This window comes from Macaca fascicularis, chromosome 19 (genome assembly GCF_037993035.2).
Source record: "Macaca fascicularis isolate 582-1 chromosome 19, T2T-MFA8v1.1".
In the NCBI taxonomy this organism is placed as follows: Eukaryota; Metazoa; Chordata; class Mammalia; order Primates; family Cercopithecidae; genus Macaca; species Macaca fascicularis.
In genome coordinates this window covers 12,464,311-12,599,729 of record NC_088393.1, presented here as the reverse complement: position 1 = coordinate 12,599,729, position 135,419 = coordinate 12,464,311, and the positions used below count along the sequence as shown (strand labels likewise).

Below are 135,419 nucleotides of genomic sequence, written 5' to 3'. Positions count from 1 at the left end.
TCCGGAATGCTTTCGTCCACCTAACCTTGTGAGGATTGCACTTCTTTTTAAAGTTTTTATGACATGTAGATTTACAAAACCTGAACACCTTGCAATTGTTGCAGAAGAACATCATGCCATGGCCAGGGTAGATGGGCCCCAAACAGAAATAACACTTCTTGATACACATGTTGAACCCGCATGGGTCCCCACCGACCAAACGCCCAACTTATGCATCTTCTGTGAAAAAACCGTTTACCCCAGACACGAGCCCTGTGTGTATGATATATCTCAATGCCCATCCTAATATCTAGTATCCCACCACAAACATAAAAAATATGTATGATAAAATGGTTACTTTAATAGAACAAATTATGGAGGTTTAAACCTTCTTATTACTAGAACTGTAGGAACTGAAGTCATTCCTGAGAATTCCAGATTCTCCATGGTACCAAGGACACCATATCCTACAGTAGGGTCAGTTAAATAAGCTACCCAGCCCATACCTTGAAAATGTTGGTTTATATCCTTCCCATTCAAATTCATCCCCTACATCTCCTCACTATTCTTTTTATACTATTTTCACAGAGACTCTGACTACAATAATGGACTCACATTGGCTCCTAATCTGAATGAGGTTAGAAATACGCTAGCCATTATCCCCATTCTAACTGAAAAAGTGCCTGTTCCACAGAAGTCACCACCAAAGTAGTTCCTTACATAAGCAACAGCATCTCTAATCCAAGGAGATCCTAGTAGTTATCAACAACAGTATGATACACTCCAGACAATGAACAATCACAAAAGCCCTAAACCAAACAGTATCCCTTATAATTATCATAGCACTGTTGATAAAATTAGGACTATCCCCCTTTTACTTCTGAAGTAATGCAAGGGGTCTAACTAATATCAAGTGTAATTCTCCTTACATGACAAAAACTAGCACCAATCTCCATTTTATTTCAAGAGTACCCATCAACAGACTTAAGCATACTATGGGAGATTGCAACACTATGGGAGATTGGTTAAGGGGGCCTTAACCAAACAACTCTGAAATATCTTGGCCTATTCAGCAATTGCTCACAACAAATTGAATAATCACAATTTTAACATCTAATCCTTCTTTCACAATCCTAAACCTATCAATTTATGTAAATCTAGCAATTACAATATTTATACTATTTAACCTAATATACACAAAACATTATTATTATCTACATATGTAATAAATTACCACTCCTAACTTCCATGATTCTCCTCACTCCCTAAGGGGGTTACCTCCAGCTATAGGATTTGTGTGCCCAAATAGGTAAAGGGTAAATCCCAAAGTGCTGAGATCACAGGAATGAGTCACCATGCCTGGCCAAATGTAATTTTTATTTTTTATTTTATTATTTACTTACTTTTATTTTTATTTATTTATTTTTTTGAGACAGAGTCTCGCTCTGTCACCCAGGCTGGAGTGCAGTGGCGCAATCTCCACTCACTGCAAGCTCCGCCTCCCGGGTTCACGCTATTCTCCTGCCTCAGCCTCCTGAGTAGCTGGGACTACAGGCACCCACTATCACGCCCGGCTAATTTTTTGTATTTTTTTTTTTTTTTTTTTTTAGTAGAGACGAGGTTTCATCGTGCTAGCCAGGATGGTCTCGATCTCCTGACTTCATGATCCGCCCACCACACTGGGCAACACATAGTGAGACCCCATCTCTTTAAAATTTTGTAAAACAAAGACATAATAAATCTGTTATCAAGCCACAAAGACACAAAGATACTTTAAATGCGTATTTTTACATGAAACGAAGAGGTCGAAATGGCTACTTATAACATGATTCCAAGTACATGACATTCTGGACAAGGCAAAACTCTAGAGGCTATAAAATCATCAGTTGTGCAAAGCGATTAAGGGGTTAGTAGAAGAGAGGGAGGGGAGTGTGATGACTACATGAAGCAAAAGGGATTTTTAGGGCAGTGAAACTCTTCTGTATAAGACTGGTGGGTATAGGCCGAGCACAGTGGCTTGCACCTGTAATCCCAGCACTTTGGGAGGTCAAGGCAGGTGGATCACCTGAGGTCAGGAGTTCGAGAACAGCCTGACCAACATGGTGAAACCCCATCTCTACTAAAATACAAAATTATCCAGGTGTGGTGGCAGGCACCTGCAATCCCAGCTACTTGGGAGGCTGGGGCAGGAGAATCACTTGAACCCGGGAGACGGAGATTGCAGTGAGCCAAGATCACACCATTGCACTCCAGCCTGGGCAACAGAGTGAGACTCCATCTCAGTATATAAATAAGACTGGTGGGCCAGGTGTGGGATTACAGGTTGGGATCATGCATGTAATCCTAGCACTCTGGGAGGCCAAGGCGGGTGGATTATCTGAGGTCAGGAGTTCGAGACAAGCCTGGCCAACATGGTGAAACCCTGTCTCTACTAATACAAATATTAGCCGGCACCTGTAATCCCAGCTACTTAGCAGGCTGAGGCAGGAGAGTTGCTTGAACCCAGGAGGCAGAGGCGGCAGTGGGCCGAGATCGAGCCACTGCACACCAGCCTGGGCAACAAGAGCGAAATCCTGTCTCAAAACAAACAAACAAAAAACAAAAACAAACAAAACTGGTGGGTATATGACACTTGTAGTTGTCAAAATCCTACTGCCATCCTGCTCACTGATGTGCTCAATGACGGTTTCTCGTCAACACTGTATTGTATCATTCCCCACCGCACTGTGTACCCCACGTACATTTTGATTTGCTTCACCCTGTTGGGGTGGGTTTTCATTGTCCTGTGGAATCATATTCCTCATTCACTAGTCTGAGAGAATCCAGACGACAGGAATCATTTCTCTTTTCCTTCAATATTACCATCCAATTGGCTGACTAGCCACGTTTCAAAGTAACAGAAACTGGAGTTGGAGGAGAAAAGCTGAGCACGGCAAGGAGTTGGCTAACTAGATGAAGAGTGTACCAGTCATCTCCTTTCACCCCGGAAAATTCAGTGGCTCTCTTTGGAGGCCCCACCCCCACACCACACGCTAACTTGTGGGAAGAGTGGCCCCAAGGGTGATACTCTCTAAACCCTCCTAGAGACATGGCAAGTGTGGGCATGTTGGGGTAGCCCCGGGCAGTTCTAAACCCCAACATCAGGGAAAGATAGGAGGGGTCTCCTGAAGACACATCACCCCACAAAGTTTCCAAAGGGGAACTGAGGCAAGAGAATAGGGTCTGGAGGCAGGGAACTTAAGGCCAATTTGTGCCGAGTTCCTAAAGCTGAATCAAGGAAAAACACCAAAGTCTGGGGTCAGGGAATCTAAGGCCAATAAATGCTGACTTCCCAAAGCTGGATCAAAAGGAAAACACCTGGGTCTGGGGGCAGGGAACCTAAAGCCAATTAATGCCAACTTCCAAAAGCTAAACCAAAAGGAAAAATCCCATCTCACCCATGGGATCAAAGACTACTCTCTCTTTACAACCCTTCCCCTTCCACCTTCTCAGATGGAAAGGAAAAGTGTATCTGCATAGGGCATCAATTAACCTCAGCCTTTAATTAGCCACGGACCAAATCCTTCATCCAGGACTAAATCCTACATCAAGAGAAGGGGTAGCCGAAAGGGACCTCAAAAGGAGTACTTAAAACCTAGGAAACTTTGTAACTGAGTCCTTGAGCCACTTGCTGGGCCCACTCCCATCTTGGAGTGCTTTCTCCCTTTAATAAATCTCTGCTTTTCTGTCGTTGCTTCCTTCCTGTGTTTCGTTAGTTACTTTGTTAGTGCGTTTTGTTCAATTATTTGTTCAAAATGCCAAGGACCTGGACAGCTCACACTCACAACCTTCTTTCAGGTAACAAAACCTCAAGTGCAAGATATTTGGAGCAGGTGTTTGTGCCCTAAGGAAAGATAACATGAGGAAAGGAACAAGGGTTTTTTTTCACTGGAGTGTCAAGATGTTATTTTCTACTTTCCTCTTATGTGAAATGTTCAGAAACAGAAATATTTTTAAAAGTCACCCGTGGTTCTGTTAAAAAAAAAATTAAGAAACCATTAAAATGCTTCATCTGTTTGAAGGAAAGGATGAATATATTGTACAATATAGAACAGATAGGCCGGACAGCTGGCTCACGCCTGTAATCCCAGCACTTTGGGAGGCCGAGCTGGGTGGATCACTTCAGGTCAGGAGTTCGAGACCAGCCTGGCCAACCTGGTGAAACCCTGTCTCTACTAAGAATACAAAAATTAGCCGGGCATGGTGGTGGACGCCTGTAATCCCAGCTACCCTGGGAGGCTGAAGCAAGAGAATCGCTTGAAGCCAGAAGGCAGAGATTGCTGCGACCGAGATGGCACCATTGCACTTCAGCCTGGGTGACTGAGGCTCCATCTTAAAAAAAAAAAAAAAGGACAAATAGTTGATAATACTGTGAATTGGAGAAGGGAAGTTAATGTTTGGAAATATGAGAAGGGAACTGAAAATGTAAGATGCTACCGCAGGCCTTTAAAGAGTTAGGCTGGGGTCATAGCGGGGAAGATGTGAGACCCTGCAGACCACAGATTTGGAAAATGGAGGGGGAAACCAGTCCATGTGGGCAGCGGGAGACACCTTAAGTAATCGGACTGAAGTGTGCGCAGTGCACTAAAGTCCTACCTGAGGGCACTGAAATCCAACTCAACTGCAATATTTCCACGTTTCTGGTAACAAACCACACACCATGACTGCGCGCTTCTCATTCATGAATTCCCATTTGCACAAACTCTTGAATTTTTATCAGTGCCTCTTTTTTTTCTTTTTCTTTTTTTTTTTTTTTTGAAGTGGAGTTTCACTCTTGTTGCCCAGGCTGGAGTGCAGTGGTGTGATCTCGGCTCACCGCAACCTCCACCTCCCGGGTCCAAGCGATTCTGCCTCAGCCTGCCGAGTAGCTGGGATTACAGGCACACGCCACCACGCCCGGCTAATTTTGTTTTTTTAGTAGAGGCGGGGGTTTCTCCATGTTAGTCAGGTTGGTCTCGAACTCCTGACCTCAGGTGACCCACCTGCCTTCGCCTCCCAAAGTGCTGGGATTACAGGCGTGAGCCACCGCGCCCTGCCATTTTAACTTTTAAGAGGAGAAAAGACGACTGGGGACCCCACAGACCACCGCTTTTCTGACGCAAGAACCCCACACCCGAGACGGGATTCCCCCCATGATCCTCCCCATGGCCCAGCACAATCTGAGGAGACCCGCGGCTGAGGGCTCGGAGTTGCCCAAAGGGGGCTCCGGGACCGGGGCCGGGGCCGCAGTCGCTGTGCAGGGACGAGACAGGATGCCCCGGGTCAGGGATGCCGGCCCAGCCCCACAGACCCCGGAGTCGCCGCGGGGAGGCCCGGGACCTGCCACAGCCGGTTCTAACCAGCCCTTCGCCCCCGCCTCAGGATGCCTGGCCCCACACACTCACCATGCCTGAGCTCCCAACTTTATTCCCCAGGGCTCCTGCGACTAGAGAGGAACACAGCGCAGGTGACAGAGCGACAGGAGCTCTGGCGGAGAAACCTGGAGCCTCTCAGAGCCGAGAGTTCATAGAGCCGGAAAGAGAGTTCCAACGGTCGTTACCACAACAACAAATGAGACCGGGGGCGTGCGCCGGAGTCTCCTTCCCAAGAAAAACGGTTGTCAGGGTCCCGCCCCGGCGCTCCTGATTGGACCGTGCGCCCCGCCTCGCCCTCTGAGCCCTGAGTGACAGCAGAAGCCCGGGATAATGGGGCCCTGCGGCGCCAGACTGGTTCTATTCACTTCCTTTTTAAGGCCCATCTCCCTCCTTGTGCCCTGATCCTTGGATATTTGCATTTCCGCCAAACTTTCCTGAACTTCATTTATATATATATATGATTGATTGGTTGATTGATTAACTGAAAGGGGTCTCGCTTTTCTCGCCCAGACTGAAGGTGTAATGGCGTGACCTCGGCTCACTGCAACCTCTGCCTCCCGGGTTCAAGCGATTCTCCCGCCTCAGCCTCCTGAGTAGCTGGGATTACAGGCACCTGCCACCACGCCCAGCTAATTTTTGTTATTTTTAGTAGAGACAGGATTTCACCATGTTAGTCAGGTTGGTCTCGAGCTCCTGACCTCAGGTGATCCGCCCGCCTCGGACTCCCAAAGTGCTGGGATTACGTGAGCCACCGCGCCTGGCCTTTTTCCTGAACTTTAGAAAGGGCACTGGGCCGGGCGCGGTGGCTCAAGCCTGTAATCCCAGCACTTTGGGAGGCCGAGGCGGGCGGATCACGAGGTCAGGAGATCGAGACCATCCTGGCTAACACGGTGAAACCCCGTCTCTATTAAGAAATACAAAAAAAAAAACTAGCCGGGCGAGGTGGCGGGCGCCTGTAGTCCCAGCTACTCGGGAGGCTGAGGCCGGAGAATGGCGGGAACCCGGGAGGCGGAGCTTGCAGTGAGCTGAGATCCGGCCACTGCACTCCAGCCTGGGTGACAGAGCGAGACTCCGTCTCAAAAAAAAAAAAAAAAAGAAATTAGCCGGGCGTGGTGGCGGGCGCCTGTAGTCCCAGCTACTCCGGAGGCTGAGGCAGGAGAATGGCGTGAACCCGGGAGGCGGAGCTTGCAGTGAGCCGAGATCGCGCCACTGCGCTCCAGTCTGGGCGACAGAGCCAGACTCCGTCTCAAAAAAAAAAAAAAAAAAAGAAAGGGCACTGACCTCTCCTTCACTCAATGGGCTTTCTCTGCTCCTTCCTCCTGCATCAGGTCACAGGTGTATGCAGGGGATTCCAGACTCAGTGTCTGATGGGGCGATCTGTTTGCCTCAGAGCAGGAGGGGAACCGAGACCAGGCCAGGCACGACTAGACCAGGAAAGAGAGACAGATGTCCTCCAGGGGCACAGGAATAGGGGATGAGGCATGGACAATGCTTCCTCACACATCTACCATCTCTCCTCACAGTATGGGAACACTCCCTCCTTCCAGAACTTCATTTTCTTTTCTTTTTTCCTTTTTTTTATTTTTTATTTTTTTGAGACGGAGTCTCTGTCCTCCAGGCTGGAGTGCAGTGGCGTGATCTCGGCTCACGGCAAGCTCCGCCTCCCGGAATCACGCCATTCTCCTGCCTCAGCCTCCCAAGTAGCTGGAACTACAGGCCCCCCGCCACCACGCCCGGCTAATTTTTTGTATTTTTAGTAGAGACGGGGTTTCACCGTGTTAGCCAGGATGGTCTCCATCTCCTGTCCTCGTGAGCCGCCCGCCTTGGCCTCCCAAAGTGTTGGGATTACAGGCGTGAGCCATCGCGCCCGGCCAGAACTTCATTTTCAACAGCAGGGAACTATCCCTTGGGGTCAGTTTAAACTTTTGACCTAAATAAACTGTCAACTTCATAAACCCTTTCTCCAGGTGATGTTTCAAACAATTCTCTCAAACTGACCTTCACAGATTTTCTTCCTATATACAAATTACAGCCTGACCCCAGTGACCCTATGCATGCCAAAACCAAAAACACTGCCCTCCAAATGGCCACAGGCTCCTGAGATCCAACCTCAGAAATGACAGAACACCTCCAACCCCCCCACCTGCCCCCTGTCCCCCACCCCAAATGCATCTGCACTTGGGTCTCCTGTGTTCCAGGGCTCTGCAGATTCTCAGAATCCACTCCTGGAGCTGCTCAGGAACACCCAAGGGAGCTCCATTTCCCTCCCTTTGCAGGCTCCAGGCTGGTCTTGGGCTCTCCTGCCCCTGCAGGTTATTCACCTGCTTCTTTCCCCCATTGATCACTTCCATGAGACCAACACCTACAATCCCACTGTGTGAATAAGACACCAGCAGAAACCCTGCTTTCCTCCTGTACGTACATATAAAGTGGGAGAGAAAAAAACTAAGATAATTTAACTGCATTAAAAGACTTCCAAATCGCGGTGGCAGCGGTGACTGAGGCACTAGCAGCCAGGGACACTAGAGATACCAGTGGGGCGGGACTGGGCTGGGAATGGGTTAGGGAAGGGGCTGCAGGGACAGATAGCTGCCTGGGCCCAGCAGCAGTGCAGCCATACAGCCTAAGGCACCTGAGGAGCAGAGCTGGGGGCTTCTGGGACAGGACTGTGGGGAAGAAAAAAGAGGCAGGCTTGATGGAGCCTGGAGCTGTGGGAGCTGATGCAGACTTATGATAGCTGATACTATCATAAATAAGTCCCATTGAGATGTGAGAACTTGGATTCCTTGGCAATTTATGAAGAGGAAGACTGATGACAAAGAAGTCATTGATGAAGAGGAGGATGAGGATCATTGACATGCTTGTCCTACTATGCAAACAAAAGGGGAAAGAAAGCGCAACTACTTCTCCAACATGCGGTGAAAGGATGCGGGGGACTCTCATTGTCAGGTAATATACTGCTGCAGAACTCTTAGAGGTTGCAAAACCCTTCAATAAATACCTGGAAGGCCCATTGCCATGGTTCACATATGTAATCCCAGAAGTTTGGGAGGCCAAGGGGAGCATATCGCTTGAAGCTGGGAGTTGGAGACAGCCTGACCAGAGAAAGGGGAGAGGATCATTTGAAGCTGGAGTTGGAGACCAGCCTGACCAGAGCAAGACCAACCTGGGCAAAAGAGCGAGACCCTGTCTCTATAAAAAAACAAAACAAACAAATAAACAAACAACAAACAAAAAGAAGGTCAGGCGCGGTGGCTCATGCCTGTAATCACAACACTTTGAGAGGCCGAGGCAGGCGGATCACCTGAGGTCGGGAGTTCCAGACCAGCCTGACAAACATGGAGAAACCCTATCTCTAATAAAATACAAAATTAGCCAGGCATGGTGGCACATGCCTGTAATGCCAGCTACTTGGGAGGCTGAGGGAGGAGAATCACTTGAATCTGGGAGGCGGAGGTTGCTGTGAGCCAAGTTCGTGCCATTTCACTCCAGCCTGGGCAACATTTCACTCCATCTCAAAAAAAAAAAAAAAAAAAAAAAGACAGAGAGCGAAATTAGCCTGGTAAGGTGTCCTGTGGTACTCAAGCTCTTGAGTAGTCCCAAGCTACTCAAGAGGCTGCAGTGGGAGGATCACTTGAACCCAGTTGTCCAAGGCTGCAGAGAGCTATGATCAGGCCACTGTACTCCAGCCTGGGCCACAAAATGAAACCAAGCTGGGCATGGCTCACGCCTGTAATCCCAGCACTTTGGAAGGCTGAGGTGGATGGATCACGAGGTCAGGAGATTGAGACCATCCTGGCTAACATGGTGAAACCCCGTCTCTACTAAAAATACAAAAAATTCGCCAGGTGTGGTGGTAGGCGCCTGTAGTCCCAGCTACTCGGGAAGCTGAGGTAGTAGAACTGCTTGAACCTGGGAAGTGGAGGTTGCAGTGAGCCGAGATTGCACCTGGGCAACAGAGCGAGACTCCGTCTCAAAAAAAAAAAAAAAAAAAAGCCCAGGAGCCGTGGCTCATGCCGGTAATCCCAGCACTTTGGGAGGCCGAGGCAGATGAATCACCTGAGGTCAGGAGTTCAAGACTAGCCTGGCCAACATGGTGAAACCCCATCTCTACTAAAAATACAAAACATTAGCTGGACATGGTGGTGTGTATCTGTAATCCCAGCTACTCAGAAGGCTGAGGCAGAAGAATCACTTGAACCCAGGAGGCAGAGGTTACAGTGAGCTGAGATCGCACCATTGTACTCCAAGCTGGACAACAGAGTGAAACTCCACCTCAAAGAAAAGAAAAGAAAATAAATGAAACCATCCTACCTGGGGATTCCCCTGACCACTTGGATCATCAAATTGTGGGACACAGAGTGTGATGGTATTCCCTTATGGACTAGATCATTTTAGCCATAAGAGATGCTTGGCCTACTGAAGATGTACCAGAAGAGATGACTTCCTGGCAGTCAATGGAAGAGGCCCTGATAAATTTCATCAAATTAATCAATGATGGAGGGAAGGAGAAAATCAAAACAAACAAAGTGTGCTGCACATTCAGAATTAATGAGTAGGTCAGCTTGCTCTCTGATCTCTCCTCAAAGTCTTTTGTTTTTTAATTTTTTTATTTTTTACTTTTTATTTTTTTATTTTTTATTTATTTATTTTTTTTGAGACGGAGTCTCGCTCTGCCGCCCAGGTTGGAGTACAGTGGCCGGATCTCAGCTCACTGCAAGCTCTGCCTCCCAGGTTTACGCCATTCTCCTGCCTCAGTCTCCCGAGTAGCTGGGACTACAGGCGCCCGCCACCTCGCCCGGCTAGTTTTTTGTATTTTTAGTAGAGACGAGGTTTCACCGTGTTAACCAGGATGGTCTCGATCTCCTGACCTCGTGATTCGCCCGTCTCGGCCTCCCAAAGTGCTGGGATTACAGGCTTGAGCCACCGCGCCCGGCCTTGTTTTTTATTTTTTATTTATTTATTTATTTATTTATTTATTTATTTATTTTGAGACAGAGTCTCGCTCTGCCGCCCAGGCTGGAGTGCAGTGGCGTGATCTTGGCTCACTGCAAGCTCCGCCTCCCGGGTTCATGCCATACTCCTGCCTCAGCCTCCCGAGTAGCTGGGACTACAGGCGCCCGCCACCTCGCCCGGCTAGTTTTTTTTTTGTATTTTTTAGTAGAGACGGGGTTTCACTGTGTCAGCGAGGATGGTCTCGATCTCCTGACCTCGTGATCCGCCCGTCTCGGCCTCCCAAAGTGCTGGGATTACAGGCTTGAGCCACCGCGCCCGGCCTGTTTTTTATTTTTTAAAATGGAGATGGGATCTCAGTATGTTACCCAGAATAGTCTCAAACTCCTGGGATCAAGCAATTCACTCGTCTCAGACTCCCAAAGTGCTGGGATTACAGGTGTGAGCCACCATGCCTACCCCATTCATAGTTGTTTGATGCCTAGTGTCCTAGAATCCTGTAAACCCTAGATGATAATTCTCCTTAACCGCTCTATAGATAAAAACTTGAACATTAAAAAATGTTAATTTTTCCCTTTGAGATATTATTTCAGGTCCCGCATAACAGTGAAACTACTGACTTCAGTTGCTCTGAAGGACCCCAGTAGTAGCTGACTCACCAAAGGAGGTAGTTTTCACATCCTGATGATTTAATCCCCTGTACCTCAAACAATCAATAACCCCAATTTTTCAGCCTCTTGCATGCCACAGTCCCCTTAAAAATCCCAGCCTAGGGTGGGTCCAAGTGCAGTGATGCTTACAACTAATTGATCACAACCAGTTACAGATGTCTTTGTTTCTTCTCCACTCCCACTGCTTCAACTGATTAGCCCAATAAACAAAAAATCCAGCCCAGAACTTTTTGGGGAGTTGGATTTGAGGGCCCTTCCTATCTGCTTGCTGGGTCACCCCGTGATCATTAAACTCTTTCTGTGCTGCAAATCTTGCTGTCTCCGTGTATTGATCTGTTACTGCACAGTGTGCATATGAACCTGGTGATTCTGTAACACTGGGGCTTCTTGGAGGTTGAGGAAGGAGGCAAGCCATTGGCATTCCATGGGACCAGTAAAGCAGTTTGTACTGCCCAGATAAAAAAAGTGCTTCAGGGTGCATCAGAGGAATGGCATGGCCCTTTGCTATCTTTCTCGAGTCCTACAGTGGGACAAGATGTATATGATGTGGGAGAAGCACTGCAGATTTGGAGAAATTTAGAAACCCAGGAACAGGGTAAACTTGGTAATCCAAAAAGGGCTAACAAAGGGAAAAAAAATAAAATCAACAGAAAGAAAAGAGGAGCTAGGGAAAGGGACCAATAGGAGTCACCCATGAGCAAATGTGGCATAATTTGTTGGGGCCAGAAACACCCTGAAAAGAAATAGACAAACAACCTAAGACTTTATTAGTGCCCTTATGGTGGAAACTACAGCCTAAACTGCAGTTTCATCCCTTCCCTTCTGCCCCTATGGAAGAAGAGGAAGATGACTCAATCTTTCATTTTATTGTCCCACTCTACCAGGGGTGGATTCCACCATGGCTCAGAGATTAGGACTGGGGCAAGGTCAACTCCATGTTCAAGCAGTAGGGGGAAACCAGAGGTCCCATATCAAGTTCACCATTTCCTGTTGCCCCCCAAATAAAGAGAAGACTATTACCTTAGTAATAGTCTGTAATCCTATTACAGGGTGGAATGTACTTTCATCTCTGGAAACCCAGAAACAAATCCTGGTCAGTGGGCTGCCATTGATGGTTATGGAGGACAAACGACCCAGATAAAAAGGACTTTAATACATCTAGGTATTGGGGAAGCTCCCCAACCCATATATGGCATTTATTATCCCTATTTTAGAAAACATTTTAGGTATGGATATTCTGTTAGGAAAGACTTTGCAAACTTGAGTGGGAGAATTCAGCCTGAAGGTGCTGTAGTAAAGGCTGTTCTCAGGGTAGAGGCAAAATGGGAACCTGAATAGATTTCTGCTCCTAGGCAGGTTGTCAAATTTAAAGAGCACAAATTATTAGGCTGGGCTCGGTGACTCACACCTGTAATCCCAGCACTTTGGGATGCTGAGGCGGGTGGATCACCTGAAGTCAGGAGTTCAAGACCAGCCTGGCCAACATGGCAAAACCCCATCTCTACTAAAAATACAAAAATTAGCTGGGCGTGGTGGTGCATGTCTATAGTCCCAGGTACTCAGGAGGCTGATAGCTTGAACCCAGGAGGCGGAGATTGCAATGAGCCGAGATCACGCCACTGCACTCCAGTCTGGGCGACAGAGCAAGACTCCATCTCAAAAATAAGTAAATAAATAGTAAAAATTATTTTGGGCAGGGGGGCTGTGGAGGACATGATGAAATAAGTGCAACTAGGCTGGGCGTGGTAGCTCATGCCTGTAATCCCAGCACTTTGGGAGGCTGAGGTGGGTGGATCACAAGGTCAGGAGATCAAAACCATCCTGGCTAACACGGCGAAACCCTGTCTCTACTAAAAATACAAAAAAAATTAGCTGGGCATGGTGGCGGGCACCTGTAGTCCCAGCTACTCGGGAGGCTGAGGCAGGAGAATGGCGTGAACACGGGAGGCGGAGCTTGCAGTGAGCTGAGATTGCATCAGTGCACTCCAGCCTGAGCGACACAGCAAGACTCTGTCTCAAAAAAAAAAAAAAAAAAAAGAAAAAGAAATAACTGCAATTATTGAGGAACTGGTAAGTGGAACACATTATCCACCCAGCTCAAGCTCATTTAACAGTCTCTCTGGCCTGAACACAAACCAAACAGTACCTGGTGGATGACTGTTGATTATCAGGAATTGACCAAGGTAACCCCATCCATACATCCTGTAGCTCCCATTACTCAGGTAGCTGATCACATAGTGTCCGTGCTGGGGATGCATCACAGTGTTAGATTTAGCTGATGTTTTTTTCAGCATTCCTCTCTTTAATCACAAGACCAATTTGCTTTTACCCTGCCAGGCCGCTATTGGAATAAAAGGGTTCATGTTCAGCTCTCCACTTATTGGTCCTCCAAAATAAAGAGAAGACTGTCACATTAGTAGATGCTACAGTGGAATGTGTTTTAATCCATGGAAATCCAGAAAGACGCCCTGGTGAGTGGGCTGCCATTCAAGGGTTGCTCCAGGGTTATCTCCAAAGTCCTACAATTTGTCACAGAATGTTGGCTAGAGGCTTGTCTTCGTTCCCATTCCTGTCATCTTTCATGGTTTAAATATATATATTTTTGAAAACTTTTATTTCATTATTTATTATTTTATCTATCTAATTTAATTTGACAGGGTCTTGCTGTGTCACTCAGGCTGGAGTGCAGTGATGCAATCATACCTCACTACAGCCTTGAACGCCTGGGCTGAAGTGATTCTCACGCATCAGCCTCTTGTTGCTGGGACTACAGGCGTGAGCCATCTGACCTGGTCCTGGTTTCATTATATTGATGATATCATGTTAACCTCTGAAGACTGTAATGTGTTACAGGAAAGTCTTATACCATTGTGCGCTCATCTACAGGAATGGGGATGGGCAATCAATCCTCAGGAAATCCAGGGACCACAGCCCGCAGTGAAATTTTTAGGAGTGATATAGTCAGGTAAGACACATTGATTATCAGGCATAGTAATTGACAAAGTCCAACACTTTGCTAAAAATATCATTCAATTTACAAAATCTCATTTAGTTTATTATTTAAGCATAGATACCCATAACAAAGAGAGTGATGGCTATGCAAAATTATACTGGGATAAAGGAATAATAAACTGTCCTTAGGAAACCAAGTAATGTAGTCACATGATGTTTGATGCAGTTACATATAACAGGGCTTTTATAAAGAGCTTGTGCTTGCCTAACAATAGAGTATCACACAGAAGCCATAATTCCATCTTATTTACCAGTTACTTGTTCATGAGTGATATACTTCTCTTTCCATATAAACCTGAGTTGCTTGTTAGAGTGGTTGTCAAAAATTAAATTTAACCTTTTTTTTTTTTTTTAGACGGAGTCTTGCTGTGTCTCCCAGGCTAGAGTGCACTGGCACGATCTCAGCTCACTGCAACCTCTGCTTTCCAGGTTCAAGAGATTCTCCTGCCTCAGCCTCCCAAGTCGCTGGGATCACAGGCGCCCACCACCACGCCTGGCTAATTTTGTATCTTTAGTAGAGACAGGGTTTCACCATATTGGCCAGGCTGGTCTTGAACTCCTGACCTTGTGATCCTCCCGCTTTGGCCTTTTAGATCATTTGCCCATTGGATATGTCCTACCACGGTCAAAGTAATACAAGAAAGGTATATACAAAGACCAGGTGTGGTGGCTCACGCCAGTAATCCCAACACTTCATGAAACCCAGATGGGTGGATCACTTGAGGTCAGGAGTTCGAGACCAGCGTGGCCAACATGGTGAAACTCCATCTCTACTAAAAATACAAAAATTAGCCAGGTGTGGTGTTGGCCACCTGTATCCCAGCTACTTTGGAGGCTGAGGCAGGAGAATCACATGAACCTGGGAGGTGGAGGCTGCAGTGAACCGAGATCTCACCACTGCACTACAGCCTGGGCGAGAGAGCCAGACTCCGTCTCAAAAAAAAGAAAAAAATACATTAAAAATCCCTTTCAACACCACAATAAAAGTTAAATTTGGCTGTTTGAAGTGGCTCAAGCCTATAATCGTAGCACTGTGAGGCTGAGGGAGAATTCTGTGAGGCTAAAAGTTGAAGAACAGCCTGGAACCACAGTCAGATCACATCTCCACAGAAAAACTTTAAAAGTTGGCAGGACATGGTGGCTCACACCTATAATCCCAGTACTTTGGGAGGCTGATATGGTTGGATCACTTGAGGCCAGGAGTTTGAGACCATCCTGGCCAACATGGTGAAACCTCATCTCTACTAAAAATACAAAAATGAGCCAGGCATGGTGACAGGTTCCTGTAATCCCAGATACTTGGGAGGCTGAGGCAGGAGAATCGCTTGAACCTAGGAGGTGGAGACTGTAGACTCCATCTTAAAAAAAAAAAAGAAAAGTTACCTGGGCATGGTGGTGTATGATTGTAGTCCTACATATGCTAGAGGTTGAGGCGAGAGAATCACTTGAGTCCAAGAGTTAAGGATGCTGTGAGCTATGATCCCACCATTATACCCTGGCCTGAACAACAACCGTGTCTGGCCCAAAATCAGTAAATGTTTCCAAATAAAACATTGTGATACTGCAAAAAAAACTGGATGACAGGCTGGGCACGGTGGCTCATGCCAGTAATCCCAGTACTTTGGGAGGCTGAGACAGGTGGACTACCTGAGGTTGGGAGTTTGAGACCAGCCTGCCCAACATGGTAAAACCCCGTCTCTACTAAAAATACAAAATTAGGCAGGTGTTGTGGTGCAGGCCTATAATCCCAGCTACTCGGGAGGCTGAGGCAAGAGAATCACTTGAACCTGGGAAGTGGAGGTTGCAGTGAGCCAAGATCGTGTCATTGCACTCCAGCCTGGGCAACAAAAGCGAGACTCCGTCTCAAAAAAACAAAACGAAACAAAAACTGGATGATGAACTGCTGGGTCACGTTTTTCTGAGGAAAATTTAAAGTTCATTTATCTTAAAGGATTTTTCCTGTTTTGTTATTTGACCTTGCTTCATGAAAAAGCACTTTGGGAGGCTGAGGCGGGTGGATTACCTGAGGTCAGGAGTCCGAAACCAGCCTGACCAACACGGTGAAACCCTGTCCTTACTGAAAATATAAAAATTAGCCCGGTGTGGTGGCGAGTGCCTGTAATCCCAGCTACTCAGGAGTTTAAAAAAAAAAAAAAGATAAGGCAAAAATGGCTCTAGAAGTCCAGGAGCTGCCTCGTCTCACCACAAGGCCAAGTTTTTTGTTTGTTTGTTTTTTGAGACGGTGTTTCACTCTTGTTGCCCAGTCTGGAGTGCAATGGCGTGACCTCGGTTCACTGCAACCTCCACTTCCTGGGTTCAAGTGATTCTTCTGCCTCAGCCCCCCAAGTAGCTGGGATTACAGGCATGTGCCACTATACCCAGCTAATTTTTGCATTTTTAGTAGAGACGTTTTTCCATGTTGGTCAGGCTGGTCTCGAACTCCCGAACTCAGGCGATCTGCCCACCTCAGCCTTCCAAAGTGCTGGGATTATAGGCATGAGCCACCGCACCTGGCCACAAGGCCAAGTCTTATGCCACTGGAAAGACACATGTCATACACCTGCAGTGTGAGACAATGCTCTTCAGTGACCATGATGGATCAAGACAAAACAAGGGCACTCTGTAACCATGTCTCAGAATAGTATAGAAGAAAACATATTTCAAATTATCAAACTGAGCAAATTTTTTTCAGTAATGTGACTCATTTGTAATTCTCATATATCTCACTGTCATGTATGGCTTTTGGTCATATTTATTACGATATTACACCCTCTTTGACAACAAGTATGGTACTGGTGGTCTTTGGCAAGATGTCACTGAGAACATTATGAGTTAACTTTTGGTACAATGAGTGAATGAAAAGTTAGAATGAAAAGAGGCCAGGCAAGGTGGCTCACACCTGTAATCCCAGCACTTTGGGAGGCTGAGGCAGGCGGATCACAAGGTCAAGAATTCGAGACCATCCTGGCTAACACAGTGAAACCCCGTCTCTACTAAAAAAAATACAAAAAAATTAGCTGGGCTGGGCGCGGTGGCTCACGCCTGTAATCCCAGCACTTTGGGAGGCCGAGGTGGGCGGATCACGAGGTCAGGAGATTGAGACCACGGTGAAACCCCATCTCTACTAAAAATACAAACAATTAGCCGGGTGCGGTGGTGGGCGCCTGTAGTCCCAGCTACTCGGGAGGCTGAGGCAGGAGAATGGCGTGAACACGGGAGGCGGAGCTTGCAGTGAGCTGAGATGGCGCCACTGCACTCCAGCCTGGGTGACAGAGCGAGACTCCGTCTCAAAAAAAAAAAAAATTAGCTGGGTGTGGTGGTGGGAGCCTGTAGTCCCAGCTACTCAGGAGGCTGAGGCAGGAGAATGGCGTGAACCCAGGAGGCAGAGCTTGCCGTGAACAAAGATCGAACCACTGCACTGCAGCCTGGGCGACAGAGCAAGACTCCATCTCAAAAAAAAAAAAAAAAAAAAGAAATGAATAGGGAGAGAGGCCCATCTGTAGGGTTGAAATCCATGTGGATTTCATCGCCACTCAGATCAGAAAATGCTTTCCCACATGGCTTACAGTCATATGGTTTTCCTCTAGTGTAAGTCCTTTTGTGAATTATACCCTCTTTGATGACAGGTATGCTACTGAGGGTTTTTGGCACAAAGTCACTCTGAAAAACCTGAGATAACTTTTAGTATTATGAACGAACAAAAAATCAGGATCAAATGTTCTAAGTATATAAGCATGAAAATTAAAATTTACATGAGGAAAAAGATGTCTGGGATTTTGTCCACTTGGTAATATTGACTCACAATGTTCGAAAAGTAATGTGGTAACATAAACTTGATCTAATGCATGATGGCACTGAGACATTTTATTATGGCTTCTCAATTAACTAAATAGAGAATAACAGCTGGGTGCAGTGGCTCATGCCTGAAATCCCAGCACTCTGGGAGGCTGAGGCAGGTGGATCACTTCAGGTCAGGAGTTCAAGACCAGTGTGGTCAATAGGGTGAGACCTCGTCTCTACTAAAAATATAAAAATTAGCCAAGCGTGGCAGTGCACACCTGTAATCCCAGGCATCTTTTTCCTCAGGAGGCTGAGGCAGGAGAATTGCCTGAACCCAGAGGTGAAGCTTGCAGTGAGCCAAGATCACGCCACTGCACTCCAGCCTGGGCAACACAGCAAGACTCCATCTCAAACAACAACAACAAATAGAGAATAACATGTTAGTAGGCAGTTGCTATAAACATTTGTTTACATTGTCTGTATTTGAAGGTTCTTAGCAGATCTGAAGGCTTTCCCATATTGCTTATATTCATAGGGTTTCTCTCCAGTGTGAGTCCTTTCAAGCACTCGAAGTTGTGAGGCAGATCTGTAGACTTTCCCACATTGCTTACACTCATAGGGTTTCTCTCCAGTATGAATCTTTCTATGCATTTGAAGTTGAGTGGCAGATCTGAAGGCTTTACCACACTGCTTACATTCGTAAGGTTTCTCTCCAGTGTGCGTCCTTTCATGATATCGAAGGCTACTGGAAGAAATGAAGGCTTTCCCACATTGCTTACATTCATAGGGTTTCTCTCCAGTGTGGGTCTTTTCATGATACTGAAATGCAGTAGAAGACATAAAGGCTTTCCCACATTGCTTACACTCATACTGTTTCTCTCCAGTGTGAGTCCTTTCGTGGTACCGAACGGAACTGAAAGAAATAAAGGCTTTTCCACATTGCTTACACTCATAGGGTTTCTCTCCAGTGTGAGTCCTTTCATGTCTACGAATGGCAGTGGAAGAAATGAAGGCTTTACCACACTGCTTACACTCATAGGGTTTCTCTCCAGTATGAATCCTTTTATGACACTGAAAGGAACCAGAAGAAGTGAAGGCTTTGCCACATTGCTTGCATTCATAGGGTTTCACTCCAGTGTGAGCCCTTTTATGTCTACGAAAGGAACCAGGCAAACCGAATGCTTTCCCACAATCCTTACATTCATATGGCTTCTCTCCAGTGTGCACCCTTTTGTGTATATGCAAAGAAGAAAAATAATTGAATGCTTTCCCACATTCCTTACATTCATAGGGTTTCTCTCCAGTGTGTGTCCTTTCATGTACTCGAAGGATCTTGGCAGATGTGAATGCTTTGTCACACTCTTTACATTCATAGGCATTCTGTCCTCTATACATCGTTGCATGTATTTGAAAGGAAGAGAAATTGTTGAATGCTTTTCCACATTCCTTATAGGGTTTCTCTCCAGTGTGTGTCTTTTCATGAATTTGAAGGTTTCTGACAGATCCAAAAGTTTTTTCACATTGTTTAGATTCATACAGTTGCTTTCCAGTGTGAGTCCTTTCATGCATTTGAAGGTGTGAGGCAGATCTGAAGGCTTTCCCACATTGCTTACACTCATAGGGTTTCTCTCCAGTGTGAGTCCTTTCATGATATCGGAAGGAAGTGGAAAAAATGAAGGCTTTACCACACTGCTTACATTCATAGGGTTTCTCTTGAGTGTGAGTCCTTTTATGCATTTGAAGGTGTGAGGCAGATCTGAAGGCTTTCCCACATTGCTTACAAGCATAGGGTTTCTCTCCAGTGTGAGTCCTTTCATGATATCGAAAGGAAGTGGAAGAAATGAAGGCTTTTCCACACTGCTTGCATTCATAGGGTTTCTCTCCAGTGTGAGTCCTTTCGTGATAGTGAAAGGAACTGGAACGATTAAAGGATTTACCACAGTGCGCTCATTCATAAGGTTTCTCTCCAGTGTGAGTTCTTTCATGTCTTAGAAATGAACTGGGAGAATCAAAGTCTTTTCCACATGTCTTACATTTATAAGGTCTCATTCTAGTGTGCATTTTCATGTGTCTTTGAAAGTTAAGATAAGATAATGCTTTCCCACACTGTTTACATTCATAGGGCTTTTTCCCAGAGTGGGTCACTTCATGTCTACAAAGATAACTGGGACACTTGAATGCTTTCCCACATTTGGTACATTCATAAGGCTTTTCCTCACTGTGAGTTCTTTCATGTATTTGAAAGGAATGGAACCATCTGAAGGCTTTTCCACATTGTTTGCATTCATATGGCTTCTCTCCAGTGTGAATTCTTTTATGTTCATAAAAGGAATTGGGACTACCAAACGCTTTCCCACATTCCTTACATTCATAAGGCTTCTCTCCAGTGTGAGTTCTTTCATGTATTTGAAGGGAATTTGAATAACTAAAGGCTTTACCACATTGTTTACATTCATATGGTTTCTCTCCAGTGTGAACTCGTTCATGTATAAGACATACTCTGAGACAAGGGCAGGCTTTCCCACAAAACTTACACTTATAAGGTCCATCTCCATTGTGCATTATCATGTGTCTTCGAATGCTTGAACGGGATATGAAGGTTTTTCCACATTCTTTACAATCATAGAGTTTTTCTCCAGTGTGAGCCTTTTCTTCCGTTTGAAAGGAGGGGTGACATCTGAAGGCTTTCTTACGTTGTTGACACTTATATGGCTTCTGTCCATATTCCTGATACTCAGATGGCTTGTGTGCAGCGTCAGCTCTAATGTGCCAATTAAGGGAAGAATGACCCAGGAAGACTTCTCCACACACACTGCTTTCACATGATTTTACTCCAGGAGAAGTTTTTTTGTTCAGTGTGTCATCTGGAATCTGGCTAAAAATTTCTCCACAATGATTTTCTTCTGTATTTTCATCGACTCTCTCTCCCAGAAGACTTCTGTGAAAAATGAGAAGCACATTATTGAGGGTTTGTTTGTAAGTGATTTTATGTTTATTAACAAGGATTGCACTTGCATTTTCAACATTATCCAGGAAAGTGTAGGCTTTCTACCCTGTCTAAATTGTTGGAAGTTGACTGGACCATATGGCTACAAGATGGTCTATCTATACCTATTATTTTTTAAAAATCATATGTTTAAAAAAGAAAAACACTATATGATAATTGGTTTTGTTTTTTTTTTTTTTTTGAGATGGAGTCTCGCTCTGTCACCCAGGCTGGAGTGCAGCGGTGTGATCTCAGCTCACTGCAAACTCTACCTCCTGCGTTCATGCCATTCTCCTGCCTCAGCCTCCCGAGTAGCTGGGACTACAGGTGCCCGCCACCACCCCTGGATAATTTTTTTTGTATTTTTTTTTTTTTGAGACAGAGTCTCGCTCTGTCGCCCAGGCTGGAGTGCAGTGGCCAGATCTCAGCTCACTGCAAGCTCCCCCTCCCGGGTTTACGCCATTCTCCTGCCTCAGCCTCCCGAGTAGCTGGGACTACAGGCGCCCGCCACCTCGCCCGGCTAGTTTTTTGTATTTTTTAGTAGAGACGGGGTTTCACTGTGTTAGCCAGGATGGTCTCAATCTCCTGACCTCGTGATCCGCCCATCTTGGCCTCCCAAAGTGCTGGGATTACAGGCTTGAGCCACGGCGCCCAGCCCGTTTTTTGTATTTTTTTAGTAGAGACGGGGTTTCACCGTGTTAGCCAGGATGGTCTCGATCTCCCCACCTTGTGAGTCGCCCACCTCGGCCTCCCAAAGTGCTGGGATTACAGGCATGAGCCATCGCACCCAGTCGAAAATTCTTAATAATATTTACATGTTTACTGTTTTACAAATACTAAACTTCTGTATCATTTTCTTGAGTCAGGGTCACCATATAGCCCAGGTTGGAGGGCAGTGGCAGTGGCATTGGCATCATCATGGTTCACAGCACCCTTGAACTCCTGGACTCAAGTGATCTTCCTGCCTCAGCCTCCTACGTGGCTAGGACTACAGGTGTATGCCACATGTATTGCTAGTTCTTTGTTTGAAATGAAGTCTCACTATTTTGCTCAGGATCTTCTCAAACTCCAGGCCTCAAGCAATCCTCCCACCTCCAACTCCCAAACAGTTGAAATTACAGGTGTGAGCCACTGTGCCCAGCCTATGTCACATTTAAATATAAGTTTTTAGAGTGAATATTTTAAGAATAAATAAATTTAATGCTAGGCATATTTTCTTTATTTGCTTCTTCTTAACATATTCTTGCATTCTAAGATTTTCTAGAGAGACATTGCTTTGTCTTGTGAGTTTAAATCACCTTAGATTATTCCTGGGATTTTTGTACTGATCTTCAATGTTCTCGTCTTTCCATTTTTCTCCTAGAATACAGAATCAGAAAAATAGTGCTGAATTAAAATAAAATTATGAAAAAATGACTATAGATTCTATGTTCACGGGACATTAGAGCCATACCTCATTTATTCCTCAAAGTATTGCCTGTCCATATTCCAAATCAAGGAACAGCATTAATGAGCTAGAAACACTTGTCTCATCCATTGGGGAACATAATACTGTCATTCTTACCTATAGAGGCCAGGTTCCTCAAGGTTTCCTGCATCACTTCTCTGTAGAGATTCTTCTGGGAAGGATCCAGCAAAGACCATTCCTCCTGGGTGAAGTTCACAGCCACATCCTCGAAAGCCACCGAGTCCTGAAACATCCCACACGTATAGAGGAGGATGGGTGAGACTGACAGCACTGGGGGTCTATACCCTCTTCCTAAGACATTTCCATGGTGCTATGGACTCCAAACATTTATTCCATTTCTTGCTCATCTGACCCATTACTCTCTGTCTACACTTACTTTCTTCTATAAATCACTTCTGATGCTGGAACAGAATTAAGCAATAAACCAACAGCAGAATAGAAAAACGTGTCTTTTCATGGAATCCAGGGAGAAAGGTGCACTGCCTGGGCTGCTCTTAATGTCTGTTTGTAGCATGGGTTTACAGCACCTGTCATAATACAGTCCTCTAAATTCACATGCAAAAAAATGTTAACATTAGCAGTCCTGAGGCTATATATCCTTCAAAATGCCTGTTCACAAAGTTTAACCATTGATGATTACCTGGAAGGGGGATTTTATTTTGATTGAAGCGCAGACAACAAAAGCAAAAAAACTGGATTTTGCAAGGGGTTCAACCAACCCAACTGATAACAGAGTCAGAACTATCTAAATAAAAAACTCATGAATAGAAATTTTGTGGAAAACAGTACCGTGGTAGGAAAACTTACATTGTAATTGATGAAATGCTGAAGGCTGAAAGGAGACAAGGTTCAGGGATAAAACTCCAGCGCACCGGCCAGGCGCGGTGGCTCAAGCCTGTAATCCCAGCACTTTGGGAGGCCGAGACGGGCGGATCATGAGGTCAGGAGATCGAGACCATCCTGGCTAACATGGAGAAACCCCGTCTCTACTAAAAAATACAAAAAACTAGCCGGGCGTGGTGGCATGCACCTGTAATCCCAGCTACTCGTGAGGCTGGGGCTGGAGAATTGCTTGAAGCCAGGAGGCGAGGTTGCAGTGAGGGTAGATGGTGCCATTGCACTCCAGCCTGGGCAACAACAGCGAGACTTTGTCTCAAAAAAAGAAAAAAGAAAAAAGAAAAATCAAACATCTCAAATATAAACTTTGGAAAAAATGTTGAGAAATTGGAACCTCTGTGCTCTGACCAAAGGATTGCAAAATGGCTCAACCTCTATGGAAAACAGTATGGTGATGCCTGAAAAACTAGTAAAAAAATATTTTCTTCCAGCAACCCATTTCTAGGTTTATTTATATTCAATTCATATAAATTGAAAGTTGGATCTTTGAAGAGATATTTGAAAACCACTGTTCACAATAGCCAAGAGACGGATCAATTCAAATGTCCACTGATGGCTACATGGATAAAGAAAATGTGGTATGCATATACTTACAGTGGGATAGTATTTAGTCTTACAAAATAACATTCTGGGGCCGGGCGCGGTGGCTTACGCCTGTAATCTCAGCACTTTGGGAGGCCGAGGCAGGCGGATCACCTGAGGTCAGGAGTTCAAGACCAGCCTGGCCAACATGGTGAAACCCGTCTCTACTAAAAATACAAAAACATTAGCCGGGTGTGGTGGCGAGCGCCTGTAATCCCAGCTACTCGGGAGGCTGAGGCAGGAGAATCGCTTGTACCCGGGAAGCAGAGGTTGCAGTGAGCCGAGATAGTGCCATTGTACTCCAGCCTGGGCAAGAAGAGCAAAACTCCATCTCAAACAAACAAACAAACAAACAAAAAAACCTTCTGTCCCATGCTACAACAAGCATGAAAATTCAGGATTCGGCTCAGGCCTGTAATCCCAGCACTTTAGGAGGTTGAGGTGGACGGATCTCAAGGTCAGGAGTTCAAGACCAGCCTGACCAACATGGTGAAACCCCGTCTCTACTAAAAATACCAAAATTAGCCGGGCATGGTGGTATGCACTTGTAATCCCAGCTACTCAGGAGGCTGAGGCAGAAGAATCGCTTGAACCCAGGAGGCAGAGGTTGCAGTGAGCTGAGATTGTGCCATTGCACTCCTGCCTAGGTGACAGAGTGAGACTCTGTCTCAAAAAAAAGAAAATTCAGGGTTCAGCTGGGCGCAGTGGCTCACGCCTGTAATCCCAGCACTTTGGGAGGCCGAGGCAGGGTGAATCACGAGGTCAGGAGCTCAAGACCAGCCTGGTCAAGATGGTGAAACCCCATCTCTACTAAAAATGCAAAAATTAGCCGGCCATGGTGGTGGGGTGCCTGTAATCCCAGCTACTTGGGAGGCTGAGGCAGAGAACAGCTTGAACCCAGGAGGTGGAGGTTGCAGTGAGCCAAGATTGCACTACTGCACTCCAGCCTGGGCAAGAGAGTGAGACTCCATCTCAAAAAAAAGAAAAGAAAATTCAGGATTCTATACTAATTGCAAAAGGCCACTCATAAAAAAAATACAGTATTATTCATCTTAGACGAGTTATATAGATTTGTCAAACTAATTCAACAGTACATGTAAAATTCCTAAAGCTAAAAAATTTAAATATTTTTTATAATAATAAATTATTGTACCAAGTAAAAAAAAACCTAATTAATTAAAAGATAGGGAAAGTATTTGTTTTTTTTTTTTTTTTTTTTTTTTTTTTTGAGACGGAGTCTCGCTTTGTCGCCCAGGCTGGAGTGCAGTGGCCGATCTCAGCTCACTGCAAGCTCCGCCTCCCGGGTTTACGCCATTCTCCTGCCTCAGCCTCCCGAGTAGCTGGGACTACAGGCGCCCACCACCTCGCCCGGCTAGTTTTTTGTATTTTTAGTAGAGACGGGGTTTCACCATATTAGCCAGGATGGTCTCGATCTCCTGACCTCGTGATCCGCCCGTCTCGGCCTCCCAAAGTGCTGGGATTACAGGCTTGAGCCACCGCGCCCGGCCTAGGGAAAGTATTTGAATGACATTCCTGCAAGATACATGAAAAGGGCCAATAAACTCATGAAAAGAAGGTCAGTGGACCAGGAGTCATCAGGCACAAGGATTTATATAATGTAGTTTTCAGTGGTTATTGAGTGCTTTCCTCATATTCATAAAGTAATACATTTTTAACCTATTTCCTATTTAGAAAAAAAAAAAAAAGTGCAGCTTGCTGCCAGCATTCAATTTTACATAAGCACACTCTTTAAAGCTGAAGCAAATCTGATTGATTTTCAATGTGAAAATAAAATTTCTAAACAGAACTTGTTTCTAATCCTAATGTAATGAAAATGTATATGATGTTACATTAGGATTAGAGACAAGAGTATTCTCGAGGCACATGGAAAATGGGTTGAATATACCCAGCACTTATTGCTTTGTGGAAAAGAAATGGTAAACAATTAAAATACCGCAGCAGTTTCACATGTATGGATACATGATTAATAATGATGTCCACTGGAGAGGGGAAATGAGGGAGTGTTTTGGAATGTGGGGAGGAAACCATAAATTTAAGGATTTATCATCAGCCCTAGCAAGAACTAGGCTGGGAGGATCTCAAGGACTCCTTCCTTGATCATACTTTAGTAAGGCTCCTCGGAGCCCGCTTCCTGACTAGCTTTTGTGTTTGGCCTGCAGAGCCCAGTTATAGCTAAATCCTAATAAGACAGTTTAGAGAGAATCCCCCCAAACTTGATATCTAATCAAGTTGTTTCCCTCACCTATGATAATTTATTAATATTCTCTTCCCCAACTCTTGACACCTTACCAAGTTCCTCTATGGTACCTTGCTCTTTAGATGTAATTGTCTTGTTGATGCATTCAGGTTGAGTTCAATCTCTTTCCCATATTAAATTGTACTATAACATATAGCCAAAAAATAAGGCTTTATTCAACACATATTGCAATTGTGCTCAATAAAACCGTCCTTGAAATTTTTACCAAGTTTTCAGTGTAATCCCTCTTTACAAGGAATACAGACTTAGACTTGAGACCCTAATTCACATATCTGCAGTGCGTTAGTGATAAGAAGTTCTCTTCTGGTGGGGAGGAAGATGGGTTTCCCGAGAGTACCTCCTACTCAAACATCCAAAACACCAGGTCAGACTTCTCTCCTGATGACCACTTCTTGTTGTCTCCCCATAAACTGGATGAGATTGGGGACCGCGGGTGTACCATTGCCAGAGAGGACTACAGGATAGAGTTCACCTCCCGCAGTAATGGGCCAGGATGCCTCAGAGTGCTGGCTACCAATTCATCCCCCACCCTATGTGAAGAAGATGGACCAGATATTCAATATAGAAGTTTTCTTCCATTTGGTGAATTATCTTGTCAAATCCTTTCTTTTTTTTGTTTTTAAGCATACAACAGCCAGTATTCCCAGGCATTTTCTATACATTTACTAACCAGGCCCAACCCTGCTTAGCTACAGAGAACAGATGTGTTCAGTGTGGCATGACCACACATGCTTCAGTTTCTTTCTTTTTTTTTTTTTTTGAGACGGAGTCTCACTCTGTCATCCAGGCTACAGTGCAGTTGGTATGATCTCAGCTCGCTGCAACCTCTGCTTCCTGGGTTTAAGCAATTCTCCTGCCTCAGCCTCCCTAGTAGCTGGGTTCACAGGAGCCCACCACCATGCCCAGTTAATTTTTGTATTTTTAGTACAGACAGCGTTTCACCATGTTGGCCAGCCTGGTCTTGAACTCCTGACCTCAGGCAATCTGTCCGTGTGGCCTCCCAAAGTGCTGGGATTACAGGCATGAGCCACCACACCTGGCCTCTTTTTTTTTCAAGATGGATTCGTTCTGTTGCCCAGGCTGGAATGTAATGGTGTGATCTCAGCTCACCACAACCTCCACTTCCCAGGTTCAAGCGATTCTCCTGTCTCAGCCTCCCAAGTAGCTGGGATTACAGGCATGTGCCACCATGCCTGGCTAATTTTTGTATTTTTAGTAGAGACAGGGTTTCACCATGTTGGCCAGGCTGGTCTCAAACTCCTGACCTCAAGTGATCTGCCAGTCTCAGCCTCCCAAAGTGCTGGGATTACCGGCGTGAGCCACCATGCCTGGCTATTTCAATTCCTTAATGGTATTTTTTTAAGCACAAAAGTTTTAAATTTTGATGTAGTCTAAATGACATAGTTTTTCTTTGCTGCTAGTGCTCCCAGTGTCATGTCAGAAAATATTTTCCCTAAGTCCAAGATTATGAAGATTTTTGAGTGGCACTTTCTGTAGCATCGAGAGAGGGAGATTCTCCTTTGTTCCCATGGGAGGATAAGACTGATGTAATTGAATAATTTTGCATGCTGATACGGAAAGGAAGTGCATTATACTATGGAGGAGAAAACTATATAAATTTATGCTATAATAGCTTAATGCTATGTACTATAATATCTTTATATGTGGTAGTTATATATAATGTACAAGTTACATATATTTACCAATTACCTACCATAACTAAATCACATACAATATACACATACTACAAGTGTGCATATACATAACATGTATCTATATACACATATACATGATACACTATACACGATAATGCGAGGATATACTATAATATTGTATTAAACAAACTTCCTTAAATTCTGACATAAGCTTCAGTAACATATTTGCAAAGAAAATTTATCAATATATGACAACATATAAACTTCATGATCAAGTGGGATTTAATCCAGGAAAGCAAGGCTGCTTTATCTCTGAACTTCATTCAATACACCATAATAACAGACAAACATCAAAACATCAAAAACCAAAAGAATGTCCTAATAGATGCGAAAAAGTCATATGACAAACCTCAACATCACCTCATGAATAAAAACACTCAAACTAGAAATACAAGAGAATATTCTATAAGATGACAAGAGATGCACTAAGAACAAAGCAAACCCGACCATAAGACAGGTATGAAAATGCAAAACTACTCTCATTCTTCTTAGTAAAAAACTAACTGTGTCCCTGCCCACTTCGATCTGGGGGCGTTTGGGGCCACCACCTCCCACCTTAGGTTCCCGAGGTCCACAAAATACAAACAGAAAAACAAAACTAACTGCTTGTTCCCAATTCCCACAAGACAAAGAGGTGTACTCTCATCCCTTCTGTTCACCTTGGAAGAGAGGTGCTACTAGTCCCACCAGGCCAGAAAATGCAAGCCTTCCAGATTCATAGGACATGTACATTCAGCACCCCTGACGGACACACAGACTTTTGTCACTGCACATACAGTTGTATAAACCAAGGCAGAAACACAGAAAGGCAAAAGGGCTGTGTTAGTTGGTTTTGCGATTCTATAAAATACCTGAGGCAGGATAAATGATACAGAAAAGAGGTTTATGTGGCTCATGGTTCTACAGGCTGTACAAGCAGCATGGCACTGGAATCGTCTTTCTGGTGTGGGCCTCAGGAAGTTCCTTCTTATGGTGGAAGGCAAGAGGAGCCAGGGTCACATATGCAAAAGAGGGAGCAAGGGGCAGAGGAGGTGTCATGCTCTTTTTTTTTTTTTTTTTCCCTCACTCTGCTGCCTAGGCTGGAGTGCAGTAGCGCAATCTCGGCTCACTGCAAGCTCCGCTTCCTGGGTTCACGCCATTCTCCTGCCTCTGCCACCCGAATAGCTGAGACTACAGGCGCCCGCCACCATACCCGGCTAATTTTTTGTATTTTTAGTAGAGACAGGGTTTCACTGTGTTAGCCAGGATGGTCTCGATCTCCTGACCTTGTGATCCACCTGTCTCTGCCTCCCAAAGTGCTGGGATTACAGGCATGAGCCACCGCACCCAGCCACGTCATGCTCTTTTAAACAATTAGCTCTCCGGCTGCTCTGCCTATGGAGTAGCCATTATTTATTCCTTTACTTTCATAACAAACTTGCTTTCACTTTATGGACTGGCCCTGAATTATTTCTGAAAAAAACAAAAGAGGGCCGGGCGCGGTGGCTCACGCCTGCAATCTCAGCACTTTGGGAGGCTGAGGCGGGCGGATCACAAGGTCAGGAGATCAAGACCATCCTGGCTAACTGGCCTAAAATACAAATTATTAACAAATGAAATTGTATCATGACCTCCCACTCGCACCTTCTTCCTAACCTTGTTTTCGCCTCTCTGCAAAAAAAAAAAAAAAAAAAAAATTCATTTTTGGGCTAACTTTGAGATGCTTACAGATCTTATACTTTGTCCCTTTTCCTTATTTCAATTCTCCTTTGGAATAAAGTCATTCCTGGCTGGGCACGGTGGCTCACCCCTGTAATCCCAGCACTTTGGGAGGCCAAGGTGGGTAGATCACCTGAGATCAGGAGTTTGAGACCAGCCTGACCAACATGGTGAAACCTTGTCTCTACTAAAAATATAAAAATTGCCAGGCACGGTGGTGTCACTCCTGTAATCCCAGCACTTTGGGAGGCCGAGGCGGGCGGATCACGAGGTCAGGAAATCGAGACCCCTCTGGCTAACACGGTGAAACCCCGTCTCTACTAAAAATACAAACAATTAGCCGGACGTGGTGGCGGGCGCCTGTAGTCCCAGCTACTCGGGAGGCTGAGGCAGGAGAATGGCGTGAACCCGGGAGGCGGAGCTTGCAGTGAGCCAAGATCACACCACTGCACTCCAGCCTGGGTGACAGAGCGAGACTCCGTCTCAAAAAAAAACACAAAAAAACAAAAGTTAGCCAGGTGTGGTGGCAGGTGCCTGTAGTCCCAGATATTCAGGAGGCTGACACAGGAGAATGGCGTGAACCCGGGAGGCAGAGGTTGCAGTGAGCCGAGATCACACCACTGCACTCCAGCCTGGGTGACAGAGCAAGACTTGGTCTAAAAAAAAAAGAAAAAGGAAAAAAGAACAAAAAGAAAAGTCATTCTTTACCTAAATCCACATCTGTTTCATTAAAAATATTTAGAAACAATCTTAGGACAACTAGCCTCAGAAGGGCATCGCTGACCAGCTGCATCTGCCTGTGGATCCCCAGTTTTCCAGTACTCTCTCAGATTCTCTCAACATAAAGGGTTTGTCCCATGGTCAGTGTGAGCAGCTGGGACACTGCAGGGGAGGCTCCCCAGCAAGAAACAAGTGAGCCTTCAATGACCTTTCTTTGCGGGCTTCTGATTGACCTTAGCTTGCAGTCACTGGGCTCAGGCCTGATTCAATGAGAAAACACCCAGTGTTTGAAGAATCTAGCAAAATCCTTCAAACTCAAGTTCAGGTTTACACATGGAAAGGAAATTATAAGGCATTTGCATTTCATACCACAAAATGGAAAGCAAAAATATCTAATCCTTTCAGATAATACACACATTTGTGGAAGTCAATAATTCCAATTTGAAGCCATTAGAACTTTAAATTGTTTTATTTTTTATTTCATTTATTTATTTATTTATTATTATTATTATTTTTTTTGGAGACAGAGTCTCACTCTGTTGCCAGGCTGGAGTGCAGTGGCATAATCCCGGCTCACTGCAACCTCCACCACCCGGGTTCAAGCGATTCTCCTGCCTCAGCCTCCTGAGTAGCTGAGATTACAGGCACGCGACACCACACTTGGCTAATTTTTGTATTTTTAGTAGAGACGGGGTTTCACCGTGTTGGCCAGGATGGTCTTGATCTCTTGACCTTGTGATCCACCCGCCTTGGCCTCACAAAGTGCTGGGATTACAGGTGTGAGCCACCACACCCGGCCTATTTTTTATTTTTTTGAGATGGAGTTTTGCTGTTATTGCCCAGGCTGGAGTGCAGTGGCGTGATCTTGGCTCACTGCAACCTCTGCCTTCTGGTTTCAAGCAATTCTCCCGCCTCAGCCTCCTGAGTAGTTGGGATTACAGGCGCCCACCACCACGCCTGACTAATTTTTGTATTTTTTTTAGTAGAGACGGGGTTTCACCATGTTGGCCAGGCTGGTCTCGAACTCCTGACCTCATGATCCACCCACCTCAGCCTCCCAAAGTGCTGAGTTTACAGGCGTGAGCCACCGCACCCAGCCTTTAACCATATTTTTTGAATCTATTTTTTGAATCTCTATTTTTATTTTTTGAGACAGTTTCTTGCTCTGTCGCCCAGGCATGATCATGCTTCACTGCAGCCTCCACCTCTCGGCTCAAGCAATCCTTCTACTTCAGCCTCCCAAGTGACTGGGGACTACAGACACATACCATCATGTCTGGCTATTTTTTTTTTTTTTTTTTTTTTTTTTTGAGACGGAGTCTCGCTCTGCCGCCCAGGCTGGAGTGCAGTGACTGGATCTCAGCTCACTGCAAGCTTCGCCTCCCGGGTTCACGCCATTCTCCTGCCTCAGCCTCCCGAGTAGCTGGGACTACAGGCGCCCGCCACCTCGCCCGGCTAGTTTTTCGTATTTTTCAGTAGAGACGGGGTTTCACCGTGTTAGCCAGGATGGTCTCGATCTCCTGACCTCGCGATCCGCCCGTCTCGGCCTCCCAAAGTGCTGGGATTACAGGCTTGAGCCACCGCGCCCGGCCGAGTCTGGCTATTTTTTAAGCAGTTTGTCAAGATGGGGTTCCACTGTTACCCAGACTGGTCTTAAACCTCTGAGCTCAAGGGATCCCCCAACCCCTTGCCCACCCACTTTGGCCTCCCAAAGTACTAGGATATAGGTGTGAAGCACTATGCCTGACTATTTTTAAATTAATTTTTAATTTTCTTTTTTTTTTTTTGAGATGGAGTTTCGCTCTTGTTGCCCAAGCTGGAGTGCAATGGCGCTATCTCAGCTCACTGTAACCTCTGCCTCCCAGGTGCAAGCAATTCCCCTGCCTCAGCCTCCTGAGTAGCTGGTATTACAGATGCACCACCACCACACTCGGCTAATTTTTGTATTTTTAGTAGAGACGGGGTTTTACCGTGTTAGCCAGGTTGGTCTTGAACTTCTGACCTCAGGTGATCGCCCGACCCGGCCTCCCAAAGTACTAGGATTACAGGTGTGAGCCACTACGCCCGGCCTAATTTTCTTACTTTTGATACAGGGTCTTACTCTGTCACCCAGACTGGAGTGCAGTGGTGTGATCACGGTTCAGTGCAACCTTGACTGCCCGGCCTCCAGGGAAATAATAAAATATCATTATTAATATTTTACTTGAGAGAGAGTCTCACTCTGTCGCCCAGGCTGGAGTGCAGTGGCGTGATCTCAGCTCACTGCAACCTCCACCTCCTGCCTTAGCCTCCCAAGTAGCTGGGACTACAGGAGCACACCACCACATCTGGCTAATTTTTGTATAGAAATCTCATTATTTTTAAGTTGACAATATTATTTTATTACTATTTCCATGATAATGAAATCACCTTTGAAAAAATTATAACACTGAAAAAATTATGGCAGTGAAAGATATCTAGCCAACCGCTCCTCTTGCCTTTATCTTTCAAGCTGCCTTAATTATTCCTAGGCTTAGGCTGAGCTAACTTTGGAAGACATTTATGTTATAGTTTAAATGATAATAGCTCTTCCTTAAACACTGCCTTCCTAAAGCTAATGAAAAACCATGAGTGAGGGTGGGGGGAATAGAGTGGGAAGCGATGAAGAACCTGAATTTTGCTATGGTATAGACTGGTCCCAAGATATTTCTGCAGATAAGTGTTTTCAGGTTTTTTGCTTGTCTGACACCCATGGTTCCACTCAGGCCCACCAACCTGCTCCTCTAGAAGCAACTCAGCACTCAGGAGGACCATTTCCCACCACCTCTTCCCCCAATCTGCTTTTGAAAAACCCCTGGCCGAGTTCGGTGGCTCACGCCTGTAATCCCAGCACCTGGGGAAGCCGAAGCGGGCGGATCACCTGAGGTCAGGAGTTCAAGACCAGCCTGGCCAACATGGTGAAACCCTGTCTCTACTAAAAATACAAAAAAAATTAGCTGGGCATGGTGGCGGGCGCCTGTAATCCCAGCTACTAGGGAGGCTGAGGCAGGAGAATAGTTTGAACCTGGGAGGCAGAGGTTGTAGTGAGCCGAGATCGCGCCATTGCACTTCAGCCTGGGAGACAAGAGTGAAACTCCCTTTCTAAATAAATAAATAAATAAATAAATAAATAAAGCATCTAGTACACATTGATCATGATGTGAACACACACATGACAGCAGTTGCCAAGCTCTACGCCACAGATAACAGGGAAAACAGTTATCCACTGTCACAAGTTCTCCAAGCTAGGCCAGGCGCGGTGGCTCACGCCTTTATTCCCAGCACGGGGCCTGTTTAAGTTTTAACAGGAGAAAGGGGGCACTGGGGGCCTCACAGCGCAGCTCCTCCCTCACGAACCCCATGAAAGGACACAAAGATAGATGTGTACCCGCCCCCCCGCTACACCCTATTACTAAACCCTTTGTTCTGCTCTCTAATCTTTGCACATACCAGAGATTTCGTTAAGTTCTGTGAGTACCTGTTTTTCTGCACGTACCAGAGATTTTGTAAGTTCTGAGGCAAGGTCACAAGACGTGTTTAAGTAAGATAAACTCTTGCTGCCATAAACCAGTTGGGCAACCTGACGCAATATAATTAACTGCCTTTGTGTAAAACTGCTCTCCCGCCTCAAAGGTTGAACAGAAATATCAGAAATGGCGGGAACCAATCATAGTTAGCCAAATCGCCTTGTTCAAACACTAGCCAATCATATATCTGATTTGTATAATAATCCTATGCCCACTTTTCTTAGACTATATAACACTGCTCGGAGCTCAGTGGGGGAACTCTCCTGCCCCTCTCCTTGTGGGCGAGCGAGTGAGAGATCCAGGTTCCAACCTGTAATAAAGATCCTTGCTGCTTAGCTTTGACTCTGGACTCTGGTGGTCTTCTTCCGGGAATAAACGGTCTGGGCATAACACCCACACCCCAGGCGGGATTGCCTCCGTGACCCTCCCGTGACCCCGCACAATATGGAGAGACTCGGGGCTGCGGGTGCGGAGCTGTCCAGAGAGGGCTCTGGGGCTGGGGCCGCGGTCCCCGCGCAGAGACGAGAGGGGGCGCCCGGGGTTCCGGCTGTCGGCCTAGCCACACCGGGCAGGGGGCGACTGGACCGAAGGCCAAGCCGCGCCAGGGGTGCTCGGGCCCCAGACCCGGAGTCGCCGCAGGGAGGTCCGGGTCCCGGCACAGCCAGTTCCATTCGGTTCCAACCAGCCCCTGCCAACCCGCCCCATATCTCGGAACTCCCAGCGGGGGCTCACTCTCACCATTTCCTCGCTTTCAGGTAACTCCCACGTCCAGAGCAGTCACAACGCAGACCACAGAGCTACAGAAGTATGGCGATGGCAACCGGTCCCTCTCAGAGCAGGAAAAACGGGGTGCCAACCTCCCCGGCTGGCGGAGCCAAAGACTGAGGAGAGCGGGAATACCACCCAGTTCTTCCAGCAGATAATCAGTTGGCCGGGCCCCACCCCAGCGACTCTGACTGGGTAGGGCGCCAGGCCCCGCCCCCTGCGTCCTGAGTGACAGCAGAAGTCCTGGGTAACAGGGCCACGCCCAGCAGGACCGACCGCTTCTAGCCACAGTCCGAGGTCAAGTTCCTTCTCTGCGCCGGGCTTTTTGAAAATTTGCATTTCAAGCCGGGCACGGTGGCTCAAGCCTGTAATCCCAGCACTTTGGGAGGCTGAGACGGGCGGATCACAAGGTCAGGAGATCGAGACCATCCTGGCTAACACGGTGAAACCCCGTCTCTACTAAAAAATACAAAAAACTAGCCGGGCGAGGTGGCGGGCGCCTGTGGTCCCAGCTACTCCGGAGGCTGAGGCAGGAGAATGGCGTAAACCCGGGAGGCGGAGCTTGCAGTGAGCTGAGATCCGGCCACTGCACTCCAGCCTGGGCGACAGAGCCAGACTCAGTCTCAAAAAAAAAAAAAAAAGAAAGAAAATTTGCATTTCGGCCAAACTTGCTCGTCTTAATTACTAGAAGTGGCTCTGTCAATGGTCTGTCCCTGTTTCTTCGTCCTGCACAATGTCATAAATGTGTGCAGGGAGTTCCAGACTCCAGGTTTAATAGAGGTGAAAGCAATTAAAATATTTTATTCCAAAATATATTTCTTCGGCAATTTGGAAAGGCTGCAGCTTTGCCCTTGCACAGCTGTCTTCTGGGGAGGAAATTTGCATCTATGGAGTATCTCCATTAGTGAAGCCATGCCCCCTCTCCTCTTTTCTCTTTCCCTAATCCGGGAGAAATTGAGAGTCTGACACCTTTAAAAGTCTGGAAAGCCGGGCGGGGTGGCTCACGCCTGTAATCCCAGCACTTTGGGATACCGAGGCGGGTGGATCACCTGAGGTCAGGAGTTCGAAATCAGCCTGGCCAACATGGCGAAACCCCATCTCTACTAAAAATACAAAAATTAGCCGGGCGTGGTGGCAGCTGCCTGTTATCCCAGCTACCCAGGAGGCTGAGGCAGGAGAATCGCTGGAACCCGGGAGGCAAAGGCTGCAGTGAACCGAGATTGTGCCACTGCATTCCATCCCGGGCAACAGAGCAAGACTCCGTCTCAAAAAAAAAAAAAAAGAGGAATTTACCAAGACAGTTGTAGGTAAAAAAAGAAAAGAAAAGAAAAGAAAAAAAGGCAGATTTATTAAGGAAAGTATGAAAGTACCTTGCAAGAAGGCAACAGGCAGAACCAGAGAAGGGAGCTGGCTGCAAAGACACAAAGGTTTGCTAGAGATTTTATAGAGTGCAACTTGGGAGCTTGCATTGTTCTGTCAGCTGAAATATTTGATAAATCGAGGTTTTTGATGGTAAACAAGAAATTTGTGAGTTATCTACATTATTTGTTTAGGAGGGCTATTTGTCCCGGGCCATAAAGAAAGTGAGACCTGGCCGGGCGCGGTGGCTCAAGCCTGTAATCCCAGCACTTTGGGAGGCCGAGACGGGCGGATCACGAGGTCAGGAGATCGAGACCATCCTGGCTAACATGGTGAAACCCCGTCTCTACTAAAAATACAAAAAACTAGCCGGGCGAGGTGGCGGGCGCCTGTAGTCCCAGCTACTCCGGAGGCTGAGCCAGGAGAATGGCGTAAACCCGGGAGGTGGAGCTTGCAGTGAGCTGAGATCCGGCCACTGCACTCCAGCCCGGGCTACAGAGCAAGACACCGTCTCAAAAAAAAAAAAAAAAAAAGAAAAAGAAAGTGAGACCTATGGCCAGGCACAGTGGCTCATGCCTGTAATCCCAGCACTTTGGGAGACCAAGGCAGGCAGATCACCTGAGGTCAGGAGTTCAAGACCCGCTGGCCAACATGGCAAAACCCAGTCTCCACCAAAAAATACAGAAATTAGCCGAGACTGGTGGCAGGTGCCTGTAATCCCAGCTACTCTGGAGGCTGAGGCAGGAGAATTACTTGAACCTAGGAGGCGGAGGTTGCAGTGAGCGAGATGCTGAGATTGAGTCATTGCACTCCAGCCTGGGTGACAAAGTGAGATTCCATCTCAAAAAAAAAAATAAATGTTTTTCTGGACTTTGAAAAACAAAAGAATTAGCAATATTTTAAACAAAAAGCTATAAAAAGATTATTTCAGTCTTCCTTAGTTCAGTCTATGTAATAAACTTCTGCTCAACATTTATGAACACATTAGTACTTGACAGGAGTCTTATAGTTTTAAAATTATTTTTATTTTTTTGTTTCTCGTCCACCTGGGTTTTTTTATTAGTATTTTAATGCTACAATTTCTAAAGTTATCAGAAACTTGCCTACAATTTCTAAAGTTAACAGAAATAGCACCTGTTAAAGTCCTATAGCTGATTATAAAACTAACTTAAAAATAATCGAACTAGGCTGGGCGCAGTGGCTAATGCCTGTAATCCCAGTACTTTGGGAGGCTGAGGCTGGCACATCACCTGAGGTTGGCAGTTCGAGACCAGCCTGACCAACATGCAGAAACCCTGTTTCTACTAAAAATACAAAATTAACCAGGCGTGGTGGTGCATACCTATAATCCCAGCTACTCAGGAGGCTGAGGCAGGAGAATCACTTGGACCTGGGAGGCAGAAGTTGCAGTGAGCCAAGATCGCGCCATTGCACTCCAGCCTGGGTGGTGGAGCAACTCTGTCTCAAAAAATAAATAAATAAATAAATAATTAATTAATTAAACCGAAACCAATTGTAGATGACAAATCTTAGAACATCTATTGTTTGTTTTGTCTTGTTTTGTTTGTTTTTGAGACAGAGTCTCACTCTGTTGCCAGTCTGGAGTGCAGTGGCACAATCTTGGCTCACTGCAACCTCAGCCTCCTGGGTTCAAGCAATTCTCCTGCCACAGCCTCCTGAGTAGTTGGGATTACGGGTATGTACCACCACACCCAGTTAATTTTTTTGTATTTTTAGTAGAGACGGGGTTTCACCATTTTGGCCAGGCTGGTCTTGAACCCCTGACTTCATGATCCACCCACCTTGGCCTCCCAAAGTGCTGGGATTACAGCACTTTGAGCCACCGTACCCGGCCAAGAACATCCATTGTTAAGGTCTGGTCATTTATGTGACACACAATAATTTAACATAAAAGTTATAATTATTACTGATGGGCCGGGCGCGGTGGCTCAAGCCTGTAATCCCAGCACTTTGGGAGGCCGAGACGGGCGGATCACGAGGTCAGGAGATCGAGACCATCCTGGCTAAAACAATGAAACCCCGTCTCCACTAAAAATACAAAAAAAATTAGCCGGGCGTGGTGGCGGCGCCTGTAGTCCCAGCTACTCGGGAGGCTGAGGCAGGAGAATGGCGGGAACCCAGGAGGCGGAGCTTGCAGTGAGCTGAGATCCGGCCACTGCACTCCAGCCTGGGCGACAGAGCGAGACTCCGCCTCAAAAAAAAAAAAAAATAATAATAATAATAATAATTATTACTGATGTTAAACTCAATTCATTTTTTTTTTTTTTTAGGTGGAGTCTCGCTCTATTGCCCAGGCTGGAGTGTGGTGGCACAATCTCAGCTCACTGCAACCTCCACCTCCCGGGTTCATGCAAGTCTCCTGCTTCAACCTCCCGAGTTGCTGGGACTACAGGCACATGCAGCCAAGCCTGGCTTATTTTTTTGTATGTTTAGTAGAGATGGGGTTTCACCGTGTTGCCCAGGCTGGTTTTGAACTCCTGACCTCAGGTGATCTGGCGGCCTCGGCCTCCCAAAGTGCTAGGATTACAGGCATGAGGCACCGCTCCTGGCCTGAGACTTTACTTCTCTAATAAACTTGCTTTCTCTTTACTCTAAGGACCCACCCTGAGTTCTTTCATGAGAACCAAGAACTCTCTGGAGGTCTGAATTAGAACCCCTTTCTGGTAACAGCCTCAAGATGGTATATAAGCTTTTCTGTCTTATTGTTGGGTGGGTCTTCTTACTAAAGGCAGCCCTGTATACATGTTAAATAAGTTCATATGCCTTTTCTCATATTAATCAGCTTTATGTCAATGATATTTTAGCAAATATTTTGGGGGTCAAGAGCCTATTGCCCCATTAAAGCCATCCCCTTGCCTCAGAGCAGGAGGGGAGCCCAGATGAGGCCAGGCAAGACTACATCAGGAGGGAGAGACAGATGTTCTTCAGGGCAAGATAATTTGGAATGAGGCAAGGCCAAGGCGTTCTCACACCCACATTCCTCGTCACAGTGTGGAAATGCTCCCTCCTTCCAGAACTTTATTTTCACCATCAGGAAACTCTCACCTGGGGTGAGTTTAAGTTTGTGACCTAAATAAACTGCTAACTTCATAAACTCTTTCTCAACATCCCAAACAATTCTGTCTCTGAGCCTGACTTACCACACATTTTTTTTTGGAGACAGAGTCTCACTGTCACCCAGGCTTAAGTGTGGTGGTGCGATCACAGCTCACTGCAGCCTCCAGGGCTCAATCGTTCCTCCCACCTCAACCTCCTGAGTAGCTGGGGATACGTACATGCATCACCACACCCAGCTAAATTTTGTATTTTTTGTAGTGATGGGGTCTCACCATGTTGCCCAGGCTGATCTTGAACTCCGGTGCTCAACCTAATCACCCACCTCGCTCTCCCAAAGTGTTGGGATTAGAGACAAGAGCTAGGGTGCCTGGACACATTTTCTTTATATATACAAATTACAATATGACCCTAGTGACCCTACACATATCAAAACCAAAGCACTGTCCAGAAAATGGCTCCAGGCTCCAGACATGCAAACCCAAAAAGGACAGAACCCGCCGGGGATCTGCACTAAGGGGTTTCCAGCCTTCCAGGCCTCTGCACCTTCTCAGAATCCACACCCATTCTGCAGCTGCTCTGCGCAGCTGGATATCACCTGCAGGGGAGGGAGGGCTGCCTGGGAAGCCCTCAGGGGAGCTCCATTTTCTTCCCTTTGCAGGTTCCAGGCTGGCCTCAGCGTGGAGTCACTGGCCTCAGGCTTTGCTGCCCCACTGCAGGTTATTCACCTGCATTTCACCTCCATGATCAGACAAAAAGATCTTCAATCTCATCTTTTAAAAACAAGAAACCAACAGAGTCCCTGCTTTCCTCCTGTGTGTATATGTAAAGAAGGAAAATTCTAGGAAAATGTAAATGCATTAAAAGACTTCTAGGCTGGGCATGGTGGCTTGCGCCCATAATTCTATCGGTTTGGGAGGCTGAGGCCAGAGGATCACTTGAACTCAGGAGTTCAAGAAATGCCTGGGCAAAATAGTGAGCCCACATCTCTATTAATTAAAAAAAAAATTCCAGATCATGGTGGTGGAGGCAATGGCCACTGAGGAACCCACGGTCTGGACACAATGGCACTGGTTGGACATAATGGGGGGCAGGAAGAAAGCAAAGACAGGGAGTAGGGTGTGCGAGAGGCTGAGGGGAGGGATAGCACACATTTTTCAGAGAAAACGAGGATGCCAGCACTGTTTTGCCTGACTCTTTGGGCAGTCTGTAATAAGTTGTGGGGGAAGCCGGGTGCAGTGGTTCACGCCTGTAATCCAGCACTTTGGGAGAGTAAGGCAGGCGGATCACCTGAGGTCGGGAGTTCAAGATCAGCCTGACCAACATGGAGAAACCCCGTCTCTACTAAAAATACAAAAATTAGCCGGGCGTGGTGGTGCATGCCTGTAATCCCAGATACTTGGGAGGCTGAGGCAGGAGAATCGCTTGAACCCAGGAGGCGGAGGTTTTGGTGAGCCGAAATCGTGCCATTGCACTCCAGCCTGGACAACAAAAGCAAAAACTCTGTCTCAAAAAAAAAAAGTTGTGGAGGAATCCTGTCTGGGAAACTCACCCACGATGTTTGTGTCACATTAGGGAGAAGACTCCAAGGGGGAGTTTCCACTCTTACTTCAACCATTGTATTTAATTATTTTTCTAGAGAGGACACGCTCATGGCATGATTTGTGTTTCTTTGGGAATACCATTAAAAACCTAGGCCCGGCACGGTGGCTCACACCTGTAATCTCAGCACTTTGGGCTGCCCAGGCGGGCAGATCACTGAGGCCAGGAGTTGGAGGCCAGCATGGTGAAACCCCGTCTCTACTAAAAATACAAAAATTAGCTAGGCATGGGACGGGCGCGGTGGCTGACGCCTGTAATCCCAGCACTTTGGGAGGCTGAGGCGGGCAGATCACGAGGTCAGGAGATTGAGACCATCCTGGCTAACACGGTGAAACCCCGTCTCTACTAAAAATACAAAAAAATTAGCCGGGTGTGGTGGCAGGCGCTTGTAGTCCCAGCTACTCGGGAGGCTGAGGCAGGAGAATGCCGGGAACCCGGGAGGCGGAGCTTGCAGCGAGCCGAGATCGCGCCACTGCACTCCAGCCTGGGCTACAGAGCAAGACTCCTGTCTCAAAAAAAAAAAAAAAAAAAAAAAGAAAACAATTAGCCAGGCGTGGTGGTGCATGGCTGTAATGTCAGTTACCCAAGAGGCTGAGTGAGGCACAAGAATCACTTGAACCGGAGAGGTGGAGGTTGCAGTGAGCCAAGATCACGCCACTGCACTCCAGCCTGGGTGACAGAGCAAGCCTCCATCTCAAAAAAAAAAAAAAAAAAAAAAAAAAAAAAAAGCAAGCAACTCTCTTCTTTCTCAGTTCATCTGCATCTGGTTATTGAGCACAGAGAATAAGCAGCCCAATCCTCGGTTTGGTCTGGGAACAAGGGTGCAAGGAAAGCAGGTAGGGTTCAGGCCAAGACCAAAATGAGAGAAGGAAATGTGACCTGCAGAGGGTTTGGGGTTGTGAAAATAAGTCTGAGCAAGGAAGAACTGAGCCCATTTCTTTGAAGTGTGTGTTTTCCAGAATGGCCATTCCCTGCTTTTCATTTTCATAAACTCACAACCGAATTCTGATCTTTTGCACAATGCGAGGCTGACAGGGCACACACCCACATACCCACCACCCACTGACTAAGCCTCCCTGGCCCCCTTCATTCTCCTCCTGGGCTGCACACCCCTTCCGACCCCCTTTCCTCCCCTACCGTCCCCTCCTCTCCCCTGCCCTTCCTTCCCTTTCCCTTCCCTTCCTTTTTCCTTCCTTTCTTTTCTTTCTGATGGAGTCTCCTTCTGTCACCCAGGATGGAGTGCAGTGGTGCCATCTCGGTTCACTGCAACCTCCACCTCTCAGGTTCAAGCTATTCACCTGGCAAATTTTTTTGTTTTGTTTTTTGTTTTTTGTTTTTGAGACGGAGTTTCACTCCTGTTGCCCAGGCTGGAGTGCAGTGACGCGATCTCGGCTCACCACAATCTCTGCCTTCCGGGTTCAAGCGATTCTCCTTCCTCAGCTCCCCAAGTAGCTGGGACTACAGGCGCTTGCCACCACGCCTAGCTAATTTTTTGTATTTTTAGTAGAGACAAGGTTTCACTATGTTGGCCAGGCTGCTGGTCTCGAACTCCTGACCTCGTGATCTGCCCACTTTGGCCTCCCAAAGTGCTGGGATTACAGGCGTCAGCCACTGCGCTCGGCCATTTTTTTTTTTTTTTTTTTTTTTTTTTTGTATTTTTAATACATGGTTTCACCATATTGCCCAGGCTAGTCTCCAGCTCTTGACCTCAAGTGATCTGCCTGCCTCGGCCTCCCAAAGTGCTGGGATTACAGGCATGAGCCACCGCACCCAGCCTGTTTTTCCTTATGTCATACATAACACACAGGAGGCCGGGCGCGGTGGCTTAAGCCTGTAATTCCAGCACTTTGGGAGGCCGAGGCGGGCGGAGATCGAGACGGAGATCGAGACCATCCTGGCCAACACGGTGAAACCCTGTCTCTACTAAAAAAAAAAATACAAAAAAATTAGCCGGGCTTGGTGGCGGGCGCCTGTAGTCCCAGCTACTCCGGAGGCAGAGGCTGGAGAATGGCGTGAACCCGGAAGGCGCAGCTTGCAGTGAGCCGAGATCGCGCCACTGCACTCCTGCCTGGGGGACTGAGCGAGACTCAGTCTCAAAACAAACAAACAAACAAAAAACACCACAGGAGGAAAGCAGAGACGCTGCTGGTGTCTTACAAACTGGGATTGAGGGTGTTTGTCTCTAGCAACTGAATAACGGGGTGAGAAGCGGTTAAATAACCTGCAGGGGGCAGCAGAGCCCGAGGCCAATGACGCCCCGCTGAGACCGGTCTGGAGTTTGCAAAAGGAGGGAAAGGGAGCTCCCCTGGGGGCTTCCGCGGAAGCCGGACCCTCCTTGAAGGTGGCCTCCAGCTCCAGAAGGTGTGTGGATTCTGGGAAGTTGCAGAGACCTGGAAGGCAGAAGACCAACGTGCAGATGCGTTTGTGGATTCTGTCCTATCTGGGGTTGTACCTCTGAAGCCTGGAGCTATTTTCTGGGCAGTGTTTTGGTTTTGGCATGCACAGGGTCGCTGGGGACAGACTGTAATTTATATATATGAAGAAAATCTGTGAAGGTCAGGCTCAGAGAACAAATTAGGTTGTGTTATGAACAAAGGGTTTCTAAAGTTGACTATATTTATAAAGTCAGAATGTCAGAGTGTTTGAACCGGAGTGAATTCATCTTGTGTTATGAGCCTCCGTGTGAAGAGACCACCAAATAGGCTTTGTGTGAGCAATAAAGCTTTTTAATCACCTGGGCGCAGATGGGCTGAGTCCGAAAAGAGAGTCAGGGAAGGCAGATAAGGATGGGACCGTTTTATAGGATTTGGGTAGGTAAAGGGAAAATTACAGTCAAAGGGGGGTTGTTCTCTGGCAGGCAGGAGTGGGGGTCACAAGGTGCTGGGGGGGAGCTTTTTGAGCCAGGATGAGCCACGAAAGGGAATTTCACAAGGTAATGTCATTACTTAAGGCAAGGACCGGCCATTTTCACTTCTTTTGTGGTGGAATGTCATCAGTTAAGGTGGGGCAGGGCATTTTCACTTCTTTTGTGATTCTTCAGTTACTTCAGGCCATCTGGGTGTATACGTGCAAGTCACAGGGGATGCGATGGCTTGACTTGGGCTCAGAGGCCTGACATCTTGAATAGAGGCTGGGTAAAATAAAGGTGAGACCTACTGGGCTGCACTTGCAGGTGGTTAGGCATTCTTAGTCACAGGATGAGCTAGGAGGATGGCAGGACTGGTATCACAAGATACAGGTCATAAAGACCCCACTGATAAAACAGAATGCCCACCAAAACCAAGATGGCGACGAAAGTGACCTCTGCCACCCTGGGCAACACGGTGATACCCCATCTCTACAAAAAATACAAAAATTAGCTGGTTGTCATGGCCTGCGCCTGTAGTCTCAGCTACTCGGGAGGCTGAGCTGGGAGGATTGCTTGAGCCCGGGAGGCAGAGGCTGCAGGAAGGCAGAGAGGCTGCAGTGAGCTATGATTGTGCTGCTGCACTCCAGCCTGGGTGAGGGAGTGAAACTGTCTCAAAAAAAAAAAAAAAAGAAAAGAAAAGAAAAGAAAAGAAAGTGACCTCGTGTGGTCCTCACTGCTTATTATACACTAATTATAATGCATTAACATGCTAACAGACACTCCCGCCAGTGCCATGACACTTTACAAATACCATGGCAATGTCCAGATGTTACCCTATGTGGTATAACAAGGGGTAGGAACCTTCAGTTCTGGGAATTGTCTGCCCCTTTTCCAGAACACTCATGAATAATCCACCCCTTGTTTAGCACATAATCAGGAAATAACTATAAATATACTCTGTCAAGCAGACCATGCTGCTGCTCTGCCTATGGAGTAGCCATTCTTTTGTTTTACTTCTCTAATAAACTTGCTTTTACTTTATGGACTCACCCTGAATTAGTTCTTGCATGAGATCCAAGAACTCTCTTTTGGGGTCTAGATTGGTACCCCTTTCCGGTAATAAGATGAAACCGACTCCAGGTGAGAGTTTCCTGCTAATGAAAACGAAGGTGTGGAGAGGAGGGAGAGTTTCCACACTGTGAGGAGAAGATGGGTGTATGTGAGGAAGCCTTGGCCATGCCTCATCCCAATTCCTGCCCCACTGCAGGATATCTGTCTCTCCCTCCTGGAACAGGCATGCTTGACCTGTTTCCCCTCCTGCCCTGAGACAAGGGGATGGCTTTGTGGGGGTCATAGACTCTTGGTGTCCTAAAGGTTTGCTGAAAACTAATTGATCTGAGGCAGATTGATTAATAGAAAAGAAGGCATGCAAATGTATTTAACATGTATACATGGGAACCTTCAGAATGAAGACCCACCCAGCTATAAAAAAGAAGATTATATAGCAACCTGAGGTCAGTAAATTAGGTTTAGTAGCAAGACAGCTTAGCAGAGTGAGAAAGGAAGAGGCTGCTTGGCTAGAAAATTAGCCAGCCACCAAACCTGGCTAATTTTTGTACTTTTAGTAGAAATGGGGTTTCTTCATGTTGGCCAGGCTGGTCTCGAACTCCTGACCTCAAGTGATCCACCCGCCTCGGCCTCCCAAAGTGATGTGATTACAGGCGTGAGCCACCATGCCTGGCCCTAATCTATTTACTTATCTTTATCTTTTTAGTAGAGACCTGGTCTCCTCACACCCAGCCACTTTTTTTTTTTTTTTTTTTTTTTTTGAGACAGAGTTTCGCTCTTTTTGCCCAGGCTGGAGTGCAATGGCGCGATCTCGGCTCACCGCAACCTCCGCCTCCCAGGTTCAAGCGATTCTCCTGCCTCAGCCTCCCCAGTAGCTGGGATTACAGGCATGCGCCACCACCCCGGCTAATTTTGTATTTTTAGTAGAGACAGGATTTCTCCATGTTGGTCAGGCTGGTCTTGAACTCCCGACCTCAGGTGATCCACCTGCCTCGGCCTCCCAAAGTGCTGGGATTACAGGCGTGAGCCACTGTGCCCGGCTACCGGCCACTTTTAAAATTTTTAAATAATAAAGACAGGGATCAGCCAGGAGAGCAGGGACAGCTCACGGAGTGAGGAAGACGACAGTGCCCCTTCTAGCAATTCGCAGCAAGTTTGGTCGAAGACAAATATTTTATTTTATCTTTTTTTTTTTTTTTTTTTTTTTTTGAGACAGAGTCTCACTCAGTCGCCCAGGCGCGAGTACAGTGGTGCGATCTTGGCTCACTGCAAGCTCTGCCTCCCAGGTTCACGCCATTCTCCTGCCTCAGCCTCCCGAGTAGCTGGGACTACAGGCGCTCGCCACCACGCCCGGCTAATTTTTTTTTGTATTTTTAGTAGAGATGGGGGTTTCACCATGTTAGCCAGGATGGTCTCGATCTCCTGACCTTGTGATCCGCCCGCCTCGGCCTCCCAAAGTGCTGGGATTACAGGAGTGAGCCACCGCGTCGGGCCAGCCGAAGGCAAATATTCAAAGTAAAGGTGGGAGGGAGGTACCGAGCTGACCTTGGAAAGTGTGGCCAGAACCGGTCACTTTGGCTCTGCAGCGCCAGGTTAGCCAGGGCTTCTGCTGTCACTCAGGGAAGGGGGCGGAGTCTAGACCCCTATCCAATCAGGGGCGCTAGGGCGGGGCCCTGCCACTGTCCTCCAGGGAAGGGGAGATTGCATTCCCGCTCTCTTCACTCCGAGAGCTGTTCGCGCCTGTTAAGGTATGGGTCTTTCCTGCTCTGAGAGGGACCAGTTACTTCCGCCGTAGCTGCTGTTGCTCTGTCGACTGCAAGGTGAGCTGCACTATTCGCGGGACCTTTAGAGAGGACGCCGGGATACCTCGAAGCCCGGAAATGGTGAGCACGCTGGGATGGGGGGTCCCAAGGCGAAAGGAGGGGCTGGGTGGAACCGAGAGGAACCCGCTGTGGCGGGGCCCAGGCCTCCCTGCAGCGACGCTGGGGTCCGGACACAGTCCCCCTGGCGCAGCTCGGTCCTCCGTCCCCTCGGCCGCTGGGTGGGGCTGGGTCGGCAGCCGGGACCCCGGGCGTCCTGTCAGGTTCCTGCGCGGCAACTGCGGTCCCAGCCCCGGCCCCGGCTCCCTCTCTGAGCAGCTCCGCGCCCGCAGCCCCGCGTCTCCCGTGGTTCAGGGACCACGGAAGGGTCATGGGGGGATCCCGCCTCGGGTGTGGGGTTCGTGTGGGAGGAGCGGTGGCCTGTGGGGTCCCCAGTTCCTTTTTTTCTCCAGTTAAAAATTAAACGGAGGCACTGTTAAAAAATGAGAGTTTATTTTAGCAAACAGCGATTAATGAATGAGAAACTCCCAGTCCTGGCTTGTGGTTTGGTAACGGAAAAACCCAAACCGTGTAGAATAAGTTTATTCTGAGCCGAATAGGAGAGACCTCGGCCGAGGGAAACACAACCCCACGAAGCCCGGAGTAAGCGGTCCCGAGGCAGCTCATGACAGTTTGGTTTTATTCATTTCAGGGAGACAGGAATTGCAGGAGAATGATGAATCAGTGCCGGGAAGGTGTAAGTTCCTTTGGCCGAAAGGCGGGACACATGGAGGCGGGGTTAGAAGGCACAGGTGGTGGAGGGATTCTGTAGGTGGCGGTGGATGGAGAGTGTGTGAAGCTTTGTCTAAAATTTGGAGGCTGTAGGAAGGAGGGCTGTTATCTGCCGCGTGACTCCATCCCAGTCCCTGCTCCCTTCCCCAGAAGACCTGTTTTTGTTTACCAGATTTTATTTTTTTGAGACGGAGTCTCGCTCTGTCGCCCCAGGCTGAAGTGCAGTGGCGCCATCTCGGCTCACTGCAACCTCCACCTCCCGGGTTCAAGCGATTCTCCTGCCTCAGCCTCCCGAGTAGCTGGGATACAGGCGCCAGCCACCACGCCCAGCTAATTTTTGTATTTTCAGTAGAGACGGGTTTCACCATATTGGCCAGGCTGGTCTCGAACTCCTCGTGACCTTGTGATCCGCCCACCTCGGTCTCCCAAGGTACTGGGATTACAGGCGTGAGCCACCGCGCCCGGCCAATTTTTGTAGTTTTAGTAGAGACGGAGTTTCATGATATTGGCTAGGCTGGTCTCTGCCACGTGATTCCATCCCAGTCCCTGCTCCCTTCCCCAGAGACCTGTTTTTGTTTTACCAGATTTTATTTTTTTGAGACGGAGTCTCGCCCTGTTGCCCCAGGCTGGAGGGTAGTGGCGCAATCTCCGGCTCACTGCAACCTCTGCCTCCCGGGTATAAGGGATTGTCCTGTATCAGATTACAGGCGTGAGCCACCGTGCCCGCCCCAGGCCTTTAAAAATTTTCTTTGCAAGAGGTTTTCATTTCTTTTCGTATTTAAAAAAGTGAATTTAACATTTCCAGCTTCAGAAGATGTGATGGCCATGGAGTCTTTGTGTGAGAAAAGTAAGAGGGAAGTTAGTCTATAATGAAATCAATCCTTAAGAGGGAAGGGGTCTTTCATGACTTGCTTCAGTCATTTAAAATGTGTTACAAAACAATATAGGTAAGAAAGAAAGCTAATCTGTAATCAGGGAATGGACCCTTCTCCGGCTGGCTCTGTTACCACTGCCTGTCAGGTGTCTCAACCCTAGAATCGCATTCCTTTAAACCTCAAGATAATTTAGAGTTCCAGCAGCTTAAATGTTTGAATCACCTATTTTCACAGTCTGTACAGGTGAAACTTTTGGTTATGTAATCAGAGATTAATTGCCTGGTTAAGCCTAAATTTCATTTCCCTATAAATTAATCTTTAGTGATATTGTTTCCTCAGGCCACAGATTAGAAATTTATGTGAATTGGATTTGAATTTGACTTCAGTATGCTTGTGGAGGGTCTTAGTGTTCTATAGCCAGTTCAGTTTAATTGCTTCTTATTTATTTATTTATTTATTTATTTATTTATTTATTTATTTTTGAGACAGAGTCTCTTTCTGTCGCCCAGGCTGGAGTGCAGTGGCCCAATCTTGGCTCACTGCAACCTCCGCCTCCCGGGTTCAAGCGATTATCCTGCTTCAGCCTCCCAAGTAGCTGGGACTACAGATGCACGCCACCATACCTGGCTAATTTTTGTATTTTTAGTAGAGACAGCGTTTCACCATGTTGGCCAGGCTGGTCTCAAACTCCTGATCGCAGGTGATCTGCCTGCTTTGGCCTCCCACAGTGCTGGGATTACAGGCATGAGCCACCGCACCTGGCCAAAATTGGATGTTTTAAAATTGGATGCCATGTCAGTAAGAACATAAATACTCAGGAACACCACCCAGGAAAATGAATAGTCCTTGGGCAGTTCTGGCGTGTTTCTTTGATGTCACTTAACTGTGACACACAAAGGTGGTCAAAATTTTGATTCTGTTGGTTATTCTTTTTTTTCCTTTTTTTTTTTTTTTTTTTGAGTCAGAGTTTCACTCTTGTTGCCCAAGCTGGGGTGCAATGGCGTGATCTCAGCTCACTGCAACCTCCACCTCCTGGGTTCAAGCGATTCTCCTGCCTCGGCCTCCCGAGTAGCTGGGATTATAGGCATGTGCCACCACGCCTGGCTAATTTTTGTATTTTTAGTAGAGACGGGGTTTCACTAGGTTAGCCAAGCTGATCTTGAACTCCTGACCTCATGCTCCAACTGCCTTGGCTTCCCAAAGTGCTGGGATTACAGGCGTGAACCACTGTGCCTGGCCTGTTATTATTATTATTTTTCTTTTTTTTTTTTCTGAGAGGGAGTCTCGCTCTGTCACTCAGGCTGGAGTGCAGTGGCACCATCTCTGCTCACTACAACTTCTATCTACCAGGTCCAAGCGGTTCTCCTTCCTCAGCCTCCCAAGTAGCTGGGATTACAGACACCTGCCACCACGCCTGGCTAATTTTTGTATTTTTAGTAGAGATGGGGTTTTACCACTTTGGCTGGGCTGTTCTTGAACTCCTGACCTTAGGTGATCCATCTCCCAAAGTGCTGGAATTACACACATGAGCCACCTCACCCAGCCTTCTTTTTGTTATTCTTTGTAGCTGCATTATCTTTGTTCTTTCTTTCTTTCTTTCTTTCTTTTGAGATGGAGCTCCCTCTGTCACCCAGGCTGGAGTGCAGTGGCATGATTTCAGCTCACTGCAACGTCTGCCTGCTGGGTTCAAGTGATTCTCCTGCCTCAGCTTCCTGAGTAGCTGGGCTGCAGGTGCCTGCCACCACGCCCAGCTACTTTTTGTATTTTTGTGGAGACGGGGTTTCACCATATTGGCCAGGCTGGTCTCGAACTCCTGACTCTGTGCTTCGTGATCCACCCACCTCAGCCTCCCAAAGTGCTGAGCCACTGCGCCCAGCCTTTTTTTTTGAGACAGTCTTGCTCTGTCGCCTAGGCTGGAGTGCAGTGTGTGATCTTGGCTCACTGCAATCTCCACCTCACAGGTTCAAGTGATTCTCCTGCCTCAGCCTCCCGCGTAGCTGGGATCACAAGCGCCCACCACCAAGCCCAGCTGATTTTTGTATTTTTAGTAGAGACGGGGTTTCACCAGGTTGGCCAGGCTGGTCTCGAACTCCTGATCTCAGATGATCCACCCACGTCCACCTCCTAAAGTGCTGGGATTACAGGCATGAGCCACCTCGCCCGGCCTGCCATATTTTCTATTATCACAAAGTAGAATTTTGGCTGTTTGGAGTTTCCAGTAACTTGGTGTTGCAATTAATGTACCTTTCATGTTATACCAAAAGGGTTTGTTTCTGACTTTTTGCCTCATTCTGTTGCAAACATGCCACTGTGTTGAGTCATGGGTCGCCCAGTTTACTTATGCATTTCACTACTTAATGGGTTTTGGGTTTACAGTTTAGTTTTTGACCTTGGTGACAATGTCATGGTTGGTTTTTTTTTTTTTTTGCCATATGAAAATGCAACATAAATTTCTCACATGTTGGGGGAAAGGTCACTGGGTTGTAGATTATGGATAAATTCCAATGTAAAAGATAATGCCAGTAGAGTGTATGTACGGATCAACCATCTAGCCTTTCATGTGTGTGTCTTTATTTTTGTGGTTTACCAACACTTGGGATTATCTATTAGTAGAGACGGGGTTTCACCATATTGATCAGGCTGGTCTTGAACTCCTGACCTCAGGTGATCCACCTGCCTTGACCTCCCAAAGTGCTGGAATTACAGGCATGAGCCACTGTGCCAAGCCCAGTTTAGGTTTTTCTATTCACGTACAGTTTCCCAGAAAGGTTTCTGTTCATGAGTTTTTGTTTTAGTTATGACTCTCTTATCAATTAGATTTTTTTTTTTTTTTTTTTTTTTTTTGAGACGGAGTCATGCTCTGTTGCCCAGGCTGGAGTGCAGTGGCCGGATCTCAGCTCACTGCAAGCTCCGCCTCCCGGGTTCACGCCATTCTCCTGCCTCAGCCTCCCAAGTAGCTGGGACTACAGGCGCCCGCCACTTCGCCCGGCTAGTTTTTTGTATTTTTCAGTAGAGACGGGGTTTCACCGTGTTAGCCAGGATGGTCTCGATCTCCTGACCTCGTAATCCGCCCGTCTCGGCCTCCCAAAGTGCTGGGATTACAGGCTTGAGCCACCGCGCCCGGCCTTTTTTTTTTTTTTTTTTTAACCGACAGAGTTGGCTCTGTCACCCAGGCTGGAGTGCGGTGGCACGTTTTTGGCTCACTGCAACCTCTGCCTCCTGGGTTCAAGTGATTCTCCTGCTTCAGCCTCCCAAGTAGCTGGAATTACAAGAGCCCATCACTACACCTGGCTAATTTTATTATTTTTAGTAGAGATGGGGTTTTGCCATGTTGGCCAGGTTGGTCTCAAACTCCTGACCTCAGGTGATCCGCCCACCTTCGCCTCCCAAGGTACTGGGATTTATAGGTGTGAGCCACCATGCCCAGCCAGACTCTCTTATCAGTTGGATTAATAAAGCCCCTTGCAGGCCGGGCGCGGTGGCTCAAGCCTGTAATCCCAGCACTTTGGGAGGCTGAGGCGGGTGGATCACGAGGTCAGGAGATCGAGACTATCCTGGCTAACATGGTGAAACCCCATCTCTACTAAAAATACAAAAAACTAGCCGCGCGTGGTGGCGGGCGCCTGTAGTCTCAGCTACTTGGGAGGCTGAGACAGGAGAATGGCGTGAACCCGGGAGGCGGAGCTTGCAGTGAGCCGAGATCACGCCACTGCACTCCAGCCTGGGAGACACAGCGAGACTCCGTCTCAAAAAAAAAAAATAAAATAAAATAAAGCCCCTTGCAAAATCCATTTTTTTTTTGTTTTTGGCTTCTGCTACTGGAATCAGAACAAAACCCACTTTCTAGTCATCACAAAGGTTAAACTTTGTGAACAGGCATTTTCAAGAATATGCAGCCTTAGGGCTGCTAATGTTAACTTTGTTTTGCTCATGAATTCAAAGGAGTTTGTTATGACAGGTGCTGCAGATCCATACTTCAGACATTAAGGGCAGTCCAGGCAGCACGCCTTTCTCCCTGGACTCACCAGAAACACACATTTTCCTATTCTGCTGTTGCTTTACCCCATCCAGAGTTCAATTCTAGCATCAAAATTGTTTTCTGTAAAAAAATGAGTGTAGATGGAGAGTAAGGGGTCTGATGACCAAGTCATGGAATAAATGTTTGGAGTCCACACGCCGTAGCATCCTGAGAACTTCCTAGGAACAGGGTGTAGGAACCCAGTGCTGTCAGCCTCACTCATCCTCCTGTCTACATGTGGGGTATTTCAGGATTCGGTGGCCTTTGAGGATGTGGCTGTGAACTTCACCCAGGAGGAGTGGGCTTTGCTGGATCCTTCCCAGAAAAATCTCTACAGGGAAGTGATGCAGGAAACCTTGAGGAACCTGGCCTCCATAGGTAAGAATGACAGTATTACTTCCCTTAGTGAATTAAAGAACAGGTGTTTCTAGCTCATCAGTGCTGTTGAGTGATTTGGAATATGGTCAGGGAATACTTTGAATAAATAAGGCACAGGTGCAATGAGCCATGGACATAGAATCAAGTAACCTTTTTTATAATTTTATACTAATTCAGGACTTTTTCTGGGTTCGCATTTTAGGAAAAAAGTGGAACAACCAGTACATTGAAGATGAGCACCAAAATCCTAGGAGAAACCTAAGGTAACTGGCACTTACAAGAGAAAATAATGTCTCTGTAGATGATCTTAGAATGGAAGAAAATGTTAAAAAGAAGCAAGCATAAGAAATAAACCTAGTTCCAATGTATTTATTCTTAGAAAAGCTTCCTTAGAAACATATAAAGTGTGACATGGCTTATATGTATAATCCAGCCCTTTTGGAGGTCAGGAAGGAAGATCACTTGAACCTGGGAGTCTGAAGTTGCACTGATTCATGATGGCATCACTGGAGGGCAGCCTGGGCCACAGGGTGAGACCCTGACTCAAAAACAAACAAAGACAGTATTTACAAAATAATTTACTTTAAAATAGCATTTAAAAGCCGGACATGGTGGCTGACACCTGAAATCCCAGCACTTTGGAAGGCTGAGGTAGGTGGATCATGAGGTCAAGAGATCAAGACCATCCTGGCCATCATGATGAAACCCCATCTCTACTAAAAATACAAAAAATTAGCTGGGCATGGTGGTGTGTGCCTGTAGTCTCTTGGGAGGCTGAGGCAGGAGGATCGCTTGAACCTGGGAGGCGGAGGTTGCAGTGAGCCGAGATCACGCCACTGCACTCCAGCCTGGCAACAGAGTGAGACCTGGTCTCAAAAAAAATAATAATAATGAAAATAAAGCATTTAAAATTCCTGTATCAATATTATCTTTTTTGATAAGAGATATGGCTGGGCCATCTTTTATAACATGTGCTCCATTCATGTTCAGACAGGACAGAAAACCTACATTTTGCTGGGCACGGTATTTTTTATTATTATTATTTATTTATTTATTTATTTAGTTTTTGTTTTTTTTGAGACGGAGTCTTGCTCTGTGGCCCGGGCTGGAGTGCAGTGGCCGGATCTCAGCTCACTGCAAGCTCCGCCTCCCGGGTTTACGCCATTCTCCTGCCTCAGCCTCCCGAGTAGCTGGGACTGCAGGTGCCCGCCACCTCACCCAGCTAGTTTTTTGTATTTTTTAGTAGAGACGGGGTTTCACCGTGTTAGCCAGGATGGTCTCGATCTTCTGACCTCGTGATCCGCCCGTCTCGGCCTCCCAAAGTGCTGGGATTACAGGCTTGAGCCACCGCGCCCGGCCTGATTTTGTATTTTTAATTTTTAGTAGAGACGGGGTTTCTCCATGTTGGTCAGGGTGGTCTCGAACTCCCAACCTCCAGTGATCTGCCCGCCTTGGCCTCCCAAAGTGCTGGGATTACAGGCGTGAGCCACTGCGCCTGGCTAACTGGGCACTGTTAAAAATGCAAGTGCAATACTTGCAAATGAATTAAAATTAGTGATAAACCCATTATAATGTGCTTTTCATTGTTCACAGAAGACTTACAAAAGAGAGACTCTCTGAAAGTGAAGAAAGTCATCAGCATGGAGAAGTTTTGACGCAGGTTCCAGATGACACACTGAAGAAGAAAACTCCTGGAGTAAAATCACATGAAAGCAGTGTGTGTGGAGAAATCGGCATGGGTCTTTCATCTCTTAATAGGCACCTGAAAGCCTTTAGTTATTCCAGTAGCCTTTCAATACATGGAAGAACTCACACTGGGGAAAAGCGTTATGAATGTAAGGAATGTGGGAAAGCATTCAGGTTTCCCAGTTCTGTTCGTAGACATGAAAGAATCCACTCTGCAAAAAAACCCTATGAATGTAAGCAATGTGGGAAAGCATTATCTTATCTTATAAGCTTTCAAACACACATGAGAATGCACACTGGAGAGAGACCTCATAACTGTAACATATGTGGGAAAGCCTTTTTTTCTCCCAGTTCGTTAAAAAGACACGAGAAAAGTCACACTGGAGAGAAACGCTATAAATGCACACAATGTGGTAAAGCTTTCAATTGTCCCAGTTCCTTTCAGTATCATGAAAGGACTCACAGTGGAGAGAAACCCTATGAGTGTACACAATGTAGGAAAGCCTTCAGATCTGTCAAGTACCTGCGAGTACATGAAAGAAAACACACTGGAGAGAAACCCTATGAGTGTAAGCTGTGTGGTAAGGGCTTTATTTCTTCCACTTCCTTTCGCTATCATGAAAAGACTCACACTGGAGAGAAACCTTATGAATGTAAGAAATGTGAGAAAGCCTTCAGTTTTGTCAAGGATCTTCGAATCCATGAAAGGACACACACTGGAGAGAAACCCTTTGAATGTAAACGATGTGGGAAAACCTTCACTTCTTCTAACTCCTTTCACTATCATGAAAGGACTCACACTGGAGAGAAACCCTATGAGTGTGAGCAATGTGGGAAAGCTTTCCGATCTGCCTCAATCCTTCAAAAGCACATACGAACTCACACAGGAGAGAAACCCTATGGATGTAAGCAATGTGGGAAAGCCTTTAGAGTTGCCTCACAACTTAAAATGCATGAAAGGACTCACACAGGAGAGAAACCCTATGAGTGTAAGCAATGTGGAAAAGCCTTCATTTCTTCCAATTCCATTCGCTATCATAAAAGGACTCACACTGGAGAGAAACCTTATAAATGTAAACAATGTGGAAAAGCCTTCATTTCTTCCAACTCTTTTCTCTATCATGAAAAGATTCACACTGGAGAGAAACCCTATGAGTGTAAGCAATGTGGGAAAGCCTTTAGATCTGCCTCAGCCCTTCATAAGCATGTAAGGACTCACGCTGGCTAGAAACTCTGTGGATGTAAGCAATATGGTAAAGTCCTTAGATGGGCCTCAGAACTTCAAATGCAAGGAAGGACTCACTGCAGAGACACCTGTAATCTCAGCATTTTGGGAAGCCAAGGCAGGCTGAAGCTGCTTAAGCTGAAGAGGTCAAGACCAGCTTGGGCAACATGGTGAGACTTCATTACATAATAAAATAAAATAGGCCAGGTACAGTGACTCACACCTGTAATCCCAGCACTTTGGGAGGCGGAGGTGGGCAGATCACCTGAGGTCAAGAGTTCAAGACCAGCCTGACCAACATGGAGAAACCCCATCTCTACTAAAAATACAAAATTAGCCAGGCATGGCAGGTGCCTGTAATCCCAGCTGCTTGGGAGGCTGAGGCATGAGAATCACTTCAACCTGGGAGGCAGAGGTTGCGGTGAGCTGAGATTGCGCCATTGCACTCTAGCCTGGGCAACAAGAGTGAAACTCCGTCTCAAAAAATAAGTAAATAGGCCGGGTGCGGTGGCTCAAGCCTGTAATCCCAGCACTTTGGGAGGCTGAGATGGGCGGATCACGAGGTCAGGAGATCGAGACCATGCTGGTTAACACGGTGAAACCCCGTCTCTACTAAAAAATACAAAAAATTAGCCTGGTGAGGTGGCGGGCGCCTGTAGTCCCAGCTACTCGGGAGGCTGAGGCAGGAGAATGGCGTGAACCCGGGAGGCGGAGCTTGCAGTGAGCTGAGATCCGGCCACTGCACTCCAGCCTGGGTGACAGCGTGAGACTCCGTCTCAAAAAAAAAAAAAAAAAGTAAATAAAGTGAAATATACATATTTACATTTTGTATATAAATATGCATATATATTTAAACATAGCTATTTAAAATGCATAAGTAAAATATATAGGATATTTATATACATATATTTATATATGTATTTGTCTGTGTGTGTGTGTGTGTGTGTGTGGGTGGGTGTGTTTTGGGAGACGGTATCCCTTTGTCACCCAGGTTGAAGTGCAGTGGTACAATCATAGTTCCCTGTAGCCTTGAACTCTTGGGCTCAAATGATCCTCCTGCCTTAGCCTTCTGAGGAGCTATGACTACAGACAGGTACCACCATTCTTAGCTCATTTTTTATTCCTTTCATAGAGACAGGTTCTCATTCCATTGCTCAGGCTGGTTGTGAACACTAGCTGTGAGCAGTCCTCCCACCTTAGTATCCAAAAGTGCTAGGATTACAGCTGTGAGCTACTCTACCTGGCTGATAAACATTCTGAAAAGTTAACTTTATGCTATCTGTGAAGGTATATATCCTGAGGATAAAACAGTTTTGATTTTAAAGAAGGAAACTACTTATTTCCTACATGAAAGTGAGAAAGATGTGGGAGAAAGCCTATTTCCAGCCGCGACCAGAGCCCCGGGGGTGGAGGACAGAACTGTGATCCAGTTGCCTTGCCCTGGAAAGCAAGGCATTTACACTGGGGTTTGAAGTCATGTGGAAAAAGTCTTTTATTGCAGGGTTCCAATCAAGGAGGACCACACAGGTATAGTCTTAAATCCTGACCTCCCCAACTGGATTGCAGGCAGGGATTTTTAGAAGCAGGAGTAAGTTTTAGGACTGTAGCTGCTATACACAAAATAACAAATGAATACATGGAGATTACTCATTGGTTTATACTTGAAAGGGTGGGATATTTTAAAGCTGGGGCTTACAGGTCATAGGTAGATTTAAAGATTTCCTGATTTGCAATTGGTTAGGGAAGAACAACTTTGTTTAAAATTTGGGGGTCAGCAGAAAAACGTTACCTGGGTAGAGGAAGTGCCTTCAAGTCCTTCAGGAAGAAACCTAAAACAAAGGAGGATAATTAGAGTACAGTCGTCACTTCTGCTTTATCTAGTGTCTAATTACCAGGGAATTCCTTTAGTGGGGGCCCAAGACTTTGAATGACAATTTAGAGACAAATTCAAAGGTGCTATCCTTAGCTTTTTTGCCTAGTTTGTTTTGTTTGAGACAGTCTCCATCTGTCACTTAGGCTGGAGTGCAGTGGCTTGATCACTGCTCACTGCAGCCTACATCTCCCAGGCCCATGGGATCCTCCCATCTCAGCCTCCCGAATAGCTGGGACTACAAGTGTGAGCCACCACACCCATCTAATTTCTTTTTTTTTTTTTTTTTTTTTTTTGAGACGGAGCCTCGCTCTGTCGCCCAGGCTGGAGTGCAGTGGCATGGTCTCGGCTGGGATTACAGGCATGCGTCACCACGCCCGTTTACTTTTGCATTTTTAGTAGAGATGGGGTTTCACCATATTGGCCAGACTGGTCTCAAACTCCTTACCTTGTGATCTACCTGCCTTGGCCTCCCAAAGTGCTGGGATTACAGGCATGAACCACCGCGCCTGGCCACACCCACCTAATTTCTTAATTTTTCTTGTAGAGACCTGGTCTCCCTGTGTTGCCCACGGTACTCTGGAACTCCTAGGTTCAAACAGTCCTGCCTTGGCCTCCCAGAGTGCTGAAATTACAGGCATGAGCCACCATAACTGCTATCTAGTTTTCATGGGAAAACAAATATTTCTGAAATTTTAACTTTTTTGGCTATTGTGTTAGGCTATTATTGTTTTCTTGTTTAATAAATTGCATATTTATTCCTGGGACTAGTTTGGTATGTGGAATTTATTTCTTCTTTTTGAGACAGAGTCTCGCTCTTATCGCCCAGGTTGGAGTGCAGTGGCGTGATCTTGACTCACTGCAACATCCACCTCCTGGGTTCAAGCAATTCTGCCTCAGCCTTCTGAGTAGCTGGGACTACAGGCGTGTGCCACCATGCCTGGCTGAATTTTATACTTTTATTTTTATTTTTTTGAGATGGAGTCTTGCTCTGTCACCAGGCTGGAGTGCAGTGGCGTGATCTCGGCTCACTGCAACCTCCACCTCCCTGGTTCAAGGGATTCTCTTGCCTCAGCTTCCTGAGTAGCTGGGACTATGGGCACGCACCACCACGCCTGGCTAATTTTTATATTTTTAGTAGAGATGGCATTTTACCATGTTGGCTGGGATGGTCGTGATCTGTTGACCTTGTGATCTGCCTGCCTTGGCCTCCCAAAGTGCTGGTGTTACAGGCATGATCCACCACTCCCGGCCGGTTTCTTTTTCGGTTTTTTTTTTTTTTTGAGACAGAATCTCGCTCTGTCACCCAGGCTGGAGTGCAATGGTACAATCTCGTCTCACTGCAACCTCTGCCTTGTGGGTTGAAGCAATTCTCCTGCCTCAGCCTCCCGAGTAGCTGAGATTATAGGCGCCCGCCACCACACCTGGCTGATTTGTTTGTACTTTTAGTAGAGACGGGGTTTCACTATGTTGGCCAGACTGGTCTCAAACTCCTGACCTTGTGACCTACCTGCCTCGGCCTCCCAAAGTGTTGGGATTACAGGCGTGAGCCACACTCCCAGCTAAATTTTTGTTTTTTAAGATGGAATTTTGCTCTTTTGCCCAGGCTGGAGTGAAGTGGTGTGATCTTGGTTCACTGCAACTTCCGCCTCCTGGGTTCAAGCGATTCTCCTGCCTCAGCCTCCTGAGTAGCTAGGATTACAGGTGCCCACCACCACGCCCAGCTAATTTTTGTATATTTAGTAGAGACGAGGTTTCGCCATGTTGGCCAGGTTGGTCTCGAACTCCAGACCTCAGGTGATCACACCTGCCTTGGCTTCCCAAAGTGCTAGGGTTAGAGGCATGAGCCACCGTGCCCTGCCATATTTAGGCACTATTAATTTTGTAAAACATTCAGGTGTGATGTTATGTGTCTGGTCACTGCTTGTCAGGAAGCTAAGTCAGAAGGATTACTTTAGCGTGGGAGTTTAATGCTGCACTGTTCCCCAGCCTGGACTAGGTAGAAAGATCTTGTCTCTAAAAATAAATAGCTCACGCCTGTAATCCCAGCACTTTGGGAGGCCGAGACGGGTGGATCACAAGGTCAGGAAATCGAGACCATCCTGGCTAACACTGTGAAACCCCGTCTCTACTAAAAAAAATACAAAAAATTAGCCGGGCACGGTGGCGAGCGCCTGTAGTCCCAGCGACTCTGGAGGCTGAGGCAGGAGAATGGCATGAACCCAGAGGGCGGAGCTTGCAGTGAGTGGAGATCGCGCCACTGCACTCCAGCCTGGGCTACAGAGCGAGACTCCGTCTCCAAAAGAAAAGAAAAAAGAAAAATAAATAAACGAATAAAATTTTAAAATAATCAAAAAGTAGAAATGAAAGCTGGGCGTGGTTGCTCACACCTGCAATCAATCCCAGCACTGTGTGGGAGGTCAAGGTGGGCAGATCGCTGGAGCCCAGGAGTTTAAGACCAGCCTGGGCACATAGTGAGAATTTGTGTCTACAAACTAATACAAAAATTAGCCAGTTATGGTGGCATGGGCCTGTGGTCCCAGCTACTCAGGAGGCTGAGGTGAGAGGATTGCTTGAATCCAGGAGGTAGAGGTTGCAGTGAGCTGAGATCACGCCAGTGCACTCCAGTCTGGATGACAGGTGAGACTCCGTCTCCAAAAAAATAAAAAATTAAACAAATAGAAGTGAAAATTAAGCTACTGAAAAGAAAACTTGCTATACAACATAAGTCTCCTTTGCCCCTGCGTGACCTCATTGGCCTAGCTATGTTCCCATTTATATTCAGTTTTCCATAAGGGAAATAACAATTGCTTAGCTACCTTTGGAGGACGAAAAAGTGTCAGTGGAAGTAGCAATATACCTGGCAGAACATTACCAGAGGGAAGAAGTAGAGTAGGAAGTATTTTTTTTTTTTTTGAGACGACGTCTCGCTTTTGTACCCCAGGCTGAAGTGCAGTGGCATGATCTGGCTCACTGCAACCTCCACCTCCCGGGTTCAAGCGATTCTCCTGCCTCAGTCTCCCAAGTAGCAGGGATTACAGGTGCATACCATCATGCCCAGCTAATTTTTTGTATTTTAAGTAGAGATGGGGTTTCACCATGTTGGCCAGGCTGGTCTTGAACTCCTGACCTCAGATAATCTGCCTGCCTCAGCCTCCCAAAGTGAGGGGATTACAGGCATGAGCCACTGCGCCCAGCCTTTTGTTTTTTGTGTTTTGTTTTTGTTTTTTTGTTTTGTTTTTTAAGATAGAGTCTCACTGTCACCCAGGCTGGAGTGCAGTGGCGGGATCTCAGCTTACTGCAGCCTCCACCTCCCAGGTTCAGGTGATTCTCATGCCTTGGCTTCCTGAGTAGGTGGGACTACAGGTGGGCACCACCACACCCGCCTAATTTTTTTTTTTTTTTTTTGAGACGGAGCTTTGCTTTTGGAGTGCAGTGGCACAATCTCGGCTCACCGCAACCTCCGCCTCCTAGGTTCAAGCGATTCTCCTGCCTCAGCCTCCCGAGTACCTGGGATTACAGGCATGCGCCAGCATACCCAACTAATTTTGTATTTTTAATAGAGACGGAGTTTCTCCATGTTGGTCAGGCTGGTCTTGAACTCCCAACCTCAGATGATCTGCCCACCTCAGCCTCCCAAAGTGCTGCGATTACAGGCGTGAGCTACTGCGCCCAGCCCACGCCCAGCTAATTTGTGTGATTTTAGTAGAGACAGGGTTTCGCTGTGTTGGCCAGCTTGGTCTTTAACTCCTTACCTTATGTGATCTGCCTTCCTTGGCCTCCTAAAGTGTTGAGATTACAGGCGTGAGCCACTGCACCTGGCCCTCAGAGTGGAAAGTTCTTTAGATCACATTATTGCTGTACTCAGTGTCCATGGCTGAGGACATAATGCTGTCAGTTAAATCAATAGGGAATGGCACTTCCACTTGAGGGAACAATTAGTAAACCTTCAACGACTTGTCCTTTTCCGGTCATTTAGTGTCTGTATGTGAATTCCAACATCATTGCTGCCAGCAGCTAAAATTATGATTCCATATCTGAAGTCACCTTTGCAAAAAGTATAACATAAGTCTACCTTGTCTAAGAGTGACCCCATCAACCTAGCCATGTTTTCATCTTTGCAGTCTTCCATAAGGGAAGTAATTGCTTATCCACATTTGGAGGAGGAAAAAGTGGCAGTGGAAGTAGTAAGGTGCCTGGCAGGACTTCACTAGAGAGAAGAAGCGGAGTGTTTTTTGTTTTTTTTTGTTTTTTTTTTGAGACGGAGTCTCGCTCTGTCGCCAGGCTGGAGTGCAGTGGCCGGATCTCAGCTCACTGCAAGCTCCGCCTCCCGGGTTCCCGCCATTCTCCTGCCTCAGCCTCCCCAGTAGCTGGGACTACAGGCGCCCGCCACTTCGCCCGGCTAGTTTTTTTCTATTTTTTAGTAGAGACGGGGTTTCACCGTGTTAGCCAGGATGGTCTCGATCTCCTGACCTCGTGATCCGCCCGTCTCGGCCTCCCAAAGTGCTGGGATTACAGGCTTGAGCCACCGCGCCCGGCCGGAACATTCTTTAGATCACATATCATTGCTATACTCAGTTTCCATGGCTCAAGAAATAGTGCTTTCAGTTAAATCAAAAGAGTGCCACTTCTACCTGATGGAACAGTTCGTAAATCCTCAACCAATTATCCTGTTCCAGTGATTTAGTTGCTGTATATAAATTCCAACATAAATGTTGCCAGGAGCTAAAATTATGACTCTACATCTGAAAACTCCTTTGCAAGAATTATAACAGTGAAAATGATGACAGTGAAAGAGATCAGATCTAAGCAACTCCACGTTTTCTTTAGCCTCCAAGCTACCCCTGTTCATTCCTGGTTATAGGTCTTACTAATATTAGAAGGAGTTTAGTTTAGCTTTAAAGCAAAACTTTTAACTGCCGCTTCCCAAAAGAAATCATCTCCTTGGGAACCAGATTGCCTTTGTAAAACTAAGAAATTAGCCACAAGATTAGAAATTATGGTTCAGGAGCCGGGTGCGGTGGCTCACGCCTGTAATCCCAGCACTTTGGGAGGCCGAGGCGGGCGGATCACAAGGTCAGGAGATCGAGACCACGGTGAAACCCCGTCTCTACTAAAAATACAAAAAATTAGCCGGGCGCGGTTGTGGGCGCCCGTAGTCCCAGCTACTCGGGAGGCTGAGGCAGGAGAATGGCGTGAACCCGGGAGGCGGAGCTTGCAGTGAGCCGAGATCGCGCCACTGCACTCCAGCCTGGGCGACAGAGCGAGACTCCATCTCAAAAAAAAAAAAAAAAAGAAATTATGGTTCAGGAAATATGCGGCCAGAGGACACAAGATTCCCAACCTTGCCACTTGCTCCTGTGGATAATATTGTTGTAAGACCTAAGATTGGTGTTTCAGGTATTTCTGAGACCCTTCATTCTGATGGATTAGCTGGCATCACACAGACCAATAAACTGGCTCACCTGCTCCAGTGGCCGCTAGCCAAGAACTGACTCAGTGCAAGAAGACAGCTTAGACTCCCTGTGATACATCCTTTTCACGACCAATCAGCATTCCCTATTTTCCAGCCTCCTGCTCACCAAATTACCTTTAAAACCCCCACTCTCGGCTGGGTGCGGTGGCTCACGCCTGTAATCCCAGCACTTCCATAGGCCGAGGCGGGCGGATCATGAGGTCAGGAGACCAGCCTGACCAACATGATGAAACCCTGTCTCTACTAAAATACAAAAATTAGCCGGGCGTGGTGGGGCGCGACTGTAATCCCAGCTACTCAGGAGGCTGAGGCAGGAGAATCGCTTGAACCCAGGAGGCGGAGGTCGCAGTGAACCGAGATTACGCCACTGCTGTCCAGCATGGGCGACAGCGAGACTCCGTCTCAAAAACAAAGCAAAACAAAACCTAGCCTCCCAATTTTTAGGGAGGCAGAATTGAATAAAAATAAAACTCTGGTCTTTCATTTAGCCGACTCTATTGCAATTCCCTTTTTTTTTCCTTCGGAGACAGGGTCTCACTCTGACACCTAGGCTGGTAAAATCACAGCTCACTTTGGCCTCGACCTTTCTGGGCTCAGGCGATCCTGTCATCTCAGCCTTCCAAGTAGCTGGGACTACAAACATGCACCACCATGCCCGACTAATTTTTGTATTTTTTGTAGGGGCGGGGTTTTGCTATGTTACCCAGGCTGGTCTCAAGTTCCTGGGCTGAAGCAATCTGCCCTGCCGGCCTTGCCTTCCCAAAGTGGTGGGGTTACAGGCATGAGCTACTCCCCGGCACAAGCTAAAGTTTCTATTCAACAGTACCCTATGACGGGGGTTCCCAACCCCCGGTCCATGGCCTGTAAGAACCAGTCCGCACAGCAGGAGGTGAGCGGCTGGCGGGCGAGCCAGCGGGCATTATCGCCAGAGCTATGCTTCCTGTCAGATCAGCAGAGGCATTAGTGCGTCATAGGAGCCCGAACCCTATTCTGAGCTGCGCATGCGAAGGATCTAGGTTGGGTTTGCCTTACGAGGATCAAATGCCTGATGATCTGAGGTGGAAGTTTCATCCCGAAACTATCTGCTCCGGTAGGAGAACTGTCTTCCACGAAACCGGTTCTGGTGCTAAAAAGGTTACAGACGTCTGGCTTAAAGAATCTATCGCTAGATCCTGTCAAACCGGTTCTCAGAGCCCCGTTACCAAGGGCTTCTACTGTCATTCACGGCTGAGGGGGCGGGGCCCGGCGCCTCGTCCAATCAGGGGCGCTGGGCGGGGCCCTGCCAACTGCCCATCTGGGAGGGCGAAGGCCTTGCTCTCCTCCAGGCGGCGAGCTGAGGTTGGGAACCTGGCTTTCCCTTCCCAGAGGGTTCAGGTGCCTCTGCCATAGCTTCTGTCGCCTGTGCTGTGACCCGCACTGGTCGTGAGAGTCACCTGAAAGCAAGAAATGGTGAGCGTGCGGGCCAGGGTTCCCAAGACAGGGAAGGTTGGAACCGGCCGGAACCGGCTGTGATGGGACCCGGGTCTCCCCGCGGCGACTCCGGGGTCTGGGACCCGAATTCCCTTGGGACAGCTTGGCCCTTGGTCCCTTTGGCCCCACGGTGGGGCTGGGCCGGCAGCCGGGACCCGGGTGTCTCGTCCCGTCCCTGCGCGGCGACTATCACCCAGTTCCCAGAGCTCTCTCTGGGCAGCTCCGCGCCCGCTGCCCCGCGTCTCCCCAGATTGTGCGGGGACCACGCGAGGGTCATGGGGGATCCCGCCTCGGGTGTGGGGTTTGTGTAGGAGGAGGGTGGGCTGTGGGGTCCCCAGTAGCTCCTTTCTCCTCTTAAAAATTAAACTGAGACACTTTAACAATTCAAGAGTTTTGCTTCTCAGAATAGGGTTTTTAAAAAGTATATTAATAATTAAAGAGTTCCTTTGAGATTCCTGAATGATAAACACCCAGTCCGGGCTTGTAATTTGTTAACGGAAAATGCCAAACTGTGTAACATAACTTAAAGAAGTTTATTCAGAGCCAAATAGGAGAGGCCTCGGCTGAGGAAAACACAACCCCAGGAGGCCTGGGGTAAGTGGTCCCGAGGCGGCTCAAGACAGTTTGCTTTTATTCATTTCAGGGAGACAGGAATTGCAGGGAAAATTATGCAGCATTGCCTGGAAGGTGTGAGTTCCTTTGGCAGAAAGGGCGGGACCTGTGGAAGGGGGCTTAGAAGGCGCAGGTGGCTGACAGATTCCGTAGGTGGCCGTTGGTGGAGAGTGTGAAGCTTTGTTTAAAATTTCGAGGAGGTAGGAAGGAATGCTTCAGTGAAGAGGGTCTGGTATCTGTCATGTGATTTCACCTCAGCCAAGACAAAAGACCTGTTTCTTTAGATTTTATGAATTCTAAGATTTGACTTACCTCTTGCCTTGCGTGGCCTTAGGTCTTGTTTGTAATTTGGTATCTTATTGTCACAGAGTCTGCGTTTCCAGTCGGCTGATGTCTGTTTTAACGTGAAGATGGATCAGTGGCTGTGTGTAAGCTCCTAAAGGAAGTGGATATAATGAGGCTTGTCGGAAGGTTAATCTGTATTCAGGTGTGGGAGGGGTCCAGCTGGCTCTTTCTGGTGTCTGTCAGGTGACTCAATTCCAGAATCACATTAAAGTTCAAGATAATCTGGAGTTCCAACAGCTTAAATTTTTGAATTACCTTTTTTCACAGACCATATAGCAGAAATTTTTTGGTTGTATAATCAGAGGTTACTCGACCAATTGTACCTGGTTAAGCCCATATTTCATTTCCCAATAAATTAGTAACTTCTTATTGTTTTCTCAGGCCACATAGTGTCACATAAGTTAGTAATTTATATGAATAGCATTTGAATTTGATTTCCATGTGCTTAGTTCCGAGATCTTAAGAGTACTATAGGCAGTTAAGTTTAATTACTTCTTATTCAAAATTTTCAACACTCCCCAGTTGACTGGTACTTCTCTGCATTTTCTAAATATATGGGAAGGGAGATCTCAAACCCTCCACCCTGTGACCCTGGCCTACCTCTGGAGAGCCTGCAGTATACTACTAAAATTTCAGTTCCTTTCTAAAATTTCCAGACACCATCTCTCCTTCTTCAATTCGTAATATCAGCTATTTGTTTTTGTTTTTTTTGTGTTTTTTTTTTTTTTGAGATGGAGTCTCGCTCTGTCGCCCAGGCTGGAGTGCAGTGGTGCCATCTCTGCTCACTGCAAGCTCTGCCTCCCGGGTTCACACCATTCTCCTGCCTCAGCCTCCCAGTAGGTGGGACTAAAGGCACCCGCCACCATGCCTGGCTAATTTTTTGTACTTTTAGTAGAGACGGGATTTCACTGTATTAGCCAGGATGCTCTTCATCTCCTGACCTCGTGATCCACCAGCCTTGGCCTCCCAAAGTGCTGGGATTACAGGTGTGAGCCACTGTGCCGGGCCCGTTTTTTGTTTTTATTTTGTTTTTGAGACAGAGTCTCGCTCTGTCGCCCAGGCTGGAGTGTAGTGGCATGATCTCCGCCACTGCAAGCTCCACCTCCCAGGTTCATGCCATTCTCCTGCCTCAGTCTGGTAAATGAAAATGCACTGGCCAGATGCAGTGGCTCAGGCCTATAATCCCAACACTTTGGGAGGTTGAGGTGGGTAGATCACTTGAGGCCAGGAGTTTGAGACCAGCCTGGTCAATATGGTGAAACCTTGGCTTTACTAGAAATACAAAAGAGATTAGCCAGGTGTGGTGGCACACACCTGTAGTCCCAGCTACTCCAGAGGCTGAGGCCCGAGAATTGCTTGGACCTGGGAGGTGGACTCTGCACTGAGCAGAGATCGCACCATTGCACTCCATCCTGGGCAAGTGAGTGAGACTCTGTCTCAAGAGAAAAAAAAACAAGAAATGCACTTGGGGCACACGGGGGCACAGTGCAGTGTTGTTGGAAAATAGTCATTCAGCACTTCAGTGAGCAGGATGAGCATAGAGAAATGTCCCATGTGATAAGATGGCCTGTGCTGACACTTGAGTCAAACATCACTGTGTTCTAGTCAGCATTGCCCCTCTGTGGGTTTGTCTTTTTGTAAATAATTGTTCACTTATTGCAGCTTCAGGTTTTTTGTTAATTGTAAATTGCATTTTTCATTAGAGCTTGCAAAATAAGAAAATTTTACACACAGGCCAGAAAGAGGTAGATTTCAGAAAAAAGATGGCTGGATGCAGTGGCTCACGCCTGTAACCCCAGCACTTTGGGAGGCCAAGGCAGGTGGATCACCTGAGGTCAGGAGTTCAAGACCAACCTGGCCAACACGATGAAACCCTGTCTCTACTAAAAATACAAAAGTTAGCTGGGTGTAGTGGCACACGCCTGTAATCCCAGCTACTTGGGAGACTGAGGCACGAGAATCCCTTGAACCTGGGAGGTGGAGGCTGCAGTGAGCTGACATTGTGCCATTGTACTCCAGCCTGTGCTATAGAGCAAGTCTCCATCTCAAAAAAAAAAAAAAAAAAAAAATCTCTATTTAGTCTTGTATTCCATTTCTTAATATGTTTTTTTCTTCTCTACAGGCAGTGTAGTACATTTCTCAGGTGTATCCTTTTGTTGTGGGTGATTTCCAATGGCATTATAGGGACTAGTTTTAGGAATGCTACTGGAGAAAAATAGGGAAAGTTTACTATTATAACTGGAGAAAAATGAAATAATTTCCACAAGAAAATATGGTAGATTGGTGAATTACAAAGAGTACCCAAAATATCAGTTCTGGCCAGGCATGGTGGCTCATGCCTGTAATCCCAACACTTTGGGAGGCTAAGGCATGCAGTTCACCAGGTCAGGAGATTGAGACCATCCTGGCCAACATGGTGAAACCCTGTCTGTACTAAAAATACAAAAAATTAGTCAGGCATGGTGGCACATGCCCGTAGTCCCTGCTACTTGGGAGGCTGAAGCAGGAGAATCTGTTGAACCTGGAAGGCAGAGGTTGCAGTGAGCCGAGATTGCGCCACTGCACTCCAACCTGGGCGACTGGAAAAAAAATCAGTTATTCTTCTTTGCAGGATGGAGGACTTTTTTTTTTTTTTTTTTTTTAAAGGGTCTTGCTGTCACCCAGGCTGGAGTGTACTGGTGTGATCACAGCTCACTGCAGCCTTGACTTCCTGGGCTCAAGCCTAGGAAGGCTCAATCCTACCTGAGCCTTCCGAGTAGCTGGGACCACAGGTGCATGCCACTCTGCCTAGCTAATTATTTTTTGTAGGGATGAGGTCTTCCTATATTGCCCAGATTTCATGTCTTATTTCCACAAAGAGTCTGTTTTGTCTTTTGACATTACTTTATTTATTTTTTAGACAGAGTCTCACTGTGTTGCCTAGGCTGGAGTGCAGTGGCATGATCTTGGCTCACTGCAACCTCCACCTCCCTGGGTCCAAGCGATTCTTGTGCCTCAGCCTCCCAAGTAGCTGGTGCCTGCCACCATGCCCAGCTAATTTTTGTATTTTTTTTTTAGTTGAGAATGGGTTTCACCATGCTGGCTAGGCTGATCTTGAATTCCTGACCTCAAGTGATCCGCCCCCCTTGGCATCCCAAAGTGCTGGGATTACAGGTGTGAGCCACTGTGCCTGGTTTGGTATCTATTTTAACATGAATGTTGCTCAGTTGCTGTGTCTTTTTTTTTTTTTTTTTTGAGATGGAGTCTCACTCTGAACAAGCTGGAGTGCAGTGGCGCGATCTCGGCTCACTGCAACTTCTGCCTCCTGGGTTCAAGCGAATCTCCTGCCTCAGCCTCCCAAATAGCTGGGACTACAGGTGCGCACCACCACGCCCAGATAATTTTTGTATTTTTAGTAGAGATTGGGTTTCACCATGTTGACCAAGATGGTCTCAATCTCTTGACCTCGTGATCTGCCTGCTTCAGCCTCCCAAAATGCTGGGATTACAGGCGTGAGCCAACCACACCACTGCAACCTCCACCTCCCAGGTTCAAGTGATCCTCCTGCTTCAGCTTCCCAAATAACTGTGACCACACCCAGCTAATTTCTGTATTTTTCATAGAGACGGGGTTTCACCATGTTGCTCAGGCTTGTCTCGAACTCCTGAGCTCAAGTAATCCCCCTGCCTCCACCTCCAAAAGTGCTGGGATTACAGGCATAAGCCAGTATGCCCAGCTCTTTTAGTTATTTCAAAATGTACAATATATTATTTTTTACTATAGTCAATCTGTTGTGCTTGCAAATTCTAGGTCTTATTCATTCTGTGTTTTTGTACCCACGGACCCTCTCCATTGGTCTGTATTTCCATCTGTCTGTTAATATCATGTTCTCTTAGTATAGATCTCAAAACTGTGATGTATTCTGGGGATAGTGCCTGTCTATCTTAGTTATCTTGGGGTTTTATATCAAATTCCCATAGACCGGGTGACTTAAAGAATAAAGATTTCTAGGCCGGGTGCGGTGGCTCACACCTGTAATCCCGGCGGGCGGATTACGAGGTCAAGAGATCAAGACCATCCTGGCTAACATGGTGAAACCCCGTCTCTACTAAAAATACAAAAAATTGGCTGGGCATGCTGGTGCGCACCTGTAGTCCCAGCTACTCAGGAGGCTGAGGTAGGAGGATCACTTGAACCTGGGAGGCAGAGGTTGCAGTAAGCCGAGATCAAGCCACGTCACTCCATCCTGGTGACAGAGTGAGACTCTGTCTCAAAAAAAAAATAAAATAAAATAAACATTTATTTCTAACAGTTCTGGAAGTTGTGAGGTCCATGTTCGGGGTACTGACAGATCTGGTGCCTGGTAAGAGCCTACATCCTGGTTTGCAGATGGCTTTTTTCTTTTTGAGACAGAATCTTGCTCTGTCGCCCAGGCTATAGTACGGTGGTGTGATCTTGGCTCACTGTAACCTCGGCCTCCCAGGTTCAAGCAATTCTCCTGCCTCAGTCTCCTGAGTAGCTGGGATTACAGGTGCCTGCTACCATGCTCGGCTAATTTTTTGTATTTTTTTTTTTTTTTTTTTTTTGAGACGCAGTCTCACGCTGTTGCCCAGGCTGGAGTGCAGTGGCGCGATCTCGGCTCACTGCAAGCTCCGCCTCCCGGGTTCCCGCCATTCTCCTGCCTCAGCCTCCTGAGTAGCTGGGACTACAGGCGCCCGCCACTGCGCCCGGCTAATTTTTTGTATTTTTAGTAGAGACGGGGTTTCACTGTGGTCTCGATCTCCTGACCTTGTGATCCGCCCGCCTCGGCCTCCCAAAGTGCTGGGATTACATGCGTGAGCCACTGCGCCAGGTCAGCTTTTTTTTTATTTTTTCACATGACAGAGAGAAAGAGGAAACAGGCCATCCCGTGTCTCATAAGATTACTAAGGCTTGAGCCACCGCACCCGGCTTTTTGTATTTTTTAATAGAGACAGGGTTTCACCATCTTGGCCAGGCTGGTCTCAAACTCCTGACCTCGTGATCCACCCACCTCAGGCTCCCAAAGTGCTGGGATTACATGCGTGAGCCACTGCGCCAGGTCAGCTTTTTTTTTATTTTTTCACATGACAGAGAGAAAGAGGAAACAGGCCATCCCGTGTCTCATAAGATTACTAATTCCATTCACGAGGGATCTACTCTGATGCTCTAATCTAATTCTAATGACTTCTCAGAGATGCCATCTTAATTCCATCGTATTACAGGTTAGGGTGTCGCTGTATGATTTGGAGTGGGAAAATGTAAACATTTATGTCATAACATCCCTTAGTCATATTTTATACAACATCCTGGCTATTTTTTTTTTTTTCAAGACAGAGTCTTGCTCTGTCAACCAGGCTGGAGTGCAGTGGTGCAATCTCGGCTCACTGCAACCTCTGCCTCTCGGGTTCAAGTGATTCTCCCTGCCTCAGCCTCGCGAGTAGCTGGGACTACAGGCACATGCTACCATGCACAGCTAATTTTTGTATTTTTAGTAGAGAGGGGTTTCACCATGTTGGCCAGGCTGGTCTTGAACTCTTGACCTCAGGTGATCTGCCCACCTCCGCCTCCCAAAGTGCTGGGATTACAGGTGTGAGCTACTGCACCCCGCTTATCCTGGCTATTCTTAGTCATTGTCTTCTATTTCAGTGTTTAGAAGTAGTTTTTCTTAATTTCAATGAAGAAACAAACCTGCTTGTGCATTTCATGGAATATAATAAAATACTAGATGTATTTCAGAGAGATTACATCACAGTGATAATCAGTGTGTGTTTAAGGACATATAACATCTTTAGATTTATTATATTTTTCCATTGATATCTTTCCATGGGTCCTTTTTGCATAATAATCATTTTATATCCTTTCTGAGACTTTTGGGACTTCAAGAAAAGTAGTTGCTTTTGGATGCTGAGGTGGGAGAATGGCTTCAGCCCGGGAGTTTGAGACCAAGCCTGGGCAACATAAAGAGACCCCGTCTCAACAAAAATTAAGAAATTCACCATGTGTGGTGGCAGGAGCCTGTATTATCATCTACTCAGGAAGGGAGAAATAGCTTGAGCCTGGGAAGTCAAGGCTACAGTGAGCTGTCATCATGCCCCTGCACCATAGCGTGGGTGACAGAGCAAGAACCTGTCCTTAAACAAAACAAAGATAATAAAAACATTTTTAAAAAGAAAATTAATTGTAATACAACTCTGTTTTGATAGGCTATGTTGTCTTTTTAAAAATTACATTCAACAGATTGTTGCTGGTATTCCCATGTGCACTGATAGTTATTTCTGCATAGAGTTTCCACTCTAGAAACTAAAAATATTACATATGGTCAAAACACATAAAACAATTTCACAGTGATCCAAAATATTGATGGAGCCAGTATTGTGAATGATAATTATTGTTTTCTTATTATAGCTTCACAACCTTGGTATGCATCCCTGTCGGTATATTTTATTTTTACATTTTTTTTTATACAGTTGATATCAGATATGTGATATTTTATATCATATTTTATTTTTACTTAGTAACGAACCTTCCATGGAATGGTAGTTCACTTTCTTGATTTATGGATTTTGTTTTTTACAGCAGTAGTCATTTGACCATAACATTGAGCAGATAATCTACATGGGTCCCACTTTTTTTTTCTTAGGTCATAGTTCTTCCTATGGTACTTCAGTCCCAGGTACTGGGGAGGCTGTGGTGGGAGGATCACTTGAGCCCAGGTGGTTGAAGCCACAGTGAAATATGATCATGCCACTGCACTCCAGACTGAGTGACAGAGTGAGACCCTGTCTCAAAAAACAAAATTGAAAAAAATTTTTGTCATTCTTAGAAATGACAATAAATCCCTAAATTTCTGGTTTTCTCGCTACATTCTGAAACACTCAATCCTCTCTCGAAACGACGTCTTCAGTTATGTGTTTCTCATGATACATTTGAAACAGCTGCAGTATTTAAATTGTTTATTTTTTACTTTAATAAATGGCTATATTTAAAATGCTATTATTTTATGAATACTTTTCATGAGAGAAAGTGCTCAATAGCCACCGGAAACTACACTGTGTAAAGTAATTATGCCTGTTGACTCCTGATGTTGAGCACCACTTCATATACTTATTGGTCATTTCTATGTATTGGAGAAATGTAATTCAAATACTTTTGCCTTTTTTAAAAATTTTTTTTGAGACAGAGTCTTGCTCTGTTGCCCTGGCTGGAGTGCAGTGGCATAATCTCGGATTACTGCAGCCTCTGCTGCCCAGGTTTGAGCAATTCTCCTGCCTCAGCCTCTTGAGTAGCTGGGATTACAGGAATGTGCCATCATGCACAGCTAATTTTTGTATTTTTAGTAGAGATGGGGTTTCACCATTTTGGCCAGGCTGGTCTTGAACCCCTGACCTCAAGTGATCCACCCACCTTGGACTCCCAAAGTGCTAAGATTACAGATGTCAGCCACCATACCTGGCCTATGCCCATCTTTTAATCAATATCAATTAGTTTTTTTACTTGGTATTGGGATTATTTTTAATTATTGTAAAATAATAAACTTCAATTTTACCAGCTTAAGCAGTTTTATATAGTTGCACAACACTACATAACTAATCTAAGGTGAAGGTGAATTATACTGTAATTTTCTTTTTGTGATTAACTTTTTGCAATTACCATAGAATCCTCAATTTTTTGTGATTGTTGTAGCATGAGACAGGATGTTATAAGATTAACATTTCAATGTATACATACGCCTAGCATATTTTCATTATGCATGCAGCCATCAATGGACATGTGGATTGATCCAGCTCTTTGATTTTGTGAAGAGTGGTTTTCAAATATGTCTTCAAGGCTCAGTTTTCAATTTTTTCAAATTTAATATAACTAGACCCAAAAGTGGGATGCTAGAAAATACAGTAATTTTATTTTATTCTTTTAGGCACTACTGTACTGTTTCCATAGAAGCTGAGCCATTTATTATCCTTTAAACAAAGCACAAGGAGTCCCTTTTCCCTCTGTTGATGGTGTCATCTCATGCACAAAAGTGGTTTTTTTGAGATGGAGTCTTGCTGTTGCAGTGGCACGATCTCAGCTCACTGCAACCTCCAACTCCTGGGTTCAAGTGATTCTTCTGCCCAGCCTCTCAAGTAGTGGAATTACAGGTGCACACCACCACACCCAGCTAGTTTTTGTATTTTTAGTAGAGATGGTGTTTCACCATGTTGGCCAGGCTGGTCACCAACTCCTGATCTCAGGTGATCCTCCTGCCCCAGCCCTCCAAAGTGGTGGGATTACAGGCGTGAGCCCACCACGCCTGGCCGCAAAAGTTTTTAAGTTTGATAAATACTTGCCTTTTTGTTGAGACTTGGTGCCTGGGAATTTTTTTTTTTTTTTTTTTTTTTTTTTTTTTTTTTGTGAGACGGAGTCTTGCTCTGTCACCCAGGCTGGAGTGCAGTGGCCGGATCTCAGCTCACTGCAAGCTCCTCCTTCGGGTTCATGCCATTCTCCTGCCTCAGCCTCCCAAGTAGCTGGGACTACAGGTGCCCGCCACCTCGCCCAGCTAGTTTTTTGTATTTTTTAGTAGAAACGGGGTTTCACCATGTTAGCCAGGATGGTCTCGATCTCCTGACCTCGTGATCCGCCCGTCTCGGCCTCCCAAAGTGCTGGGATTACAAGCTTGAGCCACCGTTCCCGGCCATTTTTTTTTTTTTAATTTAAGATGGAGTCTTGCTCTGTCACCCAGGCTGGAGTGCGGTGTTGTGATCTTGGCTCACTGCAGTGTCTGCCTCTTGGGTTCCAGCGATTCTCCTGCCTCAGCCTCCTGGGTAGGTGGGATTACAAGCATGCACCACCACACCTGGCTAATTTTTTTTTTTTTTTTTTTTGAGACCAAGTCTCACTCTGTTGCCCAGGCTGGAATGCAGTGGCATGAGCTCATGAGTTTTTGTTTTAGTTATCTGTGATTCATCATTTAGATTGATAAGACCCCTTGTAAAATCCAGTTTTTTGGTTTTTGTTTCTGCTGCAGGAATCAGAACAAAACTCACTTTCTAGATAACATCAAAGGTTAAACTTTGTGCATAGGCTTTTTTTTTTTTCAAGGATTTGCAGCCTCAGGACTGTTAATGTTAACTTTTTCTGCACAGGAATTTGGAGGACTTTTATGGCAGGTGCTGTACTCCCACTTTACAAACAAACATTGGGGCAGCCCAGGCAGCACACCTTTCTGGATTTACCAAAAATACACATTTTCCTATTCTACTGTTGCTTTACCACATGATTCAGTTGTAGCCTCAGAATTACTTTATAGAAGAAACTGAGTGTAGACAGAGAGTATGAGGTCTGATGGTCATGGAATAATTGTTTTGAGTCCACAGCATCATGGGAACTTCTTGGGAATAGAGTATAGGCTCCCAGTGCTGTTAGTCTTACCCATCCTCCTCTATACATGTGAGATGTTTCAGGATTCAGTGGCCTTTGAGGATGTGGCTGTGACCTTCACCCAAGAGGAATGGGCTTTGCTGGATCCTTCCCAGAAAACTCTCTATAGAGATGTGATGCAAGAAACCTTCAGGAACCTGGCCTCTGTAGGTAAGGGTGACAATATTACTTCCCTCAGTAAATGAGAGAACAAGTATTTTTAGTTCATGTATGCTGCTGAGTGATTTACAGTGTGGATAGGGAATATTTGACAAATAAAGGAAGCATGCTTGCAGTGTACCATGAACATAGAATCAAGTAATTTTTAAAATAATTTTATACTAATTCAAGATTATTTTCCTTGTTCTGTGTTGTAGGGAAAAAATGGAAAGCCCAGAACATATATGTAGAGTACGAAAATCTAAAGGGAAACCTAAGGTAACTTGCACCAGTAACAAGACAAAGAAGTGTCTCTTTAGAAAATCTTAGAATGGGAGAAAATGTTTAAAAAAAAAAAGGAAACAAAATAAGCACAATTTCAACCTATTTATTCTTAGAAAATTTTCTCTGAACACATATTGAAGGGTGATGTAGGCTTGACACAATGGCTCAGGCCTATATTTCAGCCCTTTGGGAGGTTCAGGCTGGAGGATCACTTGAGCCCAGGAGTTTGAGGCCATACTAAGCCACAATGGCATCACTGCACCCCTGCCTGGGCAAGAGTGTGAGACCCTGACTCAAAAACAAATTTAAAAAGAGAGATATTTAGTATTTGTAAAATAGTTTACTTTAAAATAGTATTCAGAGAGGCCGGGTGCGGTGGTTCACGCCTGTAATCCCAGCACTTTGGAAGGCCGAGGAGGGCGGATCACTTGAGGTCAGGAGTTCAAAAGCAGCCTGGCCAACATAGTGAAACCCTGTCTCTACTAAAAATATAAAAATTAGCTGGGCATCATGGTGGACACCTGTTATTTCAGCTACCTGGGAGGCTGAGGCAGGAGAATTGCTTGAACCCAGGAGGGCGAGGTTGCAGTGAGCCAAGTTTGCCCCACTGCATTCCAGCCTGGATGAGAGAGTGAGTCTCCATCTCAAAGAAGAAAAAAGAAAGAAAGAAAGAAAACAAAAGAAAACAGTATTCAGAAGCCTTCTATCATCTTTTTTTTTTTTTTTTGAGACGGAGTCTCGCTCTGTCGCCCAGGCTGGAGTGCAGTGGCGTGATCTCGGCTCACTGCAAGCTCCGCCTCCCGGGTTCACGCTATTCTCCTGCCTCAGCCTCCCGAGTAGCTGGGACTACTACAGGCGCCCACAACCGCGCCTGGCTAATTTTTTGTATTTTTAGTAGAGACGGGGTTTCACCGTGGTCTCGATCTCCTGACCTTGTGATCCGCCCGCCTCGGCCTCCCAAAGTGCTAGGATTACAGGCGTGAGCCACCGCGCCCGGCCCTATCATCTTTTTTGATAATAGATATAGCTGGGCCATCTTGTAGAGCCTGTGGTCCATTCAAATTCAGACAGGGCAGAAATCCTACAGTTTGCAGGATGATGTTAAAAATGGAAGTGCAGGCCAGGCACGGTGGCTCACACCTGTAATCCAAGCATTTTGGGAAACCAAAGCAGGTGGATCACCTGAGGTCAGGAGTTTGAGACCAGTCTGGCCAACATGGTGAAACCCTGTCTCTACTAAAAATACAAAAATTAATGTAATCTCAGCACTCTGGGAGGCTGAGGCGGGTGGATTACCTGAGCTCAGGAGTTTAAGACCATGCTGGGCAACATGGTGAAACCCTGTCTCTACTAAAATACAAAAAATTAGCTGGGTGTGGTGTCATACGCCTGTAGTCCCAGCTACTTAGGAGGCTGAGGCAGAAAAAGTGCTTGAACTCAGGAGGTGGAAGTTGCAGTGAGCCAAGATCACACCACTACACTCCAGCCTGGGCAAAAGAGTGAGACTCCATCTCAAAAAAAAAGAAAAAATGTAAGTGCAATACTTGTGAATGAATATAAAATCACTGATAAGCAGACCCATTACAATGTACTTCTCATTGTTCACAGAACTTTTGTGGGAGAGAGACTCTTTGAAAGTAAAGAAGGTCATCAGCATGGAGAAATTTTGACCCTGGTTCCAGATACCATGCTGAAGAAGAAAACAACTACTGGAGTCAAATCGAGCAGAAGCAGTGTGTGTGGAAAAGCAGGCAGTGCTCATTCATCTCTTAATAGGCCCATCAGAGATGACACTGGACACAAGGCATATGAGTATCAAGAATATGGACAGAAACCATACAAATGTAAATACTGTAAAAAACCTTTCAACTGTCTCTCCTCTGTTCAGACACATGAAAGGGCTCATAGTGGAAGGAAACTCTATGTTTGTGAGGAATGCAGAAAAACATTTATTTCCCATTCAAGCCTTCAAAGACACATGATAATGCACAGTGGAGATGGGCCTTATAAGTGTAAATTTTGTGGGAAAGCTTTGATGTTTCTCAGTTTGTATCTTATCCACAAACGGACTCACACTGGAGAGAAACCATATGAATGTAAACAGTGTGGGAAAGCTTTTAGTCATTCTAGTAGCCTTCGAATACATGAAAGAACTCACACCGGGGAAAAGCCTTATGAATGTAATGAATGCGGGAAAGCATTCCACAGTTCCACATGCCTCCATGCTCATAAAAGAACTCACACTGGGGAGAAGCCATATGAATGTAAACAGTGTGGGAAAGCCTTCAGCTCTTTCCATTCCTTTCAAATACATGAAAGAACTCACACTGGGGAGAAGCCATATGAATGTAAGGAATGTGGAAAAGCCTTCAAGTGTCCCAGTTCTGTTCGAAGACACGAAAGAACCCACTCTAGGAAAAAACCCTATGAATGTAAACATTGTGGGAAAGTATTATCTTATCTTACCAGCTTTCAGAACCACCTGGGAATGCACACTGGAGAGATATCTCATAAATGTAAGATATGTGGCAAAGCCTTTTATTCTCCCAGTTCACTTCAAACACATGAAAAAACTCACACTGGAGAGAAACCATACAAATGCAACCAATGTGGTAAAGCCTTTAATTCTTCCAGTTCCTTTCGGTATCATGAAAGGACTCACACTGGAGAGAAACCTTATGAGTGTAAGCAATGTGGAAAAGCCTTCAGATCTGCCTCACTCCTTCAAACGCATGGTAGGACTCACACGGGAGAGAAACCCTATGCATGTAAGGAATGTGGAAAACCATTTAGTAATTTCTCTTTCTTTCAAATACATGAAAGGATGCACAGAGAAGAGAAGCCATATGAATGTAAGGGTTATGGAAAAGCATTCGGTTTGCCCAGTTTATTTCATAGACATGAAAGGACTCACACTGGAAGGAAAACCTATGAATGCAAGCAGTGTGGCAGATCCTTCAATTGTTCGAGTTCCTTTCGATATCATGGAAGGACTCACACTGGAGAAAAACCCTATGAATGCAAGCAATGTGGAAAAGCCTTCAGATCTGCCTCACAGCTTCAAATCCACGGAAGGACTCACACTGGAGAGAAACCTTATGAATGTAAGCAGTGTGGGAAAGCCTTTGGATCTGCCTCACACCTTCAAATGCATGGAAGGACTCACACTGGAGAGAAACCCTATGAATGTAAGCAGTGTGGGAAATCTTTTGGATGTGCCTCGCGACTTCAAATGCATGGAAGGACTCACACTGGAGAGAAACCGTATAAATGTAAGCAATGTGGGAAAGCTTTTGGATGTCCCTCAAACCTTCGAAGGCATGGAAGGACTCACACTGGAGAGAAACCGTATAAATGTAAGCAATGTGGGAAAGTCTTTAGATGTTCTTCACAACTTCAAGTGCATGGAAGGACTCACTGCATAGACACCCATAACCCCAGGCTTTAGGAGGCTGAGGTGGAAGGACTGCTTAAGCCTAGGAGTTCAAGACCAGCCTGGGCAACATGGTAAGACTCTATTATAAAAATTAGATAAATAAAAAGACTTCCAGTTGGTGATAATGGCAGTTGAGAAATCCATGGCTGGGAGACAATGGCATCTGCTGGGCAGGGCAGATAAGTGACAGAGGGAGAATGGGTGGGCAGGGGGCTACTGGAACAAAATGGTGGTCTGGGTCCCACAGCAGCAATGACTTTCAAGGCCAGGGAGAGGTGGGAAAAGATGAGGGCTCCCAGGATGCAATGCCAGAGACATGGTGATGTCCTTAGGTCCAGGACTGCTGGGGGCAGTGGCACTTGAGGGAGGTAGGTGTGGAAGGGCATCCTTGTGTGGACTGGGGAGGGAACATGAAGGAGCACAGGGTAAAGTTCAAATCATGGTTGAGGCCAGTTCAAGCTGAGGGTAAAAGTGCCTGGGGGAGGGCATGAGAGTCAAGTCAGGTTTGGGCGACAGGGCAGAGAGTTTCTAAGTTGTATGTGTCTGCTGAGGGATCCAGCAGGACTGGGTCCAGTCAGGGAGTTAGGGGCATTCAGAGTGAAGGGCTGGATCCTGGACATTTGTGCAGGCCAGGAGGGAAGAGGAAAGTAGTAGCAGGGAGCATAGAGTCCATGGGTATTGGGTGTGTGTCCTGTCAACCTCACTGAGGTTGACATTCTCCTGAGGCAGGAGAATGGCGTGAACCCGGGAGGTGGAGCTTGCAGTGAGCCAAGATCGCACAACTGCACTCCAGCCTGGGTGACAGAGCAAGACTCCGTCTCAAAAAAAAAAAAAGAATTATACAACTAAAAATAAAGGGCCAGATGTGGTGGCTTACACCTGTTATCCAAACACTTTGGGAGGCCAAGGCATTTTTTTTTAGTAGAGACGAGGTTACACCGTGTTAGCCAAGATGGTCTCGATCTCCTGACCTCGTGATCCACCTGCCTTGGCCTCCCAAAGTGCTGGGATTACAGGTGTGAGCCACCGTGCCCAGCCTTAGCTGTTTATTTTAAAGTGTTGGGATTACAGGTGTGAGCCACCATGCCTGGCCAGAAAGTGACATTGTTTACTTGCCACAGGTCAAGAACCCTCTACAGATAACGTGTAGATAAGTTATGAGGCCAGTTTTCCCGAGGGCTCTTATTAGTTCCATAAGTCAACTTTGCTTCTTTAAGGAAAGCATGCCATTCCAGACAAAGCCTTGGTAAAATAACCAGTTTTTCCAGTTGTGTCCTGTTACAACGGAAAATAGATTCTTACTGCACTTATGCAAATAACTATACTGCCATAAGTTGAGAATAATCACCAGGTTTTTTTTTTTTAAATTCTGGAGAAATCCAGTACAGGTAAAGCAATATGCTCAAAATTTTTTGCTTCCAGGAGTATACTTTATTCAATTGCTAAATGTTCTAAATAGCTCAAAAGAAAAGGTTTTCTTGACACTAAAAAAAAAAAAAAAGAATTTGCAATATTTAACACATCAGCTCTTTTTGACAGTCCTGGAAGTTTATGTTTTTTTCCCCTCTATTCCAATAGCACAATTTCTAAAGTTATTAAATACCTGCATTCAAGAGTACATGTCAGAATCCTATATCTGATTATAAACTGCTTTTTGGAAAGGATCAAAACAAGACAATTGTCTATGGATGACAAAAGTCTGAAGACAGCTATTATTAGAGTCACAATTGACTATGAATTTTGGTTACATGTGTGGCATACAACAATTTTACATAACATGTATATACTAAGTCATATCAGAATCATGAGTTTCCCGTAACTTTGGAACATACACCAATAACATTTATACAAATACAGCCCAAAGAAAGGCAAATACCATTTCATAATTGACAATGCTTCCTGTATGACTTTTATACCGAATAAGCCAAATGTGTCATTTTTGGACATCAGGGGACTTAATATCTAAAAGATTTTGGAAAGTTTGTCAAATATTAAAGGTTTAAAGCACTGGATATCATAAAATACGATCACGGGTTATTCATTTAGTCAAAGTGGTAACTCAAAACTTTTTTAAAAAGGTAAAACCCTCAAGCCTGTAATCCCAGCACTTTGGGAGGCCAAGACGGGCGGATCACAAGGTCAGGAGATCGAGACCATCCTGGCTAACACGGCGAAACCCCGTCTCTACTAAAAACACAAAAAATTAGCCGGGCGAGGTGGCGGCGCCTGTGGTCCCAGCTACTCGGGAGGCTGAGGCAGGAGAATGGCGGGAACCCGGGAGGCGGAGCTTGCAGTGAGCTGAGATCTGGCCACTGCACTCCAGCCTGGGCGACAGAGCGAGACTCCGTCTCAAAAAAAAAAAAAAGGTAAAACCCTTTACTCTGAAGAAGATTCAGCTTTCCAAGCAAGACCAAATGACGATAGCATGAGGCCAACTAAATCTGTCTCCTCTCTCTTCTTTTTTTGTAGTTTACTCAAAAGGCAAACAAAAATCTTTTATTTTACTTATTTATTTTTGTTTTGTGACACTGTCTTGCTCTGTCACCCAGGCTAAAGTGCAGTAATGCGATCTCAGCTCACTGCAACCTCCGCCTCCTGGATGAAAGTGATTTTCCTGCCTCAGGCTCCTGAGCAGCTGGGATTAAAGGTGTGTGTCACCATGCCTGGCTAAGTTTTGTATTTTTAGTAGAGGCAGGGTTTCACCATGTTGGCCAGGCTGGTCTCAAACTCCCGAATTTTTTTTTTTTTTTTTTTTTTTTTTGAGACGGAGTCTCGCTGTATCTCCCACACTGGAGTGCAGTGGCCGGATCTCGGCTCACTGCAAGCTCCGCCTCCCGGGTTCACGCCATTCTCCCGCCTCAGCCTCCCAAGTAGCTGAGACTACAGGCGACCGCCACCACGCCCAGCTAGTTTTTTTTGTATTTTTAGTAGAGACGGGGTTTCACCATGTTAGCCAGGATAGTCTCGATCTCCTGACCTCGTGATCCACCCGCCTCGGCCTCCCAAAGTGCCGGGATTACAGGCTTGAGCCACCGCGCCCGGCAAAACTCTCGATTTCAAGTGATCCACCCGCCTCAGCCTCCCAAAGTGATGGGATTACAGGCAGGAGCCACCATGCCCGGCCTTTTTATTATCTCTTAATATTATATTTTTCAAAACAAAATCAAATTTTATTTATGCATTAGTACAGTTTTTTTGTTTTTTTTTTGTTTTTTTTTTGAGATGGAGTCTCTCTCTGTCGCCCAGGCTAGAGTGCAGTGGTGCAATCTTGGCTCGCTGCAACCTCAATACTCCTGGTTTTGCAATACTCCTGCCTCAACCTCCCGAGTAGCTGGGATTATAGGCTTGTTCCACGACGCCCGGCTAATTTTTTCTAGTTTTAGTAGAGATGGGGTTTCACTGTGTTAGCCAGGATGATCTTGATCTCCTGACCTCGTGATCCGCCCGCCTCGGCCTCCCAAAGTGCTGGAATTACAGGTGCAGGTGTGAGCTACTGCGCCTAACCATTTTTTTTTTTCTTTTTTTTTTAAAGATGGAGTCCCACTCTGTCACCTGGGCTGGAGTATAGTGGCATAATCTTGGTTCACTGCAACCTCCACCCCCCGAGCTCAAGCAATCCTCCCACCTCAGCCTCCCAAGTAGTTGGGACCACAGATGTGTGTCACCACACCCAGCTAAGTTTCTGAATTTTTGGTAGAGACAGGGTTTCACCATTTTGCCCGGGCAGGTGTCAAACTCCTGACCTCAAGTGATCCACCTGACTTGGTCTCCCAAAGTGCTGGGATTACAAGCATAAGCCACCACACCCAGCCCATTAGTGTATCTTTAATGCTAAAGCTAGTTTTAAACAAAATTTTATAAATCTATCCAGTTCTAATTTGTTTGACCATAAGGTAAGATTTTCATAAACTTTTTTTTTTTTTTTTTTTTTGAGACGGAGTCTCGCTCTGTCGCCCAGGCTGGAGTGCAGTGGCGCGATCTCGGCTCACTGCAAGCTCCGCCTCCCGGGTTCACGCCATTCTCCTGCCTCAGCCTCCCGAGTAGCTGGGACTACAGGCGCCCACAACCGCGCCCGGCTAATTTTTTGTATTTTTAGTAGAGACGGGGTTTCACCGTGGTCTCGATCTCCTGACCTTGTGATCCGCCCGCCTCGGCCTCCCAAAGTGCTAGGATTACAGGCGTGAGCCACCGCGCCTGGCCCATAAACTTTTTATAATTTTTGCCTTGTTAAAGAACAAATCAATATTCCAGAAACCCTAATATTTTGACATATGGGCTGAGATTCTGGCCCTGTATCAGTGTGCTTTTAATATTTAATTTATGGAAGAGCTAAATATCCTTTTAATTTTAGTTAAGTTGCTCACACACAGAATTGTTTACAAATTTATTATTTTTTTTTTTGAGATGGAGTCTTACTCTGTCTCCCAGGCCGGAGCGCATTGGCGCGATCTGGGCTCACTGCAACCTCCACCTCCAGGGTTCAAGCAATTATCCTGCCTCAGCCTCCTGAGTAGCTGGGACTACAGGTGCACGCCACCACACCTGGCTAATTTTTTGTATGTTTAGTAGAGATGGGGTTTCATCATGTTGGCCAAGCTGGTCTTGAACTCCTGACCTCATGATCCACCTGCCTTGGCCTCCCAAAATGCTGAGATTATGGGCATGAGCCACTGCACCTGGCCTACAAATTTAATTTTTATAAACTTTACCACATGCTTAAACTTTCAGTTTTATCCTAATTTTTTACTCCTTTAATCTAGGCCAAAGAAAAAAAGGAGGCCGGGCGCGGTGGCTCAAGCCTGTAATCCCAGTACTTTGGGAGGCCGAAGCGGGTGGATCACGAAGTCAGGAGATCGAGACCATCCTGGCTAACATGGTGAAACCCCGTCTCTACTAAAAATACAAAAAACTAGCCGGGCGTGGTGGCGGGCGCCTGTAGTCCCAGCTACTCGGAGGCTGAGGCAGGAGAATGGCGTAAACCCGGGAGGCGGAGCTTGCAGTGAGCCGAGATCGGGCCACTGCACTCCAGCCTGGGTGACACAGCGAGACTCCGTCTCAAAAAAAAAAAAAAAAAAAGAAAAAAAAAAAAGGAAAATCCACATTCCCATGCGTTATAATCTTTTACCAAAAACATATTTCACTTTCCTTACACATCTTGCATATGAAACTTTTTTCAGTAGACTCAATTACATGTTACAGTGTTAACTCTTAGCAACTTTTATTTTTGGTGAAAAACTTGGCAAGTAAGCGATTTTAATTATGTACTAGGTGTGGAGCCTACGAACCTTTGTGAGAAGCAGTATTGTGGTAGAAAAACTTAAATTGTAATTGATGAACTGCTGAAGGCTGAATGGGGACAAGGTTCAGAGGTAAAACCTCTAGGGAGCTCAGTCTTAACAAAAAGCAAATGTTTAGCAAAATTTAAAACTTTTGCCCATGAGAGGCACTACAGAGGAAAAAGACACCCTACCGAAATGGGAAAGTTTCCCTCATTCCCTTAGCAGGTGTGCGATGGGGGTGTGACTTGCTTCTACAGTGCCCTGTTGCTCAAACCTCTAGGGGAGCATACAGATGGGCAGGCTGTGAGGCTCTGACCCCACAGCAGTGTCGAGTGGTGAATGTTTCCAGCTCCTGAAGCCCCAGTAGGTGTGTGTTACAGGGTGCTCTCTTAGTCTGCCTAGAGGCAGCTTGTGTTCATGAGCTCAATGAGACCCTCTACCTTGTTGCAAGGACAGAGGGCTTTCTGTATCCCGGGTTCTTGCCTTAGTGAACCGGAAGAATCAGATCACACATGGGCGTGGAGAATGAGCGAAAAGTTTTATTGAGTGGAAGTGATGGGGGAGCCAGAAGTGAGAGGCTCTTCCCGGGAGTTGGGCTGCTCGATGGCCCCGGCTCGGCCAAACTCTGCCTTGTCCTGCCAGTCCCGCCAGTTGATGGGCTGCCTCGTCCGCCAGCTGATGGCCTGCTGGCGTGCCAGTGCCTGTCAGTGTGCTCTTCTGCTGGCGTGCTCCTCTTGACAACCAGCTGCTTGTGTGTCTGCCCACTAGGGTCTGGGGTTTTTATAGGCCCAGGATGGGGCATGGTGGGCCAGGGTGGTCTTGGGAAATGCAACATTTGGGCAGGAAATGACTGTCCTCACCTAGGTCTGTCGGGGTGGAGCCCTAGCCAGGGATCACACCCTCCTCTACCCAGCACTTTCCTTACCCTCTTCCATATTATTTAAAGGGATCACGCTCTTCCCTTCCCGAAACGTCTGTATCACCATGACACTGGAGCAAATATAAGCAAGTCATACATCTGGTAAGGTCTTAATATTCAGAAAATACAATCAACTCCTACATCCAACTACAAAGAAAAAAATTCAAACACCCCAAATATAAAGTTTTGGAAAGAATATTGAAAAAAATGGAACCCACGTGCCCTGTCCAAAGGATTGTAAAATGGCTCAACCTCTATGGAAAACAGTATGGTGGTGCTCAAAAGCTAATTTAAAAAATGTTATCTTCCAGCAACCCACTTCCAGGTCTATTTTTATTCAATTTAAATAAATTGAAAATTGGATCTTGAAGAGATATTTGAAAACCATGGTTCACAATAGCTAAGAAGTAGATCAATCCATCAATGTCCATTGATGGTTGAATGGATAACCAAAATGTGGTAAGCATATACATACAATGGGATATTATTTAGCGTTAGAAAATAACATCGTGTTCCACGGTACAAGCAATGGTATATTAACTGCAAAAAGCCAGTCACAAAAATTAAAATACAGTATTATTCATCTTAGAGAAGAAGATTTGTCAAACTATCTTAACTATTTTAACATGTAAAATTCCTTCAGCTGGTATATTTTAAGATTTCTTACACTACTTAAGTACAATAAATTATGTACCAAGTAAAAAACTAATTGCTTAAAAGATGGGAAAGTATCTGAATGACATTTCTGCAAGATATATACAAATGGTTAATAAGCATGCAAAAGATGGTCGACATCAGGAGTCATTAGGCACAAGGATTTACACAATGTAGTTGAGTGGTTATTGAGTGTTTTCCACTCATGAAAAATATTTATAAACAAAATTTAAAAATATACATAGGTCAGGTGTGGTGGCTCACATCTGTAAATTCCGGCACTTTGGGAGGCTGAGGCAGGTGGATCACTTGAAGTCATGAGTTCAAGACCAGTCTGCATGGTGAAACCCTGTCTCTACTAAAAATATAAAAAATTAGCCCAGTGTGGTGGCATACATAGGTAATCCAGCAACTCAGGAGGCTGAGGCAGGATAAAAGCTTGAACCCAGGAGGTGGAGGTTGCAGTGAGCCAAGATTGTGCCACTGCACTCCAGCCTGGGCAACAGAGCAAGATTCCATCTCAAACTTACATAGAGCCACTTATTTCTCTGTCAAAAAATAAACAATATTGCAGCAGTTTCAAATGTATCACTGGGGACACATAGTTGATAATGTCCACTAGAGAGGGGAAATGGGTGTTCTGGAATGTGGGGAAGAAACCAGAAACTTAAGGATTTATCATCAGCCCTAGTAAGAACTAGGCTGGGGGGAATCTCAAGGACTGCTTCCTTGACCAAAGTTGAGTCAGGCTCCTCAGAACGCTCTTCTTGACCAGGCTTTGAGCTTAGAATGCCCTCAAATTTGGTATCTAATCAAGTTCCATTTCCCCCATCTATGATAATTAATCAGTCTCCCAACTCTTGACACCTAACCAAGTTCCATCTTCTCCCTCACCTTGCCCTTTAGCTATAATTCTCTTGTTGAGGCATTCAAGACTGAGTTCAATCTCTTTCCCATACTACAGTTCTCCTGACACATATTGCAATTATGTTGAGTGAAGCCTTGACATTTTTAAGAAGTTTTCAGTGCAGTCTCCCTCTGCATGGAATAAGGACTTAGACTTGAGACCCTGCTTCCTATGTCTGGAATGGTTGGTGATAAAAAGCTGCCTTTCTTTTTTTTTTTGAGACGGAGTCTCGCTCTGTCGCCCAGGCTGGAGTGCGGTGGCCGGATCTCAGCTCACTGCAAGCTCTGCCTCCCGGGTTTACGCCATTCTCCTGCCTCAGCCTCCCGAGTAGCTGGGACTACAGGCGCCTGCCACCTCGCCCGGCTAGTTTTTTGTATTTTTAGTAGAGATGGGGTTTCACCGTGTTAGCCAGGATGGTCTCGATCTCCTGACCTTGTGATCCGCCCGTCTCGGCCTCCCAAAGTGCTGGGATTACAGGCTTGAGCCACCGCGCCCGGCAAAGCTGCCTTTCTTTGGGGAGGAAGGAGGGTGTCCTGAGAGTGTCTATACTTACAAATCCAAACACAAGGTCAGATTTCTCTCCTGATGACCACTTTGTTGTCACCCCATACCCTGGGAGAGACTGGGGACTGTGGGCACACCACTGCCCGAGAGAACTGCAGGGTAGAGTTCATTTCCTGCAGTAATGGGCCACGATGCCTCAGAGTGCTGGCTACCAATAAAGACTCTACTCTGTGTCATGAAGGGGAATGACCAGATTTTCAATATGGAAGCTTTTCTCTCATTTGGTGAATTCTCTTGTCAAATTCCCCACCTTCTTTTTCTTTTCTTTTTTTTTTTTTAAGCATATAGTACCCAGTATTCCCAGGCATTCTCCATCCATTTACTAATCAGGCCCAATCCTGCTTAGCGCTGGTGAACAGATGAGGAGTTTAGGGTGGCATGGCCACACATGCTTCAATTTCTTGATGGTGTTTTTTGAAGCACAAAAGTTTTTTGTTTTTGTTTTTAGATGGAGTCTTGCTCTGGTGCCCAGGCTGGAGTGCAGCGGCGTGATCTCGGCTTACTACTACCTCCATCTCCTGGGTTCAAGCGATTCTCCTGCCTCAGTCTCCTGAGTAGCTGGGATTACAGGTGTGTGACACCCACGCCCAGCTAATTTTTCTATTTGTAGTAGAGACGGTGTTTCACCATGTTGGCCTGGCTGGTCTTGAACTCCTGACCTCATGATCCACCCACCTAGGCCTCCCAAAGTGCTGGGATTACAGGTGTGAGTCATCATCATTCCTGGCCAGAAGCACAAAAGTTTTAAATTCTAATGTAGTCTAAATGACATACTTGTTCTTTGATCCAAGGGCTCCTGGTGTCATGTCATAGAATCTTTTTCCTAAGTCCAAGATTATTAAGAATTTTGGGGCCAGGTGTAGTGGTTCACACTTGTAATCCCAGCACTTTGGGAGGCTGAGGCAGGAGGATCACTTGAGGTCAGGCGTTGGAGACCAGCCTGGCCAACATGGTGAAACCCCAAATCTACTAAAAATACAAAAATTAGCTGGACGTGATGGTGCACACCTGCAATCCCAGCTACTCAGGAGGCTGAAGCACGATAATCACTTGAACCTGGGAGGCAGAGGTTGCAGTGAGCCGACATCATGCCCCTGGGCAACAGAGCAAGACTCTGTCTCAAAAAAAAAAAAAAAAAAAAGGCGGCTGGGCGCAGGGGCTCATGCCTATAATCCCAGCACTTTGGGAGGCCGAGGCCAGAGGATCATGAGAAGAGATCGAGACCATCCTGGCTAACACGGTGAAACCCCGTCTCTACTAAAAATACAAAAATATTAGCCAGGCCTCTTGGCGGACGCCTGTAGTCCCAGCTATTCGGAACGCTGAGGCAGAATGGCATGAACCTGGGAGGCGGAGCTTGTGAGATTGTGCCACTGCACTCCAGCCTGGGCGACAGAGTGAGACTCTGTCTCAAAAAAAAAAAAAAAAAAAAAAAAAGAAAAGATTATGAAGATATTTTTGTTTGTTTTTTGGGTGGCACTTTCTGTAACATCAAGAGAGGGAGTTTCTCTTCTGTTCCCATGAGAGGAAAAGACTGGAGTATTTGAATAATTCTGCAGGCTGACATGGTAATGAAATCCACTAAACTATGGAGGATAAAACTCATACTATAATTTCATGCTATATACTATAATACTATTTTTATGTGGCAGTTATATATAATGTGCAAGTTATATAACTAAATCATATATACATACACTGCAAGTATACATGTATATACAGGTATATATACACATATACACACCATACGCTACACAAGATGTCAGGCTGTACCATAATACTGTACATGACTATCTTCCTTAAATTTTGAAATAAGCCTCAGCAACATATTTGCAAAAAAAAAAATTCAGCAATTTGTGACAGTATCTAAACCTCACGATAAAGTGGAATTTAATCCAGGAAAGCAATATTGCTTTTATCTCCGAAAATCAATTCATTCAATATACCATAATAGAATCAACATGAAAAATCAGTGTCCTTGTAGATGCAGAAAAAGCCTGTGACAAACCTCAACATCTCATGATTAAAAACAATAAACTAGAAATACAAAAGAATATTCTGGCTGTGTACGGTGGCTCACACCTGTAATCCTAGCACTTTGGGAGGCCAAGGCAGGTGGATCACCCGATGTCGGGAGTTCAAGACCAGCCTGACCAACATGAAGAAACCCCGTCTCTACTAAAAATACAAAATTAGCCGGGCATGGTGGCGCACGCCTGTAATCCCAGCCACTCAGGAGGCTGAGGCAGGACAATCGCTTGAACCCCGGGAGGCGGAGGTTGCGGTCAACCAAAGTTGTGCCATTGTACTCCAGCCTGGGCAACAAGAGAGAAATTCCATCTCAAAAATAATAATAATAATAATAATATTCTATGACAAGAGGTGCACTAAGAACAAAGAAAAACCTACTATAAGACAAGTACGAAAATGCAAAACTACCCTCATTCTTGATAATAAAAGGCTGCTTTTCCCCAAATCCCACAAGACACGGTGTATACTCTCACCCCTTCTGTTCAACTCAGAATAAAGGTACTACCTAGGCCAACCAGGCCAGAAAACACAAGCCTTCCGGATTTATAGGACATGTACATCTAACACCCTGGACAAATACATAGATTTTGTCCCTGCATATACAGGTGTACAAAAGGGCTGCGTTAGTTCTTTTTATGATTCTATGAAAGAATACCTAAGGCTGGATAATTCATATTGAAAAGAAGCTTATGTGGCTCATGATTACACAGGCTGTACAAGGAGCATGGCACTGGAATTTTCTATCTGGTGAGGGCCTCAGGAAGCTCTTACTCATGATGGAAGGCAAGACAAGCCAGGATGTCACACGTCCTTAAGAATATTAGGTTGGTGCAAAAGTAACTTCGGTTTCGGACTGTGAATTTTAAATCATTATAACAAGGCTAACTCTTCAAGGGCTTGCAGTAAAAGTCCTAAATATTCAGTTTCTCTCCTACATTTCCAACATTAACTCCATTCTCCAGTTCACAATATTATCAACTATTTCTTTTTTTTTTTTTTTTTTTGAGACGGAGTCTCGCACCGTCGCCCAGGCTGGAGTGCAGTGGCTGGATCTCAGCTCACTGCAAGCTCCGCCTCCCGGGTTCACGCCATTCTCCTGCCTCAGCCTCCCGAGTAGCTGGGACTACAGGCGCCTGCCACCTCGCCCGGCTAGTTTTTTGTATTTTTTTAGTAAAGACGGGGTTTCACCGGGTTAGCCAGGATGGTCTTGATCTCCTGACCTTGTGATCCGCCCGTCTCAGCCTCCCAAAGTGCTGGGATTACAGGCTTGAGCCACCGCGCCCGGCCTATTATCAACTATTTCTTCTTCATAGTATAACATTGTATTTATTCATCCTGTTTCAAACAGATGCAGTGTATTTTATTTTTTATTTTATCACAGAGCAACAGATGACTCTTTTTAAAGTATTTGTGTGCTATTTCTGAAAATTTCACAAGAGAAGAAGGCAGAGAAAAATCACCACACATCCCAGTGAACAAAACCTTTGTGTCTCTCCTTTTATTTTTTCTAGGCACAGACATCAGGATGCCTTTGGGTTGGGGTTCCTTTTTGGAAACTTTACAGAATTATCTGTCTTCCATTCCCCCTCCAATTTTTCCTGGTCCTCGATTTCAGAACTGCCTAGGCTGAGCTAAGATGCCCACCACTGCCATATCTCTTGGAGGGCCCAGTGCATACCAGCCCCTGAGTCATGCCTCCAAGAGGACAGCCTGAGGTAGGGGAATGGGGCCTCCCAAGGCAGCAGCTGAATGCTTTGTGGTAGGAGGAGACTCCTGGTATACTCTTCATCTAGACAACTTTTTATCTGTAGCTATTCACTTAGGAACAAAAAGGCAACTTCTTGCTTGACTCAGCTTTTAGCTTAATATTTTCCTTTTGGTATAAAAATTGGGGTCCTGAGGTTTTATTTTCCTTTCACATTATAAAAGCCTGTCCTCCAACCTATCAGCTATTAACAAAATTAAGCAACCCCCCCTCCCACCAACAACTAAGTGAACTGACCTGCTCTTGGCCAATATCACCAAAAAAAAACCCCTCAAAATGGCTGGGTGCGGTGGCTCACGCCTGTAATCCCAGCACTTTGGGAGGCCGAGGCGGGTGGATCACCTGAGGTCGCGAGTTCAAGACCAGCCTGACCAACATGGAGAAACTCCGTCTCTACTAAAAATACAAAATTAGCCAGGCATGGTAGCGCATCTACATGTAATCCCAGCTACTTGGGAGGCTGAGGCAGGAGAATCGCTTGAACCCAGGAGGCGGAGGTTGCGGTGAGCCGAGATCGCGCCATTGCACTCCAGCCTGGACAACAAGAGTGAAACTCCGTCTCAAAAAAAAAAAAAAACACCCCTCAAAATGGAGTTCCCCGCTGTGATGGGAAGATCAGAGCAGCCTCCTTATATTGTCTCCCTTTTAGAATATAGACACACAGCAACTGGCCTACATTCACGTTCATTAGACATCATCAGACTCACAAAACAGACTCTGTGGGCAGTAAGACACGAAATTACAAACACTATCTAAAGGGACTTAAGGAAAAGGGTAATTCATGCCTCAGAATTCATAAAATCTGGTGACACAGGCCTGTTTTTTGGGCAGGAATGGAATCACATGACAAATAACAGCCCCTCTTCCTACAGCATTCCTTCCTACCGTCTCCAAAAATTTTAAATATATATATATATATTTCCATAGGTTTATGGGGAGCAGGTGGTATACGGAGTATGTTCTTTAGTGGTGATTTGTGAAATTTTGGGACACCCATTACCGCAGCAGTATACACTGAATCCAACTTGTAGTCTTTTGGTTTTTCTTTATTTTTTTTTTTCTGAGACAGAGTCTTGCTCTGTTGCCCAGGCTGGAGTGCAGCGGTGTGATCTCGGCTCACTGCAAGCTCCGCCTCCCAGGTTCATGCCATTCTCCTGTCTCAGCCTGCTGAGTAGCTGGGGCTACAGGCGCCCACCACCACGCTGGGCTAATTTTTTGTATTTTTAGTAGAGACCAGGTTTCACTGTGTTAGCCAGGATAGTCTTGATCTCCTGACCTTGTGATCCACCCACCATGGCCTCAAAAAGTGCTGGGATTACAGACATGAGCCACCGCGCCCGGCCTGTTTTTTTTTTTGTTTTGAGGTGGAGTCTCACTCTGTCGCCCAGGCTGGAGTGCAGTGGCAGGATCTCGGCTCACTGCCACCTATACCCCCCAGGTTCATGCAAATCTCCTGTCTCAGCCTCCTGAGTAACTGGGACTACAGGCATGCGCCACCACACCCAGCTAATATTTGTACTTTTAGTAGAGATGGGGTTTCACAATATTGGCCAGGCTGGTCTTGAACTCTTGACCTCAGGTGATCTAGCGGTAGCATCAGTGCCTGGGGCAGGTACCCATTACTTAGCAGTCTGGGAAACGGAGTCTCCCTTTCCCCAGGGGAGTTAGAGAAGACTCTGCTCCACCACCTCTTGTGGAAGGTCTGACATCAGTCAGGCCCGCCCACAGCCATCCGGAGGCCCGACCGTCTCCCTGTGATGCTGTGCTTCAGCAGTCACGCTCCTGGTCTGCTTTCACGTTCCACCCTGGCACTGCCTTCTAGGTAGCAGTAGCAGAATTAGTGAAAGTACTAAAGTCTTTGAAATGCATAGAAGAAATAATGACATAAGTCGTCTTCTCTCTCTCTCTCTGCTTCAGCTACCAAACAGGGAAGGGCCCCCTGTCCGGTGGACACGTGACTCGCGTGACCTTACCTATCATTGGAGAGGGCTCACACTCCATACCCTCCCCCCTTGTCTTGTATCCAATAAATAACAGCGCAGCCAGACATTCGGAGCCACTACCGGTCTCCGCATCTAGGTGGTAGTGGTCCCCCAGGGCCAGCTGTCTTTTCTTCTATGTCTTTGTCTTGTGTCTTTATTTCTACCATCTCTCATCTCCGCACATGAGGAGAAAAACCCACAGGCCCAGTAGGGCTGGACCCTACATCTGGCGCTCCAACGTGGGTTTCTCCCTCACTGTGTGAAGTTGCGCTTTGAGCGCAGGACTCAGCAGAGGATTTCAACCACAGATTCCTGAGGATTGTGGTCAATAAGCTTGGTGGTAAGCTTGGGCACTCAGAGTATCCCGGGGACACCATGGGACTGGCCAGTACTAAGTACTCAGCTTATTTAAACTTTATAAAAACTCTCCTTAAAGAAGGAGGTGTAAAAGTTTCTACTGATAAGTTAATTGAATTGTTTGAGGTTGTAGATCTTCCTTGCCCTTGGTTTCCAACTGACGGAACTTTAGAATTTAAAGATTGGGATGAGATTGGCAGACAATTCAAAATTGCTCATAAAGGGGGACATATTATTATGCCCACCATTTGGTCAATTTGGGCTTCGGTTCGCTCTGTCCTAGACTACTTACAGACTCAGGAAGGCAACATGGAGACTGATCCCTTTCCTCTCCTCTAAGGAGGCTGAGGAAGTTCTCAGTTCTCTTTCCCCTGAGGATACTGTGCAGATTGAGACCGTAATTCTACAGGTGGACTTCCACTCTGACATTCCTGTGCCACCGCCGCCTACTCCAGAGCCTGCCGCGCCCCCATTATCGCTTTATGATGAACTTTTAACTGATCTCAATGAGCTTATTTCCCCCAACCAGCAAAATCCAGCTGAAACATATTACCAACAGCCGTTGCTTACGGTCAGACCCTCCTACCTTTCCTCACACTCTCAACGCTCCAGCTATGCAGACAGATGACATGACGCAGCCTGAAAAAGGGGCTCTAAACTGTTTCCATGCAGCCTGATACAGAGGCTCCGATTTCTACACAGCCTGGCGAAGAGGCTCTCAATTCTTGGCCCGGTAATGAGGCCCTCAACCCTGTCTCTGTTCACCCTGCTGTAGGGCTCTCAACCTTCTGCTGTTCCGCCCGGTAACGAGACGAGACCCTCAACCCTATCCCTCCGCAGCCTAGTTTTTCATTTCTCATGCCTGTTTCTCTTTCGGCAACTCAGGCTGCCTTGAAGCCTGGGTCTCTTTCCACAATTCGGGATCCCTTGAAGCCTCATGCTCCCTTCAAGCCTGGTCCACAGATACCTCGACAGCCTGGATTTCAGGCCCATGAAAGACCTGCTCAGCAGGTAATCTCCTCTTAGCCGGGTCTACAGATCCTCAACTCTTCCTCCATTCAAAATTCCAACCTTTTTCCGCTTCCGGTCTGGTCGCTACTGCTGTTGCCAACACCACCATTGCCGCTCATCAGCAACAAGTTACATACATCCCTGAAAATGACACTCCGCTTATGAGGGCTACAGCACAGGCAAGAGAATATGGGGATCCCGAAGCCTGGCAATTTTACAGCCTCCAATACCCGCCGTCCCATTGGCACCAAATCAGCCACAGCCCGTTGATCCTGCTCAGCAGGCGGCTGACCCTGTGGCTCCTCAAGATCAACAGCCTGACAATCAAGCCCCTCAGCCTGACAATCAGGCTGCTCAGGGAAATAATCAGGCTCCACAACTGCCTGCCACTGGGGCACAGCCAGTTCCTGGTATTCCTGTTGTCCAGGCAGTAGTTCAACCTGACCCCATACATCCAGGCCAGGTTCAGCTATGCCCTGCTACTTAGGAAAGTCTTTCTTTTAAATTCCTCAAAGATTTCAAAGAATCAGTGAAGCAGTACGGCACCAACTCTACTTTTGTCCATTCCACATTAAAAGCCCTGGCAGAAGATAAACGTTTGGTGCCCTATGACTGGGAAATTTTAGCAAAGTCAGCCTTATCTAAATCTCAATATTTACAATTCAGGACTTGGTGGGTTGATGCTGTCCAGGAACGCATTCGTCTTCATCAGGGCTCTAATCCTCCTGTTAACGTTATGGCTGACCAGTTACTGGGAATGGGCCAGTGGGCCGCAATTCAAAACCAAACTATTCTAAATGATGAGGTTATTGAACGATTCTGAAAATGCTGCCTAGATGCTTGGGATAAGATTCAAGATGATGGCAAATTATGCCCATCTTTTACACCCGTCAGACAGGGACAACATGAACCCTATCCAGACTTTATTGCCCTTCTTCACGACGCAGCAGAAAAAGCTATCCCTGATAGCCACAGCCAACAACTTGTTGTAAAACTTATGGTTTATGAACAAGCAAATCCAGACTTCCTCTCCTTACCACTATTTAGGAATGCAGCTAGAAGACAAGGTTATTAAGCCCCCAAAAGTTCAGCTCAGACAAGACTCTTTAAAAACTGTAAATGATTTCCAAAAATTACTTGGAGATGTTAACTGGATTCGCCCCTCCTTAGGCATTCCTACATACGCGACGTCTAATCTTTTTGCAACGTTGCGGGGCAATCCTGATTTACGCAGCAAAGGGTCTTTGATCCCTGAGCAGATTCTGAATGACAACTTACAGAAAAACGCATTCAACAATCTCAGGTTACCAGGGCAAATCTACACCTACCTTTTGAAATACTAATCTTTCCTACTGAACATTCACCAACAGGACTCATTATCCAGGGACCTCATTTACTTGAATGGTGTTTTCTCCCACACAGCTCTTTACGGACACTTACCATTTACCTAGATCAAATTTCTATCTTAATTGGTCAGCCTCGTTCTCGTCTCCTTTGTCTTTCGGGTACAGAGCCCCAAAAAATCATTGTTCCCCTCACCCGATTACAGGTCCAATAGGCTTTTGCAACCTGCATTGCTTGGCAAGTAGATTTGGCCGGTTTCCCGGGTATAACTGACAATCATTATCCTAAGCGTAAAACTATTCCAGTTCCTTAAACTCACTTCTTGGATCTTATCTAACATTACTAGAAACACTCCATTAGCTGAAGCTGTCACTGTTTTTACTGATGCTTCCTGTAATGGCTGAGCAGCACATACAGGGCCAAAAGAACATGTTCTTAACCAGGAGCAACTTCTGCACCAGCTGAGCTAATCCCTGTCCTGGCTGTTCTTGAAGATTTCCCTGAACCAGTTAACATTGTTTCTGATTCTGCACAGGTAGTACATGTTGCTCACAAAACTGAAACTGCCTTCATCAAATTTCTGCCTGATGATAACCTACTTTTTCTTTTCCAAAGGTTTCAGTCCCTACTCAAGAGCAAGGTCTTCTTCTTTCTACATTACTCACATTCGGGCTCACACGCCCCTCCCCCCCTCAGCAGCCAATGCCAAAGCTGATACATTAGTTGCTCCCATTTTTACAGATGCAGAAAATTTTCACGCTTTAACTCATGTCAACACTGCCAGACTCCAGACTCCAGAAAAAGTTCCCCCTTACATGGAAACAAGCTAAAACCATTGTAGGTCACTGACCTACTTGCCAGGTACTAATTTTACAGCCACTTTCTTCATGAGTTAATCCTAGAGGACTTTCACAGAATGCTCTCTGGCAAATGGACGTGACTCATTATCCAGCTTTCGGCAAACTCTCTTTTATACATGTAACTATTGACACCTTTTCTCATTTTTCTGGGCCACATGTCAAATGGGGGAAAGTACAGCTCATGTTAAACAGCACATGCTTTCATGTTTCTCGGTTATGGGCTGTCCCGAGAAACTAAAAACTGACAACGGTCCCGGCTACACTAGTGCTGCTTTTAAAAAGTTCACTCAAACACGGACAATTACTCACACAACTGGCATCCCCTATAACTCTCAAGGACAAGCATTGGTAGAACGAGCTAATAAAACACTCAAAGATCAACTTCGAAAACAGGACACTAGGCCAGGCACGGTGGTTCCTGCCTGTAATCCCAGCACTTTGGAAGGCCGAGGCAGGCGGATCACCTGAGGTCAGAAGTTCAAGACCAGCGTGACCAATATGGAGAAACCCCAACTCCACTAAAAATGCAAAATTAGCCGGGTGTGGTGGCGCATGCCTGTAATCCCAGCTACACCGGAGGCTGAGACAGGAGAATCGCTTGAACCTGGGAGGTGGAGATTGTGGTGAGCCAAGATCGTGCTATTGCACCCCAGCCTGGGCAACAGGAGTGAAACTCCGTCTCAAAAAAAAGAAAAGAAAACAGGATACTAAAGCGAAGAGGGATGCTTCTATCCCTCATTGTCAGTTAAATCTGGCTCTTTTTACACTAAATTCTTGAACCTAGTAAGAAATCAACCTTTTACTGCAGCAGAACATTTCACTGGAAATAAATTTGATCCACAAAAAGGAAAGCGGGTATGGTGGAAGGATGCAAAAACTCACAAATGGGAATTAGGCACCGTGGTAACATGGGGGAGGGGTTTCGCTTATGTTTCCCCAGAAGAAGGACAACAACCTGTGTGGGTTCCCTCCCGGCAACTGAAATTACATTATAACTCCAAAGATGAAAAGCTCTCAGAAACAAAAAGGCGAAGAACCGTCAGAAATCGAAGGGCAAGGTTTGCCGCCCGACACAAACTTCATGACCTCAACATTAGGACAAAATCTCTCCATGTGACCCACAATACCATTCTACTCCACCAACATGGGGTCAGATAAAGGTCTTATCACATCAAACAGAAAAATTACTACAAGAAAAAGGAATTCCAAAAATGACGGGTAATATAATTCTGCCTGCCTTTATGGTAGTCAGCGCGGTGGTGAGCATATCAGGGGTTGGGGCAACTGAAAATTATACCTACTGGGCATATGTTCCTTTTCCCCCTTTAATTCTGTCTCCTGGATGGACTCCTCAGTGAAAGCTTACACTAATAATAATGCATTCATGCCAGTCGCTAATGATGACAGGTTTCCCGCTCAACCAGAAGAAGGTATGCACTTTCTTTTTTTTTTTTTTTTGAGATGGAGTCTGGCTCTGTCGCCCAGGCTAGAGTGCAGTGGAGCAATCTTGGCTCACTGCAAGCTCCACCTCTTGGGTTCATGCCATTCTCCTGACTTAGCCTCCCAAGTTGCTGGGACTACAGGTGCCCGCCACCACATCTGGCTAATTTCTCTATTTTTAGTAGAGACGGGGTTTCACCGTGTTAGCCAGGATGATCTTGATCTCCTGACCTTGTGATCCGCCCACCTTGGACTTCTGAAGTGCTGGGATTACAGGCGTGAGCCACCGTGCCTGGCGAAGGTATGCACTTTCATTTGTCAGTCGGCTACAAATATCCACCACTGTGCATTGGAACGTCGCCTGGCTGCTTAGCTTATTCTTATCAGAATTGGATGTGGACTGTACTATCCTCTAGTGATGATTCTTATCAAGTACCTAATGTGTTCAGTAGCAATTATTTTCAACTTATGACTGTTAAAACCTAATCCACATGAGGAATGGAGGGTTCCTGTTACCACAAATAATAAAACAATAGGACTGCTAGACTGCTCCAAGGAACCTACAAAGGGACCTTTTTTAGTAAATTCAATTGTATGGAATGATTGTAATGCTTCAAAATCCATAGTGTTCCAAAGTCTAGCTACAGGTGTTATTGACTGGGCTCCAAGAGGGTATTATTGGCGGAATTGCTCTGGCCAAAATATGAAATGCTCATTGTTTAGTTTTTTGTTAGATTATGTAGAGGACGGATGGCAGTCCTACAGGTTGAGGGAATAGGTGTCTCCTTACCCATTTAAGTGGATAGACACAGGCACAGTTTTTCCTAGATCAAAAATGATACACCCAATGGTTAACCCAGAACATCCTGAATCATGGAAATTAGCTGTAGCCATGGCAGGAATAAGGCTATGGAACACTATCTATCAACTCTCTCCTACTAATACCAAGACACCCATATTCAACATCGCCTTGATGTCAGAACAGGTGATACCTATCAAGAGCTGTGTCCACCCCCCCCTTATATGCTGTTATGGAAATGTAATTATCACTCCCAATACACGAACTATAGAATGTGATAACTGTAAGCTGTTCACGTGTATCAATGCTACTTTTAATCCCAGAACAAGTATTCTCTTGGTAAGGGCTAGGGAGGGGCTATGGATACCAGTTTCTTTACATCGCCCATGGGAGTCTTCCTCCTCTATACACATAGTCAATGAAGTTCTTAGTATCCTCAAAAGAACCAACAGATTCATTTTTACTCTTATTGCAGTCATTGCAGGACTAACTGTGGTTACTGCAACAGCAGCGACTGCTGGAGTTGCTATCCATAACTCTGTTCAAACCACTCAGTATGTTGAATCATGGCAGAAAAACCACCAGACTCTGGGATTCTCAGGCTCAAGTTGATTAAAAATTGGCTAATCAAATCTCCACAAGAGTGTAATCTGGCTGGGAGATAGAATTATGAATTTGGAACGCTGTATGAAATTACAGTGTGATTGGAATACTTCTGATTATTGTACAATGCCTTATGCTTTTTTTTTTTTTTTTTTTGAGACGGAGTCTTGCTCTGTCGCCCAGGCTGGAGTGCAGTGGCGCTATCTCGGCTCACTGCAAGCTCCGCCTCCCAGGTTTACGCCATTCTCCTGCCTCAGCCTCCCGAGTAGCTGGGACTACAGGCGCCCGCCACCTCGCCCGGCTAATTTTTTTGTATTTTTAGTAGAGACGGGGTTTCATTGTGTTAGCCAGGATGGTCTCGATCTCCTGACCTCGTGATCCACCCGTCGCGGCCTCCCAAAGTGCTGGGATTACAGGCTTGAGCCACCGCACCCGGCCAATGCCTTATGCTTATAATAAAGATCAACATAGCTGGGAAAAAGTCTCAATACGTTTAAAAGCCTGGGATGATACTTTAACCTTAGATATTTCAAAACTTTGAACAAATGTTTGAAGCCTCACAGGCTCATTTAACTACTGTTCCTGGCTCAGACATTTTTGAAGGAATAACTAAAGGATTATGATCTTAATCCCTTTAAATGGATCAAACCCCTCGGAGGATCATTGTTGTCACTGGCATTATTAATATTGGTATGTTTATGTTGTCTGCTTCTAGTCTGCAGATGTCTCCAAGGAGTCCGAGGACAAGTCCGAAGTCAATGACAAGCAGTGATGGCGATGACGATCCTAGTCAATAAAAACGGGGAAGATGTGGGCGGCAAGCTACTCAGGTGCCGAGGCAAGAGACCGAGGGAACAAGCTGTTCCAGTATAACAAATAAAATATATAGAATAAGAATAGTTACACTAGAAATAGATGATAGATATGATTATATATGAATATCATTAATCATTAGTTTGTAGCATTACTCTTTATTCCAATATTATAATAATCTTTGTTCTACAATTATAACCTCGGAAAAACTAGTCCATAAACACAGATAGGAGCTGAAGGGACACGGTGAGAAGTGACCAGAAGACAAGTGTGAGCCCTCTGTTATCCCAGGACAGGGCCACTAGAGGGCTCCCTGGTCTAGCAGTAACACCAGCGCCCGGGGAGGCACCGTTACTTAGCGCACCTTGGTCTAGTGGTAGCATCAGTGCCAGGGGCAGGTACTCCTTACTTAGCAGACCAGGAAAGGGAGTCTCCCTTTCCCCGGGGGAGTTAGAGAAGACTCTGCTCCACCACCTCTTGTGGAGGGCCTGACAGCCAGGCCCACGCGCAGCCATCAGGAGGCCAGACCTCTCCCTGTGATGCTGTGCTTCAGTGGTCACACTCCTGGTCTGCTTTCATGTTCCACCCTGTACACCCGGCTCTGCCTTCTACATAGCAGTAGCAGAATTAGTGAAAATACTAAAGTCTTTGAAATGCATAGAAGAAATAACGACATAAGGTGTCCTCTCTCTCCCCGCCTCTGCTACCAAAGAGGGGAGGGCCCCCTGTCCGGTGGACACATGACTCGTGTGACCTTACCTATCATTGGAGATGGCTCACACTCCTTACCCTGCCCCCTTGTCCTATATCCAATAAATAACAACACAACCAATAAATAACAGCGCAGCCAGGCACTCAGGGCCACTACCGACCGGTCTCTGCGTCTAGGTGGTAGTGGTCCCCTGGGCCCAGCTGTCTTTTCTTCTTTCTCTTGGTCTTGTGTCTTTATTTCTACGAGATCGTCTCCGCATACGAGGCGAAAAACCCACAGGCCCAGCAGGGCTGGACCCTACACAGGGTTTCACCATGTTGGCCAGGCTGGTGACCCACCCACCTCGGCCTCCCAAAGTGCTAGGATTACAGGAGTGAGCCACCACGCCCAGCCAAAATAAAACTTCTTTAAGTTATTTTACAGTTTGGCTTTTTTCCGTTAACAAGTCATGACCCGGTGTTTCTCCCTCATGATTAGCTGTTTGCCCCAAATACTCTTCACTTGTTAACAGTGTCTCAGTTTGATTTTTAACAGAAGTGTGACTGGGAACCCCACACAAGAGGCGGGATTCCCCCCATGACTTCCGCACAATGTGGGGAGACGCGAGGCTGCGGGCGCAGAGCTGCCCAGAGAGAGCTTCGGGGCAAGGGCCCCAGTCGCCGCGCAGGGACGGAACAGGACGCCCGGGATCCCGGTCCCGACAGCCGGCCCAGACCCACCCTGAGGCCAAAGGGACCGAGGTCTGAGCTGCGCCAGGGGTATTTGGGCCTCAGACCCCCCGAGTCGCAACCGGGAGGTCCGCGTTCCCCGGATTCGGCGATTCTGACCAGACCGTCCCCTAACCCTCAAACCCCACCTCGGGGCTTCCAGCTCTGCGTACTCACCATTTTTCAGCTTCCAGATATTCCGGCGTCTCCTGCAGGACTCCCGTGAGCAGTCCAGGACACGGCGCAGGCAACAGAAAGACAAAAGCTACGGAGGAGGGACCTGGTCTGTCTCAGAGCAGGAAAGAAAGAATCCTGACCTCAGGTCGCGGTTAGCAGCCGAGGAAACCCGCAACTTGGCGCCCGCCTTCCGGCGGATAACAGCTGGCAGGGCCCCGCCCCAGCACCCCGATTGGATAGAGCATCCTGCCCCGCCCCCTCAGCCCTGAGTGACAGCAGAAGCCCTGGGTAACAGGGCCCTGCAGAGAAGGTGGGTCCTGTTCCAGCCGCAGGTTCTCTAAATGAGCTCAGTTTCAGCTCCCTGCCCTTCGGATATTGGCATTTCAGCCAAACTTGCTCCTAATTTCTACAAGGGGCACTGTTGTCTTTTTCACTCAATGGGCTCCTTCGCCCTGCAAAGGGTCACAAATGTGTGTAGGGAATTCCAGGCTCAAGAGTCCAATAGAGGTGAAGGAAATTAAATTTTTTTTACCCCAAAATATATTTCTTTGACTTTTTTTTTTCTTTTTTTGAGACTGGGTCTCACTTTGTCATCCACGCTGGAGTGCCGTGGCGCTGTCCTGGCTCACGGCAATCTCCATCTCCTGGGTTCAAGCGATTTTACTGTCTCAGCCTCCCTAGTAGCTGGGACTACAGGCGTGCTCCACCAACCCTGCTAATTTTTGTATTTTTAGTAGAGATGGGGTTTCAGCCAGGCTGGTCTCGAACTCATGAGCTCAAGCGATCCGCCCCGGCCTCCCATAGTGCTAGGATTACAGGCGTGAGCCACCGCGTCCGGTCACTCCTTTGACATATTTTGAAATCGTGGCCGCTTGGCCAACAGAGTGGTCTTGCAAAGGTGCCTCCGGGAGGAAAATGTGCATCTGCGAGAATATCCGTTAACGAAGCCATGGCCCCCTTCCTGCTTATTTCCCTTCACCGGAACTAGTAGAGATGCAGGGTCTGGTATCTTTAAAACCTGAACACCGGCAGGAAGCCGTGACTCACGGCTCCAATCCCAGCAATTTCGGAGGCCGAGGTTGGAGGATCTCTTAAAGCAAGCTTGTCCAACCTATGGCATGCGGGCCAAGGACGGCTTTGAATAGAGCCCAACACAAATTAGTAAACTTTCTTAAAATACTAGATTTCTTTTTGCGATTTTCTGCCGTGCACCGTGGCTCACTCCTGTAATCCCAGCACTTTGGGAGGCCGAGGCGGGCAGATTACAAGGTCAGGAGTTCGAGACCAGCCTGGCCAATATGGTGAAACCCCGTCTCTACTAAAAATACAAAAATTAGCCAGGTGTGGTGGCAGGCGTCTGCAGTTCCAGGTACTCAGGAAGCTGAGACAGGAGAATCGCTGGGACCCGGAAGCAGAGGCTGCAGTGAGCCAAGATCATGCCACTGCACTCCAGCATGGGCGATAGTGAGATACCAGATTTTTAAAAAAAAAAGATTTTTTTGCGATTTTTTCTTTTCTTTTCTTTTCTTTTTTTTTTTTGCTCATCAGCTGTCATTAGTGTTAGTGGTGTTTTATGTGTGGCCCAAGACAATTCTTCTTCCAATGTGGCCCAGGGAAGGCAAAAGATTGGACATCCCTGCCTTAAAGCAAGGAGTTGAAGGCCTGGTCAACACAGAGAGACGCCCATCTTTATTATTTAAGTACCCAAATAAAAAGAAAAATGTTATAAAGTTGGAAAAGAAGCATTTCTCTTTTCTTTGTGAGAGGCTTCATTTATACAACAGTCCATCCTTGCTAGTCAAGCCCCTTTCTTTCCCTCTGTCAGAAGATGTCTTGCCACTAAATCCAATTTGCCAACATAACCTGGGATTTTTGGGCCATGCTGAGTCCGCATTCTTTGCTGTCCTCAGGATGGTATATAAGCTTTTCCGTGTTATTGTTGGGCGGGTTTCATTCTGAAGGTTCCTGCTGTACACTCTAAATAAATTTGTATGCCTTTTCAGAGTTAATCCAACTGCCTCATGTCAGTGAGTTTTCAGCAAACCTTTAGGGTAGACACCAGGAGCTTATTGCCCCCATAAAGCCACCCCCTTTGGCTCAGAGCAGGAGGGGAACCCAGACCAGGCCGAGAATGACTGCACCAGGAGGGAGAAGCAGATGTCCTCCAGGGAGCCAGAAATGGAGATGAGGCAAGGCCAAGGCTTCCTCATCTTCGCTCTCCCCGCTGCCCACCCCCACCCCTTCACAGTATAGAAATGCCCTCTCCTTCCAGATCTTCATTTTCCTCAGCAGGAAACTCTCACCTGGTGACAATTTAATCTTCTGACCTACATAAACTGTCAACTTCATAGGCCCTTTGTTGTAAGACAAACCAAACAAGTCTCACTGAGGTTGACCTTAACAGATTTTCTTCGTATGTAACAATGACAGTCTGACCCCAGCCACTCTATGCATGTCAAAACCAAAACACTTCCCAGGAAACGGCCCCAGGCTTCAGAGGGGCAACCTCAGAAAGGATGGAACCCCCAAGCACACCTGCATGTAGGTCTCCTGCTTTCCAGGGCCCTGCAGCTTCTCAGAATCCACTCTCTGCAGCTGTTCTGGGCAGCTGGAGGCCACCTGTATGGGAAGGCAGGGTGCCCCGGAAACCCCAAGGAGCTTCCTTTCCCTTCCTTTGCAGGCTCCACACTGGCCTCGGGCTCTGCTGCCCCCTGCAGGTTATTCAGCTGCTTCCCACTCCACTGATTAGTTTCATGAGACAAACACCCTCAATCCAACTATGTGAATAATACACCAATAGAGTCCCTGCTCTCCTCATGATTGTGTGTATAAAATGGAGAAGACACATTCTAAGATATTTAAATGCATTAAAAGACTTCTAAATCGCGACGTTGGTGGTGGCAGGTGAGGGCCCTGCAGCAGCAGCTGCTCTAAAGCTCAAGCCAGGCGGTGGGATTGGGGTCCTGGGATGTGGTGCCCAAGGTGGAGAGAGGCAGCAGCACCCACAGAGCTCGGGCATGGAGGATCTGATGCCCGCCAAAATGGTGGTACCCAAAGTAGAAAGTTCACGTTTTTGGCCAGACGCGGTGGCTCACGTCTGTAATCCCAGCACTCTGGGAGGCCTAGGTGGGTGGATAACCTGAGGTCAGGAGTTCCAGACCATCCTGGCCAACATGGCGAAACCCTATCTGTACCAAAAGTACAAAAATTAGCCAGGCATGGTGGCATGCGCCTGTAGTCCCAGCTACTCAGGAGGCTGAGGCAGGAGAATTGCTTGAATGTGGGAGGCAGAAGTTGCAGTGAGCCAAGATTGCGCCACTGCATTCCAGCCTGGGCAACAAGAGCAAAACTTTATCTCAAAAAAAGAAAAAAATAAGAATTTTGAAACTAACGCTATGTAAGACAAAAGATTTTTTCCTGAAATCTGTCTTTATCTGGGCTTTTCTGTGCAAAATTTTCTTATCTTTCCAATTGTAATGAAAATACAATTTACAATTCATTTAAAAAATCTGAAGCTGCAATAGATGAACACTTTTTTTTTGTTTTTTAACAAAGGCTCTCACTCAATTGTCCAGGCAGGAGTACAGTGGCGCAATCACAGCTCACTGCAGCATCAACCTCCCAGGCTTCGGTTATCCTTCTGCCTCAGCCTCCTGGATAGCTGGGAGTACAGGTACGTGCCACCATAACCAGCTAATTTTTTGTATTTTGTGTATAGAGAGGGAATCGTCATGTTGCTGCGGCTGGTCTTGAGCTCCTGGGCTCAAGTGATCCTCCTGCCTTGGCCTCCCAAATTGTTGAGATTACGGATGTGAGCCACTGTGCTCAGCAATGAATAATTCTTTATAAGGGGACAAACCCTGTCTGAGCATGATGGCTCATGCCTGGAATCCCAGCACTTTGGGAGAATTGCTTGAGACAAAGAATTAGAGAGCAGCTGGGGCAACATAGCATAATCCTGTGTCTATTACTTAAAATTCTAAATGAAAGTCTGAAAAGCAGAATTTCCCACCTGTTCTCTCTGAGGGAGCCTTCATCTACACAACAAGGTCTGCTTTGCTAGCCAAGCTTTCTTCCTTTCCTCTTGCAGAATCTGTCTTGCTATTAAATCTGACTTACCCATCAAACCTGGGATTTTTTTGGCCATGCCACATCTGCATTCGTTCCTATCCTGGAATGGTATACAAGTTTTTGTCTTATTGATGGGTGGGTCTTCATTCTGAAGGCTCCCATATATACATGTTAAATTTGTATAACTTTTCTCCTATTAATCTGCTTAACTTCCTTGATCTGAAATTTTTTTCCTGTTTTTCCACCTTGTTTTATTAAAAAAAGCACAAAAGTAAAACATGCATATCTAAAAATGAGCATTTTCATATCTCATGAATCAAGGTATTTTCCATATATAACCAGAAAATGTTGTTCATATTTAATAATTCCTTAACATCAACACAGAGTAATGTTAAAACCTTATTAATTGTATAACGTGGAATTCTGAAAGCTTAGTTTGAATTCGTTTCATTTTCTCTGTTATACATTGAAGAGAGTGTGGTGTTATGGTATGTATTTGTTCTCATCCAGGGTAATGTTGGGTGTGTTAGGCCTCTGGGGAAGGCCCCTGACCTTCTGCTGCCCTCTTTCCACTCTAATGTTTCCCCACTTTTTTGATTGTGGTCTTAAAACCCTCCCATGAGAGGGTCCCACTGACTTCACGAAGAGTTTTAGTCTTGGAAATACTCATGATATTCCCTATCTGTAGCTGTGTGTCTCAAGTTAGTTCAGAATAAACTACGTGTGTGGACTGCTAAAATAACTTATTTCTAAATGCTGAAAGTCAAAAATTGCAGATTTCCTTGTCTAACCAGATGCAGAAAAGCATATGTTATGAAGGATCAGGACTCCAACAGGCACTAACATCACTGCCTTCCAAAATTAGTGGCCTTCCTGGCATATGAACACCCTTTGGGACTGTGCTCCAATGTCTCTCTGGGTTGCTACTTGGCTCTTTGTGAAAGATCAAGATACTCCCATAGTCTAGACCAATGTCAGGCTCTCCAGTGTGTCCTGTTCATCACCCTCACCCTGCACTTCTATTGTTACTGTCATTGGCCATTCCAACACTGTGCTTGCATCCTGTGCAAAGTCACATTTGGGGTCAAGTGGATGGTGGTGTTTCTACTCTTCGGTGAAAAGTATCAGGGTGCATTTGGCCTTCAAGGCAGAAGGATGAGACGGGGGTTAGATCCAGGTGCACCCACCTGTTTTTTAAATTTATTTTTATTTTTTTGTGATGGAGTCTCACTCTGCTCATCAGGCTGGAGAGTGCAATGGCCTATTCTCAGTTCAGTGTAACATCCCGCCTCCCAGGCTCAAACAATTCTCCTGTCTCAACCTCCTGAGTAGCTGGAATTACAGGCACACACCATGATGCCCATCTAATTTTTGTATTTTTAGTAGAGATGGGGTTTCACCATGTTGGCCAGGCTGGTCTTGAACTCCTGACCTCAAGTGATCCACCCGCCGCAGCCTCCCAAAGTGCTGGGATTACAGGTGTGAGCCACTGCACCTGGTCAGGTGCCACCATCTCTGCCACTGCCCTGTCTTCCCTGCTGTGAGTCACTTTGTGTGATCTGACAATCAATGATTCCACCCTTCACTGATGTGGATACATTATCTGGGACTGGGTGTGTCATCTCCAAACACAAATAGGGTTTGGTCAGCGATTGATGCTGAACCCTTTGGTGCCTGATTTTGACCTTAGGGTTTTTTTAAAATAAGGGTTTCTGAAGAAAAGCTTCATTGGTACCTTAAGAGAAGTGATTGAATTGTTCTACGCCATTGAATAATATATAAATGTCACTTTTCCACGTTGCTGTTAACTTTACACTGCTGAGATAAGCAGGCTGTTGACAAGTTAGCATCAACAGCACATTATCAGAGAAAAAAAGGCTTGTATTTAGAATATTTACACAAATTTATTACCCTCCTATGTCTCAGTAAAGCAATTTGAAAAAATATAGCTTTATAAGGCATAAATGAACGTGTACATTTTAACTAAGGTACTTTCTAGTAAACAATGCCAATACATTTCAGGAAATATTTTAGTCTTTAGAGAATAAGGCAAAAACAGGACCAGGAGTCTAGAGCTGACCTCCCCTCACCACAAGGCCAAGTCTTTTTTCTTGAGACGGAGTTCCACTCTTTTTACCCATGCAGTAGTGCAATGGTGCCATCTTGGCCCACTGCAACCTCTGCCCTCCCCCTGGATTCAAGTGATTCTTCTGTCTCAGCCTCCTGACTAGCTAGGATTACAGAAGCATGCCACCACGTCCGGCTAATTTTTGTATTTTTAGTAGAGATGGGGTTTCATCACATTGGTCAGGCTGGTCTCAAACCACTGACCTCAGGTGATCTACCTGCCTCAGCCTCCCAATGTGCTGGGATTACAGGTGTGAGCCACTGTGTCCAGCCAAGGCCAAGTCTTTTACCACTGGAGAGACAGAAGTCACACACCGGGCATATGAGACAACGCTCCTCAGTGACCATGATGGATCAGGACAAAAAAAGAGAACATGAACATTTTATAACTACATTTCTAAATGTGATAAAAGAAAACATATTTCAAATCATAACCATGACCAAAATTTTTCTCCTTACTAATGTGACTTGTAATTCTCATACATCCCACAGTCATTTATGACTTGTGGTCATATTTACCACTACGCTATATTACACCCTTGCTGACAGCAGGTATGGCACTGGTGGTTTTGGGGAAGAAGGCACTCAGAGGTATATGAGATAACTTTTGGTATTATGAGTGAATGAAAAATTAGGGTTGAGGCTGGGCCCAGTGGTTCATGTCTGGAATCCTAGCACTTTAGGAAGCCAAGGTGGGTGGATCACGAGGTCTGGAGTTTGAGACTAACCTGGCTAATATGGTAAAATTCCATCTCTACTAAAAAATACAAATATTAGCTGGTGGAGCACGCCTGTAGTCCCAGCTACTCACGGGGGTGAAGCAGGAGAATCACTTGAACCTAGGAGGTGGAGGTGGCAGTAAGCTGTGATGCACCACTGCACTCTATCCTGGGCGACAGAATGCGACTATTTAAAACACACACACACACACACACACACACACACACACACACACACTCAGCAAAATTAGGGTCAAAATAAAAAATAAGTACATAAGCATGAAAAGTAAAATTTCTTTTTTTTTTTTTTGAGACGGAGTCTCACTCTGTCACCCAGGCTAGAGTGCAGTGGCGTGATCTCAGCTCACTGCAAGCTCCACCTCCCAGGTTCACACCATTCTCCTGCCTCAGCCTCCCGAGTAGCTGGGACTACAGGCGTCAGCCACCACGCCCGGCTAATTTTTTTTTTTTTTGTATATTTAGTAGAGATGGGGTTTCACTGTGTTAGCCAGGATGGTCTCGATCTCCTGATCTCATGATCTGCCCTCCTCGGCCTCCCAAAGTGCTGGGATTACACGTGTGAGAGACTGCGCCTGGCAGTTTTCTTTTGAGATGGAGTCTTGCTCTGTTGCCAGGCTGGAATGCAGTGGTGTGATCTCTGCTCACTGCAACCGCCGCCTCCCAGGTTCAAGTGATTCTCCTGCCTCAGCCTCCCGAGTAGCTGGGACTACAGGTGTGTGCCACCACACCCAGCTAATTTTGTATTTTTAGTAGAGACAGGGTTTCACCATGTTGGTCAGAATGGTCTCGATCTCTTGACCTCATGATCTGCCTGCCTCGGCCTCCCAAAGTGCTGGGATTACAGGCATGAGCCACTGGCCACTGTGCCTGGTGCAAAAAGTACAATTTCCATGAGGAAAAAGATGTCTGACATTTTATCCACATGGTAATACTGACTCACAATGTCCAAGTAATAACAATGTAACATTATAAGCTTGATCTAATACATAAAACCAACAGGGTATTTTATTATAGCTTAATCATTTAAAAATAACATGTTAGTATACAGTTATGATAAAGTTAATTGTTTACATTCATTATCTGTATTCAAAGAATCTTGGCAGATCTGAAGGCTTTCCCACACTGCTTACATTCATAGGGTTTCTCCCAAGTGTGAATGCTTCCATGCCATTGAAGGTGTGAGGCTGATCTGAAGGCTTTCTCACACTGCTTACATTCATAGGGCTTCACTCCAGTGTAAGTCCTTTCATGATATTGAAGGGAACTAGAAGAAATGCTTTTCCACATCGCATACACTCATAGGGTTTCTCTCCCATGTGAGTCCTTTCATGACATTGAAAAGAAGTAAAAGAAATGAAGGCTTTCTCACACTGCTTACATTGATAGGGTCTCTCCCCAGTGTGAGTCATTTCATGGTATTGAAAAGAACTGGAACATGTGAAAGCTTTGCCACATTGCTTGCATTCATAGTGTTTCCTTCCAGTGTGAGTCTATTCATGTCCATAAAAGGAACCAGGCTAGCTGAATGCTTTCCCACAACCCTTACATTCATATGGCTTCTCTCCCATATGAGTCCTTGCATGTATATGCAAGGAAGAAAAATAATTGAATGCTTTTCCACATTCCTTACATTCATAGTGTTTCTCTCCAATGTGTGTTCTTGCATGTACTTGAAGGATCTTGGCAGATGTGAATCCATTCCCACAATGCTTACATTCATAGGGCTTTTCTCCTCTATGCTTCCTTTCATGTTTTTGAAAAGAAGATAATTTACAGAATGCTTTTTCACATTCCTTACATTCATAGGGTTTCTCTCCAGTGTGAGTTCTTTCATGCATCTGAAGGTTTGAGGCAGATCTGAAGGCTTTCCCACATTGCTTACACTCATAAGGTTTCTCTCCAGTGTGAGTCCTACTATGCTTTCGAAGGTTTGAGGCACAACTGAAGGCTTTCCCACATTGCTTACACTCATAGGGTTTCTCTCCAGTGTGAGTCCTACCATGCATTCGAAGGTGTGAGGCAGATCTGAAGGCTTTCCCACACTGCTTACATTCATAGGGTTTCTCTCCAGTATGAGTCCTTTCATGATATCGAAGGGAATTGCAACATCTGAAGGCTTTACCACATTGCTTGCATTTGTAGGGTTTCTCTCCACTGTGAGTTTTTTCATGTGTTTGAAATGACTTGGCAGAATAAAAGCTTTTCTCACATATCTTACATTTATAAGGTCTTTCTCCAGAGGGCATTCTTATGTGTTTTTCTGTCCTTTCATGAATTTGAAGGTACTTCACATATCTGAAGGCTTTCCCACATTCCTTACATTCATAGGCTTTCTCTCCAGTATGAGTCCTACCATGCACTCGAAGGTGTGAGGTAGATCTGAAGGCTTTCCCACATTCCTTACATTCATAGGGTTTCTCTCCAGTGTGAGTCCCACCGTGCACTCGAAGCTGTGAGGCAGATCTGAAGGCTTTCCCACACTCCTTACACTCATAGGGTTTCTCTCCAGTGTGAATCCTTTCATGATATCGAAAGGAACTGGAAAGATTGAAAGCTTTACCACATTGGTTGCATTTATAGCGTTTCTCTCCAGTGTGAGTTTTTTCATGTGTTTGAAATGACTTGGCAGAATAAAAGCCTTTCTCACATATCTTACATTTATAAGGTCTTTCTCCAGAGTTCATTCTGTGTGTCTGAAAACTTGTAAGATAGGATAAGGCTTCCCCATATTGCTTACATTCATACGTCTTTTTCCCAGAGTGGGTCTTTTCATGTCTACGAACAGAACTGGTATACGCGAATGCTTTTCCACATTCTTTGCATTGATAAGGCTTCTCCCCCATGTGACTCCTTTCATGTCTATGATAGGAACTGGAACTATGAAATGCTTTATCACATTTGCTACATTCATAGGGCTTCTCCCCAGTGTGAGTTCTTTCATGTATTTGAAGGGTAGCAGAATAACTAAAGGATTTACCACATTGTTTACATTCATATGGTTTCTCTCCAGCATGTGTTCTTTCATGGATAAGACATAAACTGAAACAATGGAAGGCTTTCCCACAAAATTTACATTTATAAGGTCCATCCCCTTTGTGCATTACCATGTGTCTTCGAATGCTTGAATGGAAAATAAAGGTTTTTCCACATTCTTTACAAGCATAGGGTTTCTCTCCAATGCGATCCCTTTCTTGTGTTCTAATGGAGGGGCGATACCTGAAGGTTTTCTTATTCTTAGGTTGTTGACACTTATATGGCTTCAGTTGACACTTATATGGCTTTGGTCCATATTCCTGATACTCATATGCCTTGTGTCCAATGTCACCTCTGATGTTCATATTAAAAGATGAGTTACCTATGCCAACTTCACCACCCACAAAGCTGTCACATGATTTTACTTCAGGAGAAGTTTGCTTCTCCTGGAAGTTCAGCCTGTCATCTGGAACCTGGGTAAAAGTTTCTCCACAATGACTGTCTTCTTTAATTTCATTGACTTTCTCTTCTATGAGACTCCTGTAAAACATGAGAAGCACATTATGAAGGGTTTGTTTATAAGCAATTTTATATTCATCGACAAGTATTGCACTTGCATTTTTAACACTGTCCATCAAAGTGTAGGCTTTCGGCCCTGGCTGAATTGTTTGAAGATGACTGGACATGTTCTACAAGATGACCCAGCCATACCTATTGTTTAAAAAAATGTTCCTGGCCGGGCACGGTGGCTCAAGCCTGTAATCCCAGTACTTTGGGAGGCCGAGACGGGTGGATCACTAGGTCAGAAGATCGAGACCATCCTGGCTAACACGGTGAAACCCCATCTCTACTAAAAAATACAAAAAACTAGCCGGGCGAGGTGGCGGGTGCCTGTAGTCCCAGCTACTCAGGAGGCTGAGGCAGGAGAATGGCCCGAACCCGGGAGGCGGAGCTTGCAGTGAGCTGAGATCCGGCCACTGCACTCCAGCCTGGGCGACAGAGCGAGACTCCGTCTCAAAAAATAAATAAATAAATAAATAAATAAAATGTTCATAAGGGGCTTAATACTATTCCCATGTAAACTATTTTACAATTACTAAATACTCTATGTCATTTTTCTTTTGAGTCTGGTACTTGTCCTGTTGCCCATGCTGGAGTGCTATGATATCATCATAGCTTACTGTAGCCTTTACTGGCTCAAGTGATCCTCCTGCCTCAGCCTCCTGAGTAGCTGGGACTACTGATGAATACCACAATGCCCAGCTAATTTTTGGCCGTTGTTGATATGTGGTCTCGCTATATTGTACAGGCTGTTCTTGAACTGCTGGCCTCAAGCTATTTTCCTATCTCCACTTCTCAAAGGACTGGGATTACAGGAGTGAGCCCTCAGCCTCAGTCACATTTAAATATATGTGTTTTGAGAAAATATTCTAAGAAGAAATGAATTTGATGCTGGATTTAGTTCTTTGTTTCACTTCTCTTCAACATATTCTCATATTCTAAGATTGTGTAGAGAGACAGTGCTTTCTCTTGTAAGTGCAAATTACCTGAAGCTTCTTCTGGGGATTTTGTACTCATATTCAATGCTCTGGTCTTTCCACTTTTTTCCTAAAATACAGACACAGAAAAATAGTCCTGAAGCGTATAAAATTGTGAAAAAATTATTAGATTCTATGCCCATGATTTACTGCAGCCATGCCTTATTTATTCATCAAAGTATTTCCTGTCTGTGTTCAAAATCACTCAGCAACATTGATGAGCTAGAAACACTGGTTCACTAATGCACTGAGGAAAGGAAAACTGTCATCCTTACCTATAGAGGTCAGGTTCCTGAAAGTTTCCAGCATCACTTCCCTGAAGAGATTCTTCTGGGAAATATCCAGCAACGTCCACTCTTCCTGGGTGAAGTTCACAGCCACATCCTCAAAGGCCACTGGGTCCTGAAACATCTCACATGTGTAGAGGAGGATGGGTAAGAGTGACAGCACTGGGGGCCTAGACTCTATTCCCAAGAGGTTCTCAGGATGCCGTGGACTCCAAATACTTATTCCCTGCTTTGGTCATCAGATCCCTTTCTCTCCTTCTATACTTACTTTCTTCCATAAAGCAACTTTTATTTTTTTATTTTTTTGAGACAGAGTTTCGCTCTTGTTACCCAGGCTGGAGTGCAATGGCGTGATATTGGCTCACAACCGGGGTTCAAGTGATTCTCCTGCCTCAGCCTTCCGAGTAGCTGGGATTATAGGCATGAGCCACCACGCCCAGCTAATTTTGTATTTTTAGTAGAGATGGGGTTTCTCCATGTTGGTCAGGCTGGTTTCAAACTCCCAACCTCAGGTGATACACCTGCCTCGACCTCCCAAAGTGCTGGGATTACAGGCGTGAGCCACTGTGTCCAGCCATGTCCAGCCAGCAATTTTTTTTTTTTTCTTAACAGAGTCTCTCTCTGTTGCCCAGGCTGGAGTTGAATGGCACAATCTTGGTTCACTACGACCTCTGCCACCTGGGTTCACGTGATTCTCATGCCTCAGTCTCCTTGGTAGTTGAAACCACAGGCATGTGCCACCGTGTCCAGCTAGTTCATAAAGCAATTGTGATGCTAGAACTGAACAAGTGGTAGGCAACGGCAGGATACGAAAATGTGTGTTTTCACTGAAACTAAGGAAGGAGACCACCTCTCTTATTGTCTCATATTTAAGAAAACGAAAGAGGAAGCAAAAGTTAAAGGAAGGCAGAAACGAGATCAATAGTCAGACAGTCTGGTGCCACACCCCAGGCCTGGTAGTTAAAAATCAACTCCTGACCTAACCACTTGTATTAGCTATAGATGCCAGATATTGTATGAGAAAGCATTATGAAACTCTGTGTTCTGTTCTGCTCTGTCCTGTTAATGATGCATGCAGCCCCAGTTATGCACTCCATGCTGGCTCAATCAATCACGATCCTTTCACGTGGACTCCCGTAGAGTTGTAAGCCTTTAAAAGGGGCAGGAATTTCTCTCTCTCAGGGAGCTTGGTTTTTAAGATGCAAGTCTGCCAACACTCCCAGCCAAATAAAGCCACTTCCTTCTCTAACCCAGTGTCTGAGAGGTTTTGTCTGTGGCTCATCCTGCTACATTTCTTGGTTCCCTGACCGGGAAGCAAGGTGACTAGCAGATGGCCGAGGCAACCCCTTAGGCGGCTTAAGCCTGCCCTGTGGAGCATCCCTGCAGGGGACACTGGCCAGCTTGAGTGATGCGGATCCTGAGAGTGCTCCCGGGTAGGCAATTGCACCAGTGGAACGCCTCACCAGAGCAGTGCATGGCAGGCCCTCATGGAGAATCAATACAGTGGCTGAACACTAGGAAGGAATTGGAACTTGGAGTCTGGACATCTGGAACACGGTAAGACCAGTCTTGGGAACTTGCCCACTCCATTTGAGTGGAAGTGTGGCCTGATCACCCACGGTGTGCCTTTATCGGCACTTTGTCTTTGGTTTTGATTTTGACTTTGCTTGAAGTGCTTGACGAACAGGCGTGCCCTTATTGGCACTTCAGCTTTGGTTCTGATTTTGATTTAGTGTGAATTAGACGAGTGAGTGACCTTTACCCTTTCCGTCTTATAGTGTGAGTGTTGTCTTGTCTCAAGAGAAAAATGGGTCAGACACAAGGTAAGCCCACCCCACTAGGAACTATGTTAAAAAAATTTTCAAAAAGGGATTTAAGGGAGACTATGGAGTTACTGTAACACCAGGAAAACTTAGAACCTTGTGTGAGACAGACTGGCCAGCATTAGAGGTGGATTGGCCATCAGAAGGAAGCCTTGATAGGTCCCTTATTTCAAAGGTATGGCACAAGATTACCTGTAAGCCAGGGCATCTAGACCAGTTCCTGTACATAGACACTTGGTTACAGCTGGTTTTACACCCCCCCCACCCCCCGCCAGTGGTTGAGAGGACAGGCAGCAGCACTGTTAGTGGCAAAGGGACAGATAGCCCATGAGGGATCTTGCTCCACCCGCCAAGGGAAGTCAGCTCCTAAAGTTCTATCTGACCCAATGTCAGAGGACCCATGGCAGAAAATGGCACCAGCAATGCCCCCCGCCCTTACCTGGAAGAGAGACTCCTCACTCCTGAGCCCACAGCACCTGTGCCTCCACCAGACACATACACCCCTAGACCAACCAGAGCAGACAAGAAAGAATGTGAAGCTGCAGGAGAAACCCCTCCCTTGGTAGCTCGTTTACAACCTAAGACTGGAAAGACAAGTGCCCCCAGTTAAAGAAGAAACAAAATGGCTCCAAGCCAGAGGTCTCAGGCAAGGACGAAAGGGCCTTGTTTAATCTGGCAGAAGGGTTACTGGACTAAGGGGGACCCGGCTCAGGTGCCCCCAATGAGCCCATGGTCAGGATGACAGTTGGGGACAAGGACATTTGAGTTTCCTGTCAATACTAGTGCTGAACATTCAGTAGTAACCAGCCCGGTCGCCCCCTTATCCAAAAAGACTATTGATACAATCGAAGCCACAGGAGTCTCGGCAAAACAAGCTTTCTGCTTGCCCTGGACTTGTACTGTAGGGGGACACGAAGTAATTCACCAGTTCTTGTACATTCCCAACTGCTCCTTGCCCTTGCTGAGAAGGGACTTGCTTAGCAAGCTGAGAGCCACCATCTCTTTTTACAAAGCACAGCTCTTTTACAGCTAAAGTTATCTGGAAAGGGAGTCATCATGGCCCTTACGGTCCCCCGGGAGGAGGAATGAAGACTTTTCTTAACCAAGCCAGGCTAAGAGATAAGACCAGCTCTGGCTGAGTGGTGGTCAAAGCTGTGGGTGGAAGATAACCCTCCAGGGCTGGCAGTCAACCAAACCCCTGTACTTACAGAAGTTAAGCCTGGGGCCCAGCTGGTCAGGCAAAAACAGTACCCGGTCCTCCAGAGAAGCTCTTGAAGGTATCCAGGTCCATCTCAAGCACCTGAGAGCCTTTGGAATTATAGTCCCTTGTCAGTCTCCATGGAACACTCCCCTCCTGCCTTTTCCCAAGCCGGGGACCAAAGACCACAGGCCAGTACAGGACTTGCGCTTGGTCAATCAAGCTCAGAAAGAAAGCGGGTCATCTGCAGCCTACTGTAGCCTAAAACCAGAAGGCAGGTGAGAGAATTCTTAGGGTTCTGCAGACTGTGGATCCCAAACTTTGCAGTACTGGCCAAACCTCTATATGGGGTCACAAAGGCGGGTACTGGGAACCTTTTGAATGGGAATCCCAACAACAGTGAGCCTTTCATGAGTTAAAAGAAAAACTTATGTCAGTCCCAGCCCTGGGGCTACCTGATCTGACAAAGCCTTTTACACTGTATGTGTCAGAAAAAGAAAAAAATGGCAGTTGGAGTTCTAACCCAGACTGTGGGGCCCTGGCCAAGGCCAGTGGCCTACCTTTTACCTACTTATTCTAAAGAAGAAAAGGACTTTCTCCAGGCAGAGGGAGGACAGGTGATGGAAGAAGGATGGATCTGGTTACTGGATGGGAGAGTAGCTGTGCCACAGCTGCTGGGAACTGCAGTCATACTGGCTGTGCATAAAACCACCCATCTAGGCCAGGAGTCACTTGAAAAGTTGTTAGGCCAGTACTTCTACATCTCATTTACCAGACCTTGCCAAAACAGTGGCACAGCGATGTATTATCTGCCAACAACACGATGCAAGGCAGGATCCAACCATCCCGCCCGGCATACAAGCTTATGGAGCAGCTTCCGCTGAAGATCTGTAAGTAGACTTCACAGAAGTGCCAAAATGTGAAGATAGCAAGTATTTATTAGTTCTTGTGGGTGGGTGGAGGCTTATCCAACGCGAACTGAGAAAGCTGTTGAAGTAACCCGTGTGCTTCTTCGAGATCTTATTCCCAGGTTTGAACTGCCCTTACGAATTGGCTCAAATAACGGGCTAGTGTTTATGGCTGACTTGGTACAGAAAACAGCACGGGTATTGGGGATCACATGGATACTGCATGCTGCCTACCGACCTCAGAGTTCCGGAAAGGTGGAGCAGATGAGTCAGACTATCAAAAATAGTTTAGGGAAAGCATGTCAAGAAACAGGATTAAAATGGGTACAAGCTCTCCCTGTGGTATTATTTAAGATTAAATTTACCCCTTCTAGAAAAACAGGATATTCCTCTTATGAAATATTATATCATAGACCTCCTCCCAAACTATGGGGACTTCCAGGCACTCCCTGAGAGTTAGGTGAAATTAAGTTACAGCGACAGCTACAGGCCTTAGGAAAAATTACACAAACAATCTCAGCCTGGGTAAATGAGAAATGCCCCATTAGCTTATTCTCCCCAGTTCACCCTTTCTCCCCATGTGATCGAGTGTGGATCAAGGACTGGAACGTAGCCCCCTTGTGCCCATGGTGGAAGGGACACCAGACCACTCCCACTGCCATGAAGGTAGAGGGAATCCCGGCCTGGATCCACCACGGTTATGTAAAACCTTCAGTACCTAAGGCCGGGGAGGCGAGACCAGGCCCAGATAACTCATGCAAAGTGACTCTGAAAAAGACGACGAGCCCTGCTCCGGTCACACCTGGAAGTTGACTGGTCTACGTGAGGCCGAAGCATGAGGAAATGTGTCATGGGACTCATTCTCCTTAAAATTTGGACTTCAACAATAAGGACTTCAACTGATTTTCCCCCCACGGAAGATTGTTCCCCGTGTATTCATCAGGTTACTGAGGTAGGGCTACAAGTTAAAATAATATTCCTGTTTTATAGTTATTATGAATGCCTAGAAATTTTAAAAGGAACTTGCCTGTATAACACGACTCAGTACAAAGTGTGTAACCCAGGAAATGCCCGACCTGATGTGTACTATAACCCATCTGAGTCTCCCATGATCATAGTCTTTGAAATAAGATTTAAAAACTAGTTCTTTTCTAGGCAATAGAAGTAAAAAAAATAGCTAAAACAGAAAAAAAAGAAAGCCCCATTTACATGTTCAACCAGATCATACGGTTACAAGCTATCTTAGAAATAACCACTAATAAAATTGGCAGAGCTTTAACTGTTTTAGCCCGGTAAGAAACCCAGATGAAAAATGCTATCTATCAAAATAGATGGGCACTAGACTACTTGCTAGCAACTAAAGGAGGGGCTATGGAAAATTTAACCTAACCAATTGCTGTCTGCATATAAATAATCAAGGGCAAGTAGTCAAAAATACAGTTAAGGACATAACAAAGTTGGCACATGTGCCTGTACAGGTTTGGCATGGGTTTAATCCTAAATCTGTATTTGGAAAATGGTTTCTAGCACTAGGAGGATTTAAAATGCTTATAAAGGTCGGGCGCGGTGGCTCACGCCTGTAATCCCAGCACTTTGGGAGGCTGAGGCAGGCGGATCACAAAGTCAGGAGATTGAGACCATCCTGGCGAACACGGTGAAACCCTGTCTCTACTGAAAATACAAAAAAATTAGCCGAGCGTGGTGGCAGGCACCTGTAGTCCCAGCTTCTAGGGAGGCTGAGGCAGGAGAATGGCGTTAACCTGGGAGGCGGCGGAGCTTGCAATGAGCGGAGATCGTGCCACCGCACTCCAGCCTGGGCGACAGAGCGAGACTCCGTCTCAAAAAAAAAGAAAATGCTTATAAAGAAATCATCATAATAATAGAAACCTGCTTGTTGCTCCCCTGCTTGTTACCTCATACCTCAGAAAAAGAAAGAGGAAGCAAAAGTTAAAGGAAAGCAGAAATGAGATCAATAGACAGCCCAGTGCCACACCCTAGGCCTGGTAGTTAAAAATCAACTCCTGGCCAGGTGCAGTGGCTCATGCCTTTAATCCCAGCACTTTGGAAGGCAGCGGCGGGCAGATCACGAGGTCAGGAGATCAAGACCATCCTGGCTAACACAGTGAAACCCCGTCTCTACTAAAAATACAAAAAATTAGCCAGGCGTGGTGGCAGGCACCTGTAGTTCTGTAGTCCCAGCTACTCGGGAGGCTGAGGCAGGAGGATGGTGTGAACCCGGGAGGCAGAGCTTGCAGTGAGCCGAGATTGAGCCACTGCATTCCAGCCTGGGTGACAGAGTGAGACTTTGTCTCAAAAAAAAAAAAAATCACCTCCTGACCTAACCACTTGTATATCTATAGATTCCAGACATTGTATGAGAAAGCATTGTGAAACTCTGTTCTATTCTGCTCTGTCCTGTCACCGATGCATGCAGATCCAGTTACGCACCCTATCCTTGCTTAATCGATCATGATCCTTTCACGTGGACCCCCTTAGAGTTGTAAGCCTTTAAAAGGGGCAGGAATTTCTCTCTCTCGGGGAGCTCGGTTTTTAAGATGCAAGTCTGCCGATGCTTCTGGCCAAATAAAGCCACTTCCTTCTCTAACCTGGTGTCTGAGATGTTATATCTGTGGCCTGTCCTGCTACAATCCAGGAAGAAAAGTGAGCTGCCTAGGCTGTCCCTAATGTCTCTTTGGACTGTGGGTCTGTAGCACCTGTCATAACAGAGTCCTATGAATTAATATGCAGAAAAAAGTTAACGTTAGCAGTCCTGAGGCTCTGTTTCCTTGAAAATGTCTGTTCCCAAAGTCTAATCTTTGATGACATTGTTAGAGAAGGCAGATAACTAGTCAAGAGCAGGAGGGGAAGTCCAGGGGAAAGCCCACACCCCCAGGGACCACCCCAAACAGGCATGCTAGATATAAGCAGAGAAGAGGAGAAATACCTAAGTAGAAAGAAACATCCATTATGATGCCCAGGATTCACTCACTTCACAGTTATCCTGTCAGAATGTAGCTAGATAGATGGTAAGAAGGGCAAAGGGGACACTCCTAAGAAAAGTCTGGCACCCTAAGCACACAAGAGGGCAAACAAGAAACTCCTAAGAGATACCCAGGTGTAAAAAGCATAGATTCAATCACTATACGACCCTCCTGGCATGGCAGGAATGAGCAATGCAGCCACCCACATATCCACTGATGGCTGAATGGATAAACAAAATGTCCTAAGTATATACATACAATGGGATATTATTTATACTTAGAAAGTAACATCTTGGCCAGGCGCTGTGGCTCACGCCTGTAAGTCCAGCACTTTTGGAGGCCGAGGTGGGTCAATTACCTGAGGTTGGAGTTGGAGACCAGTCTGACCAACGTGGAGAAATTTTGTCTCTACTAAAAATACAAAATTAGCCAGGTGTGGTGGCGCATGCCTGTAATCCCAGCTACTCAGGAGGCTGAGGTAGGAGAATTGCTTGAACCTGAAAGGCAGAGATTGCGGTGAGCCAAGATTGCGCCATTGAACTCCAGCCTGCCGTCTCAAAAAAAAAAAAAAAAGAAAATAACATCTTGCTCCATACTGCAATATGCATGCAACCTCACCTCAGGATAATTGCAATAAGCAAAATACAATAGAATTCACCTTACAGAACTTATGTAGATCTGTCAAACTATCTCAACTGTACATGTAAAATTCCTTAAGCTGATAAGTTTTAAGTTTTGTTTTACAATAAGTAATGATAATAAATCATGGTAGCAGCCAGGTGTGGTGACTCATGCCTACAATTCCAGTACTTTGGGAGGCCAAGGCAGGTGTAATTATGGAGGTTAGCAGTTTGAGATCTGCCTGGCCAAAATGATGGAACTCCATCTCTACGAAAAATACAAAAATCAGCCAGGCCCAACAGCATGGTACTGGTACCGAAACAGAGATATAGACCAATGGAACAGAACAGAGCCCTCAGAAATAATACCACACATCTACAACCATCTGATCTTTGACAAACCTGACAAAAACAAGGAATGGGGAAAGGATTCCCTATTTCATAAATGGGGCTGGGAAAACTGGCCAGCCATCTGTAGAAAGCTGAAACTGGATCCCTTCCTTACACCTTATACAAAAATTAATTCCTGATGGATTAAAGACTTAAATGTCAGACCTAAAACCCTAAAAACCCTAGAAGAAAACCTAGGCAATACCATTCAGGACATAGGCATGGGCAAGGACTTCATGACTAAAACACCAAAGCAATGGCAACAAAAGCCAAAATTGACAAATAGGATCTAATTAAACTAGAGAGCTTCTGCACAGCAAAAGAAACTACCATCAGGCCGGGCGCGGTGGCCCAAGCCTGTAATCCCAGCACTTTGGGAGGCCGAGACGGGCGGATCACGAGGTCAGGAGATCGAGACCATCCTGGCTAACACGGTGAAACCCCGTTTCTATTAAGAAATACAAAAAACTAGCCGGGCGAGGTGGCGGGCGCCTGTAGTCCCAGCTACTCGGGAGGCTGAGGCCGGAGAATGGCGTGAACCCGGGAGGCGGAGCTTGCAGTGAGCTGAGATCCGGCCACTGCACTCCAGCCTGGGCGGCAGAGCGAGACTCCGTCTCAAAAAAAAAAAAAAAAAAAAAGAAACTACCATCAGAGTGAACAGGCAACCTACAGAATGGGAGAAAGTTTCTGCAATATACCCATCTGACAAAGGGCTAATATTCAGAATCTACAAAGAACTCAAACAAATTTACAAGAAAAAATGAAACAACCCCATTAAAAAGTAGGCAAAGGATATGAACAGACACTTCTCAAAAGAAGACATTTATGCAGCCAACAGACACATGAAAAAATGCTCATCATCACTGGCCATCAGAGAAATGCAAATCAAAACCACAATGAGATACCATCTCATACCAGTTAGAAAGGTGATAATTAAAAAGTCAGGAAACAATAGGTGCTGGAGAGGATGTGGAGAAATAGGAACACTTTTACACTGTTGGTGGGACTGTAAACTAGTCCAACCATTGTGGAAGACAGTGTAGCGATTCCTCAAGGATCTAGAACCAGAAATACCATTTGACCTAGCCATCCCATTACTGGGTATATACCCAAAGGATTACAAATCATGCTACTATAAAGACACATGCACACGTATGTTTATTGCGGCACTATTCACAATAGCAAAGACTTGGAACCAACCCAAATGTCCATCAATGATAGACTGGATAAAGAAAATGTGGCACATACACACCATGGAATACTATGCAGCCATAAAAAAGGATGATTTCGTGTCCTTTGCAGGGACATGGATGCAGCTGGAAACCATCATTCTCAGCAAACTATCACAAGAACAGAAAACCAAACACCGCATGTTTTCACTCATAGGTGGGAACTGAACAATGAGACCCCTTGGACACAGGGCAGGGAATATCACACACTGGGGCCTGTCAGAGGGTGGAGGGCTAGGGGAGGGATAGCATTAGGAGAAATACCTAATGTAAATGATGACGTGATGGGGGCAACAAACCAACATGGCACATTTTATACCTATGTATCAAACATGCACATTGTGTACATGTACCCTAGAACTTAAAAGTATAATTAAAAAACAAAACAAACAAAAAGAAAAAAACAAAGTAAAAGTGTTTGTTTTGGAAATGACTTTGTTAACAGAATAAAAAGACAAGTGACAGACTGGAACAAAATCTTTGTAGAACACCTATCTGATGAAGGACTGGTATCCAAAAGGTAATGAAGAACTCCTAAAATTCTACAAGAAAAAAACCCAACCAATCAAAAAAGAAGCAAAAAGCCAGGCACAGTGGCTCATGCCTGTAATCCCAGCACTTTGGGAGGCTGAGGCGGGTGGATCACTGAGGTCAGGAGTTTGAGACCAGCCTAACATGGTGAAACCCAGTCTCAACTCAAAATACAAAAATTAGCTAGGCCTGGTGGCGGGAGCCTGTAATCCCACCTACTCAGGAGGCTAAGGCAGAAGAATCGCTTGAACCCAGGAGGCAGATGTTGTAGTGAGCCGAGATTACACCACTGCACTCCAGCCTGGGCGACAGAGCCAGACTCCATCTCCAAAAAAAAAAAAAAAAAAAAAAAGCAAGATCTTTCCAAGTATACCTCCCCGCAAAAACTGTAATTATGGCAAACAAACATATGACAGGATGCTTTACATTACATGTCATTTAAGAGCAAAATGGAAACAGGCCAGGCGCAGTGGCTCACGCCTGTAATACGACACATTGGGAAGCCAAGGCGGGTGGATAACCTGAGGTCAGGAGTTTGAGACCCGCCTGGCCAACATGGTAAAACCTCATCTCTACTAATAATACAAAAATTGGCCAGGTGAGGCAGTGCACACCTGTTAATCCCAGATACTCTAGAGGCTGAGTCAGGAGAATCACTTGAACCCAGGAGGTAGAGGCTGCAGTGAGCTGAGATTACTCCATTGCATTCCAGCCTGGGCAACAAGAGTGAAACTGCGTCTCCAAAAAAAAAAAAAAAGAAAGAAAAGAAAAAAAGAAAACAATGAGGCAGCAGCAAATACCTGGTGGAGGAGCTAAAATACAAAACACTGACACTTGCTAATGCCAATGACAGTGAACTCTCATTCACTACCGATGTGAATGGAAACTTCTACAGCCAATTTGGAAGACAGTCTGCGGAGCTCTGAAAAAAATAAGCATGGTGTCCTACTGATTCAGTAGTCTCATTCCTACAATACTGACCCAAATGAACTGAAAACTGATGTCCACACAAAAGTCCTCCCACAAACATTTTTAGCAGCCTTACTCATGACTGCCAAAAACTAGACTCAATCAAGGTGAGTCTTTAAAAAAAAAAAAAAAAAGACAAGGTCTCACACTGTATCTACCAGGCTGGTCTCTAACTTCTGGCCTCAAGCAATCTTCTCACCTCAGTCTCCTGCATGCTGGGAACTCAGGGATGAGGCATCATACCAGGCTCAAGATGAGCCTTTCAATAGGTGAATAAAGAAACAAACTATGGGCCGGGCACGGTGGCTCAAGCCTGTAATCCCAGCACTTTGGGAGGCCGAGACGGGCGGATCACGAGGTTAGGAGATCGAGACCATCCTGGCTAACACGGTGAAACCCTGTCTCTACCAAAAAAAAAAAATACAAAAAACTAGCCAGGTGAGGTGGCGGGCGCCTGCAGTCCCAGCTACTCGGGAGGCTGAGGCAGGAGAATGGAGTAAACCTGGGAGGCAGAGCTTGCAGTGAGCTGAGATCCCGCTACTGCACTCCAGCCTGGGCGACAGAGAGAGACTCTGCCTCAAAAAAAAAAAAAAAAAGAAAAGAAAAAGAAACAAACTATGGTAACACCCATCCAGTGTTAATGCTACTCAGTGGTGAAAGAAATGAGTGGCCGGACATGGTGGCTCACAAGTGGAATCCCAGCACTTTGGGAAGCTGAGGTGGGAGGATCACCTGAGCTGGGGTGTTTGAGACCCTGTCTCTAACAAAACAAAAACAAAAACAAAATTTTTTTTTTTATTGAGACAGAGTCTCGCTGTGTCGCCCAGGCTAGAGTGCAGTGGCGCAATCTCGGCTCACTGCAAGCTCTGCCTCCTGGGTTCACGCCATTTAAAAACAAAATTTTTTTAGATAAATAAACAAAAATAAAAAATACACGAGTTGTCAAGCAACAAAGCTTTCAAGAGACCTTCAACGCATATTTTTACATGAAGGAAGCAAGTCTGAAATGGCCCCTTACAGCATCATTCCAAATATGTGATATTCTGGAAAATGCAAAACTCTAGAGGCAGGAACATCATCATTTGTTGCCAGGGATAAACAGGGATGGCAAAAGAGTGAGGGGAAAGCCATGATTAGGAGGAGCACAGGGGATTTTGAGGTCTGTGAAATGCTTCTGTATAAGACTGTGGGCCGGGCGCGGTGGCTCAAGCCTGTAATCCCAGCACTTTGGGAGGCCGAGGCGGGTGGATCACGAGGTCAGGAGATCGAGACTATCCTGGCTAACATGGTGAAACCCCGTCTCTACTAAAAATACAAAAAACTAGCCGGGCGTGGTGGCGGGCGCCTGTAGTCTCAGCTACTTGGGAGGCTGAGGCGGGAGAATGGCGTGAACCCGGGAGGCGGAGCTTGCAGTGAGCCGAGATCACGCCACTGCACTTCAGCCTGGGAGACACAGCGAGACTCCGTCTCAAAAAAAAAAAAAAAAAAAAAGACTGTGATGGTGGATACATGACACATGCAGTTGTCTTAAACCACAGAACAAAAGAGTGAAGTTTAATGTAAAAGATGAACTTTAGGTAATAATAGCATTGGCTTCTTCAATTTTCGTCATGTTCACATGTAGTATATTCTTGCATCAACTGTAGGATACACCACACACAGTCAATATGGTTTCTTTGGTTTAAAACTTTTTTTTTTTTTTTGAAACAGGGTCTTGCTATGTTGCCGAGGCTGGCCTCCAACTCCTGAGTCCAAGCCATCCTCCCGTTTCAGCTTCTCTAAGTGGTAGGATTACAGCACCTGGCCAGTTAAGATGTTTAAAATAGGGGGAACTATGAGCTTGGAAGAAAAATGCGGGAACTCTGTGGATTATCTGCTCAATGTTTTGGGTAAACAACCACTGTTCTAAATCATAAAATCAACTAAATAAGAAAGTGAATTAACTATCATTCCATGTAAGGTTCACAACTGAGTTTAAATAAAACCCAATATAAAATACGACATATTGGCCGGGTGCAGTGGCTCATGCCTGTAATTCCAGCACTTTGGGAGGCCGAGGCAGGCGGATCACAAGGTCAGGAGATCGAGACCATCCTGGCTAACACGGTGAAACCCCGTCTCTACTAAAAATACAAAATATTAGCCGGGCGAGGTGGCGGGCGCCTGTAGTCCCAGCCTCTCGGGAGGCTGAGGCAGGAGAATGGCGTGAACCCGAGAGGTGGAGCTTGCAGTGAGCCAAGATCTCGCCACTGCACTCCAGCCTGGGCGACAAAGCGAGACTCCGTCTCAAAAAAAAGAAAAAAAAAAAAAAATCACATATTGGCATATTGGTTATCATTTGCATAAAAAAAGTACAAAAATAAAATATACTGATATGGTTGGGTACCCAGGTTGGGGAAGCATAAAGAAAAGTAGGGCAGTTGTCTTATCATTCACAGTACTGGCTCCATCAATATTTGGATTAATTGTGCAATTTTTTAATGTATTTTGTGCGTATGTAATACTTTTAGTTTCTGGAATGCATACCCTATACAGAAATAAATCTCAGTGAATTCTAATTATCTGCAACAACAGCATAACATATTGAAACTAATTTTTTTGTTTGTTTTCTTTTCTTTTTTCTTGAAACACGGTCTCATTCTGTTACCCAGGCTGGAGTGTAGTGGTGCAATCATAGCTCACTGCAGCCTCGAACTCCTAGGCTCAACAGTTCTTTCCACCTCAGTGTCCTGAGTAGCTGGGACTACAGGCACACATCACCATGACCAGGTAAGTTTTTGTATAGACAAGGTTTGCCATGTTGCCCAGCCTGGACTAATTTCTTCCTTTCTTTCTTTTTTTTTGAGACAAAGTTTCACTCTTGTTGCTGGAGTGCAATGGCACGATCTTGGGATCTTGGCTCACCGCAACCTCTGCCTCCCAGGTTCAAGTGATTCTCCTGCCTCAGCCTCCTGAATACCTGGGATTACAGGCCTGTGCCACCACGCCTGGCTAATTTTGTGTTTTTAGTAGAGATGGGGTTCCTCCATGTTCATCAGGGTGATCTCGAACTCCTGAATTAGGCTATCTGCATGCATTGGCCTCCCAAAGTGTTGGGATTACAGGCATGAGCCACCACGCCGGGCCACTAACTTCTATTAAAACTAATTTTCTTGAAGTCCAAAAAAGTCTCAAGAAGGATAAAAAATGATTATTATGCAAAAAGTTTACACTGAAAAACATCAATATAAAAGGCAATAATGGAAAAAATGCCACGTGTCCTTAAAAGGAGATTAAGTATCACTATGATGTAACCTCTCTGAAATATGCCTACAGTTATATTTTATTTTATGAAATGTACAAGGCAGTTTGTTTCTTTCACTAAAATTAAGAAAAAAGTACTTCTAAAAACTGAAATAGAAGACAATGACTAAAAATAGCCAAGATCCTCTATAGAATATGGTTGGGGGGTGTTATGGTGTGAATATTTGCACCACTCCAAAAAAATCATACATTAATAACCTACCCCCAATATAGTATTAGAAGTTGACATCTCTGGGAAGTAATTAGGATTAGATGAGAACATAGGAGTAAATCCTTTCTGAATGAGATTAGTACTCTTACAAGAAGACACAGGAGAGCCGGCTCCCTCTCTTTTCTGTCAGGTGAAGAAACCACAAGATGACCATTTGCAAACCAAGAAGCAGGCCCTTACCAGATACTAGATCTGCCAGCTCCCTGAACGTGGACTTCACAACCTCAAGAACTGCCAGAAATAAATGTCTATTCTTTAAGTCACCCAGTCTATGGTAATTTGATACAGCAGCCCAACATGACTAAGACAGAGAGGCACTATCCCTACTACACACCGCAGCTTTGAACTCTAAACTAATTAACAGAAAATGGTATTATCAGAGATGGAAAGATAGGCCAAGGCCGGGCGCGGTGGCTCAAGCCTGTAATCCCAGCACTTTGGGAGGCCGAGATGGGCGGATCACGAGGTCAGGAGATCGAGACCATCCTGGCGAACACGGTGAAACCCCGTCTCTACTAAAAAGTACAAAAAAAAAAACTAGCCGGGCGAGGTGGCGGGCGCCTATAGTCCCAGCTACTCGGGAGGCTGAGGCAGGAGAATGGCGTAAACCCGGGAGGCGGAGCTTGCAGTGAGCTGAGATCCGGCCACTGCACTCCCGCCTGGGCGACAGAGTGAGACTCTGTCTCAAAAAAAAAAAAAAAAAAAAGAAAGATAGGCCAATGGAGAACAGCAAATTGTGAAAGTAGGGCACCTATGTTTTTTTGGGTTTTTTTTTGAGACAGAGTTTTGCTCTTGTTGCCCTGGCTAGAATCTCGGCAATCTCGGCAATCTCGGCTCACTGCAACCTCCACCTCCCAGGTTCAAGTGATTCTCCTGCCTCAGCCTCCCGAGTAGCTGGGATTACAGCCATGCACCACCATGCTTGGCTAATTTTGAATTTTAATAGTGATGGAGTTTCACCATATTGGTCAGGCTTGTCTCAAACTCCTGACCTCAGGTGATCTGCCAATCTCAGCCTCCCAAAGTGCTGGTATCACAGGCATGAGCCACCACACCCAGTCTGGGCATCTATTTAAGGTAATGTGAAACTATGACAAACCAGGTATTGCCAGCCAATGATATAAGTGGTGAACACTTAACAGAAAAAGCAGGGACAAATGGTTCTCTACCAGAGGATAATCAATCTACTACTCATCATCTCCATATACAGTAATTTAATTCATTCTAGAGCTGCCGGTTATAGTGAGTTCTTATAATCATATGTTACCTTAGCATGCATTTTCTTTATGGATTTCATATCCTCATAACAGAAGAAACCTTTACTCAAACTCAACAGAGTTTCCAGTTCTCCACCTCCTCCCAGTTCCTCCATGTGGTCAACTCACATGTAAGACTTACACAGCTGCATTCTGGTGACCACCTCCCTGTGGGATAGCTAGATACAACCTTGTTGGGGTGGCCTTTCCTTGTCTTTTGGGATATTTCTCTCTTCACAGTTGAGACAATCCAGAGGACAGGAATCATTTCTGCTTTTCCTCAATAGCAACATCCGATTAGCTGACCTGCCATGCGTCTCCAATTAATGGAAACTGAAGTTGGGAGAGAGAAGCAGAGCACCCATGAATTGGGTATCTAGATGAAAAGTATACCAGGCATCTCCTCCACCATTACTCATTCAGCTGCTCCCTTGGGAGGCCCCACTCCCCTAGGCACTGATACCCACTAGACCCTCCAAGAGACACGGCAACTGTGGGGGTCTTGGGTCAGCTACAGGCAGTTCTAAAACTCAAAACCTGGAAAAGATAGAAGGGTGTACTGAAGACATACCACCCTGTAAAGTTTCCAGAAAGGAACCTCATCCCAAAGATATCCTGATAAGGTGTCTGTGTCTCAGAAAGATAACAGGAGGAGAGGCAGAAAGGATTTTTCAGGAAAATGTCTAGTGGTGATTCTCTGCTTTCCTCTCATGTGAAATGTTCAGACATTGATTTTACTGTAAGCCCTTGAAGAGTCAGGCTGTGGTATGAGAGTGGAGGACCTGCATCGCATATATTTGGAAAATGTGAGGTGAAACCAGTCGCCCTGGAAAGTGTGAAAAAATTTAAAGAAGAAGCAATGAGACCAAACTGTGTGTAGTACCCTAGGGTCCTACCTAAGGGCCCTGAAATCAAATTTAAATACAATTCTTGGAAATTACTAATTTATAGGGAAATAAAATTTATGCTTAATCAGGCACAATTTACCAATTACCTTGTAACTACATACGTAGAAATTTTCTACCTATATAGGCTGTGTGAACAAGTAAATCAGGCCGGGTGCAGTGGTTCACACCCATAATCCCACCACTTTGGGAGGCCAAGGTGGGCGGACCACTTGCGGACGGGAGTTTGAGACTAGCCTGGCCAACGTGGTAAAACCCCATCTTTACTAAAAATACAAAAATTAGCTGAGTGTGGGGGCACATGCATGTAATCCCAGTTACTTGGGAGGCTGAGGCAGGAGAATTACTTGAACCCAGGAGGTGGAGGCTGTAGTGAGTGAGCTATCGTGCCACTGCACTCCAGCCTGGCCGACAGAGTGAGGCCTTGTCTCAAAACAAACAAACAACAAAAACAACAAAGTAATTCCAAAATTTAAGCTGACAGATCTCTCAATTATCTTGAAGCAATGTGATAATGGGGTTGAGTCACATGACACACAACTTTCACATAGACAGCTGGAACTCTTGTTTCCCTGATTACAGATTCACCTTCTTTCTTACCTATAGTGTTTTGTAAAATGTTGTAAATGACTGAAGGGAAACAGGAAAGACCCTTTCCCTCTTCACTTTTTTTTTTTTAATTTAATATGATTTTTCACAATTGAGATAGGGTCTCGCTATGTTGCCCAGGCTGGTCTTGAACTCCTGAGATCAAGCCATCCACTTGCCTTGGCCGCCCAAAGTGCTGGGGTTCTGGGTGTGAGCCATCCCGCCAGGGCCCTCTTCACTACTGATCTCTGTAGTAGACTAACTTCCCTCTTTACTTCCTCACACAAAGACTTCATGTCAGGGCCGGGCGCGGTGGCTCACGCCTGTAATCCCAGCACTTTGGGAGGCCGAGGCGGGCGGATCACAAGGTCAGGAGATCGAGACCACGGTGAAACCCCATCTCTACTAAAAATACAAAAAATTAGCCGGGCGCGGTTGTGGGCGCCTGTAGTCCCAGCTACTCGGGAGGCTGAGGCAGGAGAATGGCGTGAACCCGGGAGGCGGAGCTTGCAGTGAGCCGAGATCGCGCCACTGCACTCCAGCCTGGGCGACAGAGCGAGACTCCGTCTCAAAAAAAAAAAAAAAAAAGACTTCATGTCTATCACATTGTCTTCAGCTGGAATGTTAAATTCACTCTTTTAAATTGAAAAGGAAATAAAAACCAGCCAGAAAGAAAAGAATACAAGCTCTGGGGGGAAAAAAAGCAAACCCTAACGAATTGAGATGTTAGCCAGGTGCAGTGGCTGACATCTGTAATCCCAGCACACTCCTGGAGGCCAAGGAAGCCAGGAGCCAGAGACCAGCCTGGGCAACATAACGAGACCTAACCCCTGCAAAAAATAAAAAATTAGCCAGGTGTGGTGGTGGGCAACTGTAGTCTCAGCTACTTGGGAGGCTGAGATGCTTGAGCCAGTGAGGTCAAGCCTGCAGTAAGCCATGATTGCACCACCGCTCCAGCCTGGGTCACAGAGCAAGGCATTGTCTCCAGAAAAAACTGTTGTATCTCATACATCAGCCTTCTGTGGAAAACGTAATCCTGTTGTATTTATTTGTCTTTTGCCTATGTAAGTGTTAGGGAAACAGGTGCCTAGGGGAGCCAGAGTAACACCAATTCAAGTTCAGCTCCACCTTGAGACTAACAAGAAACACTCCTTGCCAGTCACAACCCATGATCATCATATGTTTCCCATGAAGAAAACAGCCTACAGATGCCTGCAAGTATCCTTACACTCCCACAACAACAGAACGTCCTGATGTCCCAACACCCATAACAACATATGCTTTCAAGATAATTACAGTTGTTTTAATGCACTTGTATGCTAAAATGTAAAGGATAGTTTTCTTTAACTCAACAGAGTAATAAATTGTGTGACGCTGTCAGCCCACATGCAGGTAGGCACAGGTATTCTTTACATAGACAAGATCGCTATATAAGAAAAACTTAAAGACAGTACGTTCCTCCACTTGCTGTATGAGGATGCCTTACTCTGAAACAGAGAAGCTTTTTCTTTCTTTTTCCTTTTCTCTCCTTTTTTTTTTTTTTTTTTTTTAAATAGAGACAGGGTCTTGCTGTGTTAGCCAGGTTGGTCTTGAACTCTTTTTTGTTTGTTTTGTTTTTGCTTTTTGAGATGGGGTCTCACTCTGTTACCCACACTGGAGTGCAGTGGCGCATCCTCGGCTGGGCTGCAACCTTTGCTTCCGGGGTTCAAGTGATTCTCTCACCTCAGCCTCCCGACTACCTGGGCAGTACAGGTGCAAGTCACCACATCCAGTTAATTTTTGTTAGTTTTGGAAGAGATGGGGTTTATTGGGGCTATATTGCCCAGGCTGGTCTCGAACTCCTGAACTCAAGTGATCCTCCCACCTTGGCCTCCCAAAGTGCTTGGATTACAGGCCTAAGCCATCATGCTGGCCCAGAGTAGCTTTCAATAAACTCTCTTCTCACTACACTGTGTGACTCGTCTTGAATTCCTTCCTGTGTAAGATTCGAGAACTCTCCTGGGGTCTGATCAGGACCTCATTTTCCGGTAATACAAGCAAGAACTTAACTTCCAATTTTGGAGTACTGAGTCCATTTCTCTGGAGTCTTTTTCCTAAATGGGCCATTGCTATCTTTTTGCTTGAATAAACTCTTCCAATTGAAATCTGAAGCTTTCGATTATTTTGGAGTGACAAGTCCAAATAAGGCAACTGCATCTCTGCAACCAATCAAGCATTTATCTGGTTTGTCTCCTCATGTAACTTATAACAGCCTACCCCTAAACTGGTAAACTAAAAATAAAAACATCTGGCCTGGCAAGATGGCTCACATCTTTAATCCCAGCACTTTGGGAGGCCAAGGTGGGTGGATCACTTGAGGTCAGGAGTTCGAGAACAGCCTGGCCAACATGGTGAAACCCCATCTCTACTAAAAATACAAAAATTAGGAGGGTGTAGCGGTGCATGCCTGTAATACCAGCTACTCGGGAGGCTGAGGCAGCAGAATCGCTTGAATCCGGAAGGCGGAGGTTGCAGTGAGCCGAGATAGAGCCATTGCACTCCAGTCTGGGTGACAGGAGGCTCTGTCTCAAACCAAAACCAAAACAAAAACAAAGTACCTTCCCAGCTAAGTGAAGTGACCGGCTCTTGGCCAAGGGGGCCCCCGAAAAACCCTGAAAATTGAGTTCTTCTGTATGACAAGATGGGAAGTGAGACGGTCTCCTTATACCCTCTCCCTTTAGGAGTTTAGAAATGCAGCAGCTTAATGCACATTCATGTAAAAATAGGTATCATCAGAATGGAAAAACGAACTCCATGGGGCAATAACATACCACATTACAAACAAGATCTAAGGCCACGTAAGGCAAAGGTAAAGTCACGCCTTAGAATTCATAAAATCTAGAGAAACAGGTCTGTTTTTTGGCTGGGATAGAATCAAGTGGCAGATAACAGATCCTCTTCCTTCAGCATTCCTTCCTACCTCCTCCAAACTTTAGACAAAGCTTCACACTCTCAACCAGCTGCCACCTACAGAATCCCTCAACCACCTGTGCCTTCTAACCCCCCTTCCACAGGTTCCACCCTTTCTACCAAAGGAATTTACATCTTTCAGGCACTGATTCATTGTTTTCCCTACAATTCCTGTCTCTCTGAAATGAATAAAACCAAACTGTCTTGAGCCGCCTCGGGACCACTTACTCCAGGCTTCTCGGGGTTGTGTTTCCCTCGGCCAAGGTCTCTCCTATTCGGCTCCAAATAAACTTCTTTATTTTACATAGTCTGGCTTTTTCCGCTGACAAACCACAAGCCAGGACTGGATGTTTCTCATTCGTGAATCGCTGTTTGCTCAAACGAACTCTTTAATTGTTAACGTACCTCAGTTTAATTTTTAACAGGAGAAAGTGGGGGCTGGGGCCCCACAGACCGCTGCTCCTCCCACGCACGAACCCTACACCCGAGTCAGGATTCCACCCATAACCCTCACGTTGCTTCCGCTCAATCTGGGGAGACGTCGGGCTGCGAGCGCGGAACTGCCCAGAGAAGGCTCCGGGGCCGTGGTCGCAGTCGCCGCGCAGGGACGGGACAGGACGCCCGGGGTCCCAGCTGCCGGCCCAGCCCCGTCCAGCGGCCGAGGGGACCGAGGGCCAAACTGCTCAAGGAGGACTCGGTCCCAGACCCCGGAGTCGCCCACAGGGAGGCCCGGGTCCCGCCACAGCCTGTTCCCGCCTGTTCCAGGCAGCCCCTCCCCCGTCTCACGACACCCGGCCCCGCACACGCACCATTTCCTGGCTTTCAGATGTCCCGGCGTCCTCTGGACAGCTCCTGTGACTAGAGCAGGGAATAGCACAGATGACTGAGCGACAGAAACCTGGGTACAGGCACCAGGTCCCTCTCCGGCTGGACAGACCGGACGGATCCCAACCGCCGCCCGCACAGCGACAAACGTGTGGGAACGCAACCCCCTACATTTCCGGATGAACTGTGCGCAGGGCCACGCCCCCGCGCCTCTGATTGGATGAAATGCTAGACCCCGCCCCCACATCTGAGTGACAGCTGAAGCCCTGGGTATCAGACCCCCAGAGCCAGACTGACGGATTCTCTAAGGTTTCTCTAAGGCTTCTCTAAGGGCGAGCACTCTAGTTACTGGATATTTGCATTTCAGCCAAAGTTGGTATTGATAGAAGAGAATACTAGCGTCATCTTCACTCAAGGGGCTGTCCCTGCTCCTTCGTTCTGCACGGGGTCACAGGAGTGTGCAGGGAATTTCAGACTCAGTGTCCACAGGAGCCATCTGCTGGCCTTAGAGCAGCAGTGGAACCGAGACCAGGCCGGGCACGACTGCACCAGGAGGCGAGGCATATGTCCTCGAGCGGGCCGGAATTGGGAATGAGGCGTGGCCAAGCCTTGGTCACACACCCCCATCCCCTCCTCACTGTGTGAAAGTGTTTCCTCCTTCCAGATCTTCATTTTCACCAGCAGGAAACTGTCACCATGTTTTAAGTTTCTGACCTGAGTAAACTGTCAACTTCATGAACGCTTTATCCCGGTGATGCCACCAAACAATTCTGCCTCTAGCTCTAGCCTGATCTTCACACTTTTTTTTTTTTTTTTTGAGACGGAGGCTGTCTTGCTCTGTAGCCCAGGCCGGAGTCCAGTGGCGCGATCTCAACTCATTGCAAGCTCCGCCTCCCCAGTTCACACCATTCTCCTGCCTCAGCCTCCCGAGTAGCTGGGACTAAAGGCGCCCGCCACCACGCCTGGCTAATATTTTGTTTTTTTTTTTTTTTTTTTTTTTTTGAGACGGAGTCTGGCTCTGTCGCCCAGGCTGGAGTGCAGTGGCCGGATCTCAGCTCACTGCAAGCTCCGCCTCCCGGGTTTGCGCCATTCTCCTGCCTCAGCCTCCCGAGTAGCTGGGACTACAGGCGCCCGCCACCTTGCCCGGCTAGTTTTTTGTATTTTTTAGTAGAGACGGGGTTTCACCGTGTTAGCCAGGATGGTCTCGATCTCCTGACCTCGTGATCCGCCCGTCTCGGTCTCCCAAAGTGCTGGGATTACAGGCTTGAGCCACCGCGCCCGGCCTATATTTTGTATTTTTAGTAGAGACGGGGTTTTACCATCCTGGTTTCAGCCAGGATGGTCTCGATCTCCTGACCTCGTGATCCGCCCACCTCAGCCTCCCAAAGTGCTGGGATTACAGGCGTCAGTCACCGCGCCTGGCCACACTTTTTTTAAAAATCTATACAACTAACTCTGACTCCAGCAACCCCATGCATGTCAAACACCAAATCCTGCCCAGAAAACAGCTGCAGGCTCCAGCTGCACACCACCACAAAGGACAGACGCCACAAATGCTTCTGCACCTGGGCCTTCTGCTTTCCAGGGCTCTGCAGCTTCTCGGGATTCCCACTCCTTCTGGAGCTGCTCTGAGCAGCTGGAGGCCACCTGTAGAAGGGGGTGGGCTGCCCGGGAAGCCACCAGGGAAGCTCTCTTTCTCTCCCTTTGCAGGCTCCAGACTGTCCTCAACGTGGAGTCACTGGCCTCGGGCTCTGCTTCCTTCTGCAGGTTATTCAGCTACTTCTCACCCCATCCTTTAGTTCTTCGAGACAAACACCCTCAATCCCATTGTGTGAATAAGACACCAGCAGAGTCCCT

General features: G+C 46.1%; 5 protein-coding genes, 1 long non-coding RNA gene and 1 pseudogene across 35 annotated transcripts in view; 2 read left to right on the top strand and 5 right to left on the bottom strand.

Annotated features, from left to right (window-relative positions):
• LOC135968526 (probable ribosome biogenesis protein RLP24 pseudogene) overlaps positions 1-301 on the bottom strand; it is a 757-nt pseudogene extending 456 nt beyond the window's left edge.
• The window catches only part of LOC102130439 (uncharacterized), a 21,043-nt gene extending 15,461 nt beyond the window's left edge, over positions 1-5,582 (bottom strand). The window contains exon 1 of the mRNA XM_005588096.5: positions 5,403-5,582. Within this exon, the coding sequence (XP_005588153.3) occupies positions 5,403-5,405 (3 nt within the window). The 5' untranslated portion in view covers positions 5,406-5,582. The remainder of the gene's footprint in view (positions 1-5,402) is intronic.
• Positions 5,583-14,008: 8,426 nt separating this feature from the next.
• LOC141409207 (uncharacterized) lies at positions 14,009-15,659 on the bottom strand. Its single transcript, XR_012428439.1, has 2 exons — positions 14,868-15,659; positions 14,009-14,452 (listed from the first exon to the last, which is right to left on the bottom strand). It is a non-coding gene; the product is annotated as an uncharacterized lncRNA (long non-coding RNA).
• A 1,085-nt stretch (positions 15,660-16,744) lies between these two features.
• On the bottom strand, positions 16,745-34,606 carry LOC102121335 (uncharacterized). Its single transcript, XM_065535593.2, is given in 4 exon segments — positions 16,745-20,726; positions 22,073-22,133; positions 22,339-22,465; positions 34,416-34,606. Coding segments are annotated over 4 exon segments (2,661 nt in total). The 5' UTR covers positions 34,419-34,606; the 3' UTR covers positions 16,745-18,256.
• Positions 34,607-46,114: 11,508 nt separating this feature from the next.
• ZNF878 (zinc finger protein 878) lies at positions 46,115-66,226 on the top strand. Of its 3 annotated transcripts, XR_012428430.1 has the most exons (5): positions 46,222-46,950; positions 52,130-52,256; positions 52,459-52,519; positions 53,850-55,337; positions 64,964-66,226. XR_012428430.1 is itself a non-coding variant. In XM_015440264.3 (4 exons), the coding sequence occupies exons 1-4, from the start codon at positions 46,275-46,277 to the stop codon at positions 55,168-55,170; spliced, it is 1,512 nt and encodes a 503-aa protein (XP_015295750.3). In that variant the 5' UTR covers positions 46,115-46,274; the 3' UTR covers positions 55,171-57,804. The 3 variants fall into 3 exon arrangements, 2 of the variants coding, with proteins under 2 accessions (XP_015295750.3, XP_073882113.1); XM_015440264.3 differs by lacking the exon at positions 64,964-66,226 and having other exon boundaries at positions 46,115-46,277; positions 53,850-57,804; XM_074026012.1 differs by lacking the exon at positions 64,964-66,226 and having other exon boundaries at positions 53,850-57,804.
• On the bottom strand, positions 52,610-133,718 carry LOC102124420 (uncharacterized). 16 transcript variants are annotated; one of them, XM_065535586.2, is made up of 6 exons: positions 133,547-133,718; positions 128,425-128,628; positions 120,145-120,283; positions 112,865-113,000; positions 112,599-112,659; positions 109,061-111,591 (listed from the first exon to the last, which is right to left on the bottom strand). In XM_065535586.2, exons 2-6 carry the CDS (start codon positions 128,445-128,447, stop codon positions 109,596-109,598), a joined length of 2,355 nt encoding a protein of 784 aa, XP_065391658.1. In that variant the 5' UTR covers positions 128,448-128,628; positions 133,547-133,718; the 3' UTR covers positions 109,061-109,595. The 16 variants fall into 16 exon arrangements, 12 of the variants coding, with proteins under 12 accessions (XP_065391658.1, XP_073882098.1, XP_073882104.1 ...); XM_074025997.1 differs by having other exon boundaries at positions 112,865-112,991; XM_074026003.1 differs by having other exon boundaries at positions 112,865-112,991; positions 128,438-128,628.
• On the top strand, positions 55,197-78,341 carry LOC102122389 (uncharacterized). Of its 13 annotated transcripts, none has more exons than XM_065535590.2 (6): positions 63,789-63,962; positions 64,964-65,023; positions 67,063-68,296; positions 74,381-74,507; positions 74,714-74,774; positions 76,389-78,341. In XM_065535590.2, exons 4-6 carry the CDS (start codon positions 74,474-74,476, stop codon positions 78,226-78,228), a joined length of 1,935 nt encoding a protein of 644 aa, XP_065391662.1. In that variant the 5' UTR covers positions 63,789-63,962; positions 64,964-65,023; positions 67,063-68,296; positions 74,381-74,473; the 3' UTR covers positions 78,229-78,341. The 13 variants fall into 13 exon arrangements, with proteins under 13 accessions (XP_065391664.1, XP_065391662.1, XP_065391661.1 ...); XM_065535589.2 differs by having other exon boundaries at positions 74,372-74,507; XM_045379731.3 differs by lacking the exon at positions 67,063-68,296.
• Positions 133,719-135,419: the final 1,701 nt, after the last annotated feature.

Excerpts from the sequence above, each read along its gene's own strand:
- LOC102124420 (XM_065535586.2), bottom strand. The coding sequence starts at position 128,447 with ATGCAGCTGTGTAAGTCTTACAT. Across the intron at positions 113,001-120,144 it reads GTCTCCAACTCCAACCTCAG|ATGTTTCAGGACCCAGTGGC; the intron begins GTAATTGACCCA and ends TACACATGTGAG. Across the intron at positions 112,660-112,864 it reads CAGGAACCTGACCTCTATAG|GAAAAAAGTGGAAAGACCAG; the intron begins GTAAGGATGACA and ends TCTGTATTTTAG.
- LOC102122389 (XM_065535587.2), top strand. The coding sequence starts at position 74,252 with ATGAGGTCTGATGGTCATGGAATAATTGTTTTGAGTCCACAGCATCAT. Across the intron at positions 74,508-74,713 it reads CAGGAACCTGGCCTCTGTAG|GGAAAAAATGGAAAGCCCAG; the intron begins GTAAGGGTGACA and ends TCTGTGTTGTAG. Across the intron at positions 74,775-76,388 it reads AATCTAAAGGGAAACCTAAG|AACTTTTGTGGGAGAGAGAC; the intron begins GTAACTTGCACC and ends CATTGTTCACAG.
- ZNF878 (XM_074026012.1), top strand. The coding sequence starts at position 46,879 with ATGACAGTTTGGTTTTATTCATTTCAGGGAGACAGGAATTGCAGGAGA. Across the intron at positions 46,951-52,129 it reads TGAATCAGTGCCGGGAAGGT|GATTCGGTGGCCTTTGAGGA; the intron begins GTAAGTTCCTTT and ends GGGGTATTTCAG. Across the intron at positions 52,520-53,849 it reads AATCCTAGGAGAAACCTAAG|AAGACTTACAAAAGAGAGAC; the intron begins GTAACTGGCACT and ends CATTGTTCACAG.